The sequence below is a fragment of the Kogia breviceps genome, chromosome 10, assembly GCF_026419965.1.
Source record: "Kogia breviceps isolate mKogBre1 chromosome 10, mKogBre1 haplotype 1, whole genome shotgun sequence".
Classification (NCBI taxonomy): domain Eukaryota; kingdom Metazoa; phylum Chordata; class Mammalia; order Artiodactyla; family Physeteridae; genus Kogia; species Kogia breviceps.
The window spans coordinates 81,734,423-81,859,887 of record NC_081319.1 but is presented as its reverse complement, the minus strand read 5'-3'; the positions used below and the strand labels follow the sequence as shown (position 1 = coordinate 81,859,887).

The 125,465-nt window shown below is 40.1% G+C and overlaps 1 protein-coding gene across 1 annotated transcript; it reads right to left on the bottom strand.

Annotated features, from left to right (window-relative positions):
- Window positions 1-8,893: 8,893 nt before the first annotated feature.
- Window positions 8,894-66,644, bottom strand: TFAP2D (transcription factor AP-2 delta). Its single transcript, XM_059075815.2, has 8 exons — window positions 66,600-66,644; window positions 65,092-65,589; window positions 61,508-61,568; window positions 51,409-51,574; window positions 51,118-51,236; window positions 34,924-35,065; window positions 28,989-29,102; window positions 8,894-9,113 (listed from the first exon to the last, which is right to left on the bottom strand). The coding sequence occupies exons 1-8, from the start codon at window positions 66,636-66,638 to the stop codon at window positions 8,894-8,896; spliced, it is 1,359 nt and encodes a 452-aa protein (XP_058931798.1). The 5' UTR covers window positions 66,639-66,644.
- Between the last annotated feature and the right edge of the window lie 58,821 nt (window positions 66,645-125,465).

The following is a 125,465-nucleotide window of genomic DNA, read 5'->3' as shown; positions in this document are numbered from 1 at the left end:
ATACCCTCTCCATTACCGCAGAAAAAAGAAAACATCTTAACTGCTAGTAAATAGGCTTTAAATAGATAATTAGGATAATGAGGAACAATAAGCATTTATACCCATTTCAGTGCTGTTTGAGGATATGATACTTTGTACCAAGAATGCTTTGCTGTCCATGAGACAATAAGTTGTCAGTTTTATATTGCATTGCTCTTTTATTCAAAATCTTGGTTTTAGCAACATGCTTACAGGGTTTATACATCGGAGACTGAATATGACAATGACTTTCTGTGTTAATGCAGGAGATATTTTGCATCTATCACCTTTCTTTCTGCCACTGTGAATCTGAAAACACTTCTGGGGCTCCCAGTAATTTACGATTGTCTCTTTTCTTAGAAAGAACCTTACATATTTTCTCTATAGACCCTGGACAAGTCCTTGAATTTGCCTCATTTGCCCCTCATTCGTGTCTTAGCAGTCATATGCCAGGCAGGCCCTGGGCTAGTTGCTGAGAGTACAATAATAGGCAAGCTACATGGATTCCCACTTCAAAACCTAATGCTGTTTAATACTAACAATTCTAATATTTGTAATAATATTAACAGCTAACATCATTTGGGCCCTTACTATGTCTCAGGCTCAGTTATCGTTTTACATGGACATTTTCATTTAATCCTTATAACAACCTAATGATGTGAATGCTATAATTATCCTCATCTTACAGTTATGGAAACTGGGGATTCTCTGTCTGAGAGGAAAGATAATTGAGCAAATTATTATTAAAAAGTCTTTAATAAGTGACATGATAGGGATAAATGATGGAATGAGGGCACAAAGGAGAGAAAAGCAACTTGGTTTAGGGAGTCAGAAAAGGCCTCTGTGGTAGGACCAATTCTAAAGATGAACTCCCATGATTTCCCACCCTAATCCCCGGGGACTCTGAATAGAATGTGATATCACATTCATAAGCATATTCACTTGGGTGATCAAGGAATTTTGCAGAAGTAATTAATGCCACTAATCAGTTGATGCTGAGTTAATCCAAAGGAAGATCACCTGGGTGGGTGGGCATAATCTAATCATGTGAGCCCTTTGAAAGCAGTTTTCTCCAGCTGGTAGCAGTAGGAAAAGTCAGAGAGATACTTGTGATTGATGTGCTGTCACTGGCTTTGAACATGGAGGGAGGCATGTGATAAAGACCTGAGAGCAGACCCTGGGAGCTCTGAGTGACTCCTGGATGACAGCCAGCAAAGAGATGGAGACCTTAGTATAGTACAACCACAAGGAAATGAATTTGGCCAACCATCTGAATGAGCTTGGAAGTGGATTCTTCCCAGCCTGGCTGCTTTCTTGAATTCAGCTTTCTGAGAGTCTAAGCGGAGAATCCAGTTAAGCCTGGCTGGCTTGTGATCTATAGAAGTGTGCGCAAATAAATGGATGCTGTTTTAAGCCACTAAGCTTGTGGCAAAATGTTATGTATCAATAGAAAACTCATAAAAGTTGCACCAAATTAGTGAATTCAAAGTTGATATCCCAAAGATAAACAGGAGCTGGTTTGTGAAGGAGATTAGGTAGAACATAACGTTTCAAGCTAAGAGGACTAATAAGCTAAATCTTAGATCATGGAGAGTTTCAGGAATTTTAAAAAGGCTTATGTGGCTGGACCATGGAGTGTGTGTGTGGTTGGGAGGAGGAGGGAATGTGATGAGGGAAACAGAGATACTAGATAAAGCTGGAGGAGGCTGGAGAAGAGTGCAAACGCCAGGTCAGAAGGCCGTTGTAAATCTAGAAGAGTTTGACTTTATTGTAAGGGCAACAGTAAGCCATGAAGTGTTTTATTTGCGATGTGCAAATCAGATTTGCTTTTCAGCATGATTCTCTGCAGTGTGGAGAACGGAATAAAAAAGAGCAAGGCCAGAGGCTGGAAAACCAGTGGAGATGTGGATTTGGAATTCATCAGTACTGTGTTAGGGGAGGCTAACAAATAGACCCTCCTGCCCTCCGCCTCCACCTCCAATTTCAGTGGTTTAATGTAGTAGAAGTTTAGCTTGGAGTAATGTGCACTTCTCTTCCATATGGTCATTCAGGGATCCGGGTACTTTCCATCTTGTGTTTCTGGCATCTCTAAGACAGTGGTTCTTAGCTAGAAGTGATTTTCTCCCCCTGGAGACATTTAACAATGTCTGGAGACAATTTTGATTGTCAAAATTAGGAGAGATGTTGCTGGCATCTAGTACATAGAAGCCAAGGATCTGTTAAACATCCTACAACACACAGGACAGCCCCTCACAATGAAGGCCCAGTAGAGCCAAGGTTGAGAAGTCTTGCCCTAGGGCCTCATTGTCATCTCATGCAGCAGGAAGAAGAGGACATGACATGAAGGAGAGTAAGTGCAGGGCTGGTTTTTATTGGTAAAATCTGGACATGGCAAATATCACTTCTATTCCTCCAATGGAGAGAACTTAATCATATTGCTCCAAACAGCAAGAAATGCTGAGAAATTTAATCTAGGTTAGAGGTTAGCAAACTACAGGAATGCACACACCAATCCATCCCAATGCCTATTTTTGTAAATAAAGATTTATTGGAACAGTCACGGCCATTTGCTTACGTATGCTTATGTAGCATGAAAGTATGGCTACTTTCACGCTACAATTGGCAGAGTAGTTGCAACAGAGATCATATGGCCTGTGTAGCCTAGAATATTTACTATCTGGCCCTTTACAGAGAAAGTTTGCCAACCCTCGGAATAGGTAAACACCCAGGACAAATGTCGAATGGACTTTCAGCAGATGGCTATTGGTCTTTGCCACAAGAAAAGACCTGATAGTTGAAGTTATACAAGAAGATATTGCCCAGGGAGAATGGGTGTGGTAGGAAGATAAATGATACTAATATTTACATATACAGTTAGCTTTCATTGACTACAACAACATCCTGATTGAACTTGGAAGGAAGACGAAACACAAACTTAACTATCATCTTAGTGTTCTGTCTCCAAATAGCTCTTGACATGGAAGAAATAATTAGGGAAATACAATGTTAAAGAAAAATAGATTTGAAAACTTACATTAGACTTTAACTGGGAATAACACTCACATGTCCATAGTCCATGTTTATTTATTTTTATTTTTTTCTGCCTTTTATGGGGGGTTATTTCAAATTTTCTCAAGTGTCTTGGTCCTTTTGAATCCTCTGCGATGCACATGGGAAGTAACTGTAATACAGTTTTTAAAAGTAGTAGGTATGAATGCCTTTGTGTCCATTTGGATATGTGAGAAATGTCACTTTATTTTATGTATATTTGAGCCTTCATGTTAAACGTGGCAGAAATTCTATCTCAGTCCATTCAGGGTCCTCTTGGTTTGCATCTGTGTCCCAGAACTGGGTGGAGAGGCTTTACGTACCACCAAACTGTGTGGGGGACCATGTGGCCTGGATCGCCATCTGTGGATGCTGGCAGCTGCAGAGATGCCCACCTTTCTGTATTGCCTTTCAGAAACTATCTTTCTCATAACACTTTGCCAGCAAGCTTCTAATTAGGTTCTGACAATGGGAGATACTGGTTGGAATTCGAAGGAAGACGTATTTCCGATTCCTGTCCCCATCCCTCCAGCAGAATAGGAAGGTTATGGCTCTAGCCTCCAGCTTCTTTGCAATCCCATCATTAGCCAAACTCTACCCCCTCAGGGGTACCACCAGCATTAATCTCAGACATTCAAGCAGCAACTATGGGGAGGGGGATGCCCTCTTCCAAGCTCCCAGACTCAGGTAACCTCACCTCTTTCCTTTTGTTCTCTCACCTATAGGATGGTCACTACTTTTTCAAATTACTAGTATTTGGGTGACTCAGTGTCTCATTTCTGCTCTTTCAACTTTCTAACACCTGTTTCACCTGTTATCTTTATTAAATCCTCTCTCTTTGAAATCCCTAACAAGGTTTTTGCTCTCCTGACTGGACTCCAAGTGGTACATCTGAATATCCCATCTGGTCTTTGATCGACATGTGTGTCATGTTCCTCCTGTGTGTACGTGGGTCCAACCTGCATTGATTGCCCGCTACCTGGGTTGCTTCTGGGTGTGCCTGAAATATCCATTTTTTTTTTTTTGCTGCATCTCTATGGGTTGCAGGAATAGCTGCTTCTTTGTTTTCTGCTCCCACACATATCATCCTGGTCTCTCCAGGCCATTTTGAGAGAATGTCCTTGGGAGAAACCCTGTGAGGTTGTCTGAGAACCATCCGTCTAGACAAACCCCGCATAGACAGCACCTCTGCTTCTGCATGATGCTGGGTGGTCTTCCTCCCTGGACCTTCCACTGGGGTGAAGACATGGTTCCCTCTAGCACCAAACGCACCCCCAGGATATGGCCCCTTCTCAGAGAGATGCAACGATAGCTACCCTTTCTTCAATTCTTCTTTAATCCTCTCCTTCTTTCACCAAACTGGGAACTGTTTTATGGGCTCCAATGTATCTGTGTCTGTGTCTCTGTGTGTGTGTCTCTGTGTGTGTGTGTCTGTGTCTGTGTCTGTGGGGAGGAAGGAAAAAGGTCCAGACTGATATACTTTTAAACCTCAAGTCCTCCTTAAGGCCTAGGATTTTGAAACTGGAAACTTGTATAAAAGTTCAATTCCTTTGTTGCCTGCATTCCCTTGGGTCACGTTCCTTCCCTGAGGCAGTATGGACAAACTGTTAGATGCCCTCGAAAATGGAGCGGAGGTATAGGTATATAGAAATGAAATGAAATACAAATGGCATTGGTTAGTTTTCAGAATCGCATCCTGCCCCAAATATTTTTAATTCACCCAGAACCGTAAAGTCTCCTCTTCCTGATTTCCACCTTTCCCTTCCCTTCCACCTTTACAGCCCCTCCTTTGATTTCTCCCCCTCCCCTCTCCTCCCCTCAGTTCCCAGGACCTGGGTCTGGTGTGTGTTGGGATAACTTGTGCACATTTACATCAGGGCACTTACCAGATTATAAGGGCTGGGATCTTCACAGGAGACTGCGAGAAACTCATAAGAAAAATGCTTTATTCCTCACTTTATCTTCAGTCTCTAAGACAGAGCCTGACATATAGGAAGGATTCAATAAACTGAGGAGAAACTGATATCTAGATAAAAAATAAGGTTTGTCCCACCTCTAAGTATTAATGACAAGAGCTAACACTCACATAGCACTAACCATGCCCCTATTCTGCTCTTAGCAATTTATATATATGAACTCTGATTCTGACAGTAGTTTTGTGAGTAGGTATCTATTATTATCCTTATTTTACAGATGGGGAAATGGAGACCCAGAGAGGTTCAGCAATTTGCCCAGGGCCACACAGAAGCAAACGAAAGATCCATGATTTGAACCCAGGTTTTTTGGCTTTAGAGTCTATGCTCTTAGTCACAATGTCAGGCCGCCTCTCATATATTGACTTGGCCTTTGTAGGGAGATGGCACTTTCCTTGTGTAAAGGATGCTGATACATTTAAAAAATGGCACTGGTCAAATATGCCTCCAAAGAAGCCCCAAAGGAAGAAAATATAGGGTAATGAAATTATATTGTTTTACTCGTTTTAACAAGGATAATTCATTGACACATTTACTTTAAAAGTGCCAGGTGACAAAAGGTTAAATTCTTATCACTGTCACACTAGGGTCGGGATGCTCATAGGTGCTAGAGGGTCATGTTCTGTGTTAGACAGTGAAGAAAACACACCCTCAAAGAAGGGAAAGGAAAAGGGAACTGCAAAGCCAGAAAGAATTACCCATTTTTAAAGCATCTGAAAAGAAGGGTGCAGGAGAATAGGCATTTTCCCAGTCATCCGATCTTTCCAGAGAAGAAAATATAGAATAAGTCAGAGTTTTCCTTTATTTTTCGAGAACCACCAAACTTAAGTCAAATGGTAACTCTAGTGAAATAGTCATAGAAGTGGCATTTAAATTGGTTACTGAAACAGCCTTAAAACGAACATTTCTTTTTATAGGAGTTTGACCCAATTTTTCATAAGTTTATTAATTTTGAGTAAGTATGAGAGGTTGGGACAAATTATCTTGGCCAGTGATAGTTAATCTGGAAAGCTTTTTCATTGCTTTATTATTGACTGTAGCACTGAAAATCAGATTTTGGTGACCTACCTTCCTTAACTATAAACTATGATACTGATAACAATTATAACTTTACTTTTGTGGAAATTATGATACTTACCTACTTGTTTTTATTGTTTTATATTAAATGCACCTAGTTGCAACTAATGTGATAGAATGGAAATATTTCCCTATTCATTAAAATGTGTTACCCATAAATTACCATGGAAGAAGCCAGCCAGATTGAAGCAATGGGTATCAAAGCAAAAAAAAAAAAAATCCAAAGTAAAAAGTCCTTTGGCCCACTTTGGACAAAGAACACACACACATTCATTTACTCGTTTATTTAAAAAGTGTTGAGTACCTTATATACAAGGCAAAAGTAGGTATGTTAACAATGTCTATTAAATATGATAATAAATAATTACTCTAAACATGACCAGTCCATTAATTCACTTGTGTCCTAATGGCTGGTTAAGTTAAATGATGGGTGCTGTCCATTTAAGGCTCTGAAGCCACCCAAAATCCTGGTAAATAATATGCACTGTAGGTATAGTTATACTTCTGTTTCCAAGGCTAATAAATAATAACACCCCATTGAGGTGTTAAGAACCCCAACTAGTCACAACTATGGGTTGAGAAGTAAGCTGGTACTATAAGCCAGATCTAATTTTTTATCTGATTATGGGTGAACATTTGACATGGATTATAACTACATTAAGTACTTAGCAGAGATGCATATGAAAATGCCATATTAAATACATATGTATTGTTAATAATAAAAGGAATAAAAGTCAATGTGGAAATTTCATTAAGGAAATATTAGTAGCCCACATTATGTGTATATAGCTTTCCTACTACTTATTAAACTGAAATATTCATCATTTTTGTTTCACATGTATATTTTACAGTATGAGAATTTTCATGTAAATGGAAACAATTTATTTTGTGATGAGATTTGGAACTGCAGCAGAATCTCAGCTTTATTCTATTTTATTTCCAACAAATTTAAAGCCATGAATAACGGTAAACTTTTTAAAACGGAACCAGATAAACTCATGAAGTCACAATTCATTACTTTTACGTTTTCTTTATTTTAAATTCTTCTACTGTGTAACTATAAAACCCCTTTATTATAGAATTCCTTACTAGTGGGTTTTGTTAACTGAATTGAGTCTAGAAAATTTAGATACTCATTGATTATGTTCCTCTTTTCTGTATAAGATTGAAGATAAAAGTCGAATGATTTTAAGAATTATTGTTAGGTAAAAACATTTTTTGTGATCTCTTGATGAAAACTCTTAAGCAATTTTCTCTCAATTAAAAATAATAATATTCCCCATGGGGTTATAATGTGGCAGCGACATTCTGAAAGTAATTGATACATGTTAACGAGAGGAGAATATTTTCATGCTAAACAATGTCCGGAGTCCACATATATTTTAAATGATTTTTTTCATAGACGATGACCTACATCTTTATTTGCTTACAACTTTGAAAACTGTTAACAGTGGAAAGGTTAGTACTGTGTGGTACCAATCAGGTTTCTTGACACATTCAGGTTTTAATGGTCTGAACTTTCAATTAGCCCTTGGCCTTTGCAGCCAGGAACCTCTTGTTTTCAGTATTTTAACTACAGGACAATAAAGCTTGAGAACAAGCGATGAAAAAAGGAAGCATCTTAAAAGCAAAAGCCTTCTCTATCATTGTTTTTGTTTTCTTTATTGAACACAGACCTGAATGCTTCTGTGCCTCTAAAGGTTTAGAACACAGCTATCGGGCAGGTAGCAGAACCACAAAAGTAGAAAAAGAATAACGTCTGTCATTTTAACCATACACTCATTGGCCGCTAACACTTTGAGGGGCCTCCACTAGTTCCCTGGGCTCCTCTTCTGTCTCTGAGGGGCACGGCTTCCTGGAAAGATCGCTGGTCCTATTCCCTTGCTTTTCCAGGCAGGACAAGACCACAGCTTTCCATCAGGACCACAAGTGGCAAAGCTACCCTTTCCTATATCCAGCCTGCCCTGACCCACTATATGCAGTCTGTTTCCTTGAACTGTTAGGTTGGGGAAGTGAGGAGAATGGATAGGAGAGGTCATCTCTTTTCTCTTCAATATTCTGCTGAGTCTCTTCTTTAAAAAAATGGACCTAGGGTGGGGTGGGAATAGTCACACAAAGAGGGGACAGAGTTTTCTGGAATTTTTAAGTACCACCAAGGCACTGGTAGTTAAGTGGGTTAGCAGTGACTGAAATTTTTAAATTGCTGTCAATTCACAGGACAAAGATTCATGACTGCCCTTTTCAGTTCCCAAAGCATTTATTGATGGATTGATTGCCAGATTGGTCTATTTAATGGAAAGAGGCACTGTTTTGTTATAAGGGATTAAGTCAAGAAAGACTGGCGCCGTATGCGCTGGTGGTGGAGTCCAGTATGGTCATGCTTTCTGATCCCTAACTACAGAGCTGGATAAGAAAGTGCATCAGTTAGATGTGAAAAAGCATGTGCTGCCTCTCCAAAGTCCAGAAGTGCTTAAAAACTGGGATGTATATAATTCGGAACAATAAATTACGTGCACAAAAGGAGTTTATCATAACATAAAATTAAAAAGTGACAATTTCATCACACAGTTACACTGCTCTTTTCCTTTTTTTTTTTTTGTCTTTTTTTTTGGTTTTGTCCTTTTTTGTTTCATTTTTCATTTCCATTTTTGTTTTTTATGGAGGGTTGGGGGAGGGCAGAGATTTGGTCCACTGAAGATTAATCACCCTCAATGATATATATATTAGAAAAAATATCAGCAGCAAGACTCTCTGGAAATAGATTCTGTTTGATGTAGCTAGTCTGTCTTTTCTGTTTTGCCCTCTTTCACAGCAGCCTCTGAAGTTTTCCGCAGGGGGGCTTTCTCCGAGGTGCCATGTCCTTGGCCAGAATCCGCCGCTCCGCCATTTTTGTGAGTAGTGTGTTTTTCCAAGTAGTTCAGCATTTCACTGAGGACTGTTTGGAAAGTGCTTAGGGCTGCACATATTGCTGGGGTCCCAAAGCCATGAGTGATCAAACTGGAAATGAGAAGTGGTAGGAAAAAGAGATGAGCAATTTGCAGTATGATATGGGGCAACACATCCCCCCATTTAATCCAGAACAGTCCATTAAACAGGCATTTGTTGTGATCCTAAACGGCGCCAAGCACCGTGGAAGGTAGACGCAAGTCAATGTATTGCTCTGAACAACAAGAAATTCAGGGACTATCTGGAAGAAAACGTCACTGATAGACTTGATAGGCACTAATTATTAGGACGTCTGAGTGTTTCACACACGACTTGACTCTGACTCTCTATCTCATTAAGAAAGCCAGAAAATACAACTTTCTATTGTGGGAATCATCTCGTTTTTAAGAATGGCACATATGCTTATACAAGCATATATCACACAAGAGGAGATCAAAATTGGCTGAGTGTGCCTGATGTTTATTTATTTATTTTTTTATTTTATTTTATTTTATTTTTGCGGTATGCGGGCCTCTCACTGTTGTGGCCTCTCCCGTTGCGGAGCACAGGCTCCGGACGCGCAGGCCTAGCGGCCATGGCTCACGGGCCCAGCTGCTCCGCGGCATGTGGGATCTTCCCGGACTGGGGCACGAACCCGTGTCTCCTGCATCGGCAGGCGGACTCTCAACCACTGCGCCACCAGGGAAGCCCATGCCTGATGTTTAGCTGCTCCTCTAACTTCATTCTTCTCTTCTTCAAGGTTATGGAGTTTTATCTGGGCACAAGGCCATCCCGCTGGAGACAACATTCCCAAGCTTCCCTTGCCGCTAAGTTTAGACAGGGAACTAATCCTTCCACTACAGACCACAAGAGGAAGTGATGTTTGCAATTCCCATCTGCTCGAGAGGAAAGGGTGTGCCTTCTATTTCCTCCCAAAATAGCTATGGAGCTGGGCTGCTGAGGACAAAACAAGATGGCAAGAACTTACTCACCTCCAGTCTCCTAAATGAGAGAAAAATAAAATTCTATCTAATGGAAGCCACTCTTTTGGGGGGTTTCAGCAGCTAACTAATTCATTAATAATCATAACTAGTGAGCCAGCATAGGGAGGGTTGTAGCAACCTCAGCATCGGTAGCCCTTCCAACCACAACAAACATTATCTCTAGCTGAACAAATACGTAAGTGCAGATTCACTCTTTCTGTGAACAAAACCCACCCAGATGGTTCATTTGCGTCCATTGTTTCTGAAGTGACACTGCCAGGTTCTCCCCATAACTCATATCTTGTAAAATATAGAAAAACATGACTGACATATATCATGCATATATCTATCTATAAATAACACAGCATATATATTGTATATTCAATATATGAAGCCATTAATTGCTTACAAGCCCTAGGTTGTTACAGTTATTGTGATAACAGCTGTTTTAAAAATTAATTAATTAATTTTTATTTATTTATTTTGGCTGTTTTGAGTCTTTGTTGCTGTGTGTGGGCTTTCTCTAGCTGTGGCGAGCGGGGGCTACTCTTTGTTGCGGCGCATGGGCTTCTCGTTGTCGTGGCTTCTCTTGTTGTGGATCATGGGCTCTAGGCAAGCACGTTTCAGTAGTTGTGGCACTTGGGCTCTAGGGGGAGCGGGCTCAGTAGTTGTGGCGCACAGGCTTAGTTGCTCCGCGGCACGTGGGATCTTCCCGGACCAGGGCTCGAACCCGTGTCCCCTGCATTGGCAGGCAGATTCTTGACCACCGCGCCACCAGGGAAGTCCCATTAGCAGTTTTAAAATCAGATAGTACCATCCTTCACAATCTGTTACCTAGCTACTTATCCTTCTTAGGGTATGTAATCTTTAGGGGCAAAAATTACAAGATCTTAAAATATTGCAGATGAGGGATTTAGGATCTCAGGCAGCCTATTGATATGCCTCAGTGGTGATAATAATAAGATTAGCACATGGAGGTGTTGCTCTGTTAACAAACACATACGACTCAGGATGATGCCAGACTTTTAGGAAGTGCTCCAATAAATGGTAGCTATTGTTGGCTGTGGAATGTTCATGATGAGAGTAAATTTTTCTGCAGGTCCTTTATATTTTATAGGTTGCCACCATCTTTCATCCAGACATTTTACAAAGCCTGCTCTATGCCTAAGTCATAATTAACATATGTTAAAAAGAAAAAAAAGATTTCAATCTCCAATTATTTAGAAAACAAGACTGGTCAATGTTTTGCCAACTATGTATACCAAAGTTTGTAATATAAGGCATCATCATAGTTCAAGCATATGCATATGTTGCATTGCTGAGCAGGAAAACTGACTTCAGCTCTATTTCTATAATGATATAAGTAGAGGGGAATCCAAATGTGTTAGGACTTAATCAGGGAGGAAGGACATAAATGGAATTAACTGAAGTGGTAGAAGAACTAATCATGGCGGCACCCGCAAAAAAGAACCAAATGAAGCCATCTATTAGTGTCTAGATGCTTGGCCCTGGGCACAAACTGCCTCTTTTCTCTTGTTTTATTGCCTCTTTTCTCTTGTTTTATTCCTGTTCAGGGCTCCTTGTACCATCAGATAATTTTTTTTTTCCTCTGTATTGCCATGTTCTCTCAGTTGTGACTCCCCTTTTCATCTAGGCTGAATATACAGAATTTAGTTCCACTTGGGTAAATATTAAGGTTAATAGCCAATATTTGAGTCCTGACCATATGCCAGGCCCTGTTCTAAATGCTTTATTCTGTACCTCCTCACATAATCCTGGCAACAACTGTAAGAAGTAAGTAGTATTATTTCCATTTTACAGGTGAAGAAACTGATACCCAGAAATGTTAAATAATCTGCCTGAGACATTCCGTATTGCCTCTGTGCTCATTTATGTTCCTCTCAGGCTGTGGGTGCTTTTTACACCTTCACTGTGAGAAATCACATTCTGTTGGCAGTTTTAGCTCAGCTTCTCTAACTTAACTTTGTTCTATGGGCAGACTTGTAGACCTGGAAGATCATTCTTACTCACTTTCCTGTCTAAGACCAGGGTTCGAAAAGGCCAGCTACAAAGTAGATGGGTCTGTATAAATGTTTTACTTTTCCATGTTGAGAAGAGTGGTTGCCATAATGAAAAATTCTCAGGCTGGCATCCCTTCTTGACTGATGGCTTTCCTTACTTCTAAAATATGTACCTGGTCTTTAGTAAAGTGCACTGTCACCTTTGCCCTGGATTGAGACCTCCTTGCACAGAGTCTTCACACTGCCTTCAACCTTGGGCACTGTGTAATTTGTGGGAAGTTATGTAGCCTTGTAAGACCACAACAGTCTGATGAAAACATCTGCAAATTTCTTTCTAGCACTAAGCTTCAATTCACTGGTACAATGCTTATGGTGCACTTCTTAAAGCCAAGGACATGACAGAAGGTTATAGATGTTGAAGAACCACCTATCTCAACAGATAAGTCTAAAACTGTGAAATAGTCAACATAAGAAAAGTAAGGACTCGAAGTGTTATCATGCAGCATAAAAAACATTAAGTAAATGTTGTTAATGTCCTTGATTTCACATTACCTGCACATCAAAATTATGCATGGAACACTACATAGGATGATGCTAAATGCAAGGTATAGCCTCTGTTCTAGCAGTTTTCAGTAAGGTTTATGAATCTAAATAATTAATCTAATATTATATGAGAACAACACAGAACAAAGTGTGAAATCACAGAATGATTACAAGAATTTCTGGGAACGTCATGTTTTTCTTTTAGCCCCAGCCATTCCAGAAAAATAGGTATATATCTCATTCACAGGGACATACAAAAAGGAAAAAAGGGGTAATGTAGAGTCTATAGAAAAATAAGAGAAAAACAGAAAGAAGAGGCTGATTTTCAGTCCCAGACAGAAAATAAACTAAGGTCATCTATCTGTAACGTAACACACTATAGTCAAATCTCTAAAATCTTTGATAAGGTCATTTTTTTGCCCTTAGAAAATATTATTTTTGAGCCACAGATTTCATCTTTAAGTTATATTTGGCATTTGCATCTATTTTCATCAGATTAATATCAGAGAGCATTTCACAAGTAAATATTACCTGGGCTAAATAGCAGCCATGATGGTTTGAAGTAGGTTGTCAAAATATAGAAGTCCTTCTAAATTTAAATTCATCTAAAAGTTTGTCCTCAAGTAGACAAGTTAGAGAGACAATCATCATTGTTCTAGGTGTATCATCTTTGTGCCACGTTTAAAACATTGTGCTGAACAGTGGCAGACAATACAAATGTTGTGTCAGATTTCTTAGTGTATTTGCATTTTCCAGCTCTCCTTCCTTCACCCTTTATATTCATATGGTCTATTATTTTATTTTTGAAAGACTTATCTCTTCTTTATCCTCAAACCAATGATGGTCATTCCTGCTTGTGTACCTCTGTTTCTCCTCCCTCTTTTTTTTTTTCAGCCAATCTAAAAACCACTCAACCTTCAAAGTTCCTTGGATGATATTGGAACAAAAGGAGTTAGTTTCCTGTTCTCTTGATTAAGATATTGAAGAAGATGTGCTCTTGCCAAAGGATAGAAACTTGCCAAAGTGGTGAGAAAACTTAAATAGAATTCTGAGGAGAAAGGAGTAACATTTCCCACCAAAAATGTAAAACTAGAGCCCAGAGAAGACAATGGGAAGAAAATAAGTGAGGGCAAGATCTCATCATCAAAGTGGGAGCTATATGCAGCCATATCACTTAGAGCATAAGTGATCATCGAAGTATCCTAGATTTTAATATAAGTGGCAAATAAGATGTTATATGTATCTCCAACAATCTGTGGCTTGAGTTCTTACCATAAACTGGTAATCAAAAGTTAGAGTCTTGGACTTCCCTAGTGGTGCAGTCGTTAAGAATCCGCCTGCCAATGCAGGGGACACGGGTTTGATCCCTGGTCCGGGAAGATCCCACATGCCACGGAGCAACTAAGCCCGTGCACCACAGCTACTGAGCCCGTGCGCCCTTGAGCCCAAGTGCCACAACTACTGAGCTCACGTGCTACAACTACTGAAGCCCGTGTGCCTGGAGCCCATGATCCACGATAAGAGAAGCCACCGCAGTGAGAAGCCGGCACACCGCAGCAAAGAGCAGCCCCTGCTCACCGCAACTAGAGAAAAGCCCACGCACAGCAACAAAGACCCAACACAGGCAAAAATAAAATATAAATAAATGAAATGAAATTTTGAAAGAAAGTTAGATTCTAATCTGTGTGTGTGTGTGTGTGTGTGTGTGTGGTATGTGGGCCTCTCACTGTTGTGGCCTCTCCCGTTGTGGAGCACAGGCTCCGGACGCGCAGGCTCAGCGGCCACGGCTCACGGGCCCAGCCGCTCCGCGGCATGTTGGGATCTTCCCGGACCAGGGCACGAACCCACGTCCCCTGCATCAGCAGGCGGATTCTCAACCACTGCGCCACCAGGGAAGCCCTAGAGTCTAATCTTAAAAAAAGAAAAATACGAAGGGTAGTTACAAAATAAAACCAAACCACCAGGCAACAGCAACAACTAAAACAAACAGGACTGAGGTAGAACACTACTATTGTCAACCTACACGCTACCTGACATTGTCTGCTGCCAGCATCTGGGCATTTATCATTTCCAGGAGGCAGCAGCCTTGAGGAAGAAGAGCTGGGACTCCCGTGTATGGAATAACTGAGTTAGCAAAGACTAAAGTTTCCTCAGTTTCATTCAGGAGACTCTGTTGCCCAGGCCTATAGGATTTAGTTTGAAGTTCTGTTCCAAGAAAGAGGAAGAGGAACGATGCAGAGAGAGGCCTGGGGGAGATGATGCTACGTTAGCAAGTGAAAGATTAAATGCTAATTAAGAAACTTCGCTTTCTTTTCAAAGAGTTTAATCTTTAAAACTGGCAATGGGGCTTCCCTGGTGGCGCAGTGGTTGAGACTCCGCCTGCCGATTCAGGGGACACAGGTTCGTGCCCTGGTCCGGGAAGATCCCACATGCCGCGGGAGCAACTAAGCCCGTGAGCCATGGCCGCTAGGCCTGCGCGTCCGGAGCCTGTGCTCCGCAACGGGAGAGGCCACAACAGTGAGAGGCCCGCGTACCGCAAAAAAAAAAAAAAAAAAAAACTGGCAATGGTATTAATGGAACTGCAACTTTTTTTTTCAAGTATAGGAAACTCCTATTTCAGGATAAAGAAAACATAGGCATGTGTTTCTGAGACACTTGAGTGGTTAAGTAACCTTTGAAAAATCATGGAAAATGGGGAGGAAGTAGTGAAATGGAACAGAGTAACATGCCTTAATAATTAAAGCAGGAGAAAAGAGACAGATTTTAGAAATTCTGGGTTATTAGATTACATTTAATTAGTCCTTAACGAATTTCTTAAAATGGGATATATTAAAAAATCAGGTATACCGACTTTAAATTTACATACGATAATATTAGCCCTTTTAGGTATATAGTTCATTGAATTTTGACAAACCCATACAGTTGTGTAATGACCACCATTACCCAAAACATTTTCTCGTGATCCCTTTCGGTCAGTGCACTTTCCCCAACCCCATATCTTGGGAATCAGTGTTCTAATTTCTATCTCTATAGTTTTTACTTTTCCCCCCGAATGTCGTATAAGTTGAATCATGAAGTCTATAGACTTTTATGACTGTCTGTTTTCACTTGCCTAATAATTTTGAGATTTGTCCATGTTTGGGCGTTTATCAATAGATTATTTCTTTTTATTGCTGGTAGGTATTCCATTGAATGGGATTATTGCAATTTGTTCATGTAATGGGTTATTACTAATTTAAGGACTAATATTTAAGAAATAGAAGTGCACTGAAGTGCTGCATGGCTTCAGGAATAATTGAGTTAACAAGGGCTAAAGGTTCCTCAGTTTCCAGTGGAGTGCTGCAAGACTTTCCCATTAATCCCACTCTGCGTCATGGATTTGTAACTTAATTGCTAGTATTAAAACAGAGAGAAAAATTCCTGCACTGGTTAGCAGAACCAAAGTGCTGAAATACCTTCATGTGGTAAAAAGCTTAGTTGGTGGGCTAAATCAATGATGTGAAATTTAGGAAAGATTAAGGAAAACATATCTGTTTGCAGTACAATGAGAGAGGGAGAGAGACTTGACTCAAGCAATTCTTAGGGAAAAGGCACACCAAATCAGTCAGTCTAAACCATAAAGGGAAGGATCAAAATGTGAGCTTCGGATCATAGCTAGTCAGGCTTAGAACTCCATTTACCTTGAACTATTCTCTCTCTGTCTAAGCAGATTCCAGCTCATTGATTTAATTTTCCTATTACTAATTTCACCCTGCGGAGCAGGAAGGTTCTGACAGACACCTGCTGAGAAAAATCCAGACTGTTGAAGTTTACACACCTGATGCTGTAGAAAATGTGACTTATATTTAACCGTCATCGTCTTCATTTTATTCATGGTTTTAAAAACTCCTATTTTGCTAGACTTCCTAATTAACCTTCTTTAGAGCATCTTTCTTCCACATAAACCGTGTCTTCAAATTGGCTGCTGGATCCGGAGGTGAAGCTCTACTTTTGACTTTCCTCCTAAGTGTTAAAGTGTGTTCACATCTCAGCAACTGGAGAGGTAGCACAGGGTAGAATCACCCTTTCGAGGGAGACGGTGTTTGTTTGAGTGTGCATGTACGTGTACATGTTGTTGACTTACACTGTTTTTATTGACCTGAATACATCCTATAGATATAGATTTTAACTTTTTAAAGGAAAATATATTGCAACAGTTCAAAATGTATTCTCTGTCAGTGGGATTAAAAATGAAGAAATTGAGACAAATAAAAGAAGAAATAGAGGATGGTAGAAAAGAGATTGCTATTTGAAAAAGAATAAATTATAATCCTTTCTCCTTTTTCCCTGTGTAATTTTGCTAATAAGGTGTTATTAACAACCCATCTTTAACTCCAACAGTATTTATACTTATAAACTATTTGCGTTAATGATGAGGAGTTATCAGGAGACTTCCATATAATAGAAATTTCACAAACTCCCTGTGATCTCTGGCTAAATGAATTTTTTTTGCTTGTGGACAAGGCCTTACGTATTTATCTTTAGACTCTCCAAAGCTTCAGTGCTTACTTGGAATATAGGTTAATATAGGATTCTGAATGAACATATACCAGAGGAACAAGAGCTGCTTAATTTTTCTTAATCTAAGTAAATATGGTTTACATTTCACCAGCTTTCTTGTCTGCCAGAGACATGGTACAAAGCTGTTTCTATATTGCTCTAATTGTCTTTCAGAAATGTTTTATCATTACTTTAATTGATTTGTCTAAACGAATTTAAATTAAACCACTAAGGCAATTTTCTAAAACATAGCCTAAAGCAAATTCCTATGGAATCTTCCCCTGAATTCTTCCTATCTTGGCAAGAGTTGGACCTGGCACATGAAAAGATGCTCAACATTGCTAATTATTAGAGCAATTCAAATCAAAACAACAATGAGACATCACCTCACACCTGTCAGAATGGCTATCCTCAAAAAGTCTGCAAATAACAAATGTTGGTGATGATGTGGAGAAAAGGAAACCCTTATACACTATTGATGGGAATGTAAATTGGTGGAAAACCATATGGAGGTTTCTCAAAAAACTAAAAATAGAGCTATCAATACGATCCAGCAACTCCACTCCTGGGTATATATCCAGAAAGAAAACGAAAGCACTAGTGCAAAAAGATACATGTACCCCAATGTTCATAGCATCATTATTTATAATTGTCAATATATGGAAGCAACCCAACTGTCCGTCAACAGGTAAATGGACAAAGAAGATGTGGTATGTATTAGCCACACACACAAAATTAAAGCCTGCCATTTGCAGCAATGTGGATGAACCTAGAGAATATCACGCTTAGTGAAATAAGTCAGACAGAGAAAGACAAATACTGTATGAAATCACTTATATGTGGAATCTAAAAAATAATACAAACGAATGACTATAGCAAAACAGAAACAGACTCACAGATATAGAAAACAAACTTGTGGTTACCAGAGGGTACAGAGAAGTGGGGAGGGGCAAGTTAGGGTTATAGGATTAAGAGATAAAACTACTTTGTATAAAATAGATAAGCAACAAGGATATACTGTAGAGCACAGGGAATTACAGTCATTATCTTATAATAACATTTAATAAAGTATAATCTGTAAAAATACTGAATCACTGTGCTGTACACCTGAAACTAATATAATATTGTAAGTCAACTATACTTGAATTTAAAAAAAAAGAGTTGGGCCTGGGCTCAAACACATCCTTTCTACCTACTAAGGGAACACTTATTTAACAGGATTAAAAGGAAAATAAAAGTCTCATTCCTATTTGCCACTGGGGACTGCCTCACTCAGTTGTGTCTGACAACCAAGGATGGATTCTTCTAGCTCTCTTTTGGGATACAAAAAGCTGGAAGTAGTAGATACTATTATACTACAAGCTAGAAGACTGAAAATCAAGAGAAAATACTCTACCATCATCATTTAGATAATTAAAGCAAAAGCTGATTTTGGGGGGCCAAATTTCAACTTTCTATCTGGAAAAGTTTTTGGTGTGTGTAAAGGTTGAAACAGTTTCGGCTATTGTTCCTATTATTTTGTTAGGTTGCATCATTCCAGTGGGTGTTTGGTCTCATGTACCTTTGATTTTCCGAACAGCAGAGATGCCACTGTTATCAACCTCAGTTCTGCTTTCCGGCCTCTGGGAGGCATGCAGGCAGCAAGATTTAAAGGGAAGATAAGTCTCCCTTTCCTTCTCTCCTGGATTATTCAGAGACTGCAGGTTTAGGTCCAACTGCAGCCTGAGGCTCAGTCTGTTCTCGTCACTACTCTTTTAGGTGAGATGGAAAAATGCCTTCTTCCACTCATGAGAACAGCCATGAGGGCAGGAGGCTGGAAGACAGGCCCTGGAGAACACCAGCAAAGGATTGTGGGGCTTCTCTGCAAAACCTTAGTTCTTTTCAGAACCACAAGGGGAAGATGCTTCATCTCTTTGAAGTGGCACAACTCCTGAATATAGGTCATGGGAAGAGATCTCAGCCTGAGGAAAGCAGCTGGGTCTTATGCACCCAGAACTTGATGGCATCTATCCTTTGTAGCCAAACTGATTGAGGAAGCAGAGAAAAAGGAAACTGACTGATTGTGCTTATTTTCTACATAAATTATATTATCCCCCAGCCCCCAGGGCTTTTAAAATGGAGTTTAATTGAGGTGTATAATTAAGGTATAATGGTTCTCTGGTAGCGAGGAGCAACCCACTTGTTAGCAAGGCCTTGTCAGCACCCACAAATGTTCTATGGTTTCTTTAGCTGGTGGTTCTCAACCCTAGATACATGCAAGAATCACCCAGGGAGTTTATTTTAAAAAATGCCAATGTGCGGGTCCCACCCCAGAGATCCTGATTTAATTGGTTTGGGATGGGTCCAAAACATCAGTATTTTTTTTTTTTTTTTTTTTTTTTTGCGGTATGCGGGCCTCTCACTGTTGTGGCCTCTCCCATTGTGGAGCACAGGCTCCGGACGCGCAGGCCTAGCGGCCATGGCTCACGGGCTTAGTTGCTCCGCGGCATGTGGGATCTTCCCGGACCAGGGCACGAACCCGTGTTTCCTGCATCGGCAGGCAGATTCTCAACCACTGCGCCACCAGGGAAGCCCCAAAACATCAGTATTTTAGAAACAGTACTGAATAGTTTAAATGTAGCTGGGGAGTTAGGCGTGTTCCCTTAGAGCCAAGAAATGACACCTAAATACCAGGTTGGCTATCCTCCCTGGGTAAAAGAGGAAGATGAACTTTTCCAGCATTTCCCCCAAGAACTTCTGCAGAACCTTAGTTCCATGGAATGTTAATAGGTATTCTGAGAAAAAAAAAACAGTTTCTGTGATCAAGTATTGGAGACAGGAAGCTAAGCATTCCTTCCATTCAAAAACAGTTTTGGGAGCTTAGAATATGCCAATTGCATTGGCTACCTCTAGAGGAGTATGGAAGTCAGGGTTTCTTGAGCCAAAAAAACACTTGATGATGACACACTTTCAAGGAGCAGCTCATGGGACTATGAAACTCACTTTGGAGAAGTGCATTTATGACTGTCCTGAACCTCTCTGCCAGGTTGGGAGACGTGATTGCCTATCCACCATTCTAAGGTCACAGTTCTCCTGTTTTTCTCAACCACTTACTCTGCGGTCCCAAAGGGATTGAGTCCTTGTGACTCCATTTTACTTCATTCCATCTCATTAGCCAAGGAAGCTAAGGGTATAATCATTGCACACACATTAGGAGAGACCAAAGTCAATCACATCCAAGTCAATTTTTTGAAGGTAAAGACATTGTTTTTGATATCTCCACCCTATCTTTTACATATGGAAATAGAGCTTTTTGGGATAAATTAACCATGTCCTTATATTCCTCCCTATCAGACAATTCATATTTTCTTTGTAGAATAGGGGAAGGAAAATGCTAAGCTGAGGACTCGTGCTCTCTTAGATGAATTTAGTCAACTGTTGACTTTTGGGGAAATTTTTTTATTGAAGTAACCTTGGTTTATAACATTACGTAACTTTCATGTGCACATTATATTTCTACTTCTGTATATACAACAGTGTGCTCAGCACCAAATATATAGTTTCCATCAACTGCTGACTTTTTTAAATGAACAAGTTGCTAAAACATAAAGAGAGGAAATGAGATCACATGGAAACACAGCATAAATGACTGATTGAGCAGTAAATGGAGAATGGAATAAAGAAGCTTAGAAGGAGCCTTCAAGATCATCCAGCTTAACTGTTGTCAATTTACAGATGAACCTGCAGAGGCCAGACTGGTAAATGTCTGCCCTAAATCCACACTTCCAGCTGGAAACTGAGAGGAGACTAAGCTAGATGCCCTGACATCCATTCTGAGTATTTCCCATGATTTCGTGCTGTCTGTCCCCCAACCCACAGATCAACAAAGATAGAAATTATTTAAATACAAATTTACCAAATTATTCACATGTAATTGTTAGGGGACAATGTTTGCAAATTTTTATTAGAAACAGTTGCTTCTGGTTTCTCTTGTTTGAATTACTAGTCTCCTCTGTGCTGAACCTAAAAATCCATTAAAATGTCATCAAATGACCTGCAATAGATGTTTTTATGTTCATATCTCCTGCAGCATTTGGTTGGGGCCACGCACTTTGTGAAGTACAATAAATACTGCAACTGATTTACACTTTAATTTCCTGCTTAACGTTAAATAAAGGTAAGTAATTTAATGTAGATTCATGCAAGAAAGGCATCATGGTTCCACTTATCTGCTAAGGAAGTGAAAACTGTTGCCTGTTTTATTTTATAGTCTACATTTTTTTCTATTGAAAGTTTTACTTCAAGGGAAAGAGGTTTTTTTCTCTTATGTAAATACAGGCTGTCCTTTTTTATTTAAGTAGTGAATAAGACCACTCACTTACAGGTATGTTTTTCTTTGCAGTTGAGAATGTAAGTGCACTTTTGGAGTCTAGGTTAAAGTTTTAAAGTTTAATTTCAGCCTTACATAAAGGAGCTTAAGTTTGGAAAACATAGGTTTTTTTTCCTTCACAATTCAGGCCTATTATTTCCAACATTCTTAAATAAAATGGTCTTCGAAGTCCCCTTGAACTGGCAGAACATCCTGTTCTGCCAGAAGGAGTCAATAATTCTGTTTCTTAAATCTAAGCCTAGTCACGTAATTTATTTTATGATGTTTTCTTTTGGGATTCGAGATTTAATTGAAATTTCCTGATTTCTCTTCTGACACTAAAAATGCTTTCACAAGATTAATAAAATCATCCACTCCTGATTACCTTCCCCACCATTTTCCCATCCCAAGAAAATGAAAAAATAAAAAACAAAAGCTATACACATCTTAGGCTCCTTGGAGAAGACGTGCTCACATTTAAGTATAAACACACATCCTATCTTCAGTGTGTTGCCAAGCACACTCAGAAGATTCTAGTTGAGTTGACTGGAATGCATGTCATATGTAGAACACAAAGAGAAGGGGGGTGAACAGCCCAGGAAGAGAAAATTCAGAGAGACATCAGCACTGCCTCTAGAAACTGGGAGGGAAACAGGATTAAACTGACTCTATAGGGCCCCCAAGGAGTGGGATGTTAGGGAGACAGATCTTGCCCCAACGGAGGGAAGGCATTTCTAATAGAGTTGTCAGAGATAGAAGGGAATGCCGAGGCACGAAAAGAGCAGCCTATCATTGGAAGTTATCGAGCCTGGGATGGGTGACAACTTGACAGGGATATTGGAGGGAAGATCCAAATGGTGGAGGAGCGTGGGAAGCTTAAGGGGCCTTCCAACACTGAGAATCAATGATGAAAATTTAATCACCAGCAAACACAGACATCTGGGACAGCCTATACATTTCTTATTTCCAAAGTGTTATGGGAGTTGTAGGAGGGTCTTTTTCTAAGAAGATGTGATGTCGGTATATTTTGTGACTCAAATAGAAGAATTTAAGCACATTGAACATTTCACTTCCCCAGCCCGTGGTCCAATTAAAACACCAAGGCCCTGGGAATGAATCAGAGGAGAATATATCCAAGACATAACAGAGTTAGTATCGTATTCTACATTTAGTAACCTATAGGTATTGGGCACATACTATGTGCTAAATACTGTGGATAGACAGAGGAAATCCTACAAGGACATACTGTATAACACAGGGAACTATACTCAATACTTTGCAATAACCTATAAGGGAAAAGAATCTGAAAAAAAAGATACATATGTATGTAAAACTGAATCACTGTGCTGTACACCGGAAACTGACATGGTATTGTAAATCAACTATATTTCAATTTAAAAAAATTTATAGTAAAAAAATAAGGGGAGGGAGCTTCCCTGGTGGCACAGTGGTTGAGAGTCCGCCTGCCGATGCAGGGGACACGGGTTCGTGCCCCGGACCGGGAAGATCCCACGTGCCACGGAGCGGCTGGGCCCGTGAGCCATGGCCGCTGAGCCTGCGCGTCCGGAGCCTGTGCTCCACAACGGGAGAGGCCACAACAGTGAGAGGCCCGCGTACCCCAAAAAATAAATAAATAAAAGGGGGAAATCCTTTCCCAACTATCCCAGGTAATTACCTGCACTCTACTTAACACTCTTAAAACTCTCTATGTTATATTTTAAGTCTTTGTATGTAACTGTCTTCTACCTCAGAAGTACTTAAAGATGGGACAATCCTTTGGCCATCTTTGCACCACTTGCCATTAGCACAGTAAAATACAAGAAACAGTAAAATATCAGGCTCCCACCGTGGGTGTTGAGAAAGAAAACAACCTCATTTTTCCAACAGGTTGTTTTCTCTGAACTGAGCATTAAAAATAGTCTAGCTTCCTCCCCTTATTTACGTTGTTCAATGTGCTTTTTGCTTGACTTTAGATTCAAGGATATTATGAGAACATAAGACACAAAGAAGGGCAAAGTTATTAAGATTTCTTGAGATCTCAAAGAAGGGAATTCCGAACATTTCAGAAAATTAGGGCTCTGGTTTCATCTGAGCTGAGTCTGTTCTGTCCATGAAGCCCCACGCCACCTTGGTCTAATTGCCATCACCATTCCAGGGAACTGTGTCTATGGGGACTTCCGCAGATTTCAATCAATCGTCTTCCCCTTTCCAGTAGATGCTGTGTCTGCTCTGTTCTCTAAAGCAATATACACTTTGGATGGTACTCAGTAAATTATAAATAATGGATAAACCTGCCTCCTGTCATTTTGATAGAAACAAGCAGCTTTCCAGGCTGTGAGTCAATCACGGGAAGGGTCACTACTCTCCCCACAGTTTCCCAGAGCACCCTGATATGTCAGCTACCACAGAAAACTGGAAGTAGTTACCTGGGCTTTACAAGGCCAGATCATTCCCTAGCTCTACCTAGACATATTCAATCTGCTGAAAGTAAGCCATGGTTCTCCAGGTACCAAATCAGCCACCCTGGAAGATGTAATTCAAGTGGTTTGCACTGGGAAGGAGATTCTAATGAAATAAAATAGTAGCACAAGTTGATGCTACTAATTAGAGTCGTCTCTGTGCCTATCCAGTCACACCCTCTCCTTACTTCTTTCCCAGCCAGCACTCAGCAAAAACAGTGGAAAATCAGACTCTGCTAATGGACTATTTTCAACATCAGATGTGATATGTTTCCTTTCTAACACATTTTTCTCTTGAGCTGATGCTTCTACCAAATTAAAGTTACCACCATCAGTAGGAAATTATGAAAGAGACACCTTCCATGCTAGCACATTGTTACCCAGATTATTAGCAGGATAATAGATGTAGAATCTCTTTAATTCATTAGAGTATAAGACAGAACTTTACATAATTCTCAATGTCACTTTAAAAATGAATTAGAAATGTTTTTCTTCCAAGGGAAAAGAAGCTAATAGTCTAGGAATATCCTAGGACTGTGGTTCTTAAACGTGTCTAATTATCAGAATCAACTTCAGATTTTGCAAATTATACTGATGCCTGAGTCCAATCCTAGACTTGACCTAATGAATCAGATCTTTAAAAGTGTATTCCAGGCCTCAAGATTTTTTTTTTTGGCAATGCCATACAGCTTGCAGGATCTTAGTTCCCCAACGAGGGATTGAACCCGTGCCCTTGGCAGTGAAAGCACAGAATCCTAGCCACTGGACAGCCAGGGAATTCCCTTTTGTCTTCTTTTTTTTGGCTTTTTGTTTTTGTTTTTTTTTTGACCTGAAGACTTTTAAAAAGCTCTAAGGGAAATTCTACTGTGAAGCCAGGTTTAAGAGCTACACTTCTAAAGTGTGAGGTATTTTTCCAAGGTCAGGCAACAAGCTGATTTTACAATCCTATTAAGATATTTTATTGAGGCTACTTTTAATAAATGCACAGTAAAAACCAAAAAAACCACACATTTAAATTCGGTTTACATCAGGAGACTTAAATTTGGATTTTAATTGGAAATGTCAGCCATGTTTAAAACTTTTGTTTAAAAGAATATTGTTTAAGACATGCAAAAAAATAAAGCTGGACAAATCTTACACCATATACAAAAATTAACTCAAAATGAATCAAAGATCTAAACATAAGACCTAAAACTCTAAAACTCTTAGAAGAAAACACAGTAGGGGGAAAGCTTCATGACACTAGATATGGCAAGGATTTCCTGGATATAACACCAAAAACACAGGCAACACAAATAAAAATAGGCAAATTGAATTACATCAAAAACCTCTGTGCATCAAAGAACACAACAGAATAAAAAGGCAACCTACAGAGTGGGAGAAAATATTTACAAATTGTATATCTAATATGGGGTTAATATCCAGAATATATAAAGAACTCCTACAACTCAACAACAAAAAGCAAATAACCAGATTTACAAATGGGCAAAGGATGGGAATAAAGAGCTCTTCAAAGATGCCATAGAAATGGCCAACAAGCATATTAAAAGATGCTTAACATCATAATCATTAAGGAAATGCAAATCAAAACTTCAATGAGATAGCACCTCACACTCATTAGGATAGCTACTATCTACCCCACAAATAAAATCACAACAGTAAATAACAAGAGGTAGAGGTATTAGAATCCTGTGCCCTGTTGGTGGGAATGTCAAATGGTGCAGGCACATTGGAAAACAATATGACATTTTCTCAAAAATTAAAAATAGAATGACCATATGACATGGTCATATAAGTGATTCTACTTATGGACATATATCAAAAAAAATTGAAAGCAGGATCTTCAAAAGATATTTGCACACCCATGTTCAGAGCAGCACTATTCACAATAGCCAAGAGGTAGAAGCAACCCAAGTGTCCACAACGGATGACCGGATACGCGAAATGTGGTATACACGTACAATAGAGTATTATGCAGTCTTCGAGGAAAGGAAATTTAACATGTGCTACAACATAGATGAACCTTGAAAACATGATGCTAACTGAAATAAGTCAATCACAAAAAGACAAATACTGTATGAGTTTACTTACTTGAAGTATTTAGTCAAATTCATAGGGATAGAAAGTAGAATGGTGGTTGCCAAGGGCTGGGGGGAAGGGGAAATTTGTTGTTTAATGGCTATAGAGTTTCAGATTTGCAAAATGAAAAAATCCTGGAGACTGGTTGCCCAACAACGGGAATATACTTAACATTACTGAACTGTACACTTAGAAATGATTAAGATGGTAAGTGCTGTGTTGTGTTTTTTTAACCACAATTTTAAAAAAGATATAATTAAGGAAATTTGCTGTAAAGTGAACTTTGGTTAAGTGATTTTTAAAGTCATACTACCCACCATTGTGAAATCCAAAAGATTTCATCTAAATAAATAATCAGAATGTAGTTAAAGCAAAATATATGAAAAAATCTGACAAACATTACAAAAGCATAATAAATGGGAGTCATAACTTTCTGATAGCAAACTACTCAACACATCAATAATAATACCAAAGTTTTATAGGTGATACATTTATAAGTAGATATACCAGGTAATGTTTAATGTCTTAAGATATGGCGGGGGCTTCCCTGGTGGCGCAATGGTTGAGAGTCCGCCTGCCAATGCAGGGGACACGGATTCGTGCCCCGGGTCCAGGAAGATCCCACATGCCGCGGAGCGGCTGGGCCCGTGAGCCATGGCCGCTGAGCCTGCGCGTCCGGAGCCTGTGCTCCGCAACGGGAGAGGCCACAACAGGGAGAGGCCCGCGTACCGCAAAAAAAAAAAAAAAAAAAAAAGATATGACTGTACATTTCAAATTGTTGTGACTGAGAATCTGCAGCCATATATCTTCTTGAGCGTGTTATACCCAAAGTGTAATCTCTCTTTTTTACAGAGAATGAGGAGAAGCAATTTACCACATATTTAGCTTTTCTCTGGGAAACATCAGACTAGCTTCTCTGGGTAATTCTAGACTAGCTTGTTACTATATTTTGCATGGGGAGGAACCACAGAGCATATAAAGCACATGGAGGAAACATTCAGCTCAAGTTTAGAAATGAAAGTTTTCTCTAAAGAGTTCTGTGGCATTACGTTGGCAAATGACTCAGGTATCAACAAATTAGCAGACTGCGTATGCTAAACCGACAAATAGCTTGCCTATTTATTTTACACTGTAGCTGATATCCAATTTACCCATTGATGCCGTAGTCTGTTTTGAGCCTGAAAAAGGACAGCTCACTGTCCAATAAAGGCTGCGACCTCTGTGATTGGAAATGACCTAGCAGACATTACAGAGAGCCCCAGTTCTCTGTATTCCAACAGTAAGTTCCTTCTTGGAGTAAATCTGTAACTCAACAAACTTCCTTAAATCCAGAATTGAACTTGTATAAAAATTATTAAGCTGTGAATTGAACTTCTGTAAAAACTATTAATCTCTTAAGTATGTATACAAATAAAAATGTGGAAAATATTTGTACAGATATGATAGTAGAGCAGTTTGTACTTTTTAAACTTGATCAGTGGTGCAGTAAACAGTATATCATTTATTGAATGCTTACTCTGTATTCATTTTCTCATTTTAGCTCACTACCACCATGTAATAGAGGGGTTCTTGTTCCATTAAAAGCTAGGGAAAGAAAAGCTCGAGAAGAGTACATGCATTACCCCAAATAACCCAGCTCAAATGTATTAAGGGTCTGGATTTGAAGACCATTCTCTTGACTCCAAAGCCTTTTTTTTTTTTTTTTTTTTTTTTTTTTTTTGCGATACACGGGCCTCTCACTGTTGTGGCCTCTCCCGTTGCGGAGCACAGGCTCCGGACGTGCAGGCCCAGCAGCCATGGCTCACGGGCCCAGCCACACTGCAGCACGTGGAATCCTCCCGGACCAGGGCACGAACCCACGTCCCCTGCATCAGCAGGTGGACTCTCAACCACTGCGCCAGCAGGGACGCCCACTCCAAAGCCTTTTGCTCTTAATTTTTGAGCACTATGCTTTCTCCCAGTTTTAGTACACTCACCTTCACTAACCCAATTGAATGTTAGAAGAAAAGTCCTGGGAACTTATCCTACATTTGGTGCATTTTTAGAAGATAAATCCTTTAGTCTTCAGAAATGTGTCTATTACACCTTGAGGAGTATTGTGACATTATGAAAAATTAAGTATGTTATTTAAAAGTCTCTGATGTTGCAGATAAAATTCCAACTTACTTGAATATCCATTATTTTGTATAACGGAATATCTTCCTCAAAAGCATTATAATCATTGAAAGGTATTGAAAGCATTTTGAAATTTAATTATGTTGGTCTTTCCTTAACATTGTTTTTTTAAACTAAATGATAATAATAAAAAGGATAAATAAAAATTTTTATTGATGAAAAATGTCATGTAGGCATCAGAATTCTAGAATTTAACATTTGGAAGTCATCTGAAAAATTATCATGTTCGTTTCCACATTGCAACCAGGGCATAAATTAACCAAGAAAAATAGTCTATTCTCTTCCAAAGAATTTCAGAAAATGAAATTTAAGATATACTTTCAATAATACATCCTGGGTTCTTTAAAATATGCTTGTGTGGTCTAACTTAAGAATCATGCGCAGTTTCTAACTGCAGAGAAATCATTAGCGAACTCCTGGAAAATCAGTCTAGGATGTCTCATTAGTTTCTATCACATCGTCTGCCCATTCAACGATTCACCTAATCAAGGTAAAGAGCTGTTTAAAGGATTTCAGGATCCTGATCTAAAAGTGCTATTGTTTGAAATAATAGTACTCACAGTCACAGGTTCTTTGAATCGCACAAAGCTATAAATTTTCTGATCCAAAGTGCTTCATGCTTTAGCTATTTTTACAATTTGATCTTAGGTGCTTGGAATTTCAAAAATTTCAAGCAGTCACCATATATATATGTTTTGTCTCTAAATGGAACTGTGATAGGACTACAAACATGTCTGGGTTAATAAAGATGGTTTTAACAATTTAAAAGAGAGTCTGAACAAATTGAAAACCAGTCTTACCTGAAATGTGTTAAGTGTCTCTGGATGTCAAGGTCTAGAATTGGAGTGGGTCTGGAGGATCCCAGTGGCGATCTATCTTGGCTCAAGAGGTCTTGAAATTCTTTACAAATTTGTCTAAAATAAAAGATTCAAAATTAAAGTTGAACTCTTGAAACGGGGCTTTGATTTCATCCCATGATATTTTTCCAAAGGCTTGTTTTCTCTTTTAAAAGAGGACTAGATAAAAATCATAAAGCAACCTCTGAAGTTCCATCTACAACATACAGATGAGGTTACGAGTTACAATAGCAGCTATGCTCTCAAGTTGATCATGCTCTCAAGATGATCATGAAACCTTTCAAGTGAGTAACAGTCCATGAACATTGACAAAACCAATGTTCATTTTTAAGGTGAATATTCATAGATTAACCTCAGTATAAGGGGAAAATCTATACAACAGGATCACAATTAATAGTTCCTTTTTAAAAAAATAAAATGTGATTCTGGGGGTGGGGTATCATGTCTGTAAACAAGTTTAAATCAAGCTATAGGCTTATTTCAGAGCCATGATTCAAGTAGACTTTGGGAAATCCCTTTCCCCAATATTTCATTATAATTCAGACTCTTGTGGACTAAATTTGTATTTTTAATATTTGAAGTAGACAATCACCCAAATTTAGTCTACTAGCCTCATTTTATCTCACAAAAATGATTACATTATGCTCCATGTAAGATAGTTTCTTGCAAAAAGTATCAGCAAGGGCATTTTTCTGCTGCTTTTCTTAATTTGAATGATTATGATTTCTGATCATTGGTTTCATTTTAATTACCATATTACCATGATTGTTCGATAACAAGCCCTTGTGATACATAGTCCAAAAGATATAATTCTGAAGAAGCAAACATATGAAGGAACCGTGTGTGTGTGGTTTTTTTAACAGCAAAACACTAGATTAATGCAGAAGCTGAAGAGTGAAGTAAAAGATTGCCGAGGAATTGATCAAAAGAATCCATCAACTAAGTGAAACCACTCCATATTCAAGGCATAATATGATAAGTGATTAGGTTTTTTGTCTGGATTTACAATGGGCAGTCACAAAATGTAATAATGCAGCCCTGACTATAATTACTTATGGAGCCAAAATCAAGTACAGAAGGGTCAAATTATTCCAAGTGAAAGTCACTCCATGGGCCCAGCCACCAAGTCCTCTCCAAAGCATTTGTGTCATTAAGCAAAAAACTACTACAAAGTGACGAAATGTCTTGAAGCCCAAATAACATACCATTGAGTTAAAATCAGAGGAGCCTTGTTTATTATAAGGAACCCCATATTTATTGAATTCTTCTGGAGATCATTTGAGACTTTTTTTTTTTACAAGCAATGAGTCTCAGTTTTAATGCCAGTGTTCAAATATTGTCATTTCACAGAATTTGCCTTACTCATTTTGAACAGAGGTGAAAGTAAAAGAGGGTCATAGGGAAAGGAAAAGCCAAACAACAGACAAATAAACAGATAAGTCTTTACCTGCTCTAAGTCAAACAGGATCCTCCATACCCCCCTGCTAATGTTTGGTTGAGTCTCAGATGTAGCATCGAAACGCATGTTTTAACAGTGCATGTGTGTACTCCCACTGAGAAAATTTGATCCGAACTTCTCACTTTTTCTGTTCTGAGTTAGACTCGGTTGGCTGACTTTCAGGTGTATTGCCTATTTTTAATTAACGAGTAGCTACTTAAATTAAATGTTGGTATTATTTGTTGGCATCAAATGATGACATTTGGTGAGGCATCGTTACCTGTTGCGCTTTATGTTATTTAATAGAGTTATGGCTCACGGGCCCAGCCACTCCGCGGCATGTGGGATCTTCCTGGACAGGGGCACGAACCCGTGTCCCCTGCATCGGCAGGCGGATTCTCAACCACTGCGCCACCAGGGAAGCCCAGTTATTATTTTTATGCTAAGTTTTATTCTTATTTAAAATTTTATTTATGAAGCTATAGTAAGAAATACTCCTATTTCTCCAAACACAATCATATTATGAATTATGTAACACAAGATGATCTTCGATGAATCATAAATTCTGACTTTATCACTTATGTCATTGTCCTTAAGGATATAATTTTTTAGCTGATGTCTGAATTTAAAGTTCTGTTTCTCCTTTTGACTATTAATGTTATGGTAAAAATTAAAACTCGCTAATTATTCCGCTTTACCCTAATGCAGATCGAGTGTTAATCATATTTAGTTCTAAATTCAATGAAGAGGTTTAAATGTGTTTTTCATAAATCAAATAAATGTTTTGTCCAGTACATTTTTAGATTTCAAAAACTGTCTAACTCAGTTTCTATTCCTACCCTTAAATAATTATCTAATTACACGAAAATATTTGGTTAATCAACAAAGCACTGGGAATAAAGAGGAATTAGGAGGGTAACGGCACTTATCAATGAGGCTTTCTTACAATTGTATACTCGGCAATATAATTAAATACAACAGAATCTGTTATTCATAGAGGTAAAAAAGAAATATGTAAGCCATTGTGCCCATACAGATCAGCAATTGGATCTCTCATCTACAGAATTTTGAATTTTGTATACATTTTTGATACAATTGTCACAGTCTTGTGAACAAAGGTGAACTGATGAGAATGTAACGAATATCCATGTAGATTACTTAATTTCAACACAGAGCATTTTAATGAAAACAGCCAATGCTTTACCGTTGGAAAATTTAGAAACTACTCAGAACACATGTTGGATCCATTAATATGTTGCAGAAAGGCATTTATTCCCACACACCCCTTAATTTATCGACTTATATTGATGACTACTTGTATTGAGTCTGTTTGCTATGACTGCATAGTCTGATTCTTCAATTCTTGTTTCACATGATCTAATAAGAAGATGGAATGGATATAAATGACCACAAAAACAGAACATTTAGTCTGTCTCCTAATTTCGAGATGTTTATAGCCTATTTACTCTTACTTAAGGTAAGGTACTTGGAATTAGTGAATTCAATTCTTGCTTGACATTTAATGGTCTGCAAATGTCCAGCTATGGGCAGAAGGGATCAAAGAGAATTACATGTTCTTGAAATAGTTCATGAAATCAAAGTTCAAAATATCACCTAAAATAATATACATTACTTAGAGTCCATGTAAAAGGGAAATACTAAGCCCTAGTTGAATCCACTACTATAAAATAGATGTCTCCATACAACTTTGACAAATATGAAAGTACTTCTCTTACTTTTCCCAAGTTCTTCTAACTTTACTTCTGTGAAAACAAACTCTCAACATCAGTTTGAATGCACGGACTCCCAAACACTTAACCAGAGTGATGGGAATTCCCAAGAAAATGGGAACTTATGTTTGGAAATTTAATGGTGGCCTTGCTGTGGGTGGTGGGAGTGAACAGTTCGAAAACCTGGAGGAAGACAAGAAGGATTTCTCTGGATCAGGTGGTGAAAGTCTTAGAAAATGCATGATAAAACCACAACCGAGGGCTTCCCTGGTGGCGCAGTGGTTGAGAGTCCGCCTGCCGATGCAGGGGACGCGGGTTCGTGCCCCGGTCCAGGAAGATCCCACATGCCGTGGAGTGGCTGGGCCCGTGAGCCATGGCCGCTGAGCCTGTGCTCCGCAACGGGAGAGGCCACAACAGTGAGAGGCCTGCATACTGAAAAAAAAAAAAAACCACAACCGAGTAATTTTTTTTTTTTTTTTTCGGTACGCGGGTCTCTCACTGCTGTGGTCTCTCCCGTTGCAGAGCACAGGCTCCGGAAGCACAGGCTCAGTGGCCATGGCTCACGGGCCTAGCCACTCCACGGCATGTGCGATCTTCCCGGACTGGGGCACGAACCCGCGTCCCCTGCATCGGCAGGTGGGCTCTCAACCACTGCGCCATCAGGGAAGCCCCCAACAACTGAGTAATTTTGAGGTAGAAAACATGAAGGTGTTTTCTCTTGGATAATTAGTATTTGGGGATAATAGCATCATTCAGAGGTATCACATGGGTATGCATGTTGGGTAATTTGTAAAATCCTACCAGCTAGAATGATATGCTTTGGTAACACCTAGGAGATACTACCTAACTTCTAGCACTGTATATTTCTCCTGATCTGTAACAATTTGTTATAGTTTCCTGAGATAATACATTAAGGATACAAACTAACGAACTACATGTACTTTCAGTTCCTTCTGGAAAAACTGAAATATGGAGGATGAAGACCTCTCTGGGTCAAAAACTGTTTGGAAGAGGGAAAAAGTAGAAGCAAAGTAGAAGTGAAGACCACCCCCCCCCATAGGGAGATAAACAGCACAAAAAATCTAGGTTTAGGTCTTTCTACTAGCAAGTGTTCAGCAGCTTCCCTAGCACAAAGCTCCTCTTAAATTTTTAAATCCAAGTGTTATATCCCTTATAATGTACTTTCTCTAACTCTTAGTCTTACTTCTGTCTTTCTGCTATTCCTCTCCCCTTTATCTCCTTGGTTTTTGTCTTTTCTTTCGCCACCACCTTTCATTTCCCTTTTGTTTGGGGCAAGATGAGAGAATTATCTAGTACTCTCATAAGAGCAATTAATAAATATATCTGAAACCCAAACAGTGACAGCCACAGGCAGCACAAACCCCAAATAATGGACTTAACGTTTCTTGGGCAAGCCTGTTGGGTGGTAGGTATGCCATACAAAACCTTAAATTTGTAAGAAGATCTATGTTACTTTAGATGTAGTAGAAGGAGGAATATTTATTTTTGGTTTTGTGCATTTTGAGACATTTACATTTTAGCCAACACATCGTAAAGTCATTAAAAAAAATCAGTTTCTAAGAAGCAATGTTTCTAACACTATCTACCACATACTTTCTCTTTAAAAGTTTTCCCCAAATAAGAAACTAATTTATAAATGATAATTTAACCACCTGGGACTCTTAGTTCTATAATCTGAATATAGAGTTAGGAAATTAAATAAGATTATTAATGGTTTATCTGTAGCAATAACTTGTTTTAGTAAAGAGAAGAGAGCAAGAATTAGCTACCACTTGAAAGATTTTCATCTAAATTTTTTTTTTGTCCATGCAGCGCAGCATGTGGGATCTTAGTTCCCCGACCAGGGATCTAACCCACAACCCCTGCAGTGGAAGCATGGAGTCCCAACATGCACTGTTTTTAGAAGTCCTCTTCTAAAAATTTGAATGTGATTTGAGTAGTACTTAAGGTTCTGCTGGGTTTTCACACAGTAAATGGTAGTTCTTTCATTAATTATCAAAGAACTTTCAAGTCTGAGGCAGTTTGAAGTTATCTTATGAAAGCTTCCCCTTTTCCACATCATTTCCCTCATTATTTTAATTCACATTTTAATTGAACTTTTAACAATTTTCAGGAGCTTTCTCACACATTCTATCTTTTCTTTTTGACAATATCACTACAGGGGCTGGTGCAGTTCAGGGATTATATGCTTAATTATATACAAGAAAAAATGGGGGCACTGATGCCAATCCTTGATCCCAGAGGTCTCTCTGTTACCTCTCATGCATCTGGGTCCTCAATTTTTCACATTCTCCGAGCACTTACAGTGTTTTAAGATCTTTCTCCTCATTTATTAAAGCACAGTGAGTGGCTTAGACCGAATTGCATAGCAACCAGCCAGCATATTTGCCTGGAATCTACATCTCCTAAACATGTTAGGCATTCGTACTGTTCTGAAGAGGTTTTCTAAGCACTTTTGTCAGTGTCAGTGGTACCTCCGTCACTGTACAGTTTGCAAATCTTGCTATGGGTGCAATGTTCGGGAAGTCCTTGTTTAATACCTCTAGCTGCTGGTGTGTGAGACCCCCTTAGAGACCAGGTGCTTTCTAAACTGTTTCCCTCATTCAAAGAAAATGAAAAAAAAAAAAAAAAAAAAAAAAAAAAAAAGAAACAGGATGAACGCACACAGAGTCTTTCCCATTCTGCTTACTTGGTCGCTAGGATCATCTTTTTTCTTGCTGTCTGTTCTTTCTGTTCCATATGTTGTCTGGCAAGATGTTCTCCTACTGCTTTGGCTGGAAACTCTGTTTCACAAGTGTAGCCAAAATCTCGAGCCAAGTGTAAAGCCTCCCCTGTTGGCAGACAATAAAAGTCAGTTTCTCACTAATTTCGTTGGCACACAATAAAAGTCAGTTTCTCACTAATGTCCAAATTCAACAAGAGGAACACCTCTTTCCTCAAGCCTCATTCCTGGTTGTGGTCATGTGGATCATTTTTCCTATTCATTCTAAATAATCCAAGGGAAAGGAGCTTTGGGGGTGGGGTGGGGTTGAGAAACATGGAGAAACAGAAGCTACTTACCCAGCAGGGGTATGTGGGAAATTGACGGGGAAAATCAGAAGCACAGTCTAGGAGTTTTGATTCGCCTCGAGGCTCTGACCCTTAGACCAGATGGACATCTGAGATCTTACACATGAATGCCCTGGGGGAAAAGCTCTATGGTCATGTCATTTTGTTGCTGCCCAACCTACAACCTATTCTCAATGTACCCTAAATATTCAGATATCTTTTCCATGAGACCTATCAAAACACTGGCAAGGGCTTCCCTGCTGGCGCAGTGGTTGAGAATCCTCCTGCAGATGCAGGGGACACAGGTTCGTGCCCCGGTCCGGGAAGATCCCACATGCCGCGGAGCGGCTGGGCCCGTGAGCCATGGCCACTGAGCCTGTGCGTCCGGAGCCTGTGCTCCGCAACGGGAGAGACCACAGGTGTGAGAGGCCCGCGTACCACACACACACACACACACACACACACACACAAAAACACTGGCAAAAGGTCCACATAATTTTTCAAAGAAGTTGAAACACTTTGGAAAGGGAAATAATTGAATTATATCAATTTCACAACATTATGTTGCTAAAGAGATTATACTGCCTAATTATAGTACTAGTGTTATCAGGCTTTATGGTGACCCTCAGTACCTTTTAGTACTATGTATAGTACTTCTTCAGTACCTTATAAAAAATACAGTGCTTCTTAAGTACAGTATAATGATAAATAACTTTTGTTCTTTCACAAAATCTTTAAGAAATGGGGTAAAAATGACTTATTGGCACGGTAAGATTTGGCCATGGACTCCAGTTTGGAAAACAACAGTATTTTTAAAGCTCAATCAAGCCAATACTTACTTGACCATTAAAACTTTAAGAAAGCAAGCTCTCACTACATATATATTGAGCACCTACTTCATTCAAGGCAAAGTGCTAGGGAGGAATAAAGGTGGATATAAAAGGGCACCAAAGGGCTTCCCTGGTGGCGCAGTGGTTGGGAGTCCGCCTGCCGATGCAGGGGACACGGGTTCGTGCCCCGGTCCGGGAGGATCCCACATGTCGCGGAGTGGTTGGGCCCGTGAGCCGTGGCCGCTGGGCCTGCGCGTCCGGAGCCTGTGCTCCGCAACGGGAGAAGCCGCAGCAGTGAGAGGCCCGCGTAGCACAAAAGAAAAAATAAATAAATAAAAATAAAAGGGCACCAAAGATTGTCCCTGTTTCTAGGAAGATGACAATCATATCCATGATAGTCGTCACAACAACAAATCCAGAAACACCTTAGTAGCACTTTATAAGTTATAGTTCGTCTACATAAGCATTATCTATAGTCTGTACATGTTCATTGACTTTATACTGATATTATATATAATACAAGCTATTGTATTACAAGTATCAAATAAATGTTAGAGATAAAATGTTTGACACAGGGCCTCCCTGGTGGTGCAGTGGTTGAGAATCTGCCTGCCGATGCAGGGAACACGGGTTCGTGCCCCGGTCCGGGAGGATCCCATGTGCCGCGTAGCGGCTGGGCCCGTGAGCCGTGGCCACAGAGCCTGCGCGTCCGGAGCCTGTGCTCCGCAACGGGAGAGGCCACGACAGTGAGAGGCCCGCATACCAAAAAAAAAAAAAAAAATGTTTGACACAAGTTCAAAAGAGGAGAAGGTGGTAATCGTGGAGAGGTGATCCAACAGCTACATAGTCAATCGAATTTTGCCATGAAGAAATTAAAAACTCGTCAGGTTTGATGACCAAACCTCATGACACTTGTTTGGTGACTGGCCAAAGTAATGGATTTGATCCTGCTTTATATTCATAGAATAACAAAGTAGTTGATGAATTAATATCAGTAAGAAGTAAAAATGATTAATATTACTATAGAAAAGGAGGAAAAGTTTATAGATATACACAATAGGCTAGTTAATATCAATGAAACATTCCTTAGTAAAGATACTATTTTTTCTCTAAAAACAAAGAAATATTAATCTTTCAGATTGGGAAACTCATATTTATAAAAATGACCAAAAAAGTACCAACAATGGAAAACCGGAAAACATTTTAGGACAGTACAGAGCTGAAAAAATATAATACTAAGAGTGTTTGTCCCTTAAATTTTTCTTGGATATATGTTTTTCCCTTAGGAGTTTTAGTTGTAAAAACTGTAAATAATGACGTTCAATATTTGTTTGTGAGTTTTTCTTTTTCCCTAAAAGCTTCTATCTCAAAATTTTTCCCTGATATGTATTAAGGAGAAGAAGGAACAAGACTAAGGGCTCTTTAATGATGGTTTATTTATGTGATATATGCCCACAGAGCTGATAGGAACTGATGGGGTTCTCACCCTTGTTTGTTTGACAGGAAGGCACATTTAGGCTATGGAAATCTCCACTGTGACTATGCAGATATTAGTTAATACCCTGATTTGAAGTTTCAGTGTGTACAAATATTAACCACACATTAAAATTAGACTCGAGTTTATACAAGTGTGTTTAATTTTTATTTATGTTACCGTGGGACACGAACATTGTAATTCATCCTTTTCATGCATTCCGAGTCTGTAACAACTTTTTTCATTCACAAAATGTGAGAAGCCCTGTTCTAAGCCTTGGAAGAGTCCAATTTAATATAAAAATATGACAATGTGGTAAACGTATTAGATCAGATAATGTTTTGTGAACTATCCAATCATGATTTCCCCTCAGTCTGTTTCAAAGCAGCAGCAGGTCTTTAGTTATGAGTTTTATATTCCTGTGGTAGAAAACATCGTTTTTCTCCATTTTAAGCAGAAAGATGACAAAACTGGATGAAAAGGGTCTCTATATTGACTAGTCTAGGTAGTGCTAATTATTGGGGAGGGTCACATTTTTGGATAAACTGCAATGTACAAACAATATTTTTAAAGCACTTATTACCAGCAGTTTATAATGCTAACCAAATAGGAAAGAAAATGTGTGCTTCTCTGGCAGGAGAAAAGGCACAAAGATTTTTTTTTAAAGAGACATTGTAATGCCATGTAGGATGGTGACTTTTGCTAAGAAAATGACAAAAGGGAGATAATTCAATAAATTTCAAATTTGAGGTAAAAAGTCTTAAAGCTTGATCCATCAAAGAATGGCTACAGCACCTGACCAGAAGATAAACTCATGTGACCTTAGGGCTCAGAAGAATTTTGCACCTAACCCAATAGCACTGTTCATAACGTCATCCTTGTACAGCAAATCGAGTTATGTAAACTGATATATCTTCATATTGCAATATTGACACAGAAATAGATATTTAAATAAAAACTTAAGAGATTATTTTACATATATACAATATATATACAAGTCCCTCTCTATATATACAATATATAATAGTCTCTACATATAGAGACTATTATATATATATATATTTAAGAGACTATTTTATATATATACATACACACACACATGTATATATGTGTGTGTGTATGTATATATATATATATATATTTTTTTTTTCCCCTCTACTGTTTGTGCAATAGTAGGAGAAGTGAAACAGTGCAAACAGGAGGATGGCAGCATGCCTCTTAAATTTTGTGTTAAAACCTGATTCTTGAGGATCTGGCCCATTTTATGCAAACCTCTCACCGTGTGGTAGTTTTAAAAACAGTTTGAATGGAACAGCTGCTATTTACATTTACACTGACAGCCAGATCCTTCCTTCCCTTAGCTCTGTTTACTGCTTTTTCCTGCTTGAGACGTAACATTGTTACTGGATGTATAGCGATGCTACATCAAAAGAAGTGGCAAGTGAAGACACTCTGATGTGTAGTTAAAATGTGTAGACCATGCCACAAAAGCTTTGTGTGTGAGGACCCAAGAATGAATTAATTAATGGATCCATGAATTTAAAGACACACGATATTCAGGAACAATGACAAATCTACAGTTCAATCCTGTACCACAGATATCTTAGAGTCAACAGGTTTAAGAAAAATAGAAATTTTTGGAGCAGAAAAGCATGTGAATAAGACTCTAGGGGATTTGACTGATTTGTGAAATCTCTGTCTGTTCTCTGTCTCTGTGGGGGGACAAAGTAACCACGTGAACAAGTAGGTGCAGTAACCTGGGGTGACACAGTGATCCCTGAAGGGCTAGATCCCGTATAGCAAACATGGCGGCTGTTGTCTCATTTCTGTGCACGATGAGGTGGGATGCCCTTTGGTGGTTGTTTTCCAGAGAGGGTTTAAGCTCTTCCTTTATTTCAATGCACTGTGCCACCTGACAAACCAGTACCACCCCACCCCTGCTTGAAGCAACACAGTAACTTTGGCAAATACGTCCATTGTACTTCATGTCATTCCAAAAATTACTGTTTGAGAAGTAGAACACGTGGGGGATAGTTTGAGAGCTTGGACAGAATATTCTAAGTGCAAGGCTTTAGGCTCTCTATGCCAAGTAGTGACACCCCCCCTTCCAAAAAGGGGAAACCACTAAGCATTTTTCAATAGTAACAGCAGCAGTTAACGACTCCTGTTGAGGACCTCTCTCTCTCAAAAAAACAACACAAGCAAAGTTACAGAATACGGGAAGAGCACAAAAAGAGAATTTGCTCTTTTTCAGGGCATTCATTTTTCACACTCAAAAGCAAAAAGTAAAAAACTAAGGGTAAATATTAGGAAACACTTATGTATATGGCAATTATTGTTGCAGCCCAGAAATGGAAAGTTAATGGAAAAAAATGTTTTCTGAGGAAAGTGGATTGATCATTTTACTGAGATTCTGGGTTCCCACATTATTTTACCTGAAGCAGGTCGAAATGCATTTTTAAAATAGAAATTAAAACACCTAATTTCAACATTTTATCCGGTCATTAAGGATTTTTTCTCCTTTTAGAATTGTTGTATTTTAGAAGAAAATGTACTTTAGACAACTGTAAATCAATATCTAAAACTAATTTGTACTAAAGGATACTTCTACATTGTTATTCACTAGACAATTCTCACCGTCACTAAATTCATTGCCTTAGAAAGAATTTAGGTTTAACTTCCTATTGTAATACTCAATATTATTAAATGAAAGCAACAATTCATATGTGTTAAATTCCAGTCACATATCTGTGATTTCAATTTTAATTACACGTATGGAAAATAGCACATTCAAATCTATCTCTGGGATTATTCTGAGAAGCACCTATTAGATAGCAAATTTGAGAATATTTTCAAATCTGGATGAGATATTTAAAAAGCTATTTTAAAAAATCAAGCTTCAGTAAACCCTAGAGCTGAAGGACAGGTTTAATGTACCTGTTACAGGCTTCCAGAACGATTCTAAAAGGAGTGCACTCTAACACTATATATCATATAAACTACACTATAGGTAACTGCCTTATAATGTGGTAGTTTCTCTATTTAACGAGGATTTTGTGTAAATACCAACACTTTGTTCCTCAAAGTGATAGTTTTGTCCCCCATTCCATACTCTGTGTTTAGTACAGCACCCGATTCATGATAGGTACTTAGTAAACATTTGTTAAATGGAAAAGCTTTCAAATATTTTATTGGTTAATTGTAACAATAATCTTGCGAGGCACCCCTTCCAAAGAATATAAGTGAAAAACTAGAGCAAAAGAGAATTGCTAGAAAGAATGAAATATATAAAAAAACCCATTGAGTATATCACTGTATCAGGAGAGTCATTTAATAAAATAGATTATGCTTGAAGACAATATTTTTCAATCCTTGCTATTCCCATAACCTGGGAGTTGTGTGTATACAAGCATGTGTGCATACACACACACACACACACACACACACACACACACCAGGGTTTCACCCCCTGTCATTCAATCTCTGGAGCCAGGGCATCCGCATTTTTTGAAAGCACCTGACCTCATCTCAAGCCAGGGTTGTCCTAAGGTGAAGGGAAAGCATTATGTGGGGATGAAATATACACCTTCCCCCAAAACAAGGATTCTGTGGCTTATATCAATAAAAAAGAAAACAGTTACTATGGAGTTAATATTAAACTGTAAAGACCTCTGTCTATCTGGGTTCTTGCATACTGAGTTCTGCCTTATTTGGCTGATATAATACACACTCTAGAAACAAAAATGGCTATGTGGTGGGGTAAAGGAGAGATATTGTTAGGGGAACAAAAGTCATCAGTCGATTAAAAAAGTATATTTGTTTAAGGAGATTTAGTGTAAGATGAAACTTGCTTTTCATAACAGTAGGGGAAAATGGATTATCAATAAAAGGTGTTGGGACAACTGGCTGGCCATCTGGGAAAAAAAAAACAAGTAAAATCAGATCTATATCATACATCCAACAACAAAAAGTCCAGATGGATCAAAGATTTAAACATAAAATATAGATCCACAAAGTAATTAGAAGGTAACATGGGAGAAATATTTTATAATCTTGGGATTAAAAAGGACTTCCAAAATATTACAATAAAAATGAAAGGCCATGGAATAAAATATATGAGAAATATGATTACATCAATATAAAAAAGTTCTGCATGACATAATCTGAACAAATAAGCAACCAAACAAAAAACTCATAATAGCAAACAGACAAACCAGAGCCAGGCGTGGAGAGGCTTTGCAACTCATAACAGGCACACAGCCCGTTTTCCTTATATACAATGAGCACTTACAAATGAATGAGAAAAATGTAAAAAATTACCCTATTGGTACAAAGTAAGTGAACAGACAAAAGCTCATAAAATTCTCCTAAGAATATACTCAACCTCCTTCATAATAGAGGTAGTCTATTTTTTTTTTCCACTCAAATTAGCAAAGATCAAAAAATTGATAGCACCCTGCTTCGGCTAGAGTATAGGGAAGTACTAGCATATCAATGCTTCTTACCCCCATCACTGATAGAATTATAAATTTACAACCACTGTAAAGAGCAATCTTCCAAGAATCTTTTAAAATTACAAATGCAAATATCTTTTGACCCTGCAACACATTCTTAGGAATTTATTGAATATTGCATATCTGAAGAATTATTTATGTAAGTATAAGGTTGCTCATTGTAGCACTATTAGTAATAGCCAAAGATTAAAAACACCTATATGATATTTAGTAGGTCACTGGTTAAATAAATTATGATGCACTCAAACAACGGAATACTGTGCGTGTTTAAAAGAATGAACAACTTGTAAAAACTGAAAATAAAAAGAACACTAAGATAATGTGTGAAAAAATGTGTAGAACAGTGTGTATAGAATGCTATAATTTTTAAAATAAAAACCAAAACTATGCATACACATATATATCCCTGGAAGGAAATAGAGAAACCAGTAACATTTGTTTCTTCCAGGAGGGGATCTAAATGGGGAATAGAGTGAAAAGAAGACATTTCACTATATACCCTTTGTAACTTTTGAATTTTTACCATCTAACGAATTACCTACTTAAAATTATATGAATTAAAAAGCAAAACTACTCTCTGACTCAGTTCTTAGAAAGATTTCATCTAAACTCAAATACTTGTTATAAATTAAAGCCTAAGCAATTCCAAAACTTTCATTACGATTCAGGAGTTAGACATCATTAGGAATAATTACAGTCTACAATTTTATTAGAATACCTATGAATCTTGACAAATGTAAACAATGGAAAAAAGCAGAAACTGAGTTTTGAAAAGCACATTAGTTGGCATGAACTTTGAAAGAGAGAATAGTAGAAAAAAGGAAAAACCTAGGAAAGTAATGCAGAGACGTGCTTCTAAGGAAGCTTCGTGATTTGCAAGAGTGAGTAGTATGCTGGACCAAAGGGGCAGAGGCAGGACTGAGCCAAACAGGCTGGATACATTTGTTTTTCTTGCGCCAGAATAGGAGTAGGAATCTAAGCACACCACAAGCACGCAGTCAGACACAAGGGCATATGTGTAATGGCCTATTTCCTCTACCCCCTACATGTAAACACATTTCTCCCTGAAAATGAATGAAACCATAAGACGCAGGTCAGGGGAGCGCTATTAGGAAGTAAGCAAATGATTCAAGAAGATTCCTCTGAGACGATGTCTATTTATCCATAATATTGTAAGATACTGAGATCAATTATTGAAAATTCTGATAGACATGAGTTTGCAGATATTAGACAACAATATCGAATTGTTACCTAATGATCAATTATCAAAGCAGGGTCTCTTTTTTTGTGTGTGTGGTACGCAGGCCTCTCACCGTTGTGGCCTCTCTCGTCGCGGAGCACAGGCTCCGGACGCGCAGGCTCAGCGGCCATGGCTCACGGGCCCAGCCGCTCCGCGGCATGTGGGATCTTCCCGGACCGGGGCACGAACCCGCGTCCCCTGCATCGGCAGGCGGACTCTCAACCACTGCGCCACCAGGGAAGCCCCAAAGCAGGGTCTCTTGATAGAAACTATTCCCTGACTTAGAATAAGAAATTTACAGATAATACCTATAAGTCTGAAAAAAGAAAAGCCATTTTCCAAGAAAGACCTTAAAATGACTGACTCACATAGACTGCACTAGCATTTACTTATTGAGTCCAATTCCACTGGCAGCTCTGAAATGCAAAGCTGTGCCCCAGAAGACACTGTCAATGCTAGAATGTTTGTGTGCAAAAGGGGACACCAGGGTCCCCTAGTGATTAGGCTTTTCCAGGTCATCGTGTGACTCAAGTGAACACCAATTAGAACTATTATAACAATATAACAAGGGGTCAACGTACGACCCTTTTAATATCACATACAGTTTTAGAAGAAAGCTGGAAAACTTTATCCCAGAGGAGGGACTTTGGTGGAAATGTGATGTCTGGAATGGCTGGTGAAGAAGTTATGTTGGGATGATGGTCCTTTCAGACCTACAGCCATGCTGTGCGTCCTTGGAGATTAGCCCTAAGCTCCACACACCCAGAGAAACCCACTCTGGTACCTGTGTGAAGACAAGGGGAATAGCACCTTTGTCCTAAATTCCGTGAGAAGAGCAAATAATGCTGAGTGTGCCCCGTGCGTGTATTATCACTGATACCTGGCAAAAGGATTTTGGCGTTTGAATCCTACAAGCCTCAAGTAGTGAACAATACCTCTTCCTAAATTAAAAAGCCATGGACTAATCGTACGAAGAAAACTTGCTCCCTAATATCTCGTTTATAGGAAAGCGTTCATTGTCAAGTTGATCGTTCTTTTCCCTGGTTTCTTGGAAATGTAATCATATAGGCTCAGGATTAAAGATAAAGGGGAAATAGCACCAAGTGATTGCATTCCTGTCTCCTACCTTTAAAGGTTGATTTGGCTGAAGTGGAAGGAAAAGGTTTTGTAGGATAGTCTCCTAACTAACTAACTAGATTGGCACCCTTTTGAAAGTACAAGAGTCACTTTTTTTTAAGAGACACTATTGATAATTATTCCAGAAAAACAGAAAGAACCAAGATTTAATGTCATCCTAACTTTGGGGGATTAAGTGACAGCAGATGGTGCATCAGGATGTTAAAAACAGCTTGTACTATTGGATGCAGAAAAGCCCAACAAGCTTGCCCAGGATTCCTAGCAGCACGGATGTCCAATCCATGGGGAAAAACAGGCTCAGGAAATGATAACTTCTTTCTATTCCTTAGTTATATTGTTATAACTGTTGTAACTCTAACTATAAATATATAGTTAAATTCAGAAGTAGTTCAGCAATGCAACTGTTCAGAATCCATGCCACTAACATAAATCCGAGTGGAAAACACATGGTAATGTTGCAAACCAGAAGACCTGAGTTCTCCTCCTTGCTGCTCCCATGATCCTGTGCAAAATGGTTAATCTCACTGTACCTTAGTTTTCTCATTTGAGAATAAAGATCACTAAAATTTATCAGCACCAACTTTTTGCTGGGCACCCTGTGAACTGCTTTATAAACATTCTGATTTCACTCCGACAACAACCTTATGAGGAGGGTACTATTATTAACACCCCTTTATAGGTAAGGACACTGATGCTCAGAGAGGTTGTGAGTCTTTCCCTATAGCACACAGCTAGTAAGTGGTAGAAGTGGGTTCCAACAGGGTTATTTGGCTCCAGAAGCACACTCCTTAACCATGTGTGCTATGTCCCACTGCCTGAGACTACTCAATCTTCCATTTCCCTCCAGGGTTAAAGTTTTATGATCCTGAGTAAATTCTGCTATTAAGTAACACTATTGTTTAGGGAGAAAGAGACAAGAGAACAGGTACTAATTTTTATTAAGTGCCTCTTTGCCCCACGGTGTCAAGTGTTTAATGTAGCGAATGTATTTTTTTTTCTTTTTTTTTTTTATTATTTATTTATTTTTTTAACATCTTTATTTGAGTATAACTGTTTTACAATAGTGTGTTAGTTTCTCCTTTACAACAAAGTGAATCAGTTATACATACACATATGTTCCCATATCTCTTCCCTCTTGTGTCACCCTCCCTCCCACCCTCCCTAGCGAATGTATTTAATTCTACAAAAGACACAAGACAGATGTGGCAGAAATGGGAGCTGGACCGTCCAAGATGTGTCCTTTCTTTTACACTATAGAGTTGCTGCTGAGAAGATTCTGCCCAGCTGGACACTACATTTTCTGGTATATCTCATGCCTCTGGAATTAGGCATAGCCATGAGACTAGCCGTCATGGAATGTAGATGGTAGCAACATGGGCCAATTTCTGGCCAAGTGGGTTGGAAGCTGTGTCTTTTCACCATTGTGTCGTTCCTTACTGTGAGCTGAATGCATAGGGCTCCCAGGACCTAGATTAGGGCATGGGTAGAGGTGGAAGTACTCTGGTCCCTGAATGAGACTAAGAGGAAGGAAGGGCCCTGGGGGAGGAACACCCATGTCATCTGTGAAGAGTGTGAAATAAGCTTCTATTGTGTTAAGCCACTGAAAATTTGGAAATTAACTATTATAACAGCTAGCATTACCCTAAACATCACAGATAGTGTGATCCTTATCTGTAAATTAGGAAAATGAAGCTCAGTCAGGTTAAGCAACCTGCCCAAAGTCAGCCAAGTGTCAAAAGTGTTATTACTGGGGGCAGAGGTGGAGGTACTAGGCCAAGTGATGAGGTGAGATGTGCAGGACAGGGGCTGGGAGCTTACTTTAAAAAGAAAGGAAAGAAAGAAGGAAGGAAGAAAGGGAGGAAAGAAAGAAAGAAGGAAAGAAAGAAAGAAAGAAAGAAAGAAAGAAAGAAAGAAAGAAAGAAAGAAAGAAAGAAAGAAAGAAAGAAAGGAAGGAAGGAAGAAAGAAAGAAAGAAAGAAAGAAAGGAAGGAAGGAAGGAAGGAAGGAAGGAAGGAAGGAAGGAAGGAAGGAAGGAAGGAAGGAAGGAAGGAGGAAAGGAAAACTAAAGAAGGAGGCAAAAGGGACAAAAGGTTTAGATTTGAAAAGAGTGAATAGATATCACACACAATATTTGTAAATGGTCCCCTTTCTTTTGCCGATGCATATTTATACCCTTCACTGCCCCATACTGTTTTTTAAATATATATATAAACAGAATTTGATATCTGGTCATGACAAACTGAAAGCCAAGGCATTTATGTTTAAGGATTTAACTATGCTTTTGGAACTCCTGGTGTTGCCTGAGAATGTTATATGAGCCTTTGCAAATTGAGCAGAACTGTCCCAGGAAAGCACCGCACTCAAGTGAACAAAACTTCCCTCCAGCAACACTCTGTAACTTTGGCCATCTTGGCAAACCTCAAGTGATGTGGGAGTGATAGACAGGAATGACTCCACATTCCTGCCATAATTGACTCCTTATACTTGTTTTAACAACCACCAACGCTGCAAAGATTGTTCTCGAATAAAATATAGAGGAAGCAGCTAATTGGTGATTCATAAATAATAAATATATAGCAAGAGTATTAGAACTAGAACAGTAATATTGGCCAAACTCTTTGAATGTTTTCCAGATATAGAATTTCTCCCACTCTGGAAGAGTTTGGGATTATCCCAAGATCTCAGGAAGATCAGCAAATCGGGTTAAGCAATTCTAATCCACTGAATTTTCCAGAAGATGACAACTCTCTAATGTTATAGATACCAGAGTGGACAAAGGAGAAGTCATAGCAATGTGATTAACAAGGGAAAATAAAAAGAACTCCAGGCTTATGATAAAGTGGGTACAAGAAGATGTACCAACCATTAGTTATATATTTAAACCCCATTAAATGAAGACATATGGGTAAAAAAGGAATATGATCTAGTATTGCATTCAGCGGACTCTGAATTCAAATACTCATATCTCATTGTAGGTCAAATATATCTGTGCTATGTGGACTAAAAAAAAATCGCCACTCTAAATATGTGCCTTACTAAAATGTTCACTTTTCGAACAACTTTATTTGGTGAAAAAAGTCAGTCTTGAGTTCTTCATCCCACTGGTTATTTAGGCCCAATGCTATTTGTAACAGAAATGTTGTGAATAATTTAAATATTATAAATTTGCATGAAATAGTCCCCTCATAAATTCCTAAAATAGTCCCTAAAATAATGACTCTAATATGTTGATTTGACAACGATGCTAACAGAATACTATTAGTAGAGTGACTCCATTTAAAAGAAATGCAGGGGGAAATGATTATAAAATAATTAAAAACAAAATGATTGAAAACCCAAGGCAAACGTGGAAACCTAGGAATATCATGATGAAACCACTGTTTGGTTAGTGACAAGGGTAGTTTTTGAAAACCATACCTTCATTTGCTCATTTCAATCCCTGTTATCAGGTACCTTACTGTTCACTGATTGACTCTTGACAAAGGGTAAATCATGTCTGCATGGAGAGTCTAGCAGGGTCCCCATACACTACTCTTTCTTTGGGATTTTTATCAAAATAGCATCAATGGCAAGGCTGTATTCAAAGCATCCCCAGAAAGGGGCAGAGACAAGTATTAAAAAGTCGCAGAAGGTTGACCTTAAGGAGATTTATTTCCAAGTGTGGTCAATGAGTAATAAAGCCAATCAGAATTACCTTGTTCTCAAGTACTGTACCAAAATGGGGAAGGACTGAACCATTGCTGGACTGAACCCCAGCAATGGCTTGGGCCATCAGGAAGATAAAAAGTTTCTAAATGATGAAAAAAATTAGTATTCTTTCCTACAGAACCTTAGGCTTATAAGAAAGCTGATAGACCATTTTTGACAATTAGAAAGCTCATTTTAGAATTTCTGGAAAAAATTAATCTAAAATGTCACTGGCTCCCGCAAAAATGTTTGATTGAGGGGCAAAAATATTACCAAAGACATGGTCAAGTCAAGGTCTATGAATACCAACCAGTAACCATGGTAAAGTTTTAATTTACCAGCTAAAATGGTATTAGCAAAATAAACTTGAAATAACTGAATCAAATCCATGTTAGCACAAAGAGGACGAAGGTCACAAAGTATTAGGTTCTCCTCTTGCCCTAAGACCACCTGCAGTTTTTTAAACCATGGGTCATGACCCATGGTTCAACAGTGAGTCTTGAAATAAATTTAGTGGGCTTACATTCAGCATTTAAAAGTAGTGGGTTTACAATCAGCATTTTAAAAGAATACAAAAATATGGAATAGAATAAAAATATCATAGAACATAGTACATAGTAGTGAAACGTAAGGCGCGCGCGTGTGTGTGTGTGTGTGTGTGTGTGAGAGAGAGAGAGAGAGAGAGAGAGAGAGAGAGAGAGAATGCACACATTTGAGGGTCATAATGTAACAGGTGGGGAGTTGAGGAATGCAAAAGTTCCCTTTGCCCCTAAATCTCATTTCCTCAGTTCCATCAGAATGCCTGGACTTCAACAATAAAATATTTATTTCTCTACACCATGAATATTTGGGAGATTTCAAAAGCATCCAGTTAAAGTGAGATGTATCTGAGAAGGATAAAATCTTAAGTTCCATCAGCCAAGGCTGATGTGACACCTCTGTGAGCAGAGGTGAACATAAGCCAAGCACTTTTGTAATAGGAGAGTTTTGCTGGAAGAGTAGATGGCAAGACCACGAGATTGTCCTCGGATTTCACGTTTTAACCTGTATCCTTTCTGTTAGCATCCATCAATGATTCCCACACAGGGTGCTCTGGTATTTTGGGCTAACATAAAAATCAATAAGAAGAATTTTGAATATACCCTTTTAGGGTTCTTCAGGTTTTACTGGATGGACATTCACAGACACCTTGGATAAAGGTCTCTCTTAGGGCCTTTACTTTTCACACCAGTTACATGAAAAGTATCTCAAGGAACATTTAAGTCAATGATACTTAAACCTCATTATACATCAGGGGGTGTTTTTTAAAATGTAGATACCTGTGCCATACCCTCAGAGATTGCAATTCAAGTGGTTTGGGAATGGGGTCCAGGCCCATGACTGTACTGTGGAATTGGGTTTGAGAACCAGTCATGTTCTACGGTTCATATGATTCTTGAATCCACTCTTATATTTTGAACATATTTTGTTCTTTTGTTAGATAGCTATAATTTTCATGATGTTTTCACTTAAATTAAGCAGGAATCTGTCTCTCTTCAGAATCAATCCATTAGTCATTTTTTTCTACTTTGCTCTTCCGCTAGTGCACCCAACCCCCATGGATGCATTATGGGTCAATATGCCAGCTCTTAATGTTAGCACACACAGGCAAACAGCACAAGACATACAACATAGTCACAGTTAACACTTATTAAATGTTCATGACCAATAATATTATTGTGGTTGTTATCATTACTACAATTAGGGAGTAAAGCAAAGATATCTGTTAACAGCAACATCAGGGACTTCCCTGGTGGCCCAGTGGGTAAGACTCCACGCTCCCAATGCAGAGGGCCCGGGTTTGATCCCTGGTCAGGGAACTAGGTCCCACATACATGCCTCAACTAAAGATCCCATGTGTCACAACTAAGACCTGGCACAGCCTAAATAAATAAATAAGTAAATATTTTTTTTAAACAATACCAAAATCACCAAGGCAATTTTGCCAAGACCAAGGTCCAGAACACACTACCTCACAGAGTTGTTCAGTAAATACTGCGTGTTGATAATCTGGAAAAAGGCAAGATGTTTGTTTGTATGTTTCACTTACCTTTTACTTCCTACAGTGTCTTATGGTCAAGTGAGAAACCAATGCAAGAAAAGTGTCATAGGTGTGTTCAGATAAGGCTTGGCAAAAAGGCTTCTTCGTTCATATTTAAAACAATAGCATTCTAGGTCATGGAAGAGCTCTCCTTTGAATTCAAAAGCTCCTCCACAAAGTTTAAAAGGTCTCCAATAATACCTCTTCTTAGAAGATTGAATGAGAATATGTAAAGTTTAGTTCTCACAGAAGAAAACACAAGGGAAAAGGTAAATTGGAAAAAAAAAAAACAAAACAAACTTCTGGGAGTATGTTTCCACATCTGCGTCTACCCCACTGGTTAACCTTAACCTTTCTGTGAGTCAGCTTACCCACACATAAAGCCATGGAACTTCACTGTACTTTAAGAGCTGTCTATCGGATTAATACAATGGGCTCTCAGGCTTGGTGCCATGCCTTGACTCCTGTGAACTCTCTATAAAGGATTATTATTTATCCTGTAGATCAGGTTGCACTGAATAACAGTGAGTTAAACCAGATTTATCGGAATGCTAAAATAAACAATAACAAAAATGACAATTGCAGAGCTTTTTGTTGCTGTTATGTGGGGAATACTTGTCTAAGTACCTAAATCTTCTATTGTTATCTTCTTTCCTATTACTGCCAAGATGAGTAAATCAGATGATAGTTTATGAATCAATATCTAAGCCTTATATTAAGTCTAATTTAATCTTCATTACCATGATTAGTTGGGAAATCCACCTGTAACTATTTTAACAGTACAGACAAAAATGAAACAGCATAATCAAACAAGCCTGAATTTCAAAGAATTGCTAGCCTTCCATCATTACCTTGCAGAGCTAAAAAGCCATACCTTCAACCAAGGAAGTGAGGAGGGTGACATTAGCTGCTTTCCGTCTTCCGGCCGGCAAGTTCAAGCCAAGCCTATCCAGTTTCTCCCTCAGGCAGCGACCCCCATTCTTGGATTTTGCTCTGTCCGAAAACAAACAAAAACCAGGTTTTGAAAGTTGACATTCGGAGTAAAATGATGAGAAGACTTGACGGGGTATTCAACATGGGACAGAAAACGTAAGGGCTGAGGGTTGAGGAACGTGGTACCAGTACAGTTAGAAGACCACAGTGCCAGGAAACACCTTTTTCTTACCTTCTCAAAATGCCTCCCAAGAGTGAAGCATTGAGGCATTCAGGTGGTGAGAGGCGTCTCTTCACCTCAGCAATGGTCACCTTGTATTTAGAAGTAGAACTGAGAAGGGACAAACGACCAGGGACAGAGCAAAACAAGTCTGTGGGGTTGACCACGCAGGTGCCACCTTTGGAGGGAAAAGTATATTATATATTAGTGACTGTGTGAGCAGATAACAACATAAAACACATGTGATAAACTTACTATCACAACACTACATAGGATTTGGAAACACATGGCACAATTTTCCTTATACATATATCACCTGGATCATCTCAGAAAGCTGCTCTGAAGATGTCCTTTCAAATAACACTCAAGGTTTGTCTTTCAAATATCACACAGAAAATATTTGTGAGGGTATAAAAATTAAAATATTTTAGCCAAAATTAGCATCCTATGCCACATCAAGAAACACTTTAATTAGGTAAATACCCACAAAGGGTAGGTATTATATATCCATGGCTCTGTGTGTGTGTGTTTTTGTATGTGCACGCAGATATACAATGGATAGATTTTTTTTTTTAATCCATGACTTACTATGTAGACAAAAGTTTTGAAGCTCTTTTCTAAAATGTTTGAGAAGTGCCATCTCTTTCCCCTCGTCCATCTAACAACTATCGGCACCAGAGTCATTCGATACCCAGGTACCACTAAAAATCATGTGCCCATTGCCAGAAACTCCCACCCCATGTGAGTGGATAACTGGTCAAATTTCTCTACATATGTCAGCCGTCAGGATCAGCACACACAATCAAACACAGCACCAGACTTATAACACAGTAACACATTAAATGTTAATGGCCAATAATATTATTGTATTTGTTACTATCGTTCTTACTAGTAGAGAACAAACTGCTGTTTGTTAGCAAAATCACTAAAGCAACTTCGCCCTGCTGGGGCTCCTGGAACAGAAGCCTTCTGTCTCCAAGGTCCAGAAAGCCCCCTGGAGCTTTTCTCTCCTCCAGGAATAACAGAGAACATCCCTTAACCTCAGGCAGCTGAAGTAGACTTGAGGACCCAAAGCGATCATCAGTGTAGAGGGTTTCCTCCTGCCGGATCCTCCCTTAACACAAAAATCCTGAGCCACTGTCCACGCTGCTAATACAGCGGCTGTATAGCCTCAGGATCCACGGCTCCTCCCTGTGCACTGAACAATCTGAGGGCAGAGCTGTGGAGGTTCAGTGGCAAGTTCAAATTCAAAGGTTGCTTTTCTGAGCATCCATTGTATTTCTTCAGTTATAGGTAATCTTAAGACCCATCTCCAGAAAACGGTCAAGTTCTATGAGGGAAATGAGAAAAAAGTAGGTGGAGGAAGAAAAATGGGCAGGAGAGTGTTGTCCAATATTTTTACTCAAAGGGTAGTGCTCCACTGGCAGCACTGGCATCTCCTTGGCAGCTTGTTAGAAATGCAGAATCTCAGGCCCAACCGCAGACCTTCTGAGTCAGAATCTGCATTTGACCGAGTCCCTCAGGTGATTCACGTGCTCATTACGTTTTGAGAAGCACGGGTCTAGGACTCACCACCTGCCTTCCCATCCTCGACTAAGCAGCTCAGATGGAATGTTATGTCGATCAGGTCTCTGGCATTCAGATTCATGCGTGTTTTCTAGGCACAGGGGCTAAGGAATCTGGGAGGATGTTTATAAGGGCAAAGGGGCCCTGCACCTGGGTGCAGAGAACAGGCTAACTTCGCCCCACTCTTTTTTAAGTGTTTCTACCTCTGTGCTTTCTGGAATTTCTCCTGCTATCCTACAATTATCCAAGATTCCCCTGAAAGTGCTAGGACCCAGGTCTTTCTCCCTAAGCGTTCCGAGGCTGGAGATCACCCTGAATGCCCCCTACTCCAAAACACAAGACAGGATATTGAGAACATCCAAGCAGCCAGCTCTCTACAGGCTGGAAGACAAGTCCTGTATACTTGGCTAAATTCCCAATGCTAGTGTCTGGAAACCTGCCCTCAGTTTGAAGCCTGAAAGGTCATAGTCTCAGTGATCGAATTGAAATCTTCTTCTTGGCAGTTAAACTTGTGGCCAACATAGTGAAAAAACATACAAATGCCTGCCTCAGGAGCTGGAAAAACAAATTCAACTGTGCTTCCCCACCTCACATTCTCAGAGAGAATTTTAAAACTAATAATAATAATAATTTCTGCATATTTCTGGTCTAGAAACTACCACTATACTTTCACTGATACTCTCACTTTTTACCTCTAGATGCAAAATGTATTTTAAAAGTAAACTCTAGTGACCTGTCAAAAGTTGAGATGAACAGGAAAGTAAACTAGATATCAGTGAATCTGGCTTTTATTGTCATGTTGTAAGAATCATGACCCTGTTAGCTTTAGGACTTAGGCAATAGTGAGGTCATCTGAAGCAAATATATTAAGAAAATAAGGGAGTTAGTTCCCTGGTGGCCCAGTGGTTAGGACCCTGAGCATCCATTGCTGGGGGCCGGGCTTCAACTCCTGGTCAGGGAACTAAGTTCCTACAAGCCGCATGCACAGCCAAAAAAAAAAAAAAAAAAAAAAAAAAAAAGAAAGAAAGAAAGAAAGAAAGGAAAGAAATAATAATGTTTTTACTCAAAATTCACACATTTTCTCCTGAAAATGGGCTTTCAACCATGGTCACTATGAATCATCAGCAAATTTATATTCTTACATAAATCTTCCTCTCTTGCATGGTAGGCAAAACACACACACAATGGAGAACACAAAAATCTCACCCAGCCGGTCTCAAGTTTATTATGCGTGTACATGTTGTTTTCCAGGAAAGGAAAGGGCACAACTTTAGAACTTTCCTATCTTTGTTAATCTGCGGTAGGTTAAAAATCAAATGTAGGCAGTTGCAGAAGATTATAATTTTTGTAAAAGAAGGAGTTATATTGGGCTTTCTCCAACTGGAAAACTGCCCCCTTTGGGCAAAGTGAATCCCCTGTGCTGAAAGCCAGCTACTCTCAGGGAAGTCACTGAGTCTGACAGCGAGTCAAGAGAGAACTCTCTGGGCCCTGGGTCTTCTCTCCTGCGTCCAGGTTAGCCTTCTGGCTTACGCTCAGATAAGCATTTATTAGGCAAGTCACAGAGGCTGCATATTAAGAATATGCTTTATGCACACACAAATTGCCTGGAGGATTTATTTTGTATTCAGGATTAGCCATCAGCTCTCGAGTCTTTTATTTTTTATGTCACAGCATGTTTAAAGGGAATTTCTGTTACTTTGATACTTGGCATTGCTGCAGCCTTGGGGAACTCTCTTGTCCTGGTTAAAGATTTGGCAACTTGTAGAGTTTACAGCAGCATGTGGGGAACCTGATACCTTTCTTCCCAGTGGTTTATTTTTTAAGGAGAAAGAAAAGAGTAATAGGTCAACATAACCAGAGTTTTGCATTTGGAGTGAAGGTGGGTCATCTCTAAGGGGCTCCAGGCTACAGATGGCAATGATGAGATTTCAAAGAAGGAAAGTCATGAAAGGGTCAACTACGTCAAGCTGTTTAGAGTGTTCCTCCCCGGTGTCACTAGCTGAAGTTCCTCTTGGTGCCTGTGTTGCATGTCAGCTCTTATTGAAATTATGCAATGTTCATTCTAGACCCAGCACTCCAGTTAGGGGTGTCTCTGGTGCCATAGCTAGGGTCCTCATGCCGAACTTCTCTAGAGTATATCCCTTTTCCATACATAGTGCACAGATGCAATAATTCCATGGGATTTACTATTTTAAAAATCTAGGACTTCCCTGGTGGCGCAGTGGTTAAGAATCCGCCTGCCAATGCAGGGGACACGGGTTCGAGCCCTGGTCCGGGAAGATCCCACATGCCACGGAGCAACTAAGCCCGTGCGCCACAACTACTGAAGCCCGCGTGCCACAAATACTGAAGCCCGCACGCCTCAACTCCTGAAGCCTGCGCGCCTAGAGCCCATGCTCCACAACAAGAGAAGCCATTGCAATGAGAAGCCCGCGCACCGCAACGAAGAGTAGCCCCCGCTCGCCGCAACTAGAGAAAGCCTGTGTGCAGCAACAAAGACCCAACGCAGCCAAAAATAAAATAAATAAAATAAAAATAAAATTTTAAAAAATCGACATTTGGAGATAGAGCTTCCTACTTCCCGTGATGCTGCAAACTCAGATGGGTAGCTATAGTAACAGCATAAGAAATCATCTACTCAAGGCCACTTGTTAGGACGCGGCTATCATAAAAGGGATAACTTTGCCACAACTACAGTGAAAAGTCAACCAAAGCCTGTGTGGGGAACAAGAGCAGCACAAAATACAGAGATGCAGATCCTCCAGCGGCCAGACTTTGTCAGATCCCGTGAGGCCAAAAAAAGCACGGGGATGGGGCTGCACCCGCCTTGGCGTGCTGGGGACAATGTGGGGGAGAGAAAGAGGTCAAAGGTTGGCCAACTAGTGACCCATGCGACCTTAGGCGAGTAATTCTGGGCCTCAGTCTGCCCACCTCAAAAATGGGTATGCTCACACCTGCTCCATTTATTTCCCTTATTTATTGTGAGGAGGTACAACGGAAAACGGACGCACGCATGCTCGTTAACCCGAGTTAAGGCCACTCAACCCTACCATTGTGTTGAGTAACTGCCGCGGCGCTGGGCGCAAGCTGCAGAGCGCGACAAGACCCGCCCACTTTTTACGCAGCTACGGAAATCGGAAAGCAAGGCGCCTATGCCTGGGGCCGCTTTTCCTCTTCTCCTTCCAGGCAATTAGGGCAGAGGAAAGAGTCCGGGCCCTCTCTCAGGAACTGCGGCTCCCCTGGAACCCCTAAAGCTGCCTCTAAGCTACTCTTCCCCTCTGGGTGCCTTCCCGCCTCGGAGCAGAGCTGAGGACGGCTAGAGGCCCCGCGCACTCCGCAGGTGCGATCAATACTTCCCGTGCGCGCAGCCTCTCCAAAGCCTCAGCGCCGCCCCACTCGCCGCCGCCTCGGTGTTGACATCATTAGACCAAATCTGGAGAGCAAAATAAATGTTCTGTTCGCCTTACAGCCAAACAGATGTTTACAATTCAAATGAAAGAAATACAAATGGCAGGGTTTTTTTTTTTTTCTCCCCTTCTTCATCTCCAGTGATCCCTCGTTTTTTTCTGACACATTAAAAAATGTGTTAGTGATTACAGGAGTTTCCTGTCCCTGTTTGTTCTGCGGCTGCATTTCTGTGAGGTGCGCGTGTAAACGGGGTGGGGTAGGAGCATTCTCGGCTGCTTTCTCTCTAGCCTCTCGCCCTTCTCAGTCCCAATTACGCCCCCCCCCTCGCCCCACGTAATCCCCTCCCTCCACGCAAAGCAGATGTTAATTGTAATCAAACAGTAAAGGGATAAGGGGCCTAAATGCAATCAAATAGGCCTCGGATGCCGTATCCGCAGCTAGTTGCACTGTTTGGGGGAAGGATATGTCGTTACAGGTATTACTGGGTTACCACGTCTGAATGCGCTTATCCAGGTCGAGTTTCCACGCTGAACAAAAGAAAGGGAGGTCTGCAAGGACAGACCTACTGGTTTAAGGTAGTGGTGGGTGTGTAACGTGTGTGCAGAGAGTGCTTTGGCTTTGGGTGATGTTCAAAGCAATAAAGAAATTAGAGAGACAGCAGTAAGCTATGGAAAAGTAGCTCCCCCTCCCCCTAAAATAGATTTCCAACAAAACATGCCTCTAGATCCTTTGGTACATGAATTTTATACTTCATATAAAGGAGACTGGATTCTGCATCTGTAGCATCTGTGTTTGGGGACTAAGAAGGCAGGCGAAGCCCCAGATGTATTTCTGACAATATTTTCACAGTGGATGAGCCCCAGAGATGAGTTTTGGTGATTTCAGTAAAGAGAGATTCCAGGGGCTCTGACAAAAGAAGAGGAACAGGGCTTCTCACCCCCCACCCCCTTTAATCTTAACCTTCCAGGAGCTGCTGAAAGAGTCCAAGTCCCTCTCTAACTCCAGTCCCAAAGCCCAGGGCCCTGGCGAAACCCGAAAAAACAAAGGAAATCTCATCCTTCTGCTGAAGCCGCCTGCAGACCGGAAGAGCGGTCGGGCCCATCCACCCGGTTAATGGCAGACTGGGCGACTGATGGTAAGCCCCCTTTCACGGAAGCTTTTTTTTTTTTTTTTTTTGAAATTAAATCAGATCTGACAGTGTTTGCACCGCAGCGTAAATGCCTCCGCTGGCGCGCCAGTCACCTCTCAGCGATCTGACGCACTCCAGCTCTCTTAAAACGTGCAGAGTTCAGATCATATTAATTCCCCCAAAATGTTTTGATTCAAAGTAGTTTGTATTTTGTGTAGCCACGGGCAATCCAGTAAGCGCTCCTTCCTGCCCGTGGCCGGGTCCGCTCCCTCTCCGCGTGGCCCAGAGGCTATGGCGCTATTTAAGCTTCTGAAATTAGCCTGGGGCTGCAAGGCAAAGTGATCACAAAGCGAAACAAGGGCGCTTCCCCTCTTCACTTTTTTCTTTTTTTTTCTTCCTTTTTTTTTTTTTTTTGAGTTTGCCATCCCGATTTCACAAAAAAAGACCAGGGCCAAAATGTCACTTTCCACCCAAATATGAAAAAGCTGGGCCTTCTCATCTCATCTCCATCCTCTTCAGAAAGCCATGGGCCAACTGAACCCCGACTCCTGCACTTCCAGTCTGGATGCTCTCATGATTAGTTTCATCATCATCGTCGTCGTCATCAACATTGTTCTCCTACTATTAAATTCTCAGAGCGAGAAATAAAAGGAATGAGCATCTGACAAAGGGGAAGGGGCCATAAGGGAGCCTCAGAAGATTCAAGGGGAAAAGAAGAGTGGGTTTTCCTTTCTTTTTCTTCTTCTCCTTCTTCTTCTTTTTTTTTTTTAATGATTAAAAACACAGACGACTCCTGTAAATAGAAGCCTCATTTCTTCAAGAGATGCCTTTTGAAACCCAGTATCTGAATATTCAACGAAGGCAAAGCTCCACTCTGTACGTACAACATTAATATGATCTCTGCAGAATTTGCTACTCAGAAATATTAACATATCAAAGCCAGTGCCGGAGGCGAGAGAAGCTATCGATACGCGAGCACAGGGTAAAGTAAAGATTATTGGTTCTGATGGTTGGAGTGGCGGAGCTCCGGGCAAAATCGCGCACACCATTAACCGAGAGTGAGCGCTCGGGGAGCTGCACCTCCGACGCGGTGGCAAATATTTTATCTAGGTGGTAATTACCTCGCCGCTGCCCCTCTTCCGCGTTCTTTGGCTATAGGGCTTCATTATAGGCAAAAACAGTGTAACTGCCACTTACCGGAGTGAGTCAGGGAAATGGTATTTTGTTCTTTTCAAACAGCAGTGGCCAAATTTAAAGAACTGAGACACACACCTCCCCCCCACGACAAGCACACATACCACACTGCAAACAGGACAGCCTCTCCCTGGTGAATTCGTGTGGGGCATTTAGGGCACTGTCTTTTTTTCTAAAAGAGCATCCAGGGGTCTTGAGAAGTGAAATCTAGTTTTTTCCTCCCACAGTAAATTCTGGAAATCGTTAGAAATGTGAGTTCATCCGAGAGCTCATCAGGAGAGGAAAAACGGCAAAAAGTTTTGCTTTTCAAGAAATCGTGTTTCATATGGCGAGTCACCTGTGAAGCGTGGATTAGAAGAGAAACAGACTTTTCCATCTGAGCTATTGCACAATATGGCGACATAGGAGAGCGCTTGAGTTAAGGCCCTCCCGATTTTTGATGAACAAAGGTGACTCGAGCTGTTGATGTTAGAATCCTGTGTGCCACCAGTGACAATAAAGAGAAGGGACTTCCTTAGCGTTTCTTCAAAAACGGGGAGTCCTGAGATGAAGGAGCTGGGCAGGCGGCAGGACAAACATCTCCTTTTAATGCAAGACTTCCTTGCTATCCATTTGCAAATTGTCATGAACATTGATCCTTTCAGAGTAAACAGACACACAGAGACCCACACCCTGGTCTCCGAGGCTCAACTAAATTAATTGGCCTTTCTCTAAGACACGTGGAAAGGGAATAAACTCAGCAGCTAAATTCTGAATTCCTTTGCATGGAGGGGGGAAGGATTAGGCTTTAGTCAAACAATACAGACGTAAACCCCCAAGTTACCTCCCCTCTCTCCTTGGAGCCACGCTGTTCTTCTAAAAGATCAATGTTTGGTTTAAAATAAATTCGGCTCCTAGTTTTAGGTGAATGACACCGAATTCTACAAGAGCAATCAAACGTCACCTAAGGAAGACCATTTCCATGGCCCTGAGAGGATAGGAACGCAGTTTCCACCTTGTAGTGACTGGAGAGCGTTGGCCTTTCTTGGGCGGGTGGTGAGGGCTATCCCCTAAATCTCTTTCCGAAAATTCAACTGATTGCAGGCCGCCTCCCTTCCAGCTCTCCGCCTCGGCCTCAAATAATTCTCACCCGCTGCCAGCTATTGTACGATCGGACGTAATTGCCAAGCCTTTGAGAAGGTGATGTTGCAGCAAGTGCGGAACTGAACGCAGAAACGCAGTAGCGCGAGCCGGGCTCTGGGAGGAGGCGGCTCCGGGCTCTAATTAGTGGCGCTGTCCTCTTCAGCACCACCGACCTCTCCGTGCGCCCTGAGTGCTCGGCCTCGCCTTTAGTGTGAACACCCCAACGGACCCGGATCAGCACGTCACCTGGTCCCTCTTTCATTGTGTATTTTAATCCCTCTCTCCAATAATGTGTATAGTTTATTTCAATTTTCACTAGTCTGAGCCTATTTCATGTCATTTCAAAATGGCTGAGTATTGGCCTGGCTGACAAGCTTAATACGGTTCATTTAAAAAAATCTCTGCGGAGCAACACGAACGGTTTAAAAAAGTAATAATTTTCAAATCGCCATAGGGTGAGACAACAGATTTAAATAGCCATGTTCCATTTAATGGAAGTTTCAAATACCCACTCTGACAAGTAGTCGGTTTCCCAAAGGAAAACTCTGTTTCCTTCCCACCTCGATTTAAACGGAGTTTCACATTGGACACTGGGTTGTAAAACCTGCAGTTTAAACATGAAATAACCCATGGCTTCCCATAGGTGCATTTCTTTCTTTGGAAAAGCACTGGAGTCTTTTAACAAGTTTTCAAAGGGATGGAGAGGGACTGAAGCACATTTATTTGGTGCCCTCAGAAGTGACTCCGTTTGTAGTGGTTCGGTTACTAGAGACAACTGCGGCCCTGGAGCTGGAATTAGTCCTAGTGAATAGGCCACATCTTATTAATTCGTATGAAGTTGGGATAACAGCTGGTCCTCCTTGCCTTGTGTGCTCCTCGGGTTACTCAGCTCGCTAGGAAAATAAGCTTCAGAGGCTCTGGGTACGGGGAAGTGGGGAAGCCAGCAAAACTGGTACTGCCTTGAGGCCCTTAACGTGTCATAGTTCAAAACCTTTTGTCAAAATGGAATATTTGAGATGCAGCCCCCATCAGTGTCTGAGCCAAAATCAACAGCTCTCCGCTCTTGCCTTCCCCCCACCTTCCAATTCCATGGGTAACTCTGGATTCAGATGTTTCCCTCAACAGATGGGAACAAGAAAGCTTTATCCGGTGCAGTTAACACCACCTCCTCCTCTCACCCTCCCTTAAAGAAAGAAATGTTCTGGACACTTAGAAAAAATGAGGGCAGCTAAGATATTGGTGTTTCATTAGCCTTCCCTGAAGCCCAATGAATTTAACCTTTCCAAGCCTCAAGCTAACACCATTACCTCAAACGCCCAGGCTGTGGCTGGCACATTTAGGGCTAAAAGAGACCAGAAATTCTGCTCGAGGATGTGGTGATGGGGGAAAAGAGTGTGAGAAGGATTTTTTTCCTTTTTTTTTTGCCTCTAACTTTGGTTCTGTCACTGCTCCATTGAGGAAGAGCACACCTCTTCTATCACAATCTTTTGGACACAGGCTGGTTCAAGCCTCAGTGGAGGAAGGGAAGCTTTTTAATGTGGTTATGCCTGGGCGGGACAAGAGTAATTGACCAAGAGTCATTGTTTCCTTTATCATCAGATGGGGATCTGATGTTTAAAAGCATCACTGGACTTTCAAGACAAAGTAACAGATGAGAGAAGAACGTTTCGTTTCTAATATGTTGTTACTTACCTCTTCTAATCACTCCACCTTGGCCATTGAGGACGAGCCCACACTGGGCTTCCACAGAGCCCTGAATACAAGAAAAAGAAAGAAAATCACTCATATAGATACTAATAGATACATCAGTTAAGTCTTTCAACCTGTCCCACCCCGAACCCCATCTCCCCATAACCCCATAGTAGACGTTTAAATGCAACCAAGTTTGGCAGCACACACAATTTTAAGGGGAAAAGGTGCCCGAAAAACCACAATCTAAAAGTTGTATAAATGTTAAGGTCTGCATCTTACAGCACCATACAATATTACACTTCAAAGCAAAGGAGTGCCTTTTATCTTGGCATAAGAGAATGAGAAACCCTTTGAGTCCCCATCAAGGCACATAGCATATATATAGACAGCTTCCACGGCACTTTCTGCGTGGAGCAAATTACACCAGAAGTGTCAAGTTTGGCACTGTGGGTTTCTTGGAAGCTCATAGGAGCTATTTCAAGTGCAGGATTCAAGATAGCTTATGAGGGTTCTGTTTTACCCCAGATGTAGGAGCACCCTATCATGTTACCCAAAGTGTGTCTTATGGAGGAAACACCTTCAGAGTCACTCACTGTAGATCTTCAGCCTCCTAATGGATTGAGGGATCATTTGAGCTGGGAAGGAGGAAAAGGTCTGCTGATTTTTGATTCAGAAAAATAAAAATTTCTCTCTCTCTCTCTCTGTCTTCTTTCTTTTTTCTGAGTCGAAATGTGTTAAAGGCTCATTTTCCTTTACAAACAAACGAGGTATTGGACTTGAAAGAGGCCTTGAAGGGTGTTAACCTACCCAACAGCCCGTGAAGAGTTAAGTAAATGCGGAGAGAGTCGGTGCATAATAAAAACCCACTTTACAAAACAACCTTTACAGCCCTGGCTCCCTTTCGCTTCCCCATTTTCACCATATTGAGGCAGGCCTGTAAGACCCCCCTTTTCAACCTACTCACGAGTTCTTTCTTATTTTAACTGTTCTGCCTTAAAGTGATTATCAAATCAATATGAAAAAAAAAAAGTTGGAGACTGAGCATAAATTAAAGCGGTGATGGGAAAAGGTGTGACAGTTTCCTTTGTTGGCCATAGCAAATCTTTTTAGGGGACTCAAAGATGGAACTGAAGCCACAAGACTGTTTGCATCTGTTAGGCAGACTTAGACCGCCCTCCAAACCATTGGACTTTCACTTAAAATTCTGTGCAGGGAAAAGTATATTTACATTTGTTGCATTTGAAATGAGGCATATGCTGATGAATGTTTTAAAAAGGAAGAAATAAAAGGAGAGAGACGGGTTTCTCCCACACATCCCCTCCCCATTTCTCTTTTTTAAAGTAGTTATGACTTTTTTTCCTTTTCTTTTTCATTCTGACCACAAAGTTCAAGGAGGAGTGGAAGAAAATAACTTGCCAGACTTACAACTTGCTTCTATATCGATATCAAAAATGTATATACACACTTCTGTAGACATAGATACATAAATATATCATATACCATTCTCCTCTATTCTAGTGTCTTGGAGTGTTTCTCTCATGATGAATTTTCCCTCAGTATGAGCAAAAAATGGCAAAAAGGAAGTTAAGAATGTTAAAAGACATAGGATGAAAGTAAAGTTTTCAAAATATCTGAAATGGAAAAGGTAGAGGCCGGAAGTTCTCCAAGGAAGTGAATCACTTTCCCTCCCCGTCTCTGGCGCACCGTTAAGATGTTTATTTTCTTAGAGGAAATGAATCTTTGTCTCTTCACTTAACAAACTTTTCCCCCTCATAAGTAAAACATGTTGTTTGGTCGGATGACATTGCATAAATGACCAGTTGAATGGCACTAAGTCGAAAATTGGATAAACTACGGTGTTCTTTTGCACGGGATTCGCTCTTTGTCTCGTGCTTGCAAATGTTCTAATCCCCTCTTTTGAAAAATGCCCGGCTTTGTGCCTAGCACAGGAAAAAAATTTGTACAGATACAAAAAAATCAGCGGCAGACGTGGCTATTAAAAGGAGTAAATAGGTTTTAGTTGAGCTAAGCATTGAATGGCAGGTTTTCTTCCTCTTGAGACATAAGGAGATCCTTGTGAAAAATGTAAAAATGCCCTGAGCGTATAAAATTATTTTGTGAATGTAAATGTAGAAAGCAAGGTTTATGGAGCCAAATCTTTTTTCTCGTGCACCGATTTTGTGGCTTGGGCCCTTTGTTGGGACTGTAAGGGCTTTCACTTTAATTTTTAAATAATCCCTTGCTCAGAGGTAAGTGAGGGGGAAAGATTTTCTGTGCGCAACGAGGGATCTCTTATGTCTCCGACTCGCGCTCTTCCAGTGTCTCCTCCTTTCATTTTGGGCACCTTGGAGAGAGTGGCCACCTTCGTGTGGACTCGCAGGCAGACCTGTACTTTCAGCCAAAAGAATGCACAAATTCGTGTCTTCTGGGTTCTGTTTGGGACATGTGTGGACTTATTTGTTTGAAATGTGGCTGTGACAGTATGTCTGCATAATCATATATTCTATTGTTGGCAAACAATGTGCAAAAATACATATAAGACAGAAAGTAGGAGAGATCATTCGATTGAGTCATGGCCTTCACCATATCTGAATTCCTTCCTTCCTTCCTTCCTTCCTTCCTTCCTCTCTTTCTCCCTTTATTACTTTCTCCCTCTCTCCCAACCTACCTTTTCTCCTTTCTTCCTCCCTTCCTATTCATTTTCTCTCCCCGTCTCTCTTCCCTTGATTCCTTTCCTTCTTTTTAAGGAGTTGCATCTTTTGTAAAAATTAATGGCTTGGAGAGTAAAAACAAAGTCGTGAATCGTTCAGCCAGGTGACGGGATTGGGTGCTCCTCAGGCAGCGAGAGTCAGGCTCAAGCCCACACCCCGGCCAAGTGCATTGTGCAGAGCCTTTCACTGGGGTACATTTTTGAGGCTTACATTTGCGATTCTTTACTCTCCACAACAATCTAGGATATTTGGTGAAATATTCGCTGGCGCTCAGGGTCCCGCAAATTTTCTGAGAACAAACCAGCCTCCCCCCCCCCCCAATTCATAGTAAGCGCCCCACAAGCTCAGTCTGGGACAAATGCCTGGAACACGCGGGTAGAAGCAGCAAAGCGCCGAGACTGAGGGTGCGATTGGTCATCAACTCATCGGGTCTTACTCTGAGTCCAGTTGGCTCAACCCCAGCCTACGTGATCTCCCCCACCCCAAGCCTCAGGGACACAAACGTGGATTCACAAAAGACCTCAGTGCAGACCGCCGGAAAGTGGGGGGCCCGCAGCTAGCTGGACTCCCGAGCGTCCAGGTGAAATGCCTGCTCCAATGAGAGGGGCAGAGTGGCACACGCCTCCTTTAATTGTTTTGATAACTTTCCCTAAGTGGTGTGCGCGTGTGTGCGTGTGCGCGTGTGTGCGTGTGCGTGTGCGTGCGTGTGTGTGTGCGTGCGTGTGTGTGTGTGTGTGTGTGTGAGAGAGAGAGAGAGAGAGAGAGAGAGAGATGGGTGGTGCGCGGGGAGACGGCTTACCGTCGGATGATGAACGGCTGAACGGCGCGGGAGGGGGAGGGGGGAGGGCGCAAATCCGCCGCACTCTTATTTACCTGCAAGTCGTCGGCTCCCGCGGCGGCCAGCCCCAGGCTGGGCCCTGGCAGGAGTCTTTGATCTGGGTGCATCCCATACTGAGAGCCGTGGCCCACGAGGGACAGGTCGTGGCGGCGGTAGGCCTCGAGGCAGCCCAGCTCCCGTCTCTGTTCGTCCAGGCAGGACGACTTGAGCGCCCGCGCATTGTGCAGGTTAATAAAGTCGGTGGGCTCCCCGTGGTGGATCTGCTGGTAGTACTGTTGCGAGTGGTGGAGCGAGTTCAGAGAGTAGGCGTCGGGAGTGACGGCCGGGTGGCTGTGCTGAAACTCGTAATGGAAGGACTGGTGGTGGAGCGGGGTGTACTGGTGGTTAGTGGAGAAGTAGGGGGACGCAAACTCGGTGCCGGTGGTGGAATAAGTTAGAGGGGAGGAGGAGGAATAGGCGACAGTGGAATTGGCTACGGACTCCAGACAGCCAAGCTGCATCAAACGGTAGCTGTTTGATCCGTCGTGACGTATCTGGAAGGAAGAGGGGGAAAAGGGAGAGCAGAAAAACTTGAGGTTTGTCATTTTGCAACCGAGGCGCGGCTCTCCCGGAGCCGGGAGCTTTCTCCTGCTCTCCGAGGGGCGCGAGCGCGCAGGGCTCGTGCCGAGCCGCAGCCGGGCTGCGCGCCTTCGCCAGGGAGCCTGTGCGAGCAGGCGGACTGGGGGTGGGCGGCCTCGTCCTCACAGTCGAGAGCTCGGAAAAAAATCCCCCACCCTATATAGGTGCGGGTGACACGCGCGCGCGCGCGCGCGCACACACACACACACACACACGCACACACACACGCACACAGCCCCTGCCCAACTTGCGCAGGGAGCCGGGCCCCGGGAGCCAGGTTTTTCACTGACTCCGGGGCTGCGGGGAGCAGACCGAGAGCGTCCACAGGCGCAGCGCCTCGCCACTCCAACCCGCTGCCAACGACGAGATACCGCGGCTGTCCACGCTGGGATGTTCTGCCAGAGCTGCTCAAAATCTTTATCTATATATTTAAAAAAAATTCAGTCTGTGCAAATCGCCCAACTTGCTCATTTTCTTAACCATTTGGGGCAGGGAATCCGACCCCCCCCCCTTTCTGCTTTAGTCTCCTAGAATAAGCCCATTACAAAAGGGGTGCCTGTTCCCCACCCCCTTGTCCAGCTACCGCCCCCCACCCCATCAATCTCTTTGCCTTTCTGAGTATCTTTTTCCCATCTCCATCTCTTTCTCCTCACCCCCTCCTCGCTTTCTTTATTATTAGGATTATGTTTTTCCCCCCTCATTATGCCAAATGTTTCTTAACGTGGCAGAGAGCTGCCCTTCCTGGCGACAGATGTCATAACGAACTTTCTCCCTTTTCCTTCCTTAACTTCCCCCGAAAGCCAGATTATAATTAAACGTAACGGTCCGATATAAATTAGAGACAGGGGAAGCTGCCACCGCCGCCGCCACGCCGCCGCCGCCACACACACGCGCGCTCAAAAAAAAAAAAAAAAAGTAATAATACCTCGGCATCGTGGACTAGTCCCGGAAAGGTAGTTGACATGTTGGGTTTCTCCGAAAGCTTACGATGCAATTTCTCCCTCCAAAAAAAGAATCGGGAAAAAAATCCAAACTTCTTGTATTTTCCAATTTTTTTTAAGGAAAAAAAAATGTTCTATAGATAGAGATCTAAATTGTAATGGCTTTGCCCGGATCAGATAGCTCCTCGCCTCGTACCCACTTAAAAACCTGTAGGAACAAAATTTTCCCTCTGCACAAAAGCAGCTCCCTGGAACAGATTTTGTACTTGCTGAGTATTTCTTTGGCTGATGTCGTAGGTCCCTTGGTAATATAGAAGTTTTGAAAATTAAGCATCAGCACTGAGAACTGGGAGGACAATAGGCAGAAGAGATTTATCCCAGGAGACAAGGAATAAATATTGTATCTTCGCCTAATAAGGAACTGGAGGTTCTTTCAACATTTTTATCCATTTTTTGCCAACCTTTCTCATGCTTTTCTATACCGACTGAGGGGGGGACTCATCTCTGCAGAGAGCATTGCACACATTTTATTGTGAAGATAAAGATCTAGCCCCCGATGTGTGTACATTAGAGATAGAAATATATATTAATTAAAGCTTCCTTTTACACAAGTAAGTGTTCATGCCTATTGGTTCCTGGATGCTGAAAGCTGCTTTTTCCAACTAGCACCCAAATCAATTTCACCCAGACTTGGGGTGTCTGCCTTTGCCCAAATGGGACCAATACTCCTCTTTCCATATTTACATGAATTTGGGTTCTTTTCCCTTTTTTGAAAGGTAACACCTGGCAGTAGCTTACACTTTCAGCAGCTTTAAAACAAATAACCATGCTGGACAGTCCCAAGTTTCCATCGTAAAGAGACAGTGTAACTCGCAATATATTTAAGAAAAATACAAGAGAATAAAGACTTGTGACAAGATTCTACATTTAGGTGAAACGTTGTCTTCCACTCCCCAACCCAACCCATTTCCCCCCTCTTTTTGTGTTTTCCTACTTCCTTTTCGAAAAGACTGCTGAATGGGGGGCGGGGGGCCGTGTTGTATGGACCATTTAGCAGGGGCACCGGGTATTTGAATACCATTACCCCCCCAAACCCTTAAATGTTTGAAAGTAATATTTTACAAAGAGAGGGCATGAAGGAGGCAGTGCACACTTATCTCTGTCTCCTCGGTGGATTTCTCGACTTCCAAACAGTATTTGAGCTCTACTTCATTCAAAATTCATCTTCCCCCATCAAGTGGTCTAGTGCCTAGAGAGGGTAGCAGTGGCTACAGGCCCGCAATACTGAGGCTCTGCTGAGTCCGCTCACCAGCCCTGCCTACCTCCTAAGAACCGGCTGGCCCCAGACTCATCTCAGAGATAGAAGGGGTAATTTCGTCTTAATTGCCACCTCATTTGGTTAGCTTTTGAGTGTTTAAGCTGAGAAGGTGTCTTAATAATAAGCCGCAGGCAAACAGGCAGGCATGTGGCTTTTTTTTTTTTTTTCTTCTTTTTTTTTAGGTCGGGGTTTGGGAGGGTTTATTAGGATCTGCTCATGCAGGCTAACTGGGGCTGTCACTCAGCGCTCTTTGCTTTATATAAATGGACAAAGGCACACGACAAGAATTGAAATGCACTGTCTGAAATGGAGATCCGTGATGCTTCAGTCCTGCACAAGGATCAGCTGCCAACACTTGCTCCCCTTTTCAGGGTGCGCAAATGCCCCCCTCCCAACTTCTTGAAATTCCATATTTTGGTCTAATGAAGTCAGCCCAACGAAGATGAAAAGGAAGAATGACCAACTCGATCTTTAAGTAGGAGGGGTATAAGGCCATTGCCACTGAGAGGCTGACTCCCAAAATGCTTGCAGTGGAATCTTTTGTTTGGCAGGACAGAGAGAGGCCTCTATATTCTACCCACAGACAAAATACGCGTCCGTGGCCGCCTGGGCCTGTCCCCAAGACCTTACCCCAGGAAAGCCCGCCCCTGCGGAGGTACAAACCTCCCCTCAGAAGAATGTGCAGGCCCCGCAGGTTATCTGGGGGATGGCCAGACGCGCTTTTCCCGGTGGCTCTGTTGGTTTCCCAGTAAATCCCAGCTCAGATGGGAAAGGACGGCCCCTTCTCAGACAAGCCGCAAACCCCTCCCTCAACTCCCCTACTGTCAGATACATCTTCATTGAAGGCGAAGGGACCTTCTTTCCCCGGCTTAGGTCCAGGCAGCAGACGCAAAACCCTGTCCCTCGGGAACGACCAGGAGGCTCAGGACGTCTTGGCCGCCTGCTCTGACTGCTGTCCCAGCGCGTTTGGCCTCTGCGTGTGTCCCTGTCGGGGCGAAGGTTCCCCCGCACTTCTGGCACTCCTGGTAATGAGCTCTGGCCTGAGCTGAGTACATCCACAGAATGACCTCCATTTGTCCCGGCCGTCTGAATCCTTCCGGATGTCACCGAAGAACTGGCAAATGTACCTCTCCCTTCCATTCCCTAACCCCACCGGGTTTTCCCGAGTGACTTCTAGGTACCAAGACAAAAGGCGTGCGTCCAGGCTTCATTGACTGTGCTTCTTGACCCCCATCAGCCCGTGGTATTAGAGGAAACTAAAGATCACGAGGGATGAGGGGGAAAAAAACCTTGTTTTTAAAGGAGATGAAGTGGGGAGGGTAAAGAGCATCTCCTTTAGCTTAGGAGTCTACTTTGCCAGGGCCTATGGCTTCTTTGGAAAGCTCTCCTCCCATCCCGGTGTCCCAGCTTCCCACACCCGCGTCTAAACTGTAGGGAAACCCCATTTGGCCAACTGCGCCCTCTCGCCTCATCCCAACTTAAAAAAAAAAAAAAAAGAAAGAAAGAAAGAAAGAAAAAGAAAAAAAGCTGTGGGTCCGTGAAAGAGAAGAAGTTGGGGAAATCATCAGCGCCATATGCACATACTGGTCAGCAGCTCCCTTCCATCTGCTTTGGGGTTGCTCGGCGCGCCCCTTTTCTAAAGAAACTCATCGAGGCAGGTGTGTGCTGTGCTTGGTGTCTGTGTGTGTGTGATGAGCGCGTGGCATTTGTTTCTGTCAGACAGTCCCCCCCCCAACACACACCATCTTCCCTTCGCATCCAATTAATAGTCTTGAGCAATTAATAAGTGCCATCCGGCTTGACCCAAAGGCTGGGCTTTTCAGCAAAGCCAATTCCCCTTTCTCTGCTTTGGCCCTTTCTGGGAGAGCGACTGGCCACACATTCTCCAGCGGGCGGCGTAATTGAATTAACTGGCCACGGTGAGTTGGAGACACAGTGACAATCGCCTGGGGCTCCCTCCCTGGGGAAACCGGTAGTGAGCATCCCAGCCTGAGCCCAAAGCCGGGCCCGCTCCCCCACACTCAAGATAGCTCATAAAAGCACAGAGCAACCCTCCCAGCCCGGCACCCTAGAAGCGGGAGAGGGTCTCTCTTAGCACGCAGCACTTCTGCTCTGCCTTCTGAGTCCACGCTCCACTCCAGGGGGGATTGTTCCACCGCAGTCACTTTAGGAATCAGCAGAGAAATCTTTATATCTAATGTGTTTGTTTTGGTTAGAGCTAGAGAAGAGTTTCTGAACGGTTTCCTACAGTTCAGACTCTGGTGTAGAAAGCTCAGGTCCCTTCCTGGGCTTCTAGGCTGGTACCGTACTGGTCACCCCAGTTTTCATCCAATCCCAAGCATCTCCATGGAAAGGACCTGCCACTCAGTGCGTGTCTGAGTTTGGGGGACAAGTAGCAACAAGCAAGTGCCTATCCCTAGTTTTATTCAACATGTGTTTCTCCTCTTCCTCCTTCTTCTTATTCCTACTTGGGATTTCTTTTGCTCCTCCAAATGGATTTTATATGGACTTCGTTCTCCTGTTGCCTGAACAGACTTTTCCTACAAAATTGCTTGCATAATTCTAAGTGAAGCAGAGTGGTTAAGGACTGTAATTATTTGGGCATTTTCAACCAAAAATACTTCCTTGGATATACACATACATCAACCATAGGACCTTCTTTCCTCCCTCTGTTTTTCCTCATTTCTTTTCTTTCTTCCTTCCTCTTTAGAGGAAGGTAGAGATGAGATTGAATCCATTAAACTTATGCCTTAAGAGAGCATGTGTGTACATTGTCTAAGAATGAAATGTAGTGTGTTCTGCTCCAGTGGGGCACACAGAGCCCAGACATGAGCTGGCACAATAGGAGACAATTTTCATGATCACAAAGACCCTGGCTTCGGAAGGGTCCTCGTACAGGAGGACAGTGGAACACTGAAAAATCCACTATGTTCTTTCCACAAAGTGACCAAGAGGTGTAGATCTGTTCATCAGAACTTCTCCTGACCCTTCCAAGCCTCCAAGCCCCCTTCACTCCTTATTCTGGGTGCACATAAAGAGCGGAGGTGACTTTAGAGATTAAAAAAAAAAAAAGTAAACAACTGCTGTGTCCTATCTTTGTGGTGTTTATTCTGGTTCTATCTGCCCTCACTTCTTTGTGAATCTGCTGCCTTCTGAGCACTTCCACCTTGGATAGTCTTCTAAGACAGACTCAGCCTGGGGTCTCCAAGAGCCAGCCACACAGGGAGCCCTCGGGGCCCCTCTCTCAAGGAGCCCCAGTTTCACAGTTACTCACGCTTTTAATGACTTGGCAACATCTTCTTATTCAAGGACCTACTCTGGTGTGATTCTCCTAGCATCTACCAGTAGTAACCGTGGGGAAGGTGGGTGGGTGGTGTCAATCCTTCAGGTGGCGGGAAGGGAAACAGGTTGGGTCCACCAGGCAGTATCCTAATCCCTGGTTCATTCAGTTTTCCTGATTAGCCAAGGTGGACAGAGACGAGTGCTCCAAATCAAGCAAATTCTGGGCAGGAGGCAGAAATCGAAAACTTGACCCAGTTACAGGACCAGGATATTAAGGGGAAAAAGTCATGGCAACGTGGGTATGTAGGTGCTCAGGGTCAGACCCCACCTCCCCCGCCCCCAGCCAGAAATGAATAACTTGCCTTTCTTACTTCAGTTAGCCTCAGCCGGTGCCAACTCTGGGTGTCTTTCTAAAGGTCCCTCCCCTTTCCTTTCCAGTTAGGATTTGCTAACTTCTTCCTCTTGGTATTTCCCATTCTTCCTTCAACAACAGGAGGGTCGCTTTTTGAAAAACGTTACCTTAATTGCAAACGAGAAATGGGAGACCATTCTTAAAAGGAGCTGTGGGATATTTAGGGGAAATTAACATTTCTGATAGACTCCCCAGTCATTTCAGTTTAAGGGTTGTCATTGATTTTTTTAAACTCCGTTTTCTTTTTCTTTCTTTCTTTCTTGTTTCTTTTTTTTTTTTTTTCCCCTCGGTAAAACCTCCTCCGGCAGGACCCTACCGCCCCGCCCTCTGGGCTGATTGTCAAAAGCCTAACGCGGATCTGTATTCCGCCTTAGCCTTGCAGCCCACAGGCAACATGGATTCCGTAATCGTACAGAGAAAATGCATTTGCAAGCAATTAAAAAGCCTCGCGAACGCATTAGTCGAAAATTAAACAGAAGAACTCTCTCGTCTGAAGTCTTCCCTTTGATAACAGTGAAACTTGGAGCGGAGGCCCTCATCCGAGAGGGCGGACTCCTCGCCCTTCTGCAGCAGCTGCCGAGTTGGACCGGGGCTCCCACCCTCGCCCCGCCGCGCAGCCGGGGCGCCTGCAGCGCTTGCCTTGTCGTCCCCGCGTGGTCTGGGGGCGCTCACCCCCAGGCAGCGGGGCGAGCCCGGGAGGGCGCGGCGCCTGGAGACCTCTGAGCTGGCTGTGCTCTTTGTGACAGGAAGCTGAGGCCTAGCTCTCCCAAGGGAAACTTGCCTCTTTTAGCTAAGAAATGCGTGAGTTCGGAAAGGACCGCGCTGCGTGCTCTCTCCTCCCTCGGTGGTTTAACCTTGCAGCGCACTAGGGGTTTGGGGAAGTCGGCCGGCCGCCGTTTCAGTATATGGAGCCTTCGTTTACTCAGCACTTTTACAAGTGTTGACTCCTCTGATGCCGAGACCACTCCCTCTCCCCATTACTTTTTTTTTTTTTTTTTTAAGAGAGCAAAGAATAACAGTAAAGTGACAGCAATAGCTAACACTGAGCACTTAAACGTGTCAGCTCTGTTCGAGCTCTTTCCGAGCATGGTGTCACTGCATCCTTACATCATCCCTAAGAGCTAAGTATTCTGGGGTAGGTAGAGTGTGTATTAGTGTCAGTACGAGGTAGGTATGAGTGCAAACGGGGACCCTGAAGCCCTGGACCCTCCCTCGCCCAGCAGGTAGGCAAGCGGTGAAAGTGAGGGTCAGAGAGTTTTCAGTGATAGCCTAGGTCACACGAGCTTTTAACTCAGTGATTTTGGGCATCAAATCCAGATTTTTTTCCCCCCCTACTACATCTTCTGGCTTCTACTGCATCTAAACTTTTCCAGGTTTTAATTTCCTCCTTTTATCCCACATCTCCATGCCTTTCTAGATGCCTACCAGAACATACCCACATTGTACCCACATTGAGGCCCGGCCCAGCTCTCTTTTGCCGTAAGGGAGGGTCATCTTGACTCCTCTGGCCGCAAACCCAGGCTCCCTGATCGGACCCCTCCGTTTCCTGGTGACGGACTGCGTGCGGGGCTTCCAGAGTCTGCCCGCCCTACCCAGGCAGGTCGGGTTCTGGCTCTATCCCCGGTGGGGAGTGGCATAGGCCGGCCGGCTCCGCACGGATGCTCTGAGGCTGCGGCGCGCACCCGGAGCCAGGCCACAGGGGCGGCCAGCTGTACCCGCCAGGCTCCTCTTATACGCGCTTCCCAGTCCCGCGGCGACTGTGGCTTTGTGGATCCACTGCTGGCCTCCGGGACCCCCTCATAACCGAGATGGCTAATTGTGCGGCAATAGGAATGTTGGATTTGGAACCACAGAACCTGAGCTTCAATCCCGGATTCTACCTGAGCAAGTTACTTAATTTTCTCACTTGTAAAATGGAAAAAAAAAAAAGTTACTAACACTTAGCTCCTCTGGCTGTTGTGAGGCTTAAGTGGAAAAAATTGCCTATCTGTTATCTATCTATCTATCTATCTATCTAGCATCTCTTTGATCAGCCTGGACTGAGGGGAGCATTTAATAAACATTGGGTATTATTATTTGGAAGGAGGGGATTGTTAAGAAGGCCCCAGAAGAGAGCCTTTATTAGTAGGACATCCTTGCTTCCCTAGGGTCCATTTTTGCAGGACTTGGACAGATGGCACCAAAGAAAACCCGGCTGGGAGGGACTTCAGAGGTCACAGGATCCTACCCTTTGCTGACATATGATGTATAAAGTCATACAACTAAGCGAGCGACAAGGCCAGAGCCAGAGCTAGAACTCAGACGCTTGCGTCCACTCAGTCAAAAGCCTCTCATTCAGGATCCAGGGAATGGACCACTCGCTACCTGCAACCCGCCCCCCACCCCCCCACCCGCTCCACCCAGCATCTTTTATGGCTAATTGGTATTTCCTCCTGACTTAATTAACATTTTGGTCTTTAAATTTTTTTGAATTTTCTCTCTTCTCTTTCTTCTCACTTCCTCTCTCCCCCCTCTTCATCCTCCCTTTCCTCCTCCTCTCCCCCCATTTTTGCCCCAGGGTCCCCATATGCCTTCCTGGGATTCTGCTGTTTTAGCTCCCTCCCTTCTAATCGACAAAGGCTTCTGTCTCACCTTTGGCTCGATATCCTGGGCATCTTCTCAGTGACGTGGTTGGGGGAGGGGCAGTGCGTGTGCTTCTCCATCTGCAATACTTTGAGTCCTGGTCACCCTAGCACATATCACATCACCTACCTTCTAACCAGCCCCTGTGGGTCTGCCTGGTTGCTGACCCCAAGCCCCTGCCTCTGCTTCTTCTGCCTTGGGGAGCTTTGGGGCAACCAGGCAACCGAGGCCTCCTCTTTTAAAAAAAAAAAAACGAAAAGAGCTTTGTCTTCCTCTTCTGTCAATTACCCCAGCAGCCTCTCAGAGGTCCCATTTATTTTTCCATTGACCTTTTCTTCCTTATGTACTGGAACAATGCCTTATTATTTTATTTATCTTAATCTCTGGTGCAATCGCCCTTTTATTCTTCAACTTGGCTGCGCTAGTGTTTGCCTTTACATTTTCTCGACTTCATTATGTAATCTTGCCGAATCTCCACACTCTGTGCATGCTGTTTAAACCTCATGTCTGTCTTTTACTTACCCTTGAATAGTTTTGTTTTGAAACTCCTGGTCCACCCATATTTATCGTATTCCTTTTTTTCCAAATATCTGTCTGCTGCCTGGAATGCCCAGGGATATTTTCCAGAAATTTGTACCAGTTCTGCTTTATTGCACATCTTACCCAACAAGACGTTCCGTTAAAAAAAATTTTTTTTTCTACTTTGGCCCTGCCGTTTTTGGTGGTCTGTGGTAATGCCCCTTCCTCCAAAGTCATTTCTGGTTATAGGGTTCATGTGGTCCTTAGACAATTGTTAAGATAAATTTCTCTCTTTTCATTTCCCTTGGAGCAAGTAGAGGATGATGAAGAATGCATAGATTGTGCCACTGATTAGCTCTGTGACTTCAGAAAAGTTACTTAACCATTTAGCTCTCTCTCACAACCAGGTTATATTAAATGCTGGTACATATATATGAAATAACATTGTAACTGATAGTGTGCTTTAAAATGATTGGTTATGATTTATTTCTGCAAATAACCTTCTTGCTGGTAGGTCAAGTTGCCTCATTTGGTTTGTATCAACCCTTATCGTTTCTCTCCCATGACCCATCCTTTCCAACACTAAATTCTGGTTTGTCTGTCTTCACAGAAATGTCTACGTTGCTACTAATTTCCATGTCAGAAGACTGTGTTCTAGAAGTCTAGAATCCGAAGGGGACACTTCTTCCTTCTAGATTCACAGAAAGCCTTGAGGGGAACTATAGACACACTCTAAATCTCCTCTGTCTCTTAATGTTTTCTGCAAAGGATGGAGATTGCCATCCCAGAAACAGCCTATCGCCATTCCTGCCCTTTGGTAATCCTCTCTCCATCAATTTCCTTTCCTTCTCTCAACCACTCACTCCTTTTCTCTCTCTCTGTCTTCCGGTAGAGAGTCTTAACTGAAGGAAGAAATAAGCACAGAAAAGAAGACAACCCACTTGGAGCTTTTTCCCCTGAGGGGTATCCTGCTAACCTGGCTGGGAGTAGATCATGTCACGGAATGTCCATTTTAAGAAGTTCAGTGAAGTGGGACAGTATGGGTTAATGTTTTGTGATCTTCAGATGTGATAATGACACCTCTCAAGCCTTCCCTTTTGGAGGAATTAGAGATTAAACCTAGCATTGAGATTTCTCTCTGGTACAAGACCCTGGAAACACGTATAGACTGTGATGTATTAAATATGTGCCATATATTAGAAATATCTGTAATGAATGCAGACATTCTGATAAATAATACAGTGTAAGGTTCTTTATATGATTGAACACTATCTACTTCTCATATATTTATGTGCCAGCAGTTAAAGAGAACAGGTTTCTTTCCCTAGTTAAATACGTTGAAACAGCATTAGTCTTTTAGGAGTGTGTTCCAATTTGAATGCTAAGGTTTAGATGGTGACAAAACTAAGCACATGTACCTTCTCTGCTTTGGTACATTCCGTTTTGACTTAGAGGAAGAAGCTCTTCCATTAATTATCTGGACTCTGGTGGTAGAGGAGGTATAGTAATGCAGAATGTTAGAGAGACATCATTTTAATGGACTTTTCACTGACGAGGTCAAGTGTATCTCAGATACAGCTGGCAGCAAAATTCAAAATTATTGAGATGAAGAAATTGTATACCTTGACCATATGCTTGTTTACCACTGTTGTACAGATTATGGTGACCAAAATAACCCAAGCTTTAAAGAAGTCTAGGATTTTAAATTATTCACACTAACATTTTTTCTCCCTTTACAAAATTAGCAAACCAATGATAACTCCAAAATCTGTGTTTTTTCCAGAGGACATGGAACCTAGCTCATACTTCCACAGATAAATAAGACTACTGGCTTAGTAGGAAATAAATGTAAAAAGGTAATCTTATCTCTTCCCAAGATGGTATATCTAACATGAGACAGAGGCTGTGTTATGACTTTTACTTGGTTGGAAAGAATGTCAGTAGGGTGACTTGAAATGACAGAGTTAGGGTTTTATGACACCATAAAATCTATTTTTAAGAAGTGATTCATTGACTGGGCATTAAGAAATGCTAAAAAGCAGAAAGCTGTTTCACCCATTTTATTTAACTGCTCATGCAACGGCCACAGCAATACAGAAAATTGGGCCATCTTCACACCTGATTACAGAACTCTTTACCATGAATTCAGTACCTTACATTATAGGGGAAAAAACACAATGAAAAAGAAAGCTCAAAGAAAAACCAGAGCTCCTTTACTAGCAGTGAAATTTGCAAAATCTTTTTGATTCTGCTGTGAAATATCTCCAGTCAGTGTGAATCTAGCAAATAGACACAATCAACTTCAGATTGTCTGAAATAATTGTGCTGTCTTATGCAGTAATAACTAGCCACATGTAGCTATTGTGAACTGTTATGGACTGAATTGTGTCCCCAAAATTCATATATTGAAGACTTAACGTGACTATATTTGAAGATGGCACATTTAAGGAGGTAATTAAGGTTGGGACTTCCCTGGTGGTCCAGTGGTTAAGACTCTGAGTTTCTGCTGCAGGGGGCCTGGGGTTCAATCCCTGGTCAGGGAACTAGATCCCACATGCTGCAACTAAGACCCAACACTGCCAAGTAAGTAAATAAATATTTTTTTTAAAAAGGTTAAATGAGATCATAAGAATGGAGCCCTAATCCAATATGACTCATGTCCTTATAAGAAGAGGGAGAGACACCAGAAATGTGTACCTGCAAAGAAAAGGCCGTGTAAGGACATGATAAGAACTCAGCAATCTGTATGCCAAGGAGAGAGGCTCCTGGAGAAACCAAACCTGCTGACACCTTGATCTTGGACTTCCAGCCTCCAGAACTGTAAGAAAATTAATTTCTGTTCTTTAAGCCACTCAGTCACTGACATTTTGTTGTGGCAGACTTTGCAGACTAACACAGGCACTCTGAGAAAAAACAAAACAAAACAAAAAAACAAAATGACCCCCCCCACACACACCCAATGTCCAAGAGTTGGACTAGTATTATCAGTTAGGCCCTGGTGTTGCTACAGGCTGGCCTGACACTCACAGTCAGATCTTGGTGTTTGGTTGAACACAAACCATCTCACAGAACATCAACATCAGACAGGGCCACTCTGTGACCATGATGGGTCAAGACGGAAACAAGACTACTCTACAAGCATGTCCAAACACAGAACACAAAAGTACTCGACATACACCTCTCTTGGTTAATATTGGTGACTGCTGCTTCTTCACCAATACAGCTTTATCTTCAATTTTTCCTCTCTATAAAAAGTTTATTGATATACCCAATCATAAAGTTCTCCCTCTTTCTGAGAGCACTTAATCTAGTGTGAACCTTTGCTCCCTTGGACCATCCCTGAAATCACCCAACCAAGACCCAGATGCTATAACTTCTTTCTAACACACTTTATTGGGTGTTCCGTGATTCCTCGTGATGTGTGTCCTCCCTTACTACAACATGTTATAAACCCAGCTTCTTCAACCACAGACATGTGTTTGGTGGTTTTTGACTAGAAGGCACTGGCAATTTGAAATGAAGCTAGTCCAAATTGAGATGTGCTGTAAGTGTAAAATATACACCTGATTTTCAAATACTTAGTATGAAAAAGATAATGTAAAATATCTCAATTTTTCTACTAATTATAAAGATAATATTTTGGATATATTGATAAATATATTATTAAGAGTAATTTTACTTGTTTCTTTTTTCTTTCTAAAATGTGGCTACTAAATATTTAAAATTATTTATGTGGGGCTTCCCTGGTGGCACAGTGGTTGAGAGTCCACCTGCCGATGCAGGGGACACGGGTTCGTGCCCCGGTCCGGGAAGATCCCACATGCCGCGGAGCAGCTAGGCCCGTGAGCCATGGCTGCTGAGCCTGCACATCCGGAGCCTGTGCTCCACAATGGGAGAGGCCACAACCCTGAGAGGCCCACATACCACAAAAAAAAAAAAAAATTACTTATGTGGCTTACATTTTATTTCTTTTGAAGAGCGTTGGTTTATAATGTCCCAAGAAATGTCAATCATTGACAGTTCTGACCATGGGCAGCTTACTGTTTTTTTTTTCTTTTAAAGGAGTTTATTAGTCAAATTACAACCTGCTTCACTGTGGTAACAAACAAGTCCAAAATCGCTGTGGTTTGACACAACAGAAGTTTATTTCTCTGAAGCTCACAATCCATTGTGGGTTTGGAGACCTCACCAGGGCTGCTATCCTCCATTTCCATAGCCTCAGGGACATTTATCTCTGCATTATCACAAGGTGAAGGTTGGAGAGGGTTCTGCAGGTTCTGGCACAAGTAAATTATCCTTTGTTCCAGAAATACGTTGGCCAGATCTAGTCACATGGCTCTGGTTAACTATAGGGCAGGGAGAGTGTAATCTTCCTATTTGCCCAGAAGAAGGGGAGAATTGAAAATGAGAAACAATAATAATTAATATGTGCCATAAGGGGAGAAATGTAAATAGAAATACAAGTTCTAGGTCTTAGTTTAACACAAACTTGTGACATATTTGATATATACTTAAAGTATTTTATTTAGGAGACCTAGACTCAGAGGACATCAGCAATGATGTTGAACACACAGTCAGAAAAATCCTTAAATTTTCCAACTCACATTTCTATGATAACATTTTAATGTTTCAAGGCCCTTAAATGAACACAACGTGTGGTTACCAATAGGTCACAGATCCTTACATCTTTTTTCTTATACCTAGATGAGCCTTGTATATATATTTTTTCTAGATGAACCTGAAAACAAAGTTCAAACTTTGTTTGAAAGCAGTATATAATTGAATTAAATTAAAAAGGAGAAGCTTTTCAAGATCACTGATATTTTTAAGTTCATGGATTAGGCTCTGTGTCTGTATCTATCTGTATTTATACCTACTCTACTTCTCTGTCTCTCTATATATATACTTACAGATATATACACACACTCATATATATACACATGTATTCACACACACACTCCACTCGCATGTATTACCTTATTCAACAAGGTTTCATAACATTAAAAACAAATGTGATCCTGGAGATTTCATTAGTTAGAATCTTCCCATCTGCAGGAGGGATTCCTAAAATGCAGGCGAACTTGCCTTTCTTATCTTCAAAGGTCTCCTCCCAGCATTAGAAAAGTTGTTTGTAGTAAGCCCAGGGGAGGGAGGAGGGTCTAACAAGCTTTCTCCTCCTCTTTTGTGGCTGAACTGAGCAGGCTTCTAGTATGACTAATGTTACCAATATAGATCAGGAGGCAAGCCTATGGCTGTGTGGAGCGTGGGCGGGGGGGAGTCAGCACTCGATCTCACTCTCCCGCCCCTTCCTCTCTTCTGTCTCCTGGGTCTGCCACTGCCCTCCTACACTGCTAGCCCCCAGCACACAGCCTAAGAGAAAGGAGCTGTCCGTTCAGTACCAGGGCCACGTGCAACCTGCCCGCCAAAACACAAAGAACTGAAATATTAATTAAAAAAAGCCAATCTGCTCAATCCTCCGCCCGCAGGCAGGCTCTAACGGAAAACCGCATATGCTTTCCCTTTCTCCTCAATAAATCTTCATCTGGGCATTAAAATACCTAAAAGGATTAGTCATTAAATGCTTGTACATTTGGCTTAATTCACAAGAAACTGTGTGTCACAGGGTTACATCAGAACTGCAGTTTAATCTAATTTGCAGTATTTGCGTAAATGCTTTATTTCTTCTGCTGATTGTTACAGAGGATAATATTAATATCCCAAGTGTCCAGAGGGAGAAGGTTAACACACCCGCACGGAAATGAGCTGGATGCTGACTGATGTATAAAAATATCAAAGCTTCTTTTAAGGTAAAACACAAAAAAGAATAAATGGGAGTGTGGCTTTTCCTCCTCAAGCTGCATTTATTATTATTATTTATTATTTGATCCTCAGGTAATAAGGAAAAGGCGTTTTCTGAAAAGGAGTTTTGCGCTTCAGTTGGGTATGCTGTCCTACAATAACGCGTTCAAAAGCTGTCTGTGTGGAAACAGTGAAACAACTCTTCAAAGGATTTAATTGCAGAATCATTCTTATTTTTTTCTGAGGAGTTTCTGTTGTAACAACAACATCCAGTCCTGTTTTGTGAGTCATCCCTTCCTCCCACCCCCCTCCAAGCATTTCTCCTTCCACTGAACTACTGGAGCATGTATTGTCTGTTTTATGCATCTACATCTGGCCCTGATAATTTACTTTTTGGTGCTCTTACTTATTTTTGTACAAGGTTTTTATAATTTTTCTGGACAGTAAGTCCACAGGCAAAAAGGGATAAAGCTCTATCACTAGCTAGAAGAAAATAGTCTTATTTATTAAATGCATATTTATTGATTACCTACTCCGTGTAAGCACTCTGATGATTTTTACTTATGATATATTTTCCAAACTTTTTTTATTTTATTATTTTTAAAATTTAATTTAATTTTTTTTATTTTTTGACATCTTTATTGGAGTATAATTGCTTTACAAAACATTGTGTTAGTTTCTGCTGTATAACAAAGTGAATCAGCTATACGTATACATATGTCCCCATATCCCCTCCTCTTGCATCTCCCTCGCACCCTCCCGCTAGCTGGTCACAAAGCACAGAACGGATCTCCCAGTGCAATGCAGCTGCTTCCCACTAGCTATCTATTTTACATTTGGTAGTGTATATATGTCAATGCTACTCTCTCACTTTGTCCCAGGTTACCCTTCCACCTCCCTGTGTCTTCAAGTCCATTCTCTATGTCTGCGTCTTTATTCCTGTCCTGCCCCTAGGTTCATCAGAACCATTTTCTCTTTTATAGATTCCATGTATATGTGTTAGCATATGGTATTTGTTTTTCTCTGACTTACTTCACTCTGTATGACAGACTCTAGGTCCATCCACCTCACTACAGATAACTCAATTTCGTTTCTTTTTATGGCTGAGTAATATTCCATTGTATATATGTGCCACATCTTCTTTATCCATTCATCTGTCGATGGACACTTAGGTTGCTTCCATGTCCTGGCTTTTGTAAACAGTGCTGCAGAGAACATTGTGGCACATGACTCTTTTTGAATTATGGTTTTCTCAGGGTATATGCCCAGTAGTGGGATTCTGGGGTCATATGGTAGTTCTATTTTTAGTTTTTTAAGGAAACTCCATACTGTTCTCCATACTGGCTGTATCAATTTACATTCCCACCAACAGTGCAAGAGGGTTCCCTTTTCTCCACACCTTCTCCAGCATTAATTGCCAAACTTATTTTTTGATTAAATATTTTGGACATATCTTAAATTAATGAAAGAAGCCCTTCATTTGGGTTAATGCTTGCTTTCTTTTGCCAGAATGCTCATGGAATACAAGCTAATGTATTTATTAACATATGCATTTAATAATTAAATTTTACATTAATTTTTAGTGGAATTAGTTTTTACGAATATAATGAGAGATTTGAATACGAAGTTAACACTTGATTGCCCAAACTTTATCTATTGGCAATAAGTAGTCTCAGACTGGTAAAGAGTCCATTTCAATCCAGGTTTTTTCTTTGTCCATGATGTGCTAGATGACGTAAACAGGTATGTTTCCTCTACTAACTTGGAAGGTTAGCAGTAAATACTCTATTGACATATTGTACAGGGGGTGAAAAAAGATGATAAATGGACAATTTGAGACATTCCTTGGAAAAGAAGAAGTTTTTAGGTGATTCAAAACAACAGCATTTACAGTTAAGCCAATGTGCATTACTATTCATGATAGATGAGTGAATATCTGTATATTGTGCTAAAAAGACCACTTACAGAGAGTTTTTTCTGTTCTTGGTTTAGTCACCAATTTTTACATGTATAGCAAATCTCTTGATATGTCAGGCTGGTATATTGGGCATTTTTAAGATTTCTTCATGCTCTGACCTTCTATGAGTCTAACTGAACATCTTCAACTCCTGAAATTTTCATTCCACATCCCATCATGACATTCTTATCTAAGTTAAAAATTGTCTTCTTTGAGTCACTCTTTTTTTTTTTGCAGTACACGGGCTTCTCACTGTTGTGGCCTCTCCCGTTGCAGAGCACAGGCTCCGGACGCGCAGGCTCAGTGACCATGGCTCACGGGCCCAGCCGCTCCGCGGCATGTGGGATCTTCCCGGACCGGGGCACGAACCGGTGTCCCCTGCATCGGCAGGCGGACTCTCAACCACTGTGCCACCAGGGAAGCCCTGAGTCACTCTATGTAGTTTGTTTTTAATAAAGAGATAACTGAATGGAGATTTTAATTAACAAAGCTGAATCACCAGAATTATTTCAGCTTTCACTTATTTTCTCTGACAATTTACTGTTTGTTATTTTTTTACTCCTTTAGCTTGTATTATTGCTGAATAATTAATTGTTTGTCAAAACATAAATGATAATTATTGGTCATGACTTGATGTTTTTATCATCAAAGTTTTGTTTTACTTTGAAGAGATTAGTTATACAAAATTAAACTGATTCTGATATTCATTGTTATTTTTAACTCAATTTAGATGCAAGTTTAACATGTTACTTCTCAATAATTTAATTAAATTCAAATAAAAAACAATTACATAATTAGCAAGGGCCCATTATACTTATATCCAATACTTTATTAAATAGTGAGGAAGGCATTAAGAAGTGTATGCAAATAATTTTTAGTGTTTGGGGAATTTACAATCTAGCTGGGGAAACAGTATTCATATAAAAAGTTAATTAAGAGTAAAAAACCATATATAATGAAAGGCAAATGTGGTAACAAAATGTGACATCATGAAGTGGGACAGAGAATGGTGTAGGTTAGTTTTCTGGGACTTGATGAAGAGGGACATTCTTAAACAACATGGTCACAGCCCAGGCTTTAATTCATGGCATTAAAAATAAAGTTACAGAATCATAATAATTTATTCACATTTTCAACCTCTAACTCTTCTTTGACAGATAAAAATTTTCTCCCAGTTTTATATTAGAATATGGCTATCATTTTGTCCTTCAGATAAAGCCTTTTTTCCTCCAAGAAACTCTCATGTTTTCTTTGCTCTGAGGAAGGAAATGATACTCACATTCAAAGCATAAACCTGAACTTCCCATGGGACTGCTTGGATGATAACTGGATAAGAGAATTGCATTAGGGCAGAAGTGCAGGTCATATCATATCAAACCAAAAGCATGAGGCGAGAGTCAATTTTAGTGAATTTTGTTTGTATTTGATCATTTGTAAGTCAGCTTTACAATTTGTCTTCCCTAAATAAGGATAATATACTTGTCAATGAATATTAAATTGAGTTTCTTTTAAAGTAATGAACTAGCAGAGGGTCACAGACTCAGACATTAGACTTGATCTGGAACAAATTGTGATGAATAATTCCTAATTAAAATAATGACAAAAGGGCTTCCCAGGTGGCGCAGTGGTTAAGAACCCACCTGCCCATGCAGGGGATGCAGGTTTGAGCCCTGGTCCAGGAAGATCCCACATGCCATGGAGCAACTAAGTCTCTGCACCACAACTACTGAGCCTGCACTCTAGAGTCTGCAAGACACAACTACTGAGCCCATGTGCCACAACTACTGAAGCCTGCGTGTCTAGAGCCCATGTTCTGTAACAAGAGAAGCCACCACAATGAGAAGCCCACACACCGCAACAAAGAGTAGCCCCCGCTCACTGAAGCTAGAGAAAGCCTGCGTGCAGCAACAAAGACACAACACAGCCAAAAATAAAAATAAATAAATATATTTTAAAAAATAATGACAAAATTTGTGAACCATAGAATTGACTATATGAACTTTTAAGTTAAGGACATCACTTTTTAACAAATGCATCATTTCTAATGAACTAGTAATTCTAGGGAGGGAAGTTTGCAGGAACCTACAAGACTATTTAATATCGTCTGTTGCCTACAAAAATACATAGCATTTACATCTAATTTGTATTTTTAACAATTATTTTGAGAAAGTTCCCGCTATGACAAACGCTTTTTGCTAATATATTCTGTCTGTTACATTTGCTATGTATTTCCAAACTCTGAAAAGAGAATTTAGGGTAAAAGATGCCTTAATTAAAAATATCTACTACATGCTATAAAATAGTTTTGTTTCAATAATGTTTGAGCTATAGTCTTAGATCTCAAAATATGTGGTATGCTCAGTATCCCAGACCCAGAATACATATGTAAATACCTAGAACCTGAGTCAAAAATATAATAAATATAATAATATGTCATATGGAGTTTTAAAAGCTTGTCTGCAAAATTTTTTACACTCTTTCCATCAAGAAGTGTGTGTGTGTGTGTGTGTGTGTGCGTGTGCGTGTGTTTTGCTTATTTTTGAATCTAGGCTAACTTTAGTGATTCTTTTTAACTAATAGAATGCTGTGTGAGTGATGCTGTGTGACTTTCGAAACTGGGAAAGCGTTCACTCTGTGGGCTAGGACACTTGTTTGGGGACTTTTCATTAATATTTTCTTGTTCAGGCCAAGAATTCCTACTGTAACCCCGAAATGTTAAAGCTGGGAAGAATGATTGCTAGAAGTTTGTAATATTCTCCAGGCAACATTCTAAAGTGGTTTAAGACGATCATTTCTCTTCTGTTTCTTCTTATTGTTATATATTTGTGTCTCTGCCTTTCCTTTTTTTGGGGGGGCTGTGCCTCAAGGCATGTGGGATCTTAGTTCCCTGACAAGGGATTGAACCTGTGCCCCTTACAGTGGAAACACGGAGTCTTAACCACCAGGGAATTCCCATCTGCCTTTCCTTTAATACCCTCCACTAGATACATTAAGGTCCTTATATCACCTTTGGTCTAGGTGAAGGTGAACAAAAGAAATGGCTGTCTCCATGAGGTTAAATACTAGTTTAACTGACTCAGGCCAATGGCTTACCATAGTGGGTGTCTACCATGGTGTACCACTCCAACTGTCATGCTTGGGAAATAAACAGACATATCTTTGTCTTACTCAGACCCCACAGAAATGTATTTCTTTTCTTTTTAAAAATATTATTTTTTTGGCCACGCCTGCCGCGAGGCATGCGGGATCTTAGTTCCCCAACCAGGGATCCAACCGCAACCCCCTGCAGTGGAAGCATGAAGTCTTAACCACGGGACCACGAGGGAAGAGCCTGTATTTCTTAATAACGATTGTTTTGGCACATACTGTGTGCCAGATACTACGCTAACTATGTATGTTGTCTTTTATATTTGTCACCAAAATTCTAGGAAGTATTCATTATTGTTGTCTACAATTTATAGATGAGGAAACTGGCTTAAAGAAGTTAAGTCACTTGCCCAAGGTGACCCATATTAGTCAGGGCAGGAGCCCTTACCATCCCAGTGAGGGCAAGACTACCTCTGCTTGTGGAACACTGGAGTCTGTCTTGAACCTTTGTTACCACCTCCAACATGGATCCTCCACCACTCTTGAGTTTTGTTCTGTTAGCTCAGGGAATCAAACCTGCGGCAGCTATGGCTGATTGACCAATCCCAGTTCATGTGTACTGCTTAGCTGTAAAAGAGGCCAAATAAACAAGTATCTAGATGTTTAACTCCCCCACCCTGTCCCTGCTCCCCACCCTGGGAGACAGATTTTTCCTTCTACCAAAACCCATTCAGTGAGGAATTCTCAAAATAAAGCCAAATCTGGCCTCTGTACCCCGACACCGAATTAAATATTGGAGACAGAGTTTTGGTTGAAGTAGAAAAGAGTAGCTTTATTGCTTTGTCAGGCTGAGGGGACCACAGAGGGCTAATGCCCTCAAAACTGTGTGTCCCAACCAGGCAGGGTGTGAGAGGGAAGGGGGGGTACCTGTGAGGAGTCTTATAGTCCAGGGGTATGTTTCAGATAAGGATCAGGGTACTGTGCAGGGCTCACATCCTTTCAATCCAGAGATCATCTGGCATCAGGTGCTGAAGGGCTAACTGTGACCTCTGGAATGAAGAATGCTTCATCAAGTAGTTAACCTCTGCCATTTGGTGGGGTTTTAGTTCTGCAGAAGAGCTCAAAGATAACATTATGTATATCCCTTGAGGCAGAACCAGGACCCTGCCCCTAAGGCTGTACTATTGTTTCTTGACGCTCCTCCCTTGTCTTTGCATCCCCTCCCTTCCCTGATTAACAGCTGTTTGAACTTGCCCTTTGGAACTCAGAGAAGGGGACACTGAAAGGCTTTTGTGCCCAGGAGCCCCACAGGGTCCTGCTCTGTTTCAGAAACATGGGAATGGGGTTCAAATACTGGGAGTCATACATGTTAACTTCACATAGGTATCCATTTTCATCTATATCATATATATAAAATGTCCAGGTGATACCAGAAAAATGCTGTATCTTAGGGAAATTACAGACTGATGTTCTCCCAGCTCGAAACCTAATAGTGATCTTCAATAACAAGATAAATTTTAAGAAGACCAAAAACATAATACTGGTGTAGAGTAAATGAAATCACTTAATACTTACAGGAGCATCAAGACCCAAGCAAAAAGAGAAATATAAATCATGCATCCCAAGTCTTCCTTAGGTGGCACATGGTTAATAAACTTTATACATTTTATCTCAAATCTCCAAATCATGTATTTAACCAACTGTGTAGCTTTAGTTTTAGATAATACACACTATGTATCTTATACTGTTTAAAGGCACATTTCGACAGCTATGCCTCTTGAAAGGGCCTAATTATCAATACAATAGCAAATTTTTGTTTCCCAACTGAAAATAATTTATGAAAATGTAGTTTTCCCTATGTTATCCTATAGATTTGGAACTGAAGCTGAAACCATGCACCTCAGATGGGGACTTGAACCCACGTGGCCGGGACTTGAACCTGGTCAAAAGCCACAGTCTATCAACTGAGATCATACATCTGGTTTCAGGACTTAATCAAGCTCAGGTTCTTGATGTCTCATCACAGAAAGAATTCAGTGAGAGACAAAGTGATAGCTAAGAAGTGGATTTATTTAGACAGAAACACCTCCACAGACAGAGTGTGGGCCATCTTAGAAGGTGAGAAAAGGCCCCAGGGTATGGGGTTGTCAGTTTTTATAGGAGTGGGTAATTTCATAGTCTAAAGAGTGGGAGGAGAATTTCAGCTATTTTAGGAAGGGTCAGGGATTTCCAGGAATTGGGTCACCACCCACTTTCGATCCTTACCTTCAGTCTTTGAACTGTCATGGCGCCTGTGGGTGTGTCATTTAGCTTGCTGATGTGTTACAGTGAGGGTATACTGAGGCTCAAGGTCTAGTGGAAGTCAACTTGTCCGCCATCTTGGGCTCCTTTGTTCTAATCAGTTTATGTCATGTCCTCGGGCTATGTCATTCTTTCAAAAGTTGTGCCCTGCCTCCTTCCCTCCTGTTTGAAAACCAAGGACTTGGACTCCATTTTGATGCTCATTTTCCTTTTGGTCTGCCTGCAGGGAAATTACCAGTACTATTTTTTTCTATCTGAAGAGAGCAAAACTTGAATTATATCCCCCAACTCCTTGCAATCTTGGCTATGATCTCACAATACTAAGAAAATCTGGTTTCTTTCAAATAAGGTAGACAATGCTGAGATTTTTGAATTTTATTTTGAGCCAACTCTGAAATATACAGAGAGAAGCTTAGATGTGGACATGATATGTCAGAAAAATTTCATGTTTAATTTTTATGTGGAGTAACAAGAAACTCTGCTTTTGAATAATGACTCAGGAGTGATTTGCTGGTTGGAGAGACAATATGCTTCAAACACATGTTATTTAAGATTGGAACAATTTTCAGAGTCCAGTCTTAAATAATTTCTGAGAATGTCCTGTGGAAGGAAAATGAATTAGAAAGGATCTGATAAGGAAATTAATTTGCATCCCATGTGCAGCAGAGAACGTGTTGAATGACATTTAAAAGAGGATTAAAGCTGATTTCTTACAAGCTCTGGGATAATCAGATTTCTAAGCTACAGCAGAATGAGGACTTTCAATTCACTTACAAAGTAACTGATGTCCTTGACCAGAACCCTCACAGTGCATTTGCTTCTGGACATACGGTCTCAGCATCTTTTTATCTCCTTCAGGACTTTGCTTCTTTCTAATATTTTTTCATAACATAGGGCTAAAGATGTATTGTTGTTTTGTGTTGCTGCTGTTATTGATATGCAAATTCTAACAAGGTATTTTATAGTTAAGACAAATGAGGTCATACCATGGTTCCACGGGGCTCCATGGCATTTCTTGAACAGCATAGATCCTTCTGTTAAGAAATATTAATTGAAAGACATAAGCGCACTGTTGAATGGAACATATTTCTTGAGTGAGTAATAATGTTACCATTTTCATGTTGTCAATGCAATGAGTACTTTTGAGATCATGCCACTCTCCTTCTAGAAGCTCTGGATGCTGGGGTCTATTGGATTTCCTAGGGAACAGCCTAATGTTCCCATTATATTTTCCCTCTGTATTTGTCAATTTTGACTCTGTTCATTTTAAAGTGAAAAATGCATCTTGCGTGTGATTTCTGGCTATCTGCTTTACAATGAGGATCTTTCCCCACATTCCTTTTTTTCTTATTTTTAATTGAGATATAACTGAAATATAACATTGTTTAAGTTTAAAGCGTACGATTGATACTGAGCAGGACCCTGTGGGGCTCCTGGGCACAAAAGCCTTCCTGTGTCCCCTATTTCTTTAAAAAAAAATATTTATTTATTTATTTTTGGCTGCGTTGGGTTTTCGTTGCTGTGCACAGACTTTCTCTAGTTGCGGCAAGTGGAGGCTACTCTTCGTCGTGGTACGCAGGCTTCTCTTGTTGCAGAGCATGGGCTCCATAGGCATGTGGGCTTCAGTAGTTGTGGCTCGCGGGCTCTAGAGCGCAGGCTCAGTAGTTGTGGCGCACGCGCTTAATTGCTTCGAGGCATGTGGGATCCTCCCGGACCAGGGCTCGAACCCACCCGTGTCCCCTGCATTGGCACGTGGATTCTTTACCACTGCGCCACCAGGGAAGTCGCCTCTCCTATTTCTTGATGACAGGAAATAGGCTTCATTCAGCCTCCCTGACCTTCCCAGAGTTTCAATGGGCAGGTTCAAAGAGTTGCTAATTAGGGAAAGGAGGGGATGCAGAGGCAAGGGAGAAACAGTCAAAAGAAACAATAGTGAATTCTTGGGCGGGGTCCTGATTCCCCCTCAAGGGATATACATAATATCTCAGCTGTTTTGCAGATACTGAAACCCCTACCAGGTGGGAGAAATTAACAGTATGCTGCCCACAGGCTGGAGACCAGAAGGTTGAGGATGCTGACTCCCACTTACCTCTTCACCAGGGACGATCAGTAGAATGTCCTTGAGCTGATCACACCCTCTTTGAACAATTACTATAAAACTCCTCACTACCCCCTCCAGGTTGGGACACACAGTTTTGAGAGCATTAGTCCTCTGTGGCCCTCTTTGCCTGGCAAAGCAATAAAGCTATTCTTTTCTACTTCACCCAAAACCATGTCTCTGAGATTTAATTCAATGTCCGGGTACAGAGGCTGGATTCCGCTTCACAATCTGTTGGTTTGATACTTTGATATATTGGAATATGATTACCACGATGGTGTTAGCTAACACGTCTATCACATCACCTAATTATCATCCTCTTTTTGTGGTGAGGACACTTAAAGGTCTAGTGTCTCAGCAACTTTGAAGTGTCTAATAGTATTGTTGATTATAATCACTGTGCTGTGCTTTGGATCTTCAGATCTTATTTATCTACTAGTTGCCAGTTTGCACCCTTAAACAACAGCTCCCTAATTCTCCACCCCCTGCCCCCCACAGCCTCTGGTAACCACAACACCACCCTTTTTTTCAACTTTGGCTTTTTTAGATTCCATGGATAAATGTTTGTCTTTGTCTGACTCATCTCCCTTAGCATAATGCCCTCGAGGTCCATCCATGTTGTCACAAATGGCAGTATTCCCTCCCCACACTCTTCTTTCTTTTAAAATTCCCACCTTCTCTATCAGTTGGCAGGATAGGCTTATTGTTCAGCACACACTCATTCCCTTCTCCTCTCACTGAGGTCTACCCTACTGGCCCGTTTATTATCGGCTTTGCCCATGTGACTTGCTTTGGCCCATGGAGTGTTCTAGAAGTCTAAAATACACTTTCACAGTTTTGCTTTGCTCCTGCACTTCTGCCATGACCATGAGAATCTGTCCCAGTGGCTGCTGGCCCTCAGTCTGACCCCAGAATGAGACCCACGGAACAGGTCTGAACTAGATCTTGCCCTAGACCCAAGCCCAGTTGAGTCTGGCTGAGATCAGCAAAACTTGAACTCCCATAAACAAGAAAAATAAGTATTTGTTGATATAAGACACCAAGAGTATGAGATTATTTGTTATGCAGTATTTTTGTGGCAATAGCTGATTATACAGATGGGTATATTCATTGATTTAACATTTTGTGATAGATACATCAAGACGAGGAAAAAGGATTCCCAGAGCATAGGTGAATCGTTAAGACACTGGGCCTGTCACTTTATTATTTTGAGAGTAAATGGCTTATTTTATTAATTATGGATGATATTTAAAACTAATTGAGCACTTGCTATATATCCTGCACTGTGCTAGATGCTTTACGTGGAGTATCTTATTTAATCTTCACAATAACTCTCAGAGGTGGGCCAGGTCGTTACTATTTTAGAACTAAGGAAATGAAGGCATAGAGAGGTTCAGTAACTTTACCACAATCATTAGCTGGTAAGTGGTGGATCCAGGATTCAAACCGGCAAGTGGGCGTAAGACCATACTCTTGACATTGACATAATAAGGAAACATCTCTTTAGATGAGACAAACAGTCCACTGTGTCCAGTGCTGACAGACTAATAAGAACATAAAATGGTGTTTTCTGTGAAAGCATCATGGTCTTCATTTACTTTTACTTAAAACAAAACAAAAGCAAAGCAAGCAAACAAAAAACCTCAGAGACATATAACCTGATTTCCTTTCTCTGTAGGTTTATCATTTTGATCTCTTTCCAACATATATAACTTCTAGCTGATGCTACTCGATGAAATCTGTATCATAAATTTACTACTCACAAAGGTGATTGGTTTATCCTAATAACATCTCCTTCAAATTTCATGGCTTAGGTCCTGGTTTTGAAATTTTTTGATTTGGTGACAAAGTCTAATTGACCTTATTCAAAGCTTTTATATAAATTACAAACCTTGACAACTTTTCAAATTTTACTTTCCTGAGATTCTCCCATCTCTCTAGTTACTTCAGTTACTTGTATTAAATTTCCTCCAGACCCCTTCTTCAGGGAGTAGTCCTTGTTTTGCATCAGTGTTAACTACCATTTTCACTCTTGTTTCCCACTATCTTCTGGAAAATCTCCAGAATGATTCTAAACCTTCAGGCCTTGGCCTTCTCATCTTTAGGAATGTGTACTTTTTAGACCTTCCAGAACACTCAGCAGCACTTGGGCCACATTTCACCAATGTTACTTTACTTTTCCGAAAAGAAGTTTTCTGTCGAGTTATAGTGAGTCAAGTTTGAGGTTCTCTTTCTGGTAAGGATGCCCAGATTGAATGGTTTGTTGGCTGGATAAAGCAAATATTGTGGGAGTATTCATACATATTGACAAATGCCATGTCAGAAGAGTACTGTAAGCATGTCCTCGCCAGAGTATATGTTTGGTGGTGACAGTGAGTTGTATAGTGAAAGTGAAAAGTGTGCTGTGTTTCTGCTTGGCTATGACCTTTCAGCCACAACAGAGACAAGGGAGGACACACAAATATCATGCCAGTAGGCAGGTGGGATTCCTGTTTACTCAGGCCAGTTAAAGCAATTATGTACAATATACAGCAGAGCAAAATCCAGCATAGAGATTGGGTTGAGGCTGGGATTTGGTTCAGGATAGAATCTGTCAATTATGATTTATTTGGTTTCCCATTGCTTCAAGTGGGAATGTATTGCATAGTTTACATAGAGGTGAAGTAGGCCTTCCAAAGTGTATCAGTAGAAAGTAGCAAGATACACACAGACACATACACACTCACACATGTGCATATACATACCTGGCTTGTGTTTCCTGCCAACTAGACTACTAATATAGATGTTTATTCCCTTTGGCTAACTTTTTACAAGGTTGTGATTTGGGGTCTGAGAGCTCAAGACTAGTCATGTGGCAATATCATCCCTCTAGGTAGCTTTATTAAAAAAAAAATTATTTATTTATCTTTGGCTGAGTTGGGTCTTGGTTTCTATGAGAGGGCTTTCTCCAGTTGCAGCGAGCGGGGGGCCACTCCTCATCGCGGTGCGCAGGCCTCTCACTGTCACGGCCTCTCCCATTGCGGAGCACAGGCTCCAGAAGCGCAGGCTCAGTAGTTGTGGCTCACAGGCCTAGCTGCTCAGCAGCACGTGGGATCTTCTGGACCCGGGCGTGAACCCGTGTCCCCTGCATTGGCAGGTGGATTCTTAACCACTGCGCCACCAGGGAAGCCCTAGGTAGCTTTTATTTTCACCTCTTTTCTTGGCTTATCACAAGTACAAACAGAACAGACTAATAAGTTTGAAAAATCAGTTTTCATCCATCTTAATGGCTAATAGAATGTTTACATTTAATATCTTATAATCTTAAGAAAAGCTGATGGCCTTATATGAAAATACAGGGGATGTGACTGCCACTATATGGCAATTTGCCATGGAATGGAGGCTAGTACAATAGTTCAAGGTTTTTACCTCATCCACCAGTGGAAATGCACGGGGATATAACCAAAAGAAAGAAAGGAGAAATTATATGCCTTCTATCCAAAAAAGGAAGGGCTGCAGAGGTTGGAGAAATGATTCTCAGCATGATTTTTAGGACTGTTGTCACTTTAATTGGCAGTGGTTTTGGGTGGAGCTAGCTAGGTTTTGGTTGCACACATATAATGATGGTTTCTGTGCAAGATTATGTAAAAGCATTCTTAAACAAGTTTCTTTTTCTAGGAGCAGCAGGGGGCTTGAATCATCTTTTCTCTGTCACTCAAGTTTATGACTAACTAGAGAGGGAAACTCTGTAGGAACTGAAAGGACCTTCTTCTCCCTGCCCCAACTCTCCAGGGAGATGTTCCAAGAGAAGAAAGTCAAAACCACTGGATATCTACTTATTGTAGCTAATTTCTGCCTGTGACCATCAATGTTATATCCTTCTTTTCATCCTCCTGTATGCACCCCTGGACAATACTCTGAAAAGAAGGGTGGAGGGTGCTTTGATGGGTAAATGAAAACCATCCACTAAACAATAGACTCAGCAGCAGGTTTGAAGGAAGGTAATATAATGTCTGGAGGAAGGGTAAATCACTAACAAACAGAAGTAGCAAGTCACTTCCTCAAAATTTCAATCAGCAACCGCCATTTTTGAGCAGCTTGACTGCAGTTCAAGAGCTCATTTGAAACCAGGAGAGCCTGGCCCTCTGGATTAAGAACTAATTTCATAGTTCTTCTTCTTTTTTTAAACCCTGTTTCTTTGTTTTCCTAAATCTCTCCAGACTTTGCTGAACTTCAATTCTCCACTGTCATTCTAGCAGCTTATATTCAGAAGCTTCCCTCCAGGCTAAGAAATCATCAGAAGGTGGCCAAACATCTTCTTTCCTCAAAAAAATAATGATTGTATTTCTTTTCATTTAATGTTCACTTACATTATATGATAAGAAGTTACTAACCAAGTTACCACCCTTTTACCCTTTAATATCCAGGGTGAAGTATAAAATTTAACTTCAACTATGTTCATGACTTTTATTTTTCAATATCTGAAATATTTTCAATAGTAAATGTTTGAAATATCTGCAATAGTAATTAAATAAGGTAATTCATGAAGGCAATGCCAAAGTAGTAATGTCTTTCCTTAAAAAAATAGTAAAATAAGCAAAAAAGAAAGTCTTAAGTTTTATTCTACTTAGTAGCCAAATCTCTTTCTTGCAGAAAGCTATATAATTGGGATAGATATATTTTAAAAAATATATACATTTATTTATTTATGGCTGCATTGGGTCTTAGTTGCGGCACGTGGGATCTTTCGTTGTGGTGCACAGGCTTCTCTCTAGTTGTGGCACGAGGGCTCCAGAGCATGCGAGCTTTCTAGTTGTGGCACATGGTCTTAAGTTGCCCCGTGGCATGTGGGATCCTAGTTCCCCGACCAGGGTCCGAACCCACATCCCCTGCATTGGAAGGCGGATTCTTAACCACAGGACCACCAGGGAAGTCCCAGGGATAGATTTTTTTTTAATTAATTAATTAATTAATTAGTTTATTTATTTTTGGCTGTGTTGGGTCTTCCTTGCTGTGCACGGGCTTTCTCTGGTTGTGGCGAGTGAGGGCTGCTCTTTGTTGTGGTTCGCGGGCTTCTCACTGCGGTGACTTCTCCTGTTACGGAGCACCGGCTCTAGGCGTGCGGGCTTTAGTAGTTGTGGCACACGAGCTCAGTAGTTGTGGCACATGGGCTCTAGAGCTCAGGCTCAGTAGTTGTGGCACGCAGGATTAGTTGCTCCGTAGCATGTGGGATCTTCCTGGACCGGGGCTTGAACCCGTGTCCCCTGTATTGGCAGGCAGATTCTTAACCACTGCCCCACTAGTGAAGTTCCCCAGGGATAGATATTTTAAATTGCTTTGGAAAATACTGTGGTTATGATATTACAAATGGTTTCCATGGTAAATTATGAAAATACTTTACAAAATAATAATATATATAATGTACTAGAGCAAGGGAATTTCCATGTTCTTGTTCCCTACTCTTTATGTACTAGGTAGGTACTGTATATTTTGGTGTGTTATCTAATTTTTTTTCTTTAGTGGTTGAAGTTCTAATTCAAATTACATTTAAATTTTGTCCTCCTCATTTTAGGTCTTCTTAGAGAAACAAAAGTGAATTCCAGCTTAAGTCTGTAGCAAAGATGAACTATCATTATTTCTGGGTAATTTTCACCTGTTAATATTTCTCATTCACAAGGAGCATCTTCTTCAAACTATCTTTCAAACTATTTTAAGTAAGATGTTAACCTTTGGATACCAATTGTTTCCAAAAGGTTTATATGCTACTTACAAATAGCTCCTATCTATTAATTCTAGAAAGACTTTAGAGGACTTTCCTAGGCAATGCTTCATGAATCTGAGACATTTGATAAAATGAAAAAGTATCTAGTACAGACTTTTTGTTGCTCACTTTCTTTTGGTTCACTCATTAAATATATATTTAACAGGCTCTTACTATGTTCCAGAATAGTGCAGAAAAGGGGGTTAGAGACTGCTGAAGGCTGGTGAGGAGGGGTTGAAATGTTAGATAGGGAAGGCTGAGGGACTTCCCTGGCGGTCCAGTGGTTAGGGCTCTGTGCTTCCACTGCAGGGGGCATGGGTTCGATCCCTGTTCGGGGAACTAAGATCCCGCAAAAAAATGCGGCCAAAAAAAAGGGGAGGACTGAGACAATTTCACTGAGTTGACATTTGAGTAAGACCTGAAGGGAGTGAGGGAGCAAGCCATCTGGGAGAGGAATTTTGTGGGCAGAGGAAACAGCAAGAAAAAGATCTGAATAGGAGTGTACCTGGAGTGTCCAGGGGACAGTGAGGGGACCACTGTGGCTGGTGGGGAGATAGCAAGGGGGAATGGAGGAGATCAGAGAAGTTATAAGGGGCTTGATAATTTTGATGAGGCTCCATGTCCCCCCTCCCCCCCCACCCCCTTGTGCTTTTACTTTGAGTGAGGTATGAAAAGACTGCAGAATTCTGACCTCTTTGACATAGTGGAATCATTCTTGCTGCTGTCCCGAGCATTTTCTCAAGGAAAGCACACCAAGCGAAGTGAGCTATTGTAATGATTCAGGTGAGCGATGATGGTGTCTTGAGCCAGAATGGTGAAAGTGGTAAAAAACGATGTAGTTGAGGATATATTTTAAAGCTGTATCTCACAGGATTTGATGACAGATTGCGATGTGAGAGAAAGAGAGAAATCAAGAATGACTCCAAAGTTTTTGGCTTGAGCTACTGGAATTTCTGAGTGATAATTATGACGGAAAGCTCGAGAGAGAAACATATTGAAGGAGAAGTTTATGACTTTGATTTGAGGAATGACTGGGTTTGAGAAGCCTATCAGACTTCAGAGGGGAGGTGTTAAGGAGGCAACTGGATATACAAGTTTGGTTATTAGGAGGTAAGTTGGTCCTCAAGGTATACATTTGGTATAAATTTTGGAGTGGTCAACATTTTAGTAATTTTAAAACCCATAGGCATGGCTCTGATAAATACAAAGATAGACAAAAAGAAGGCCAAAGCTTGCGCCTTGGTGTCCACCATTTTGGAAAATGAGGGGAAACCAGCAAAGGAGGTGGAGAAGGAATGCAGTGAGCCACTGGGAGAACCAGTGGAGTATGTGTCTTGGAAGATAAATAAGAAAAGTGTTTTAAGGAAGCCCCTTGCTGCTGAGAGATTCAATAGGACGAGTACTGAGAATTGCCAACCTTAACAGCAGGTGGAGGTCATTGGTGACTTTGATAGTGTAGATTCAGTAAAAAAAAAAAAAAAAAAAAAAAAGTGAGAGGTCTGATTGGATTCCAAAATGAAATAGAGCAGCAGGAAGAGGCAGAAGTGGAGTCAAGTGAGTTTTCTTTTCAGGATGAGAGATAGAATAACATGTTTGTACACTGATGGAAACAATCCAGTAGAGAGGGAGAACATGATGATACCATAGAGAATGAGGAAAATTACTGAAGGAATGATTATCCTTGCATTGGTGTGAGAGGATGGAATCTATTGTACACGTGGGTGGGTTGACTTGCTCAGGAGCATGGACAGTTCATCCTTAATAGTAGCAGGAAGAAATATATGGGTACAGGTGCTGATAGGAAGCATATGGGAGCTTGTGGCTGTTTACTTTTGAAGCAAGTATGAAGCAGGGGGTGTTGGAGGATTGAGGATAAAACATGAATTCTGAAATAACAACTACAAGTGTTGCTTGAACGAACCAGGAGAATACAGTATGATTGCCAGGCAGCTTTGAGGACCCTCTAGGGGTTCATGGTCATACATGACCAGTAAGATCAAGTCAGCATGCTTTTCTCCAGTCTGGATAAACCACCCAGGTCAATTATTAAAAATGTTAATATTTTTTCATGTTAAATGTCATGCACTGATGAAATAAAAATGACTAGGGAAGAGTACCTGCCCTGGAGGAGCTCACAGTCTACTGACTTTGAAGGACCTTTAAACTAATAGCAGAAAAGAAGTATTGTGACAATTTCTATAGTAGTTGTACAAAATGTGCTCATGACCTACTTTACACTGAATGGAACTCAGCCTTTTACGTACCAATCGGTCATAGCAAAGTGAATAACAAAAGTTCTTCAGGGAATACTTATTCACTTTGATATTTGGCATGTCTGTGTGAAATATACCCGTGGTATTTGTAAATGGTTGCGAAATACATGCTTTAGGGAAATTGTTAGAATTACAAAAAATCAGAGCTGGAATGCAACATATGATTCAGTATCTTATTTTTGCAAATGAAGAAGCTGGGTCTCAGAGAGGGAAGGCAAACTGGTTAAAAGGACAAGCCTGGTAACTCTCCACCCAGAGTTCTTTCTGTTTCACCACCCACTACCTCTGGACCAGGACTTCACTCAACCCAAGACTCTAAGATAGTTTTTACTTGTTCTTCTAGCTGGACCTGTACTGGACTTTTCTGTTTTGCAAGACTTTCCACACTTCCGTAGTTTGAGAACAGAAATTGCTCTGGTTCATTTCAGAAGTTAAACTTGAAATCATGAAAGCAACCCAGAAGTGAAAAAGAGACAAAAGAGAAAGTAGAAAACCCTTCAGGACAGAGTCACTACAAGGGATTTAAATTTTCTCTAAATTTCTGTTCTTCCTTAACATAGCACATATTATTTGAGGATTTATTATTTATCATCAGGCATTGTGAGCATATAGAAAAATATAGAAGAAGATCCTCACGTTTGAGAAAATTAAAATCCATGGGCTCCGTGAGAAAACCTGCTTATCCCTCCGTTCCGTTCCCCTTCCTTTTGTAGACTCCTCCATTCATAGTCCAGACTTACAGACACTCCGAAGTGAAAGGAAACATTATCCGTAGTGAACCAGTAATTTTCTCCTTAAATCTCCAAAAATATCAGCTAGGTTTAGGTTAACAATACATCATAGAAGAGAGGAAAGTCTTTTTTTTTACCTAAAGGTCATAGTAAAGACACATAGTCCAGCCAGCCCAATTACTCTATTAGTTAATCGTTAAACAATTAAATCAACATATGTTTAACAATTAAATCAACACTTGAGTGTCCATTACATGCTCTCAACTGTTTTAGAAGCTAAACGATATGTATCAATTATCCATGCATAATGTGTAATATATAAAACATGAAAACTGATGGTTGATAATGAGTCTAAGTTGATAAAGAATATTTCTTAAAATTTTCTGCTTCTATACTTAAATAAGAATATTTGATTTCTATTTTTGAGTCATAATAAAGAGAACTCAAGTTGGAAATATATATGTGTATATATATATATATATATATATATATATATATATATATATATATATATAGATGTATACACACACACACACACACACAGCAAAGGAGTAGTGACAATGCAGTCGATGACTTCGTTTGGTGTTTGGGGGTGGTGGCTGTTGGAAATTAAAGGGACAAGTCCGGAATGAAGTACACGAAAATCCCTTTTGAATGATCGTAAACAGCTGAATGTGATGTTTTCTATTATTTTTATTATTATTAATTTTAAGTTTGTGTTTCCCTAGTTACAGACAAAACAAGAAAATTGGAAAACCACATCCATATTGCACCATTAGTCTTGCTTTTCCTACTGGTGAACAATCTTGCCTAGTTCTCCATCCTTTAATTGGTCCTTAGAGAGTCCTCTCAAACCTTTACAATGACATTCAGTGAACATTTCTGAGTCGTGCCAAGCCAGAATCTCTGTGATAGCTCACAAATTACAGATTGAACTAAAGCTGTATTACTTCCTTTTGCGATGTTTAATGCATGAGTTTTCTTATTTGGTATGGCTAAGCTGATGACATACAATCTTTTCTTCTTAAAGCTTCATGAATTTCTGGGAATATGGTTTAATATATGTTCTTTAAAAATGATTACATGACTAACCTTTCCTTCTATTGTTTCCTCTGCACATGGTTTAAAGCCAAATGATCACAAATGAATGGCATATTTCTGAAAAAGTAGAAAGAGTCTGTACAGGTGGATTTAAAATACTTAAAAGTCACTGATTCTGCTTTGACAGTTCTACACAAAGAAAAGTGAATTTTGGAATATTTGCAGATCTTTTCACCATCTCATAAAATGAAAGAAAAGGTATATTTTGGTAGTTATTTTACATCAGCTTGAAAATATTTTCAGTATTGACTAGATAAGCTTCAGATGTAGAACAAAACTTTAATAACTTTTTTGATAAAGAAGACGGAAACAAATTTTCAAAAGTTACTCATAGGTGATTATTATTTGCTATCTGAGTTTCTCTGTATTCCAAAATTATGGAACATATTGTACATAAAAATCTAATCAGTGTTATTTTGAAACAATTATGGACTTATTAAATAATGTACTTTCATCCCCCTTCCACTTCTTGTTTTTTTTTAGCATTTATGATTTTGGGACATATTTTATATGCATTAATTTTTGTGTTTCTGACTTTCTCTAATGGCTAGAATGAGAGGTCCTAGAGGCCAGGGATTTGGTCTATTTTGTTGACTGCTGTATCTGAACAATACATAGAACAGAGGCCAGGGAGGAGGTGAGGTTGGCCCTGTCTGAACAATACATAATAGATTATCCATTGGACAAGAGGAAGTTTTCCAGGAGGTAAGGGTTGCTAGACAGAAAACATAACAGTCTACTGTATTTGACTTATGGTTTCCTACCCCCTCGTGTGGGGATGCACATACAGTCGCACATGTGTGTTTTTGTTCCCGTTGATGATTTTAAGAACAGTATCAGCTGCAACTAGAAAACCACTCACTCCTCTCCAGTGGGAGACATGCATTTTCACTTCTGGCTACTGCATCTAGTGCCCATTCCAGATGGTATATTTTCCTTGAGGTTCGGTCCAGGTATGGCTCCACGTGGTTTGACAATGAATAAATGACACATTTAACTGTCCCTAACACTCTCCTGGGCAGGAAGAACAAGGAATCTCTGTCTTGGCTGGGGAGATGGCTTCTTGGTTAGCTCAACAGAAGACTCTGCCTGGCTCCTTGTTTCCCAAGACCACAGCAGAAGGAGATAGAGAGGGATTTCTCTTGTAGGAGCTGCACCGCTTTAGCATCTCACCTCTATCAGGAGTTGTTTGCTGGGGGGTGGGGTAACAGGTAGAGCATGAGTTACCTAAGCCCAGGGAATAAGCAATGAAGGACAAGCCTCTGTTTGTCAGACTTGGACTTTTTTTTTTTTTTTTTTGGCAATGCAAATGCTATAACAGTCTAATCAATTGCTACTTTATTGAAATTCTTTTCCACATTGACAGCTATTCAGGATGTTCTTATGTAGTCATGGTCCTTGAATACAGACTGCTATCAAAATCCTCACCCTTGCCTCCCTTTGTAATTCTTGCTCCTTAGCAATTGGCTTCAGAACTCTGCCCATTTCTCTCATCCTCCTAACACTGGCTTTAGTCTTTGCTTGTTACTTAGATCAACAGGAAAGGACAAGTTTCCCCCAGGTTTGTTGTATGTGGATGGTGGTGTTTAATCTATCTATCTATCTATCTATCTATCTATCCATCTATCATCTATCTATCCATCTATCACCTATCTATCATCTATCACCTATCTATCATCTATCTATCTATCTATCTATATCTACTATCTATCTATCTATCATCTATTTATCTATCTATCAAAATGAAATATATTTAAAATATAACACTGTGTAAATTTAAGGTGTATAGTGTTTTGATTTGATACATTTATATGTTGTAATATGATTGCCATTGTAGCAATAGCAACTCTATCATGTCACATAATCATTTTTTTTGTGGAAATAATAGTTGTTTGGAGAAATGAATATCTAGACTCTTAGAAAGTGTGATGATTGTAATAGAATATTGTTGTCTATATTCACTATACTGTGTGTTGGATCTCTAGGACCTCCTTATCTTCTAGTGATGGCCAAAACTCCAGCTTTGTGCACCAGTGCTGAATTGACTCTTGGACACAGAGTTTTGGGTGAAGTAGAAAAGAATAGCTTTATTGCTTTGCCAGGCAAAGGAGGACACAGGAGGCTTATGCGCTCAAAACTGTGTGTCCCAACCTGAGGGGGACTTGGTGAGGAGTTTTATAGCAATGGTTCAAGGGTGGGATTGCTGATAGGGATCACAGTGTGTGCAGGGCCTGCACTCTTTCAATCTGGCCTCAGGAGGTCTCCTGATGAGCTTCTGTAGTTCTTGAGGTTATCAAACAGTGACCTTCTCTTTGGAATGAAGAATGCTTCATCGGGTAGTTAACATCTTCCATTTGTTGGGGTTTTAGTTCTGTAGAAGAGCTCAAAGGTATTGTTATGTGTATCCCTCGAGGCCGAACCAGGATCCCGTCCCAATGTTGCACTCTGGTTTCTTGACCGCTCCTCCCTTGTCTCTGCATCCCCTCCCTTCCCTGATTAGCAACTGTTTGAACCTGCCCTTTGGAACTCGGGAAGGTCGTGGAGGCTGAAGCCTATTTTCAAACAAGAAATGGGGAACACAGAAAGGCTTCCATGCCCAGGAGCCACCCAGGGTCCTGCTCGGCTTCGCTAGTTGCAAGTTTGTGCCCTTAAACAACATCTCTCCTATTCCTAGCCTCCTGCCCCTACCCTCACCCCTGGTAACCACCATTTTACTCTCTGTTTTTATGAATTTGGCTTTTTAGAATTCCACATGTAAGTGATATCATGCAATAGTTTTTTTCTTTTGTCCATGTGGATGGTGTTTATAATGTAGATAATTATTACTTTTTTTTAAACTTCACAATAGTGAAATTATTTTATTTATTGACAGTTAATAGGGAGTGGTTTTTTTTAAGTGGGATATAGTTGCTTTACAATGTTGTGTTAGTTTCTGCTGTACAATGAAGTGAATCAGCTATATGTATACATTTATCCCCTCCTTCTTGGACCTCCCTCCCATCCCCCCACCCCCATCCCACCCGTCTAGGTCATCACAGAGCACTGAGCTGAGCTCCCTGTGCTATACAGCTGGTTCCCACTAGCTCTCTCTTTTACCCATGGTAGTGCATATATGTCTATCCTAATCTCACAATTCGTCCCACTCTCCCTCCACCCTTACCTCCCCCACCCACATGTCCACATGTCCATTCTCTACGTCTGCATCTCTATTTCGTCAGGCTAGAGCACATTGCAGGAGGGGTTTTGGGGAGGCCTGTCAGATCATGCTCCCCTTTCTCTAGTTCTTCCCATATCACAACTCAATCTTCCCCAAGTTCTACCCTCCCACACCTAATTTTTGCTACATAATGGGCTTTTGCAAATTCTGAAAAATGCATGATTAATATAACCTTAGCAGTCTTAGGTTTCTTGCTCCTGGCAAAATAAGGATCTCTTGCAACAAAGACTCTTGCTGTTACCTTCTTTCTTTTCAAGGATATATCAGTCTGAAGAGCTTCCCTTCAAATATGTATTTGTAACCCCTCACTGAAGTAGCCAGCAAAATCTAATTTTATGATATTTTTCTATCATATCTCTCAAATTTCCAGTCTAGGTATGAGTTGCAAGATACAAAATTCTACAAAATAGGTAAAGATAACGTTATCATGAAGCTAATTATACTTTTTTTCTGGGCATAGTAAAAGAAGAAAAACTTCCTAATTCTTATGATGAAACAAGTATAAATTGGCATACAAACCTGAAAAAAATTATACCAAAAAGAAAACTATGCCAAACTTGTAAATCAGATATTAGCAAACAGATTACAAGGACACTTAAAAATTCATTATGACCCAGTGGGGTTTACTTCAGGAATGTATGGGTAGTTCAACAAGAGGAAAACCATTAATATAATTCAAAATATTAATAGAGCTAAGGAGAATAAATATATTATCATTTGAAAAGAAAAAAAGGCATTTGACAAAATTCAATAGTTAATAGTATTAATAGTACACAATCAATCACATTTAGGCTTATAAGCCTTCTCAGATTTATAAGCCTTCTCAGTTTTGTGTATAATCAAGATTTGGACTTATCTGGTGTTAACTGGTTAAGACTCTGAGTTTCCACCTCAGGGGGTGAGGGTTCGATCCCAGGTCGGGGAAGTAAAATCCTACATGCCACGTGGCACAGCCAAAAAATTAAAAAAAAAAAAAAGAGAGAGAGAGGGTAGGATTCACTTTTTTTTCCCAAATAGATACCCACGTCTCAGTGCTATGTATTGAAAAGATCATCCTTTCCTTACAGAACTGAAACAATCTCCTAATTGGTTTTCTTGCTTCCAGTTTTGCTTCCTCTAGAGTCTGTTCTCCAGGTAGCAATCAGGGAGATTTTTTAAAAATTGTGCATTGTACAATATGATTTCCATGCTCAAAACTCTCCAATAGCTTCCTATCACACTTTAAATAAAATTAAAGAATCTCATGATCCCCAAGAATCCATAGTATCTGGTTTATGCATAACCTGACTCCACCTTTTTTTTTTTTTTTTTTTTTTTTTGCGATTCGCGGGCCTCTCACTGTTGTGGCCTCTCCCGTTGCGGAGCACAGGCTCCGGACGTGCAGGCTCAGTGGCCATGGCTCACGGGACTAGCCGCTCCGCGGCATGTGGGCTCTTCCCGGACCGGGGCACGAACCCGTGTCCCCTGCATCGGCAGGCGGACTCCCAACCACTGCACCACCAGGGAAGCCCCTGACTCCACCTTTGACCTGAAGTTCCACCAATCTTTCCATCACTCATTCTGCTGTAGCCCCACACACACTGGACCCTTGCTGTCCCTTGATCTCTTTGAATATGTTCTAGTTTAGTAGTGTTTCCCTCTACTCAGAGTGTCCATCTCTAGTAGGTATTTGCATATCTCACTCTACTGCAGCACTTCCAATGTCATTTCCCCAGAGGGACGTCTTTTGAAAGATTGTTGTAAATGGTCTATAGTAGAACCGTTTCTCTATACCTATGCTGCTTTATTTTTCTTCATGGCACATTTCACTACCTGACATTATTATTTAAATTTATTTATTTATTTATTTTTATTTTTTAATATTTTGGTCACACCACGCAGCTTGCAGGATCTTTGTTCCCCGACCAGGGATTGAACCCGGGCCCCCAGCAATGAAGGTACCAGGTCCTAACCACTGTACCACCAGGGAATTCCCACTACCTGACATTATAGTTGTTTATTTGTTTATTGCCTGTCCAACTTCCACATTAGAAGGTAAACTCCATAAGGGCAGGGACTTTGTTTTATTTACTTCTGCCTCCCGACACTAAAATAGAACCAGATATCATTAGGGATTCAATCAATATTTGTTAAATGAATTATTGAATAAATGGAAAAATAGAAATTGATGTTAATGATGTTGAAACTCATAAAGATGCAGAGAGAAGAGGGCTGAAATTACACTTCTCTTTTTCCTTTGAATTATTTTGTACTGTGATACTGCTGCTTCCTACATGTGCTTTTGCTGTTCTTTATATAGCAAAGTACAGAAAGATTTGAGTTCAAATATTGATTTCTATGTACCATTTCTGTGATCTTTGAGACTCTGAGCCTCAATTTCCTATAAAATGGGAATAAAAAATGCCAGCCTTACTGTGTCATTATTGTTGTATTATAAATAACTCATGTAAAACACCTTCCCAAAGATGTATATAGAGGCTTGCAAAAACTGTAATGATTTTTATTATTATATTATTTCCTATTTATAAATTAAATGGAATATCACTGATTTTTTAAAAAATCTCTTTACCTCCTGCAAAGTTGCTAGTAGGATTCTTGCATATATTAAGAGTACAACAAATGCTTGCTGAATAAATGAATAGATGCAGACAGGCTCTTAAGAACTAAAATTACAGCAGGAGTCTGCCTACTTCTTTCTCTGTGTGTCTCATGTTGATTTATTGATTAATAATGGAATTAATGTGTCATTGGGCTAAGTAGAAAAATCTCTAGAGAAAAAAAATAATCCCCATTTTACACGGACTCTTAGTCCTTACAAAATATCTTTGACTTCTTATTTCTTTTCTAACTTTAGAGCCAGACCTTTTGATTCCTCAGTATGCACAATTGTATATTTCAGTTATTTTTTCAATAGGCAAAATACTTCTCCCCCTTCCCTTTTCACTTCTTAAACCTCACAAGCTGTTAAAATGTCCATCCCTTCTGCTCCATTTCCTCACCCAAATCCTATCACATACCATATGAATTTTTAACCCTGACACCTGTCTACCCACATGGTTCCAGAGGGGTAAATTAAAAAAAAAAAAGCCTTATGCAACTAGCCCACAAAGTCTATAAAAGATAGTTTGTCAACACGGATTGTCTACTGTGAATGTAACCACAGGGACCAGAAAAACACAAATGTTATGTATAAAAAAATCACAATTTTTCCACTTTTCTTGGTTCCTGACCAATGATTTTGCTACTCTGCAATTTGTATAGCTTCAAAAACCTTGGGTTTAAGGCTTTTGCCTCATTATCCAGGTGCCAAGCAGTCCTCCAGGCTGCAGAGAAAGCTGTTCTGTGAGATCTGCTTCTGCCTTAGGGTGTGGTGTATGACAGAAAAGAACAAGGAAGTGTGTTATCGCCAATTTTAATCTGATTTGTTAATTACACAAATGCTTGATGTTATAATTTTCTTATTTGTGTATTGGGAGTGAGTAGGAAAACCTTTAAAGACACCTTCTGTGTGAAGCTCTTAACTCTGTGAATATTTGAATTTCTATATACTGGGAATCAGTTAACCCTTCTGCAGTGGCGCCTGGAATGATTGACAAGTTTCTCCTCCAAGCAGCATTTACTGTCCCATACTTCTCCACATTAACCTCATTTTCTTTTTTGCATCTGATGATCCAGTTGGGAACCAAGGGGAAATGATATGTGAGAGTAGCCCACTCTGGCAGGGAGGAGTATGACTGACATTGTTCGATATCTGGTACATGGTGATCAAAAAAAAGTAGATCAACTTTTAGTTGGTTTTATCATTGTTTTAAGATTTTCTATAGACAACATAATGTCTTATTGCTGGCACCCAGAGTGGACCTCTCATACTTCCTACTCTTCCTTGACATGCTACTGATAGCTTGACTCAGTGGATTTCTCAAGAGAAATTGAAATATATCATTGGGAGGTCAATTCCATAATGAGAAGATGACTATTTTGATAAGAAGAAGAGAAAGACCTCTCAATAGCACTCTATGTTATGTATATTATTTAGGGAATTGCATTTAGCTGTTTCCCCCCACCCCTTGGCTTATTATTTTTTTCCCCTAAATTTCATGGTTAAGGGGCTTGTTGGTAAAGAAAGAAAAAGATGATGCGAATTATATATGATACAATGGTTTCTTATTACTAAGATGCTGACAGGACTTCCCTGGTGGCACAGTGGTAAAGAATCCACCTGCCAATGCAGGGGACACGGGTTCAAGCCCTGGTCCAGGAAGATCCCACATGCCACAGAGCAACTAAGCCTGTGCGCCACAACTACTGAAGCTCGTGCGCCTGGAGCCCATGCTCCACAACAAGAGAAGCCATTGCAATGAGAAGCCCGCGCACCACAATGAAGAGTAGCCGTGCTTGCCGCAACTAGGGAAAGCCCCCATGCAACAATGAAGACCCAACGCAGCCAAAAATAAATAAATAAATAAACAAATAACAAAAATATTATGTGACTTTAAAAGAAAGAAAATTCTGATTTTCTACATATGGAAGATAGGTTTTGATATCTATTTAGACATAAATTTTATATTTTATCACACTTGGATATGCATATAAAAGTATATAAATAAAATTAATTGTTCAAGATATAAGGTTTTTTTCATGTTCAGAGTCTAGTCCACTTGGGATCACTTAAACTTAGGTTTTTCAATGTCAGTATTTTTCTAAACAATAATGTTCTTTGTGTCATCAAGAGTTTTGATGATTTAATAACCTTGTGCAATGACAACCTACCTGAGTTCAGTTTCCCTGCAGGCAAAGTGAAGATAATAACACCTCATTCTAGTTGCAAAAATGCAGTGAGATACTGTATGTTACAGTACTCATGTGACTCTTAGAAAACAGTAAGTGCTCAGTAAATGGTTGCGATGATAATGGGGACCATGATTTGATATGTAAGAGCAATATTTGTAATAGAAAAATCATCAATCAATCTTAGAATTATAGACAAAAAATCATGAAGGAACTTTTACAAAGTTACATTTGAGAATATTGTATTATTCAGAGTATCTGAATATATCAAACACACAAAAGTTGAACAATTCATCACCAGTGGACACTCACAATATTGTAGAAAGTTCTTTTTTCTTTTTTGGCTGAGCGACATGTGGTATATCAGTGCCCTGATCAGGGATTGAACTCATGCATGCCCCCTGCAGTGGAAGCACAGAGTCCTAACCACTGGACCGCCAGTGAAGTCCCTGTAGCAAGTTCTTTAGGTAGAAGAGAAATGATATCAAATGGAAATATGGATCTACATAAAGGGATGAAGAAACTGTAACAATACAGATAAACACATTTTTTCTCTTCTTATTCAAATCATTTTAAAAGATAACTGGCGATTTAAACATAAATAATCACAATGTTGTGATTCTAACGTGCTATGACAGCAGTAGCATAAGAGTTGGGAGTGGATAAATGGAAATATGGTATTCTAAAGTTCTTATATTACATATGGTATACTCTCACCTGAGAGTAGATTATGATAAATTAAAGATTTATAAAGATTCAACAAGTTAAAGATGTAAATACTTAAAGTAACCTATAAAATGATTAAAAAGACATAGTGTAGCCAATAAACCAAGAAAGAAGATAAAATAGGATTATTTTTTTAAAATCACATAATCCAGAAAAAGAGAAAAAAATGGGAGGAAAACAGATTGTGCACCCTCCTCTACTTTAGACAATGTGCCTCTACTGTTATATATCATACATAGTGAGTAATATTTCATTTTAAAAGTCTCACTTGGCTTTACAAATAGAAAACAAAAACTGAACTTATCCAACCATCTCACTTACGGATGAGACATAAATGGAACATGAGAATGTTTACTGTGTCAATCAGTATAGGTTTGGTTATGCTGTAACAACAAACAAATCCCAATCTCAATGGTTTAACGTAGTAAAGATTTGTTTTTTGCTCATGCTTGTTGCTCTTCTAGATTAGCAGGAAGGATATTTTAAAAATTGCTACTCAAGAACCAAAGTTAATTGAAGCTTTATCTTAACACACACTTTTAAGATTTGTTTGGCAAAGGAAGGAAATGTGGTAGATCACACGCAATCTCTTAAAGCATTTTTGTCATCTTTGCTCACATCTCATTGGTTAAAGTACATCACATGGGCTTGCCTCGCTTCAAAGGGAGCAGGAAAGTAAAGTCCTATCCCGTACCCAGAAAGAGTTGGTATATTTATGATAAGCCCTAAAAACTGCCACAGTTAAGAAATGTGACCAAGCTCCCTCAGCAGTCCTGGTCTTATATAAATGTCTATGTTCCCTCTCTGCTCTTTCCACTGTACAATAGTTGAATATTGAGTCTGGAATAAAGTATGAAGTACTTTGTGGGTTTACAGGAGAACAAGAGCAATAAAAACTAAACAAGGCAAGAGAGGTTTTCCTTGATTATCCCTCTTCTCCCGAACATCATCAGTCCAGATCTCTGCTTGATTCTCCTTGGTCTACAGATAAGCACTATTTGCTCTCTAGTCAAAGAAAACTATGCTCTGTCCTCTTGCCTCCACTAACTAAAGTATTATTATTATTTTTGCTTCCATTCTCCCCTTGTATTGGAAAGAAGAAAAACTCAAATAAACAAAAAAGAACAAGGAAGACATTCCAGGGATGAGTCAAGGGCCAAAAAAGTCTGTGCATATGGAATTTAACTTCACAACAAATTCGTCTATCGTAGTAAACTGTTCTTTCAGGAGAATGGTGAAATTATGGCAGAAGACATAATTTGAGAGCTTTGCTCTCCTATATTCTTAAACTTCTAACCTTTCCTTCTCCCGTTGTACTTTGTACTACTCTTCTAAGTGCCGCCAAATGGATACGCTTTAAAGCCAATTTATTAGTTCACAATGACTCTCTTTCTAAGATGGAAAGAATAGTGAAATTAAGTTTAAATCCTAGGTCTAGCATCTACTAGTGTGAAAACTTGAATGTGTTAGTTCACTTCGCTAAGCTTACTTTTACTTAGTAAAAATGGTGATATTACTCATAACATTTTAAGGGGGATTAAATGTGTATGAACTTGGTGAATAATAGGTACTACCTAAATGCTTTTTTCCTTTTTTCATTCTCCCTTTCGTTTCTCAGACTCCCTACTTCAGACCTTATTTTCTTTTGCCAAAATTACTGCAATTGTCTCCAAACTGACTTCTCTGTTTTAAGTCATTCTAGTTTAATTCATTTAAACAGCTCTACTAGACTATTCTGCATAGGATTAAAAAATATTTCTTGAGTAAAAAAGTAATATTATGAGATGTACTTTAGAAAATTTAAAGTTCAAACCCACTCAGTCTGTCCGTTAAAATGGCCCCAATAGGGTCTCAAATTATGTCTTCTGCCATAATTTCACCATTCTCCTGAAAGACCAGTTTACTATGATAGACTAATTTGTTGTGAAGTTAAATTCCATATGCACAGACTTTTTTGGCCCTTGACTCGTCCCTGGAATATCTTCCTTGTTCTTTTTTGTTTATTTGAGTTTTTCTTCTTTCCAATACAATTTTCCTTTGTGAAGTCACCCAGGGCTATTCCAGCCTACGGAGATCTTGTCTCCTCTAGATTCCTCTAGTGCCCTCTGTCCGTACCAATGATTTGATGGTAAAAGTATCTGAAAGTGTATTGTCATGCGTTTGTATAATAGGAATGTATTAAGTAAGGTTGTAATAAGCAACCTCAAAATCCCAGTAGCTTTACAAAGCAGAAGTTTAGGTCTTGCTCATGTAGCAATTCATAGAGTACTTTGGAGGTGGCCTTTCATGTAGTGATTCAGAGTCCCCACTCCTTCCATCTTGGGACTCCACCATCCCCTAGAGGCATGCTGTCCAAAATAGTCATCACAAGCCTGCATGTGGCTATCGAGCATTTGAAATGTGATCTACGTGTAAACTGAGATGTATTGCAAGTGTGGAATACACATGGATTTTGAAAACTCAGTGTGATAAAAAAATGTAAAAAATCGAATTAATAATTTTTAATTGATTACATGTGGAAATGACAATATTTGCTATGTATTAGATTATATAAAATACAGTATTAAAATTAATTTTACTTTTTCTTTTGTGTGTGTGTGTATGATTACTAGAAAATTTAAAATTTTGCATGTAACCATATTGCATTTCTATTAGATTGCACTGTTCCAGAGTTCCCTTTGATCTTCTGTAGCTGGTGAAAGACAGAGGAAGAAAAAGAATGCAGATGTTTGTAAGAGTTTATGAGCCAGGCCTGCAAGAGACATATATCACTTCTGTCCCAATCCCATGGCCAGAACTGAGACATGTGGCCTCACTTTTCTGAAGGAGGGCTGGGACATGAAGATGAGTGCGTTCTCAAGAGAAATAGAAAATAGATTTTAGCGATCACATAGGCTGTCTTTTCTGCATGTATTTGTGTGTGTGTGTGTGTGTGTGTGTGTGTATGTGAATAAATGTTTTGTTACCTGTGTTAGATATCACCTCTTTAAATCTTAACATTTTTGAGAATTTCCCTACTGGACTTTGTAAGTCACTTAAGCACACAGAGTCTCACTAAATATCTTAGACTGATCTGAAAATCAGTGGAAACAAGGAAGCAGAGATGAGAATACCTGAAGTGGGAGATAATGAAGATATTGACCTTATTGAAATGGGTGGATGTGTATGAATGTGTGTAGGTTGGGGGATGAGGGGGAGGTGAAATACAAATGGAAGAATAACTGGAATTTTGACAGAGGAAAAAGCCTTATGGAAGGCAATGAATGCCAGGCAAGGAATTTGACTCAATGCTATTGACTATTGCTATTGACTATGAAACGATTTAATCAATGAGCACAGGGTAATGGTGAGAACATTATTGAAGAAAGTTGAAGCTGTCTGCCTGACGCATTGGAGTGGGGAAAACTTTGAATCAGGGAGGCCTGGGAGAAGGCTACTGAAGAGGTCAAGTCAGGCTATTTAAAATATGTATTAGGAGGCAGAAAGGGAAAGGTGCTGTGTTACTAACCTGCTATCTCCCTCTCTTAAACTTTGCTCTTCCTCTTTTCTAAACAAAGACATTATTTTTTTTTACATGGTGTGCAACAGACTTCTGTTTGTTTATTCTTCGCATGCAAATTGCCTCTTGTTTTCCAGACGGTCTGCTCATTTCAAAGCCGACACAGGATAGGTGGGAGGCTTATGGCATTACACCCTCAAATAACAAGGAAATGCTAAAGTTTCTTCATTTTTAGAAAACTCCATGTGGTGTGCCATGAAGTCAAGCTGTGACTGTTTGGTGTCAGTCTCTTTTTTCATACCAATTGTTTCAGAAACTTTCTCCCTCTGAAGAGGGTAGTGAAAGTCCATATACCTGAGAAAGGAGCCACCATGGGGTCTGGGGATGCCCATGTGGGTTGGCGGGAGTGTCAATAACAGTCATGGGTACTTGGGTGTTAACCCATCTGCATTGTTTTATCTTTTATCGTTTGGTGATGTCTAGAGAGGAGACAGTGGAAAATCTGCCCACTAACTTAGCAGTGGCAACAATGTATGTATATGCATGTGTGTGTGTGCCTGTGTGGGGGTCCACAGTGTGTGCACTTTAATAAAGGATTTTCTACACTCCATAGTCATTTTGGTTAAGGCTAAGTCCATTGAAATGCTTATGGATGTGGACTGAATGTATAACTATTCTTTGCTATATAGTGATTAGATAACCCTATGTCAAAGCATCCAAATAAGCTTAGTGCTTTGTTTTTTTTTTTTGTCATTGAAATATACACTTTAATACTCTGCTTTTAAATAGCACTTTCCACTGTTATAAATGTTGTGGCATCTACCGTGTCATTTGATTTTTGTATCCATTCTTCAAGGTGAAGAAAATATAATTATTCCCATTTAACAGGCTAAATAAATGAGGATCCAAACAGGAAAAGTGGTTTACTCTGGTTTATACTACATAATTGGTGGTAGAGCTGAGACTGTGGGTATGTATGTTCTTGCTTCATTTTTAGAGGCAGACAAGAGAAAGCAGGTGTAGTCGAGTCTTAATTGGAATGTGTAAGAATTGCTTCAGAGCCATCTGGGATGTTTGTTAAAAGTTCAGGTTTCTTAGCTCAAAGAAGATCTACTGAGGCACAACCCTCAGAAGTAGTGCCTGAGCATCTGTCTGTAGCAACCATCCCAGGTGATTTTATGCATACCTAAGTTTGAGAACCACTGTAAAGCAGAGTGTAATTAAGCCTTGGAATTTAGTAGGTCTAGATGTGGATTGCAACTGTTCTACTAAGCTGTTTGACACTGAGCTTCAGTTTTCTTGCATTTAAAATAGTAATATCACATCCAACTACAGAATAATGTACAAGAATTGCAGTGGAAAAATGACTTCTGAAAAAAAATGGTGAATATATCAATAGCTTTATGCCAAATGTGGGTTTGCCCTATTGCTGATGGATATAAACAAACTCAAATCCTTCTATGTTACCCACATGAGACAAAAGAAAGAAAAGAAAAATTAGTAAAAATCAATAAAGAAACATAAAAAAATAAACTTGGCTCTAGGTCATGCAAAATTATTTGGGTAACTTAAGCCATTTGAAAACCATGGGCTCCAAGTTTAGAAAGAAACATAAAACTGAATTTTGGAGTTTAGGTTTTCTCTAGCACAGTATAACTCTGATCTCTTGCATGGTTAATTTTTTTTTAAAAAATTCAATTCCCCTGGCAATCCTAGAAGCAGAGCATGAATAACTTCCAAAGGAAAACAATCTTTGTTGTTTAATCTTTGTATAGCTTTCCATTCAGTTGGAAAAATTACTAAAATTTCCCTTGAAAAACAGTGACTGAAATGTTCTAAAAAAAATTCAAAGAACTTTTTTTGAAAATATCAGCTTCAAAACAAAATTTCTCAAGGTTTTCATAAAACCAAAACACCAAAACCCTGATGGATGCTCTCTTATCTCTGGCCCTTATGTTGTCAGCTAATCTGATACTCTGAATATTTTGGGGAAAGGAATTTTATGTATCATGGAACCAGATTTCCCAGTGCTTCAGCTTAATGCTGGGATTGGGCCAAACACTAATGGCAACTTTTTTTTATATCTGCCAGGCAGAAAAATTAGTAAGAATAATAAACATTTTTAGAACCTGTGGTTTGGGCCAGACACTGTACCAAACACTTAGAAAACATGAGATGAATAAAATAAGGTTCCTACCCTGTAAACACTGACAGTTTCATATTTACAGGCTGTAGAAAGGAAATTGAGATGCTGGGGAATCTATATCAGCGTCTCTTATTACTTTAGAATTCTTTAAGTGCTCTAAGCATGGAACTGTCAACTTATTTGGGGGGAACTTCAGGAATGAAAGATTTCCTGTAATATCCATTATGCAGAGATTTTGGTGAGTGGCTTAGATTTGGTCACCTGAAGAATCAAGAATTGAGGATACTTTTTAGTTCTGACTTTGACAACCTGTGTCAGCAAAGACCAATCTTTTTGACGTTTCACCCGAACTTTAGAAAAAGAAAATTGTGTAGAAGACATTTAAATCATGTTGAGATGCATTTTTGCTGAATCAGCTGGCTAGTGCAATACTCAAGAAAGGGAAACCAGTTTAATGGATCGATCGTGTGATTGATGAAAGTTGAGAAGGTTTATTTAGAAAACAAAGTACACATCAGTGGGAGAAATATTACTTTGCATATTCTGGATGAGATATCACCTCATTTGAAGAAGGTTCTAATGGAAGCTACTGGATTGATAACTATCATAACTGGTTCTGCCTGTGGAAAAAAAATTTAAGTATATATTTAATTCTTCAAATTTGCATTTCAGTTGTGTTATCATGGTTTCTTTTATACGACGCTTGATAAGGGAAGAGAATAAACATTTGCTCAGCTGATAACAGACAAACCCATCTCAAAAATAAATCATGCAGGGGCTTCCCTGGTGGCGCAGTGGTTGAGAGTTCGCCTGCCGATGCAGGGGACGCGGGTTCGTGCCCCGGTCCGGGAGGATCCCACATGCCGCGGAGCGGCTGGGCCCGTGAGCCATGGCCGCTGAGCCTGCGCGTCCGGAGCCTGTGCTCCGCAACGGGAGAGGCCACAGCTGTGAGAGGCCCGCGTACCACTAAAAAATAAAATATAAAATAAAAAAATAAAAATAAATAAATCATGCAACCTGGCCTCTAAATCAAGAAATAGAACTGAGCCATGACTTGTTCATAAGACGTAGCATCTCTGGTCCTTCTGCCTGTAATGGACACGTGTGCCATGACTGTTTCACAGGAATACTGGAGGGGTTTAAACAAGTGAAGGAAAGTTCTTTGAGAACTGTGAAAGTAGCATGCAAACTTTGCCTGTATTTGTAAAGTTCTTAAAAGTTGGCATGAAGTTGCATAGGTGCATATCATAGCTCTGTTTGAAGGGAAAATATCACCAACAATGGAATCAAATGAACTAAAACATTGAAAAAAAATTGACCTCCCACAAAGCCAAATTTCACGATCCCATGAAGAATTGCTTGCTGATTGTTTTTCAGACCTGAGTAGGTCTAAGCAGGTTCCATGAAGCATTATTTCCCAGAGTTACTCTGGGTTAAAGGGTCAAAATGGCACACTTCCCTTCAAAATTCACAATGAACATAAAATATTATTGATGCTGATAAGTCCTGCAAAGAGAAAAACCATTGTGTTTATTTTTGTTTAGCCTAACACTCCTTAAACTTATTTGATGAGAGAACAACCCCCACCTCTTTTTTGGCAAAGGGTTGTATCTATTCATATCTGTTTTTTTGTTGTTGTTTGTTTAATTGTTTGCTTGGGGTTTTGGGGTTTTTTTGTTTTGTTTTTTCTTTTAGCTTGGACATAGGTTCATCCAAGGAGTTTTGAAAAGTTAGTTAATTTGGGTGGAATAATTTAGGCTTGGGAATTACTTAACAGGCAATCCTGTATGGATGTCTTTTGTTCAAGTTAACCTATTACCATCCTACAGGATTTATGGTATACAGAGCGCACCCCAAGAAGTACTGGTCTATGGGAATGGTAATCCCTATCCATTCCAGGAATCAGGCATGCTGAAGGTCTTTGAGATCCTCACTGATGACTTGCTTTTCGTTTGGAGGTATTATCTGTTACCAGAAGAAGCTTCTGCCCACAAACCCTCTCAATCATCCTGATATTATCAATCACCTGTGGAATCAATGCTGACCACATCGAAAGGCACAGCAGTGGGCAGAATGTTCATTCCTTTCTTGATTAAAGTCTTTGTGCAAGTGACATTCTGTTTACTTTCCCCTCTCCATTAGCTTTGGTCTACCAGATCCTTTTTAAGCCTTGTTGTTTTGTCTTTCATTTCTTCAATAGATATTTGAGCACCTACTTTATGCTTGAAACCCTGCTAGGCCCTGGAAGGCCTGTGGACACAGCGGTGAATAAAAATAATGTTTTCTTTGCTCTCAAGAAGCTTCTTGTCTGCTTTTAGGCTTCTGGTTCTTCTGCCTGGCTTCTACCCCACTGCAAGCTCTAACACTGATATTTTATCCATTCCTCAACTATGATTTACACAATTGATTTCTGGTTTTCAGCCCCTTCATACTACACACTTGGTTACCCAGCTTGGCACAGACCACTAATTTCTCAGACCTTCTCTAGACCCAGCGTCCTCTCAAGCAGGCCTATTGAGGACCCTAGTATTGCCTCAAGCCTTTGAATTTGTCCTGGCTACTCAACCACAAGGGGAATGATGAAGTGGTTGAAGGCTGTATAACTTCATCAAACAAGTTTTTGGAATCTACTTCTGATCTTTCCAAATAGGCAGAATGTCTAAGATGATCTAGGAGTACTAATAGGAGATTTTTGGTGGTTTTAAAGCAGTTTTTGTGCACAGAAAAGATTCTGTTTCCTTAGTCTTTTAAATTGCTACTAAGTTTATTAAAGCATTAAACTCAAAATCTTGTTTTTCTTAAGCTTTTTGATATTCATTTATATTTTATATGTATTTTCATATGAATTTTAGTAATCATTTTTAAGGGGGCCTTTGATCAATGTTCAATCAGTTTAGATAGAAAAGAATAAACAACTTTAATAATCAGTCCATTTTCACAGTTCATTGGTTTAATTTCCTTAAACCTTTAAAACTGTATTCATGCAACTAAAGATTAACATACTAAGTGAAGTAAGTCAGAAAGAGAAAGACAAATACCATATGATATCACTTATATGTGGAATCTAAAATATGGCACAAGTGAACTTGTCTACAAAACAGAAACAGACTCACAGACATAGAGATCAGACTTGTGGTTGCCAAGGGGGAGAAGGGGAAGGAGAGGGATGGACTGGGAGTTTGGGGCAGGTAGATACAAACGGTTGCATTTAGAATGGAAAAACAAGGTCCTAATGTATAGCACAGGGAACTATATCCAATCTCCTGAGATAAACCATAATGGAAAAGAATACAAAAAAAGAATGTATATGTGTGTATAACTGAGTCACTTTGCTATACAGCAGAAATTAGCACATTATAAATCAACTATATTTCAATTAAAAAATAGAGAATAAAACTGTATAAATTCAATGTATTCAACTTTCATTTATAAATACTTCAAATATTTAACCTAACAAGTAAAACTTTCCAGGTACTGAATTCTGATCTATCTAACAACTAAAATTTATAGATATATTGAACCACATACTCTTAATCATTTCAAGAATGTTTACAAATGTAATTAGATGATCCTATACCTTTCAATTTGAAATTAGAAATCTGAAATCAATTAATTTAATTACATATTTGCATATTTAATTATATATCTGCAATTACATATTCAATCACAAGGCTGGATCTTAAAAGATATTTATCTAATTTTACAAATAGTTTAAATACCAAATCTGCAGATTAAGTTTTGCACAAAATTATTAACAAAGTTGGGATTTACTTAATAAATGTACTTAATTAAAACAAGATCTCTCAGAGTTAAAAGACACTTATCCACTAGTGAACAATTTTATTTTTCATGGAAGTTGTGGCTATCAACATTGAACCAGAGAATTCTGGCCAGGACACAAAACCTAGGATTATAGAGCCACAGGGTAATTCTTATTACAATACTGACAGATGTGTTGAGTCCTTGTTTGTGGTCTCCATGACAATAGAAGCTTCATGTGCTACAAAGGGGTTAGTCCTATAGTCTGTAATCCTGGGTACAAGTCATCCTATTAATTGATTTTTCTGCCTGAATTGAATAAAGAGAAGTCTATAATTTCTTCCACTGCTGGTTTGAGCTTGAACCCTTATAAGACAAATCTGGCTCCAAAGACACCCTACTGTTATCCATTGGATAGTTCACACCCTTGTATAAAATTTTTAAAACATGATTTAATTTAAAAAATTTTTGTAAAATACACATAACATAAAATTTAACATTTTATCATTTTTAAGTGCACAGATCAGTGGTATTCACATTTTTGTGCTACCATAGCGACCATCCTTCTCCAGAACTCTTCATCTTGCAAAACTGAAACTCCGTGTACCTGTTAAACAATAAATCCCTTCTCTCCTTTCCCCAGCCGCTGGCAACTACCATTCTATCTTCTGTCTCCACAAGTTTGTCTACTTAGATACCTCACCCAAGTGGAATCATACAGTATTTGTTCTTTTGTGACTGTCTTATTTCACTTAGCATAATATCCTCAAAGTTCATCCATGTTGGAGCAGATGTCATTTTGTTTACCCATTTATCTGTCAGTAGATACCTAGGTTGCTTTCATCCTTTGGCTATTGTGAATAGTGCTGCTATGAACATAGATATATAAATATCTCCTTGAGTCTCTGCTTTCAGTTTTTTGGGGGTATATATCCCGAATTGGAATTGCTGAATCATATAGTAATTCAATTTTTAAGTGTTTAACAAATGGCCTTACTGTTTTAACCTCTTTTAATTTTATGTCCTGATTAGGTAAAGAGAACGCTGCTCACCTCTTGCACCCCAACAAAATTTCTGCTAACTTTTTAAGACTTTTTGTGTGTGTGTCCGTGCCCCGCAGCTTGCAGGATCTTAGTTCCACCACCAGGGATTGAACCCGGGTCACAGAAGTGAAAGTGCTGAGTCCTAACCACTGGACCACCAGGGAACTCCATCTGCTAGGTTTTTAAAAAACTAATTCTTGTACTGACTGACCGAACTCTTTCAATAGTGTTCACTGCGTATAGAACCATATTAACTGGGTCCTCATGCTTTGCTTTCATTTAGAACTGGGAAAAAAAGCTTGAGCCTTGCTGCTTACAGTGTGGCTTATGGACCAAAAGCATGGATATTAGCTGAGAGAGTTCTAGAAATGCAGAGTCTCAGGCCCCACCCCAGAGTTAATGAATCAGAATCTGCATTTTAACCAGATCCCCAGGGGATCGTTATATACATTAAAGTACTGGAGGAGCACTGACTTAGATGATTTCTCTTGCCCACCACCCCTTTTTAAAAATAAATTTGTAGACTTAGGGTGATCTCAGATATTATTATCTACTGTTTGTTGAGCAATTTTTCCTCTTTTATTGGGTGGTTGCCAGAGTTCAATGGATTAAGACTAAAAGAAAAATCTTTCGATCACAGGTCATAGCAATGGTGAGGTCTGAAACATTCTAAGATTCAGGATGTCTGGGAAATCAATAATTTAGATGATATTAGGCTCAGAGTAAAAAAATTACCAAAATACAATAAACTTTTCAAGGGTAGAAATCACGTCTTACATCCTCAGTCTAGTACTATATGCGGCACATAGTAGATGCTGAATAAATGTTTGTTGAATCCAGTTTTTGCAGAACTAATAAAAACCAAGTCTGAGCTCTAGGCATGGGGGTCTGTAGTCATAATAGTTGACTGGAACAGTTATCGAGTGTCATAAGCAGTACCATTAACCCTTCTGGAGACTGAGACCCTTTTGAGGGTAGATCTGGGCATTTATATCTAGCTGTACTTTGACCTAAAGCAGCTCTGCCATAGGAGTCTGGAGAATTTTAAGTTCTGACAGTGAAGCTGGACTCTAAATAGAAAAAGGTAGTCTTTGGTCTTTAGGAAATCACTTTTTAAAACAGAGCAAATGGTTGCAGAGAAAGGTGACCTAGCTTTGAGAAAACCCAATACATAAATATCAGAACTGCCAAAAGAGATCAATGTTACTGTCATGAAACTGCCTTAAATTTCCATCCCCAAACCTTATTTTAAAATAGTTTTATTTTAAAATGTTCTCTTCTTTAGGAAGAACATAAACTCTTTCAGGAAACAGCTCTGGGAACTCTGTACTAGGACAGGTTGGGAACTCAAGTTATTACTAGAGTGTTTCTGAAAGAAGATCTATTGCACATACAATTCAAGGTCATCTAGCTACTAATTCTAATAAAAGAAAATATAGCTAGGGTTTGTAATGTTTCCTTTTAATAAGGAAAAAAGAGTAGTGTTTTTCTTAAAGGTTCTGATGTTAGACTTTAAAACGAAGCTTATACAGTAAGCAGAGAGATTCATGGGCAAAGAGGGAGCTAGTACTGGTAAAGAAGAGTCTCCTTAAGTGATTCAAGTAGTAGGTAAGATAGACGAGAATCCAACTTTTGATTAACCTGGAAAGAGGTTGATGATTTGCCTCAACAGTAGGGCTGAGTATCTCAAGGAAGTGTTGATACTTCAAGGACTATTGATTCCAGCCACCCAAAGTTTAACGATGTGGTACTTCAATAACTTCTAAACTATCATGTAGGAAATTTGACTTCAAGTTAGAATTCAGGATAAATCATAAAGAAAAGTTAAGAATCAAGAAAAGGTAATAGTTATAGGAATTTCCTTTTAATTTTTTCTCTCTAAAATATGATAATTGAAATGCATTAATTCAACTAATAGTCACTGAATACCCAAAAAACTGTTCTAACGGCTATGGGAGATTAAAATAGAGGATTAATGCTCAAAACCTATAACTTAAGGCAGTGTGTAAGAGCTACAGTTGTGCTAAAAACAGAGCACTCCCTGAGTGTGGCGGGGGGAGATCACTTCCTGCTGGGATAATGATGGAAGAGGTGACATCGAAATTGAGCTTTCATTGAAAGATTTTTGCAGCTAGATAGAGGAGGTGGTAAAGCCTTTTAGATAAAAGGAATGAACGAGCAAAGCCTTACAGTAAGCATTTATTTAGCTCCTACTAGTACCAGGCTCTATACTCTGACACTGTTTTTTATTAAAAAAGATGAATATGATACAGAAGTGTAATGAGAAAAAACATATGTAAGAAGTAGTGAACAGACCAGATTTGACATAGCAAATGTTTCTTATACAGGGGAAGTATGGGAGATAGACCTGAGAAAGAAATTGAGGACCAGTGATAGATATCCTTGAATACCTGGCTAAATCTGACTATTGAAATAGCTAAATGTAAAGAACAGAGGAAGTTATATTCTGGAGAGTTAAATGGAAAATCATTCCTAGTTTTAATTTGAATCTCAAAGCACATATTGGAGGGACCACCACCTGGTGGCAGAGTACTTACATTGCATCATCTGTTATTAAGAGATGAATAAAGATTCTGAATGCTGAAACTGCAAACCTTTATTTATAAAATGATAAAGAACATGACCAAAAGATGAGATGATTATTGTACAAAAGTCATCTCTACCAGATTCCTTTCTCAATAGAAAAATCCCTGGGAGGATCTAAGATGATTTTTTCCTACAAATCCTGATATATTTTTAAGTAGAAAAATGGTGAGAATAATCCCTATTTATTTGTCCAAATTATTTTGACAAGTAACAATGATAATTCCACCAACTTTCTAATGACAACATTAGGAAAACGATTTAAAAATTTTATTTTGGGGACATTTTAATCTTAAAACATTATTTGGCTCTATCCTTTAGCTGTATCTTGATTTGGTGGTGGTTACACATGTGATAAAATTGCATAGAATTACACACACACACACACACACACACACACACATGCACACACATAAAACTGGAGAAATCTGACTATCTGAAATAGCTAAGATATGAATAGGGTCTGTGGATTGTACCAGTGTACAATCAATTCCTGGTTTTGATATTGTGGTATAGTTATTTAAGATATTACCATTGGGAAAAACTGGGTGAAGGGTTCATGGGACTTTTCATGATTTTTCTGTAACTTCCTGTGTATCCATAATTATTTAAAAATAAAAAGTTAATTATAAATATTTAGCTCAACTTCTACAAACTTCAACTGCAGAAATAAAGTATAAAATGGTTTAGTACTTAATGAACATTTGTAACTTTTTATAAATTCTATCAAAGAAAGAATATATCTTAGAAATTAAAGGGACATTAGGTATGAACATTACACCCATTTTCTTTCTTAATTAAAAACATACTCATCCAGACTGATGCATTTTGTTCTCACTTATTACTCAGAGGTTTCTTTTTTTCTCTTTGAAATAAGTTTATACATTGAATGACATATTATCATTGCAGAAAAATCAGAACAAATCAAACAATTAAGGGAAGCATATGGAAGTATTATCGTTCGGGCCCACTCAAATGGTATTGTTTTTTTTAATCCATCCACCCATTCAACAATTATGAACAAGTCTCTACTCTGGATGCTATTTGATAATATAGATTAGTGAATGGTATAGCCTGTTGTGCCTTTTCTAATTTGCACAAGGACTCTCTGAAGGTTAGCGTTGGCTCAGAAGATAGATATATACAAGGAACTTACATTAGTGACTACTTCAAACTATTGTATTAAATGAATTTTTCTATATGTCTGACATATAAAAACACTATGGAAATATTAGCTATTATTATTATTATCATCATCTACTGCTAGAATTTCTTATAAGTATTTGACGCAAAGGAAAGTAGCAGGGCATGATGATCACAGAATACAGAATCATAAAACCTTTGTTTTTCATTCAGCAAACAGTTTTGAGTGCTTTGACATGCCAGGCATTGTTCTTGGGGAAGGGACTGGGAAAAAACAGATGCTCCCACAATCCTTTGCCCTCATACAGCTTACAGGTATGAGTATTTTGAAAAAAAAATCACCAAGATGAACTAATGAAATTTATTTTCATTTAATGGTTTTTAACTAGGTTCACTGTGCTAGATGGCAATGGGGAGGGTGCGAGATGAGACAGACAAGGAAGTTTAAGGCTATCTCTGTTCTCAAGAGTCTGTGGTATTAATGAAGAAGACATACTTTCACAAAGAAATAGCAGGACAGGATAATAAAATGTCAAAATACATTGTACAGATAAAACATTTAGAGGGGGGAGAAATTGTTGAGGCCTGTGGTAATCAAGCAAATTTTTTCTGGAATAAAGAGGACCTGAGCTGGGGCTTCAAGAATGTATACGTTCATATGCTGCTGTGAAATGACTTTTTGGATATGTCTTTGCAAGGCAAAGACTGGTTAGCTGCTCTCCAAATCTGCTTTCTCTTCCTTTTGAAAATACAGCAAAAGTTACATATAACACTTCCAGGCTTGGTCTCTGGAAACTCCATTGATGTTCCACTTGCCTTCTTTCCTCCCAATGCTGATGATAATTTAGAGCAACCGTGGGAAGCCACATGCTGAAGTCTGCAGAGACCCCATGAGCCTACATCCCTAAACAGCTACATGGAGTCATCTCACCCCCCTCTCCACATCAACTGCTGTTCTTTACTCGAATGAAAGATCATCTTTCTCACCTGTTTATAGGTTTGCCTGTTACAGCAGTTGGATTTAATATACTATATACCATGACCAGATTGACTTTGTTTTTTTTTTTTTTAACACGTTTGACAGGGTGTCAATCCATAAAATACAACATGCAAACTCTGGATCAGCTGACAATATTCAATCTATGGTGAGGTTATGGTGGGGTTGTGGTGGAGCTCCTGTCTGATCATTAACCGATTCTGATAAATTCAGAACTGGAGATTCTGGGCATGAATCTTCTGCTGAGATAGGGATACAAATGAGAGAAAAGGAGGTATTAAATGACTTGCCTAGTATCTTACTGGGGTATATGGGCATGGTTGTGAGCCTGCAGGAGATCAGGTACAACTCCTAACAACACCTAGGTTGCTTCACTTTCCATTATTTCAAGTAATTGTTGAATTTAGTCTAAATTCTCTTTTCAATCACGTGCCCGTGGCACAAACAGAAAAACAATTTAGTTATCATCATTTTAAAATGACTATATTTAAAAAATAGTTATCCCTTCTACTTTATCTTCCCTGATTACAATCTAGCCTCCGTTCAATTCCTTGATGAAATTTGTCAAATAAAGCTTACCAGTAGATAAATACAAATGTTTGTAAGTTTTCTGTTTGGTGTGAGTCTAGTTCTGTCATTGACTCTATTATAGACTTCAGGTGGTCATGTGAATTTTTTTTCATACATCATAGCTCGTGACATGGCTGAATAAAGAGCATTTCATGGAAGATGGGCTATCGTGTGGATTCACATGCAGGTGCCAGGTGACCATAACTGGGCAGGTTGTCACAGCCGGAACACAAGAGAACAGATGAGAACAGTGACAACAGAAGTCTAGACTCAGGACTTTACATTAGACTTCTTATGTTTCCATTGTCTACTGTCAATACTGACTCTTGACCTTTGGAAGGCACTGAGACTCAAGGAAGGGGAAGAGTAGTCTGAATGTTGGGTAGAGAAATATGGGGGAGAAAGAGGTAAGTTTCAGGACACATCTTGATCTTTCAGTTAATTTTATATGATTGACCCCTTTTTGTCTGGAGGTGTTTCTTTGTTTAGACATACACCCAGTGTCTTCTGTTTTAAAATGACTCAGGCAATTCTTTCCCCCCAGATATCAACAAAGTTAAGAAGAGATTCTAATATCACTTGAGCCCTTGTCAATACCCTTGGGAATATCTGAGAAGTCTTTATAATAATTAAAGAAACTATGATGGAGACGTTCTTTAGAGATTATTTGCAACTACAGATGCTAACTAAGAAGGTTTAGTTTTTGAGTTCTGCTAGGAACACAGTGGAAAGTAGTACGAACTTAGACTATGGAAGCATTTGTGTTTTGGATGTCAGATGGGTTCCTAAGACAGAGTTCCAGGTCTTGCTGCCTTTCAGTGTGTCACCTAGAGAGTTGATGGAGAGACAGATGCACCGTATTCCTCATGTTTTTGTTCTGAGAAAAAGTACTGCCAAAACCACATCCTGTTACAATGCTGCGTCTAAGAGGATGCCTGGCACCAAAGCATTAATTAGGAAGTGCCCCTTCCAGTAGCCAGACCCCTCACTTGCTGTGATAATGCTGTTAGATCTAGCCAAGGATCTAGCTCTGCCAGGTGGACCACAAAAGGAGGGATGCTTTTTTTTTCACCCAAATAGAAAAGATGCCTGTGCTAAGCTCCTTCACACTAGAAATT

Coding starts and splice junctions, on each gene's coding strand:
- TFAP2D (XM_059075815.2), bottom strand. CDS start 66,638: ATGTCAACTACCTTTCCGGGACTAGTCCACGATGCCGAG. Junction 65,590..66,599: donor GACTAGTCCACGATGCCGAG/GTATTATTACTT, acceptor TCTTCCTTCCAG/ATACGTCACGACGGATCAAA. Junction 29,103..34,923: donor AAGATGATCCTAGCGACCAA/GTAAGCAGAATG, acceptor CTTTTATTTTAG/ACAAATTTGTAAAGAATTTC.